The following is a 125,178-nucleotide window of genomic DNA, read 5'->3' as shown; positions in this document are numbered from 1 at the left end:
AATGTACTTTTGGGAACTGGCCTGTGCTTGGTCAATGAAATAACATTGAAAATACAGTATCTTTCTCCACAATAACAAAAAACTCCAAACCTCTGCAGGTCCAAAGCATGCAATAATCCACATTTATGAAACTCTTGAAGAAGGTGATGAGCAGTGATGATGAGACAGAGGTATGGGAATAGAAGAAAGGAGCAGGCTAGAGAATACAGGACAAAAAGAGGTCAAACATATAAAAAATCAGCAGAGAGCAGCTTGTCTGTTTGTGCCACTGAAGCCTTATTCAGGTTCTGTTTATTTGGAAGTGATTAGGTATCCTTAATTTCGAGGTACCCACACTTTGAGTTTTGACTTTGCAGGTAAGGTGTGTGCCTAGCCTGGGGCAGATAAATACTTGGATTTGTCTGTCACTGTTAGATCTGTGGTAAACAATAGACCTCAATTCTGGAGAGAAGCTTCCACCAGCTCTTGGGTACCAATTCCTCAGATTGTGGGGTCATTTGGTGCTGGCACAGCACAAAGAATTTGTTGCTTCTGCCTGAAGCTGACATTATTAAATTAGATGAGAAGATAATGAAACAGACCTATAATTAAGTTTTATGGTATCTGATTGAATTTAAGTACTGAAACCTTGCTGAATTATTTTATCCACTGTTTTTCTTAAATGAAAAGAATAATGATGCAAATAAACACCTTAAATCTCCATAGAGCAATTTTTCTGTCCCTCTAGGGAAAAACTGGGTGAAACCTACATAGACTTGGACATTGGATTGACCATGGGAGCATTAATTTATCCACTCTGCTTTGGTTTGAATAGAGATACAAAATTCCTGCTGACACAAGGAGCCCTTACTTTTGATTTCTGATGCAGAAAAAATTTAAGCCAATGCTATGAAAAAAGTACAATGCAGAGGGTTTTGTGTGTGCATCACACAAGAGCACAGCTTTTTGTAATTGATGTCTTTGTAACATCTTATTAATTTTTATGCTAATTTTTTTCTTTAGACAGAGTGCAGTGTGTTGTAAAGTCTGGCATTCAAGATGTACTGAATGCTGCCAGCTACTTGTGTTTATGAAAGATGAATTTTGAAATAGGTTTGTTGCTCCTCTATTTTTAAATAGGAAAAAACTCCAAGCAATTATTTTTATTAATGTTTCAGTTCATTTGATTTAACCCCAAATCCAAATATTTTTCCTAGTTATTTGATATGAAAGTTTGTCACATGTTCATAGGTCCATGCTTTTTCTAGAGGTGATTTTCACACTGTAATATCTGAGCACCTCTTTTTCCATTGACAACATGGGTGGTGTTAATGATCATCATGTTTGTAACTAGCTCATTTTTTAAAAAAACCTTCAAAAATTTAAGGTGTGGCAGAGTGTTTCTGAGGAGCTAAGACAGAGTTTATATGAATGTGTGATTCACATTGCAAAACTAAAAGTAGTTGGGTACCAAGTAAGTTAAATTTTGTGATCATTGTGTTGAAGCAGTTGCTCAGGGAGTTCTGTATGTTGCATAATTACATTTTATTCCTCAGTGTATTTTATTCAAAGGTTACACTTAGATATCACAGTAACCTCAACTCTTGCTCATTTTGGAAACATGTTTTGAGGTATCATATTTAAAGTATCCAATAGCTCTCACTACCAGAGAGCACAAGAGGGTGGCAAATTTCAAAATGGAAGTTTTTAACAGTATTTTCTTCTTCACATTAGTGAAAAATTATTACTTCAAATATTAACCCAGATTGAATTAAATAGTAAAAACCTTGCATGACAAATGGATATTTACAATCTGTACAAATTATGCTGACATAACATGCCCTGATGTCAGGGTATGCTGCTCATTTTCTGTTCTTAATGACCAAAATGTGTCCAAGGATTTTATTTTTATTACTCCCACTATGCCATTTTTTCTAATATTTTTGTCTCTTCAGCTTTACTCAAAATTGCTAATATTCATGAAAACAATGAAACTATTAGCTCAGAGTGTCCCTGCATGTAAATAAAAGCGATCTCAATTTTGAAAGAGGCTGTGTGGCTATTGAACAGCTTCTGTATTTCATCTATTGATGTAACATAAGCACACAAACAGCTCTATCCCTCTGTCCAAGGCAAAACTCTAAGGTATGTGTATGAATTTGCAAATAAATATCTGGTGCAAGCTTTTGCCCTTTTTCCCCATGGATTTCCTATGTTCAAAAGATAATTCTCAAATGGAGAAAAATTCCAGCCTTGCAGATTTCACCTTGAGAGAGCAAAGTGTGCTACTTTTTCATTATTTAGTATAAAAACATGGAAATTCTCTCTGGATTTTTTTTGAGTGCCTAGATCCAAACTCACACTAAAATGGTGTCTCGTGTCCCTCTTTTATGACAAATTGTTTTGTGTCAGCAAAGAATTCTTTTCTAATAGTCCTGTCCAATATCACTCTGGTGTCTTTCACTAAAAAGGGGTATTTTTGAAACAAACAAGACCCAATGTGATTATTTGGTGGTTTGTATAATTTTTAACCGTTGAGCAAACACTGAAAATTAAATAAGCAATCTTTACCTCAGAATGATTATTTAAAACTAAGCTATTAATAAAATCCTCTGACAGGTGGAGGCACTTAGTAATATCAATTAGTTCTCTCTTTAGATATGAAGTATTCATTTTATAAATTTATTTATTCTCTATATAAAGTTTGTTGCCTCTTGAAAAATGGTTTGCTATTGGGAATACATCTTGCCATTCATTTAGAAGTACATTCTGTAGGTGATATGGACAGGATTTCAACAGTTTGAGGAGAAAGAGAACAAGTGGTTATGTTTTGCAGACGTGAAGATGAGGCTGAGTGTTGGATTAAGAAAGAGATTAAAAGATGGCTTTGTGGAAATCTTCTGTTCAGGTACTGTGTTTGCTGTGTGGAGATGAGAAGTTATCATAGGCATTGCTAGAAATGTGTGTTTTTTCCATAATTCCTTATTTATTAGTTATCTTTTTCTGTTAAAACCTTTGGGGACTCAAAGACAATTTGTTTCAGGATGGTATAGAGCAGTCACAAAAGGGCAGAAGTAGAATTTTGTTGTAACAACTTAATTCATCATTCAGGTTGCTTGGCTGATGATCTGCATGAAAATTGTTTAACAGAATAACTACCAGTAGCTGTGAATCACATCAGCTTGGGGGTGTTAAGGAAAATCAAATACGTTTTGGTTTTGGCATTTTAAAAAGTCACCATGCTCTCAGTGTGCTGAAATAGAGAAGGGAGATCTGATTTCATGTTCCTTTTGCTCTGTGTTTGGGCTGCAAAGAGGGAGGAAAACACCTGTGGGTTCTCTGCAAAGGAGAGCAGGCAGGTAGTTCACCAGATATTTTAAAAAGCTCTAGCAGGAGTAAAGTTGGAAAGCTGGTGTCTATTCAGATGTATGGAAACCTTTCTCCTTTCCTGGGGAAAGTAGGTGTTTAGTCGGTCTGAGAAAATCCAAAGGGAAGTTCTGGAAAAATTCCAGAAATATTTTGTAAAACTAGTGTCAAATAAAAGTAATTGGAATATGAGTGTATTACTCTGATCTGCTTCTAATAAATGCTAAGTGGCAGAGAAAATGGTGGGTTTTTCTCCTTTTCTACAGTTTTGTGATAGGGGATCTGCTGGCTTTTTGGTTACTTTCTTATTTTCCTTGTGTAAATAGTAATGAATGACACAAATTCATTTCTACTTAAATATAAACAGGTTAGACTATACCTGATCGCTGAAAAAATTGTGCTAATACAGACTTTCTTTTAGACATGCCAACACTTTATTTAATAATGTATTTTTTTGTTCAACATGTAGTTTTTGCTGGGCAACAAGAAAAATGTTATGTTCTCCAATGTAAGTGATTTTTGCACCATGTGGTTGAGTCAACTGAGTAGCTGGAGGGAGCTTAGGAAAGGGAATTATAGCCAGTTCCAAATCTGGGGAAAAGCAGTCTGAAAAAAGGAAAAAACTGCAGAGAGAAGTAATAAGGTAACAGAAAAGGGGAAAATTCCATGTCTGTTTGATCATCCAAGGAGCTTTGGGAAGATGCACTCACCTGAATTATGTTTTGCAGGGTAACATTTTTCATGTAGGTCATGACTTGAGGTTTTTCTTGTGGTTTATGATGGGTCATGTTACAGAAAGGTTTGTAAAGGTAGCCATTATACTTCCCTTTTTAAATTTTATTTTCAATTTATTTGTTATTCTTCACCTGGTCTGTTGGAGTCCACACCTGTGAATACATTTCATAGTGCAGTGTTGAGATTATGGCACCTTTATCAGTATAGACCTTGAGACCATAACAAACTCAGATGAGTTTAGGAATCAAATCCCTGCACTTTCTTCCCCTTTCCTTCTGAAATACTCATTCAGACTGATTTGAGGGTGAATGGGGAGGGGAATTCTTTGAATTCTTCCTTAGGGAGTGTTCTGTGGATAAGGAGCTCCTTTAATTCCCATATTAGCACAGCCTTTGTCCAGGTACAGGGTTAGCAAATGTTAGTATTTCCCCGAGTATAACCCTTTTGGAGCATGTAATCTGCACAGACTCCTCTGTGTTGCTGATTTGTTATTCAGCATCACACATGGATAATTGTTATTCTTGTAACAGAAACACAATAGCTTGAGATCGACTTAGGAAGAATGTTATTCGAGTCAAGCCTTTAGTTACAGCAAGGGTTGGCTTATGTTTTCCTTGTAATAACTCCTCATCCACTGCAAAATCCTGGTAAATGGTGTAAAAAGTGTCAGTAATGGTGGTCAGTTGGGCTCTCTTTCCATCCCCTGCCAGGGGAGGCTGCAATGGCAGGTGGTGGAATTTCACTCTGGTGAAATCGTTGCCCTCTTAGAAAGGAGTGAACAGAGAAAAATCATGTTTAAAGTCCCTGGGTTTTGTGTGTTGTGATCTGTATTCTGGGGGTCCCCTGACTTTAAAGCATCTTTTGCAAGAATACCCTAACAGAGATCATTAAAAGCCCAACTCCTGAGATGCTGTGCAGCCCCCAGACAATCATGGTCTGGAAGGTGAAGGAAAAGGGTTTTGCCTGGAAACATCTGTTTCTTGAGGGGCTGCTTCAAGCACTGAGGAATAACAAGCTGGTGCTTGACTGCTGTGGAAGGGAAAAAAATTCTCATCCAAATGGGAGTTCCCAGGAAGTTTTGTGGCTGCTGCACCTGCATGTGAAATGCCAGAGTTCCTGGCTGGCTCTGTCCCATGCTGGATCTCCCTGGCTGCCTGTGGCCCCACAGCCCTGGGGCAGATGGAAATTGGCCCAGTGTGCCTCCCCCTGATGTGGTGACCTTCCTCCTGCTCCACCACCATCACAGGGCAGCTCCAAGGGTGCCACAAAGCAGGAGGTGAGCCATGGCTGAGCCATGCTGAGCAGCAGGCTCCTCACCCACAGCTCCTGCTGCTCTCCCTGCATGGGAAGAAAGAGGGATTTCAAAGGCCTAAATGCTGTGGAGTTAAACTTTGGATTTCATCCCCCTGGAGTGATTCTTTGTAAAGAACAAAAGGGTTCCCCCTCTTCTGCTTTCCCCTCCCACATATGTATTTGAGTTGTGCTTTTTTTGTTTTAATACCTGGGAAATGGTGTGGTGTTCTATTTAAATATCTACTCCTTCAGGCCGGCACACTCACTGGTATGGTGAGAAGCTTTTAGCCATATGTTAAATGTATATGCTGTCAGATTAAAGTGCAGTACTGGGATTTAAAAGGAAATTTCAAAGCCCTGCTTCTCCTGCCTCTTACTGTGGTGCCTATGTGGTTGGGCTCCTTGAAGGGGTTCAGCAGAGCTGTGATGTTGTGAAAGGGCTGTAGACACAGTTCCAAGGAGCAGTATTAAAATATTTGCCTTGGAGAGAAATGAAAATGTCTGAATGTTTTCTAAGAGTAAGTAATTCTTCTATACCCATGCAAACTATAAATAATTATTGCTCCCTCACTATTGCTTGAGTTGAGTTGTGCTTTGCTCTGGGAGGTTGCCATCTCTTACCTAAACAATTTTTTTAAGGGTAGGCGAATACACAAATTATTTCTCACCTTTAGAAAAGCCAGAAAGCCCCCTCTCCATAACCCCCATTGTCCCTTATATTTGAAAGGAGAGAATGATCTCTCAGCTGTCAACTCACATGGAGACAGAATCAGCTCAGATCTTGGACAGTGATATCTGAATTTTGAAGATTGGACTCATGGTCCTTTGCCTGTGGACACACTCCAGAAAGTGCAAGTGGAATTTTTGAGTTCTTATCTCAAACTAGGAGAGATTTCAGACTTCTCTCCGTGGCACAGGAGCTGTACAGTTTTATAAGCAAAGCTCTGACCAAAATGTCATTGATCAGTCTGGCTGCTATCCCCAGGCTGCCCACTGATTTCGTAGTCTCTGGGGCAAGCTACTCAACACGTGCTTTCCTCACCCAAAATATTTAATCAATACCTTTTGGGGACAGCAATGAGATCTTTAGATGACAGCAGACACTGAAGGGCAAAAATTGTGCTCTACCATGGTGATTATTCTTTTCCTGAGAAGGTGCACTTTCCAGTTTTAACACTGCTGGGTGATGATTAATCTAGTTGTGTGGATTAAATTTTCAGTGAGGGTTATGAGATACTTTCCTAAAGAATAATGCATTTTAAATGTTATGCGAGATTTAAGAATTAAAATTTTATCTCATATTTCAAGGAATTTTAAATGACCTTCAGACTGAGCCAGCCAGTGGTTTGAATATGCTAATGAAATCACTTTGCTGGCAAGATGTTTTGTTTGGTAATGAAACACAAAACTGCTGACCGTGTTGAGCTGCTGCTGTTTGTCTGTCTAATGCAGTAATATTCATCCATGCAGTGTGTGCAGGCAAAGTTCAGGTATGAATATAGATGACCAGGCTTTTCTGGGAGCTCATATAATACTGTCCTGTAGATTTTGATCTTTGTAACCAGCTGATGACCTTTATTTTACACTGATAATGAGAGAAAGTGGCATTATTCTATCCCTTAGGTCCATGAATACAGAATTAATTGAGTTCTCATCACTAATCGTCTTAGCAAATTAGAAAGTCTCACTTAGCCCACATCTTGTACTTGCACTAAGTTGTGTTTCTGAAATATTTTGAGAGTGTTTACCGTTTAATTCACTGATCAGTGAGGAGATCAAAGTCTGACTCCCATATTTTGAATTAATTTCAGAGTCTGGTTTAGGGGTTCTTTTGTATTTATTTTTTTTTCTTCATTGTTGCTGTCATTTTCATTAGACTGAACCTAGAGAATTATAAGTAAATTTCCAGCTGAAGTAGGAACATTACAGTTATCTCAGTAAAAAACAGCAACATGTATCTGTGCAAGTTGTGATCTGAAGTATTAAAGTTGTTGATAAAAATTAAAATCCCAACCTCAGAAAATTCAGTTGAATTTAGAAAAATCCACTGATTATTTTTTAATCTTGTGCCTTTAATACTATAAATCTTAAGTAACATTGACATTATATAAATTATCACAAATCTGGATGAATTTCAAAAGAGTGGATGTCTAAAATTGCAGTTTGTCTGAAAAGTTTTCCTCCCACAGTTTATTTTGTTTGTACAGTTTACTTCATATCATGCTCGCAATGCTGGAGATAAAAAACTTGAATATTTTTTCTAAAATAACCTCAGGTAGTTAAAATAATAAAAAAGATTAATTTCTGAAAGCTAATGAAACATGCCTAGAGCATTAGGAGAGAACTTTGATACAGTTATTGAAATTCTGGATTACTTTGTATCAAAGCTGAAACTCTGTTTAATTTATTTGATTTTATACCAAAATTGTTGAAACTGAAGATTTTGCTTTTAGTTTTGGAACAATTTTAGAGCTGAAATGTGTTCATCATTTTGCTGGTCAGATATCCCAATGTAATTGGAACACATCATCCACAGAAAGTTTCCCTTTCCTGTGACAAATAATGAGGGAGGAGTGGGGAGCAGGGACAGGAGCACTGAGCAGAGGGAAGCAGATGAGCACAGCAGAGGGTGATTGCTACTCCAGAGGGAGAAGGAGTGGGGATAAGAAATAGCATCCTCAGAATTCAGTGCATTTCCTGTGAATTTTGCCACATTGTTGTCTCAGGTTTCCAATAAAACTGAACAATGGGCAGAACTATTAATCAGCCTCACAGACACTTATTTTGGTTGTTGCCTATTTTGTGTCTCTCACACTTCCCTGGAGAGATTTTGGCATGAGAGGCGCAAACTCCCCTCTGCCTGTGAGTCATGGGAAACTTGTAGGAAGTGCCTGGACTACCAAACTTTCTTGGTTTGTCCTTTAATTAAGTGAATCATTAAGAGCTGGAGATGGGTTCACAAATGTGGCATGGAGATACTCATGAGAATTGTCTTGCTATAGCAATAAAAAAAATTCTAAAAATATATAAATTTCTAAATCAATTTTTAAAAAAAATATCATTTTCTAAATAGAAATATAGAAAACTTTCTGTGACCCACCAAGGGCTGGACCAACACTCAGATCATGCAATTCCTTTCCTCAGGAAAATACAGAAAGTGCAAGTTACTCAATGGTGGCACAGGCTGTAATGCCAGAGGCATCTTGCTCTGATAAACAGCCATGGAAGGAGGTTTTGAGCCTTTGAATGTACTCTGAACCTTTCAGGATTTTTGACCTAGAGAAGGAAATTTCTGAAATCCTTTCAGAAGCTGGTGAGGCTGATACTCAATGCCGTCTGGGAGTGAAAAAGAAATTTTGCTTTTGGGGATGTGTGAAGTGAAAGGTACTTCCAAGATTATTTGGGGGGGTTGTTTGCTGTAACTTTTTCATTCAGCTGCTGGATTATGTCAACTCAGATTTTGAGAAAAAGTTGTGCTCAGTAGATTTTTGCACTTTGGGCAGGGGACTAGCAGCACTAGCTTGTACTTCTGGTTAGATTCTGGCTTTTCTGACAGAAACTTTTCTTGCCAACCTTAACAGTAAAAGGACAAATTCAGAGCAGATCTGCAGAGATAGATTAAATGTTCTTAGGTTATGTGTAATGTTGATGAATTTCTCTGTTAATATGGTAGATATTCAAATGGCTGATCTGGGTGGTTCCAAGACATTTTCTAGGGCCAGATTTGTGATCTCAGCAATCTGGGATAGCAGCTTTACCCTGACAAGCTGTCTCCTTTAAGTCCTATTCATTTCCTGGACTTTTCGCCCTGCTATGCTTACACTCATTCAATTTTTCTCTTCCTTCCATCTTTGTGTTGTTTCAGAGTATGTCTAAAGGGGCATTTCTGCAGCATTTCAGATATGGAAATGGTCCATTCCCTTTATTTCCTTTTTTTCCCCCCCACTTAGTTTTTAAATAAACATGACATGTTGATTAACTGCACTTAGGGAAAAATCATTTTGCTAATGAAAGTACAAAGTGAGAAGCAGAGGATGCATATTTTGCTCCATTTTGGGTTATGTTAAAGTGCACATGCACAGTACCATTTCCACTGCATTCTGTGGACAGGAATATTTACCAAAGCTAAGTGAGAGCAATGTTAGTCTTGTACCATGAAAGGCAAAACTGGGTAAGATTTAATGGTTTGGCCACTGTAGAAGTAGCCCATGTTTGCATGATTCCCTTTCTGAAATGACATAAAAATGGAACAAAGTTATTTGGAGAAGAATAAAAGCACTTTCTGAAAAGTTAGGTTACTAGAAATAGCATGTGTGGATTTAAATTCATTACCAGGTATATGAAAATCTTTCTCGGTATGGAAAAGTTCTGATTTTCCAAAGGAAGACATGGTGAAAAGAAGACTTTTGCTACTGAAACAGTTGTTATGTGGGCCTGAATGAACTGAAAAATGAGTGAATTGTAACACATAAAAGTTTTAAACATCGCCTTTAATGTAAGTGAAGTCATTGTTAGTAATATTTTGTAAATGCTCTAAAGATATTAAGTGCAAATTGGGATACTCATTGCTGGTTTAGGTCCCCTGGCTGACCTCAGTCATAGCTGTTGACCTTTATGATCCTAGTCTGCTTTTCCCTGGAATTGGGCTGGAATGACCTTGGGCTACTTCCACAAAGTGTCAGGGTCTCCCCCAGTGTATTTGCAATGTTCATAATTTTGAGGAGCACCAGTCTGGCTGGGAGTGTGCAGCAAAGCAGTGGAACTTGTATACTTGTTATTTCAGGTTGCAGCTCTGAGGGATAACTTTACCCATATTTTCTGATGCTCTCTGCACAGGAAGCTGCTGCCCAGGCTCAGGTGGTTCTTTGAGAGCCGTGGGAACCCCACCTTTCCCTGCAGATAACAGATCATGTCTGTGCTGCACGTCCAGGGGGCTCTTTTCTGCAGGGATGATCTAAAGTTAAGGACAGGTGGCTCAGAGAAACAAGTAATCTTACATTCTGTTTGGTCTTTATCAAGTAGTCCCACTCGGTCTAAATCAGGCTTTAAGGCTTTTGTTTGCTCTAATGCAATTACACATGTTTTTTACTCAGACTCCAGTGAGCCAGACTTTGGCAGCAAGACTGGATAAGCTTTCCATAGGTTTTAAAAGCAAATTGCATTGTGCCGCTCCCTGGGAAAGTGTCTTCCTCGAAAATATTTAATCCATCCTCCCTCCCCATCAGTTGTGAATGAAATTATCTGTGCCATACATTGACAGTTCATGAGTCAATTTGTGTTTTACCTAAGAAAGATTTCTTTTTTTTTTCCTGTGCAGAGTATAATGCATTTAGAGATGTCTTTTTCATTTACAGTGAGGGAAGTAAACCATAGATTTATGATATCCCTCTGTCTTTTGGGGATTTCAATAACATGAGCATACTCATTCCAGTTCAAGGATTTCTGGATAGGAAAGAAAAGGGGAAGAATTGTGTAAATGTGCAGAAATGTGCAGATCTTTAGAGCAGTCTTATAGCTTTTACCCAACCCAGTGAAAACTAACGATGAAACTGTGGAGTTAAAAACAAGGAATTTCAGTGTTCTGAGTAAAAATGAAATATGACACACAAATATTTATGCACAAGTACATTGTGCAAAAGTGGGGTGACAGGATGCAAATTGCAGCAGAATTGGGGGGAAAAAAAAAGAGTTGAAGATCCCATTCTCCATGAAGGGAAGGTAAAAGTCAAGCTCACTTGCCAAAAAACCACAAGTTCTCTGAGATGCATTGTTGGGATATATACACAGACACACACACTCCTCTCCAGACTGTAAATATATAAGTGAGTGACTATTTCAGCAGGATCTATTTCAGTGGGATATATTTCCATTGCAGGACTATCATCCTGGTCATTCTTGTAGAGACTTCCATCTCTGCAAGATCTTTATTTGAACAAGCCTTATGGTTTTCCATTTATCCACAAAAGGGCTTGGAGACTTGGGAAAAGAAATGAATGAATGATGCTGCCTAGACTTGCACTGTGACAGATTTTTTTTTTGTAATTATGTGGTTCTTGGCAAAGGTGAGGCTGAAAATCCATGTTGTCTGTCAGTATGGGATCTTCTCTTGGGAACAGAAATGTTGTGCTCCTGTGAAGGAAAATGATGGTGTTTTCCCTGCCTGTCTCATGGCCAGACCTGAAATCCTACGATGAGATGTTATTTCTGAGCTGGGAAAACCACGTGAAGGGATCTTTTTGCCATTAAAACAGACAACTTAATGCTGTATTAAAAATCCCCCAATGGGTTTTTGATGGCTTTCCTCATTATTTTGGGATCCAATCAGAAGAGATTTATGGGGCAAAGAATCAGTCAACTAACATGGAGTAAGGAAAGGCAACTTGAGGAAAGACATTAAGGTAAGCTCAGCATTATCCCATAAAGGACAGTGCAAAAAGGTGCTCAGTCAGTAAAATCTTCATTTTCCCCATCCTCCTTACAGATATAATAGCCACTCAAAAGGCCACTTTGACTGAGGATTCAGCAGGAACAGATGGGCTTTACTGTGACACTTACCAGCATCAGACCACATCCAAATGGAGAATGGGGTCTGGCTTTCAGGGCAGAGAACCCGCACTGGACTTTTGAGGGCACTCGTAAGTGCAGAGAAGGAATGATCTCTTTCAATAAGTGGATTGAAGTTCCTGCCAGAAACCTTCAGCTGAACTGTGTGAGTCTTAAAACTGACCAAGAAACTACAAAATGTGGAGCCATAGAGTAACTTTTGGTCAGGTAATATTCAGCCTTAGCACAGTAGCCATGGAGTATTGTAACAAAGCTTTAAGAGAGGTGCTGCTCTTGTTAGAAATGAGCTCTGATGAAGGTGAAATTTTTCAAATATCTACTATTGGTAACAGTCTAGCTATTCAGGATCCTCAAAAGTTATGCCAAACAACTTTAGGAACGCAACTAAAGAAGCTTGGTCATAATCAAAATGAAAAATAGTGACGTTATTAGCAATAAGTAGGTGATATAGGACAAACACACAATTAGATTTTTTTTTTATTCAGCACTATAAAATGTAATAATGAATAGCCAGGGCATGAGAACTCATTTGAGGTGGTGTCTGGGGTGGTGTCACAGAACACCTTCATACTGCACTCCAAAGGAAAGCTCATTGCCTCATGATTGCTGACTGAATTTCCTTTCCCAGTCCCAATCAGTCCCAGCTTCAGTGGGTGAGGAACAGCCACAAACCCACAGCCAGCTCCTCTAATGAACTGCATGGGTGTGCAAAGCCTGAGCCCCTTGGCAGAGCTGGCAAAGTCTCCTGACCTTGGGAAGAAATGGGAATCTGGAAATTAGCTCCATCTGGTACCTGGGGACAGACTACAACTTCTTTGCATCTAGACATGAGTGTACAGCCACACTGTAAATTCTCTGTTTACTGAATCACTGTTTGCAGTGATACCTGTTGGGATTTCAGAAAAAAGAATTGCCAAAGCCAGGATTGTGAAATGGTTCTTAGTGCTTCTTTTTCTCCCACAGCTTCAAAACCCATATAGGTACATGGAGGGGAGCCCCTGGTAGATGTCTCATGTTCCTTGCTGAGGGAGAAAAGGAGGTGGAAAGAACTAAAATAATTTTTGAGAATGAATGCACAGACATTAGTATACATTGAGCCAAGCCCAAGCTAACACAGGTGGCAGTTCATTTGATGACAGTATCTCCCATAATATTGCAATAATTATTTTGATGGGTTTTGTCTATTTTGCAATCTGAAAGTGCACATATAAATAGTAGGTATGTGTGTAAAGCCTCACCACTCTTAAAGCACATGTGCAATTGGCTATGTGCAGTAATTCTGAAACTTCTTAATCTCAGACAGACTTTCCCAAAGCACTCTAAAAGATAATATAAATGGCTCTACAGAATGGCTCAATGCAATGCTGCTTTTCTGCAATAACACATGAAAAATGGTGCAGCATTAAGTATGATTGCTCCCTCTCATGTATCTGAAGTTAGTGTTGTTAACATACTAGCTCAGGCATTTGACCCAGTTTGGAATACCAAACACACAAAAAGTATTGTCATCTTTATATAAAACATGACCAAACATCTTTGGTAACAGAAACCAAACCAAGCCCACCTTTATTGTATCTACATAGAATATGTGACTATGGTAAATTGCAGAAATTTTCATAATTTTTAGGGTAACCTGTATGTTTATTAACGCTCAAAAATAACTCCAGTCTCATGTTGAAAAAAACACCTTATCTTCTTTGAGTGAAGATCCTGGTTTTACTTAGGATCTTCTGGAGAAGACTTTAGATGCTGCAGTAGTATAAATTAATAGGAGGAGCTGTGAATGAGTTTAAGTGGCACCGTGGACTCTGTCAAAGGTTCATCTCAAATAAACATTTAGCACACCCTGCTTATGGAAAGCTATCTGTTCAAAAACTTCCTCTTAGATACAGCTGCTTCATATTATACATCTCTGGTTTATACTGGTATAGGTTAAGACAAATGATCTCTGTGAAACTGCTGGGAATTAGGTTAATTCAGATTATTTTGCTATAGGTTCTTGACTCTTGCAGGCTTCTGTTTGAGCTCTCAGACAGGTTGCCTTCCAGACAATTGCCTGGATGAGATTTTGGAGGCAGGTGCTAACTGTGGAAACTTATTTAGTATTAAACTTACTTGTCTGTTGCCACAGACTTTGGAGACGATACTTTTTTTTTGGTCATTGCCCTTCACAAAAGACCTAATTGAAAATATCTGTCAAACCATGTCTCTGGTTTCCCTCTTCTTCCCCCACACCCCCCCAGCTAATTGGACACGTATTGTGTTTGTGTGGGAAGGAAGGAGGCTCTGTGGCAGGGTGGCAATATTGCTGGGAAAAGAACATTAAAATGGATAAAGGGATTTCCTAGTGGTATAAATACCTGCACACGCCCTCCTGTGTGTGTATCCAGGTAAAAAGCCTGGAACAGAGTCTGAGGAGCCATCAGTCCTGCAGGATCTGCTCTGGTAGAACACAGGACAGGCAGCTCTCGTGCCTCTGGGAGGGTATGAGCTGCCAAGCATTTGCTGCCTCAGACACCTTTGTGCCCTTGAATTCTGACTCTGCTCCCTCTCTGCCTCTGATCATGCACCACAGCTCAGCAGAGTGCCTACAGGTCTCCAACCATGCCACCAATGTGGTGTCCACAGGTACTTCTTGGAAATACTCTCGCTCTGTAATGCTTTTGGGTGATATGGGCTCACCAAGTTCTGCAATATGTAAAGTGTTTGGTATTACTGCTATGGCTGATGTGGAATACATCAAAGAAGTGATTTCACAAAACTCTGCATATAAGTGAATCAGGAAAATCAGAAATGTTTGTGTTTTAGCTAAATATGTAGTTTTGTCTAAGTTTGATACAAGATTAGACTCAAATATGCTACCAACTTAGAAGAGGTTCAAACACTGTCGTTGTTGGTATGACTATAGCCTTCAATGAAAAGTGTCATGCAAATTGAAAGGTAGTTTATTTTGCAACCACAATTTAAAATATTATAAATTACCTTAAACAGGAAATATATTTAAAAGAGCTCAGGTGTAAATATTTCTTGGGTGGATTTTAAAGAAGTAAAAACTTTGCTTTGCAAGGTATTTTGCAGATGTAATCAAGGCTAAGATTTAAGTGGGATGTTCAAAATTGGTAGTAGAAGCCTTATAAATATTCTTGAAATTTGTATGTTTGTGTATATAATCCAGTTAGATGCATTTAAATATTAGGACTATTTATCACTGAATATCTGAGACAAAGAGAATTTTAATACTGCAGAGGTGGGATCCTGGAACAGAGGAATTGTTGATGGAAAGCCTTCAGGAACAGAAAAAGAAATGGTTGATTTATTTGAAATTGCATTAACATTAGAATTTTATTTGGAGTCTTAACAAGAAACCGGCTTTTTCCCAAAAAGCATTGGCAATAAAACATTTTAATGAAAAGAAGAAATGTGTAAATAATGAAAACTGATCATCAGTAAGAGATAACAGGATCATCTTATACATTATCAAGAGGCTCAAAATATCCTAATACAGCTGTGGGTTAGCAACAGTGACAGGGAATAGGAGAATTTAAATTTTGTATGAGGTCAAATTTATGTATTTGTATCACAGCAGTATTTTCTAGATTCATGTGACTTGTAAAAAGGCAAGGACACGATGACAGCCAGCCCAAAGTCTCTGCTCATCTGCTGCAGGTTTAGGTGTTGGTATTTTGTAAGTGCCACTCAAGGACAAATATCACTGCAGTCAGTGAAAATTTTGATTGCAGGCTCACATCCAGAAGATGATCCTGAGAAAAAATGACCCTGGGAAAGCAGAGACAGAGGCTGGTAACTATAACGAGTCAGGATTTACAAATTTCGTACATAGATTCAGGAATTGTAATAAACAATGCCACTTTGGTGAAAGCATGTGAGGAGAATTTGTACACAATGTGGTAGTGAGGAGAATTTGTACACAATGTGGTAGTGAAAGAATTTTGAATAACAAACTATTTTAAATGTCAAAAGTTTTAAAAATAGTTGTAATAATTCTGTATCACAAGAAAGGTAAAAATCTGTTAAAATATTATGCCATGTCATTCAACTGATGTTCTGCATTATCCTCAACACTTTAATTGCTATTATTTAATTTAAATAACATCATCCTCACTATTTAATTTTAAACCTGTATTAGCAAGTTAAAAATTATACTTTGTGCATAAAAGTTATAGTCTGTGAGTTATGAAATAGTAGAGAAATACAATCAGTAAACACAGATCTGAACAGAAAAGTTGCATTGCTCTACATGCATTAGAGTTATTAACACAATCTTTATTTTCACTGCATCTATATTAGTATAATCATGTTTGTCTTAGTAAATTTTATATCTGTATAAGTGTATCTAAACAAGACATTTTAACGTTATGATTACTGTTGTAAAACCCAAAGATTCTAATCCTAATTAAATAGACTGTTTTGAACAACTGGAATGTGTTCTTTAAAATATGGTTTTACATATCTGAATGTTCATGAACATTAATTTTTAATATTCTGTTTTATTGCAGTTATTAGAGGGGACAGTATATGCATTTTTGTTCCCACTTATATGTGAGAAACAGCCCTATCTCTATATTGCATCCAGCAAAAAATGGTCTCATTCTTCAGGCTCTGGCTATTAGTGAGCACAGATCCAAAATACCCCTGTGAAAACACTACAGATGAATTAACTGTGTGTTGGTTGCTGCTGGAGATGGAAAATGTTTATTTAGGCCTAACTTTTTAGAAGAGCCTAGAATTTACCATCTTTTTTCTCTATCACCTTGCCAAAGCACTCTGAAACTCTTTTTGTGGCTTGGCGCTTAAAAAATTGTGACTTTTGGGTGCCTCAAAGCAAATTTCCCAAAGTGCCACCTTTGGAAACTCAGGTCTTCATTCCCTGCAGGGTTTGCATGACAGTGAAGGCAATTTCCTGAGAGCACAGAATGACTTTTTGTGTAAGACTGAAGGAATCAGTGTGTGGGAGTTGTGTGAGGAGAGGAACAGGTCTGCTCCTTAACCTTGAACCTTGAATTCTAACCACTCCCATCTGTTCTGTCTTTGCTCCCAATGTGAATTGCCTTTGTCACCACAACGCTGGGACACCCTTGGCCAGGACTTCACTACTCTGTGCCCTCCTGTCACTATGGGAATCAACCTTCCACCTACGGGGTGATGGCAGGTAAGAGACCAGCCCTCAGTGGCCAGTTTGCCTCCAGAGGGACCAATCCAAGACAATTGCTTAAAGATGGGATTTGGATTAAGGCACTAGAAAAAGGGTTAGGAAATTAGTGCCTAGAGTTTCCCCAAACCTCTGCATCTCTTGTAAAATCACACTGTGTCGTCTATCTTCCTAAAAGATTGGGAAAATGCTTCTCTTTTTGCTCACCTCTGGCCAATTCCCCTGGTGATTATCACTTTTTGAGGCACCAGGAGTGACATACCCAGTACAGCTGTGTATTACCAGTACCTGGGCTGATGAAGCTATAAAATAAAATGATGGCATAATGAAAGGATGGCTGAATTCAGCAGGTAGATCAGACATGTGATTGTGGATATTTGAGCTCATGAATGCATCCTGTTCATTTTCCCATGTCCCAGGCTCTGTAAGAGTGAGCCATTTTTATTCTGTGCAAATTCAAGTAGCAGTAAATGAGATAATGACATGAACCAAATTAACATAACTCCCAGGAAATAACTGTGGCTTGAAAATTATCCAAAATCAAACTCAGAATTTTATTTCATTTAAGAATTAAGAAAATACTAGAGTAAATCAGCATAGATTAATACATCTGCATAGGGACAAAGTGTAGGCTTCTTTCATCGTGTATAAACTTCCAAATGTTCCTATTTCATTGTGAATTTCTGCGTCTTTTGCAAACATTCCTGGCATTGTCCAGATCCCTGGGGAAAGTTAAGTATTAAACAAAATATATTGCTCATAAATTAATTTTCTTTCATTCCAAAATAAAAACTTTTTTTTCCTTCTCCTTTCTTTTCTTCTTTTTATCCTTACCTTTTTTTTTTTAGGTATCAAGCCTGCAACTCCAGAGATGCTCTCAGCAAGTCTCTCCCAGACTCGCATCTTACAGACATGTGGCATGCCTCACCCCAACGTGGTAAATGGTGTCAGCACCTTGCAAAGCAAGTGCCCCTCTTTTAAAATATTTTTTTCACTATTCTTTGAGTTTGTTCATTTTTTTTCTTTTTTTTCTTTTCATGGTTAACCTGTGTGAGGTGTACAAAATAATAAAATAATCCTTTGGGGTTAGACCTTCAACACTGATGGGAGCAATTGGGGCAGTGGAGAAAAACCTAACCCTAATAAATAGAGGAAGCAGTGGGAGATTAATGGAGTTCTGAGTTCTTCTACAAAGTTTTGTGTAATTTAGAAAATTGGAAAGGATGGCCTGAGAACCTATATTTTACCTCCAGATACACTGAGGAGTGTTAATATTCTTCCAGTACTTCCCCCCACGCCTCCTTCAGGTCAGAGACTCTTTAACTCCACGTACAATATCTAGGGAAAAAACAGCCTTCACTCTTAACTGAATCTCCTAGTTAAATCTGATATTTGTGAACAAAAAGTAGTGCAAGATAGTTCTATTTTGTCCTTGTGCAATTTCTTTTTAGAAGAATTGTTTTGAATATGTTCTGGGTTTTTTGTTTTTCTTTGAGCTCTTTGTATTTTCCTTGAAGAAATTTTATGCTACAGCTAAGCTGAGATGGTATTTTGTCTGAGCATCAAATGGTATCTACATGGATATTTTCTTTGTACCAGAAAATAGAGACTGGCAAATTTTAAGTGAGTCAAACTGACACAGATCCATCTATCTTGTTGTGCCACATAATTCCAGCCTAGATCTTGGGTTTTCATTTGTTTTAGTTTAGATCATTTACCTTTTATTTAAGTGCTTCACAGTTTGCTAAGTAATAGGATGGCTGTGGCTGGTGAAAGGGGCTGTTGATAAGTTTCTATGTGTTGGGCCAAGAAAGAGACCATATATCCTAGGAAATCATTGAATACTCTCATATATATTATGTAATAAATATTACAGGCATGGATTAGGAGGCAGTGAGGGGAGGTTTCTATTGCCTTGAAATAGAGGATAACTTTATTGAATTTCCTCTTTGCTCAGGCGGTCTGACCTCCTGCCTTTACAAGTTCCCGGAGCATGCCCTGAGCGCCAGCTCCTGTGCCCTGGGCCATGGCTTCACCCCCGTGCCCCAGTCCCTCCTCACAGAGGATCCCACTGCCACCGACTTCAAGCAGGAATTCCGCAGGAAAAGCAAGGCTGTGGAGGACCCCGTGGACATGGACTCCCCTGAAATCAGGGAGCTGGAGAAATTCGCCAACGAATTTAAGCTGCGCAGAATTAAGCTGGGTATGTGCTTTATGTCCACTGACAAAAGTCTGAAAGATTCCAGTGAAAGCCCAATTATTTCTGGGTGTTTTATGGTCTGGCCTCTGCAGGTGTCTGGTCATAACTCTAATCCTGCCTTGCCCTGCAAAACTTTCTCTGTTCCTAGAAGACCTGCATGGAATTAATGAACTTCAGCTTTTAGTTTGCGGAAAGAGATTTTAAACTTTCTCGGCCTTAAATTATTTGTCTTAAATGTAGAGAAAATTATTGCTGTTCGATAAATTACATTCAGTACCAGGTGCAGTATTTTGCACCGCTCCAAATTATCTGCAATTTAGGGCAGGACATGCTCTAATCTCTCCTACCCATCCTCTTCCCCACAGAGTGTCTCATCTGATAGTGTACTGTCATTTCAGGGGGTGACATCCAAAGAGCTGCTGATGCAAAGTCAGGGTCTGCATGGAAATTGCATTTTTTTCTCTGATGACTTCAGCTTAGTTGTTGCGACAAATAACAGGACACCAGCAGTGCCTGTAGGGATTGGCTTATTGCAGTTGCACCATCTACAGAAAGGTATGGGGTATCTGGATCCTTCTCAAATCCCTAATCTTGGAGTGTGAAACTCACTAAGCCAGCGTAACATTCCTCTAAAACCCCCGGGAGGCTGAACACTGCTGGCCACAGGGACCTCTGCAGGAAGCCCAGCCTGAAGGCTCTGTAGCACACACAGTCCCCAAGAGCCACCAGTGAAAGGCTGAGCATCTCAAGGAAAGCAACCCTTTCCTAACAAAGCTTCAAAGTTGCTTTTTCCTCTGTTTCTGTCAGGTTATACACAAACCAACGTTGGAGAAGCACTGGCTGCTGTGCACGGCTCTGAATTCAGCCAGACGACCATTTGCCGCTTTGAGAACTTGCAGCTGAGCTTCAAGAATGCCTGCAAGCTGAAATCCATCCTGTCCAAGTGGCTGGAGGAAGCAGAGCAAGTGGGAGGTAGAGAACTAAAATCCTCTAAATATTGATTTGTGCTTCTACTAGAATCCCACATGTATGTTCAAGGATGACCACGTGTCTTCCACAGACTAAAGGTTTTGTTTTACCAGCTTTAAATGCTGAGGTGTGCTTGTATTGAAGTTTAGGGTTTTTTTGATGAGCAAGGAGGAGGAAACTGAAATTTATGGAGTGTACAGAATAACAGAATCACTTGGACTGCTGGAAGAAATTCCTTTGAGTCCCATCTCAGCAAGCCAGTTCCAGCCTAGTAGAGAGTCAGAGCAGGATCTGCAGGACAGCCCATTCAGCAATGCACAGGGATTTTTCCATAGCAAAGGACTTTGCTTCTGGCCATTATTGCCTCTAACCATTTATAGTTCAAGGTAAACCAATGACCAACCATTCTAACAAAGGATAGATCCTATGTGTGGTGCTGCTCTTATTCAGCAGCATTGTGCCTTCTTCTTTCTTCAAAGACAGCGAATATTTTTCTGGAAATGATTGTGCTTGTTTTCCAGTCCCTGTGGAATGTAATTGCCTGGTTTTGTTGGTTTTTTGCTTTTTTAATACAGCTTTGTACAATGAAAAAGTTGGAGTGAATGAACGGAAGAGGAAGCGCAGAACAACCATAAGGTAATAAACATTAAGGTCATTACAGGTTAGAAACCACTTCGGCTAAGATTCTTCTTTTCTTTCTGTTCAAAAGTGAAGTGCTATTTTCCATTAATGAATATCAACATCTCGTGCTTCTAAAAGTTTCAATGTTTGGAAACATTCCAGTGAAAAATAATAGCATAACCCTCCAGATCCCAAATTCACTCCAAAGATACTATTTTTTCCCAATTAAAGTGTTTTTTCAATAACACGTTTTAATAGGAAACAGTATTTTATTGTAGTTTTGTCAAAATTTTTTTATATCTGTATAGTGAGGAAGGTATCAGAGCATTTTTGGAGATCCTACATTGGACAAAATAAATTGCATCGTTTTGGTATTATGAATAAACACATAGATTTTGATACAATAAAAAACCCACACAAATTTGCCAGAGAATTGAGGTCTGGCAAGTTTGAGGGAAAGATTTTACATGTCATATTGAATCCCTGTCACTCAATTCTTTGAAATTCTAAGGAATTTAATGAATATAAGGAAAAAATGAGAGTCGTTCTGGAAACACCCTTCTCTTGTTTCTCATGACTCTGGTGGCCAACCATCTCTACCACCATTTACCACCTCTCCAGCCTCAACTCCATATGGAAAATTAAGTAGCCTGGGAAATCATATTACAAAAACAATGACCAAAAATGCAAAATGAGAGTGTGGGATATTTCCTTCTCCTTCAGATAGCCCAGACTCCTGTAACCTTTGGTAAACTTGCATTGCCTCAGGGGCCTCCAAGGAGCTGTAGTTTTCTTCTCCAGGAAGGGAATTTGACTCATTCCTGATGTGCAGTGCACCTCATGGATGTTTGGGCTGCTCTCCTGTCCCACAGCCACATGTTCATTCCCTGCTCACACTCAACTTGAGACTTGTTTATCGAGTCATAGGATCATGGAATGGTTTGGGCTGGAAAGGAACATTAAAAGCTTTTCTCTGAAATTAAAGATTCCTCTGAAGGGGTGCTTTTCAATAGGGAGTGAATTTGGAATGGAAAGTACTTCATAGCTCATCTCAGCACCTCACAAGGGATAAAATTTTACTCTTGAGAGGTCACTTTGTCCTCCCAGCTTCTCTCCAGGCTAGTCAGAACTGGAGCAGCAGTGCCAAGACCTTGCCCAGCTCATGGAGCAGTGGCTGCACGAGAGCTGTGAGCTGAGAGCATCTCTGTGCCCCTGGCTGGGCAGGAATCCACTGGAGACTGTTCCTCTGACACTGTGGGCTTTGCTTTTTTAACACCTATTGATAAAATCTGTCTGTATATTAAACGTTTTACCATCTAAGCCCGCTGCAGAGAGAGTTTCAAACAGGACAGGTTGTCAAGAGCACAGATAATTGAGGAGAAGTTCAGGATCAAATCCTGTACAGTAAGAAAATATTAAATATTCCTTTGAAGGCATACAGCACCTCAGTTTAAAGACCTGAAACTAATCAGGGAGATGGGCTTTATCTGAACCCTGTAGCCTTACTCTCAGCCATTCTTAATGGATGTTTGAGGACACACTAATGGCAAAAGTCTCATGAACTAAATGAGGTTAGACATACCCAGAGCAAAAACTACCTAATTTTAATTTGTGGAAAGTATTTTATACTGTGCTTGGAGTCTAAGAAGTTGGTAGTCAAAAGTAATGATGTTTCTATACTTCTGTGTGTGCAGAACACCACACTATTAATTAGGTAATTTTGCTAAGAATAGTAAATATTGCAAAATTGACCTGTGTAAGTGAAAGACCAACTGATGAAATAATTAGAACTCGGTACTCTGTGCGTTTCTGTAGCAGAATTACCTGCACCTCACCCCCAGAGTAATGCATGAAGTGCCCTCTTGTGTCCAAAGAAATTACAGTTACTGCTCTAACTTCTGTATGCATCCTGGAGGCACACAGACATGGCATAGTTGTGGTTTTTGAGAATATGTAGCAGAAACGGGAAGCAAATTCTATCTGAAAGTAAGAAAAACCCTAGTTTTAAATTATTCTGTTTAGTGAACCACTCAACTTTGGTCACTGCTGACCCTGAGGAACAGATTAGGGCAGACATTTGGAAAATGTGATGATGGCTGAAACAGCTTGACATAATCTCTGTGATTTCTAGGAATGCTGTAGTGTTGTCTCTATAAGAGATGAGATGCAGAACACACAGTGTTTCCTAAGTCTAAGTGATGGAGCTCTTCCTCTTTGTAAACCCAAATGATTTGATACCACCAGGTAACACCACTGATGTGCGTTTGCTGAGGCACAAGGGTGATCAGGCTTGTTCCAGTTCCTGTGACCCTGCTCATGACTAGTTAGTTAGCTGTATCTCCTAGATAAGATGAAGAGGCTTAAATATTTCATAATTAACACTGCAATTGCACTGAACTTGATGCTATTTTGGCCTTTTAAATCACCCCATGCTGAAATTCTCTATGATGTCACGCTGCTTATGTCAGCAGAGAACTTCAGAGCACTTTTAGTGCTTTGGGTTTCCTTCACGTAGAAAAAGATGAAACAAACCAAGTTACTGCCTTCAGTGCTGTTACTTGATCTTTCTCTTGAACTAGTGGCAAAAGCCTGAATGTGCATAAAAGTTTTTCAAGGTGAAATTTTATCCCCTCATCCAGTATCGCTGCCAAGGAAGCCCTAGAGAGGCACTTCGGAGAACAAAGTAAGCCTTCTTCTCAGGAAATTATGAGGATGGCTGAGGGGCTCAATCTGGAGAAAGAAGTTGTGAGAGTTTGGTTTTGCAACAGAAGACAAAGAGAAAAAAGAGTGAAGACCAGTTTACACCAGAACGCCTTTAGCTCTATTATCAAGGAGCAGCAGGAATGCCGGTAAAGCTTTTCCATGTACAGATGTGGATTTCTGTTTTGCTTTTTGTAAATATTGTAAACACTATGTTAAAAAAAAATAGAAGAATCAGTAAACTACTTGTTCCTCCTACAAGCTACCAGCTTCAGATGTAGTGTTTGTGGAAGACCCAATTTCAATGTAAAAGGTTGGGAACTAAATCCCAGTGTCGGTTTAGAGAGTTGGAAGTCCCTCAAGGAATCTATCGTTAATTGTTCAACTAGAAATGCTTCCTAGCTTTCACAAGTAGCTGAAGCTTCCCTGTGCTGTGCCTTTCTTGCCTCTGTGGTACAAGTTAATTACTAAATGTGCATGTGTTGTACATGCAGAAAGGTTGCAAATCCTGGTGTCAGCAGCTGCAGCATGGAAAGGATTTTGCTGTCACTAATTAGGGTACTGTGAGCTCACCAGGAGAGAGGTGTCTCACTGCTCCTGCTGGGTGCTCTGTCTCAGCCCAGCATTTGACTGTCTTGAATGGGTGTCAATTAGAAGTGCCTTTGTTAATGCTTGTTATTAAGGGTAATTCTTGCTAATTTGTTAGGTGCCTCAAAGTTTGAGTTGGATAGGCTTAGCTATACAAACAGGAATACAGTTTACCTGGCCTTAAGACTTTGTGGTCTAAGGGAAAAAAAATAATTATTGGGGTTTTATTACGTTGGGCTTTCTTTGTACTTTTTTCTGATTATAACCATGTGTGGACATACTTACACCAGAGATGGTGTGTTAAGCTAAAAAGTATCCAAAAGAATTTATTGCACTGCACATTCCCACTCTATTACACCCCACTAATTGAAAATAATCCCTTATTTGTTATCCTCTAGCTTAGGGAGATAATCAAGGGAAAAAAATACCAATGTCAGACCTCCACCTATCAGGCAGACACTGAGAAAACTGAATTAATGACTGTAGTACTCACCAGGGATAGATTATCCAGCCATCTCATCAGCCCTGCTCATTGCTATGGGAATTAGCACATTACCATATAAGTATTTTGACTGTTTTCCCAGGACTGAAATTAAGTGAGTGTACACGAGTAGTACTGGCCAGATATGTTTTATTTTTCCATAAAACAAACCTGATGATTTAGAAAATGTCTATATAATAGGCCCACAGAAAGCCAAAGGAGTTTAATGTGCAAGACCACTTAGAAGCAGCACGTACAAGTTAAGTGCTCACTCTCTAGTGTACATTAAATTATCTCTGATACTTATTACAGTGACCGTAAGCATATTCAGCTATGGAAATCAGGCTCCTGAATTTATAAAAAATTATATTTTTATGGATGAATGCACCACTCTAAGCCCTTAATTGAGAAGAAAACCTCAATTTAATAACTCAAAGGGGAGAAACTGTGGCTGTGCACTCCTTTCAGGCTCCTCTCATCACTAGCATTGCTCACCCACTAGAGCAGAGACCAAGGTGTAGACTTTATCCACCACAGGGGTACCAGCAGATCATGAACTCCCCAAAGGATCAAAGTAAGTACAGCTGAGAGGATTAGCACTCAGCAAAGGTGGTGGCATGCAGTGGTGTACTTTTCATGTGATGTGGTCAAATGTTATGTGTGTTGAAATGACTGATATATATAAACTTTATTTATATTCTAAATTATTTTCTTAATTATAAAAGGCTTCCTAGAAATGCTATCAGCCTGTACTTCCCAACCTCCCCATTCAATAAAGTATTCCTGGCACTCCAGGTAATGGTTTGTAGCTCTGTTTTGGTAACACTTTACTCTTTTTTAGCTGTGTGTCATGCTGAAGTGCATTTTACAAAGCTGTAACAGTTCATTCCACAGCAGCCTCACTGTAACACGCTGGTTTCTTACCCACAAAAGGTCTCACAAGTGAAAGCCGATTGCAGCAACAGAGCAAAATAAAATGAAAGGTGACATGTAACACCATTGTCTTGCAAAGAAGTGACAAAAGGCCAAGTGGGGGAAGCAGCCACTGTTTAAAAACACACCTAGCTCTTGCCACAGAAATATAAATTAGAGAATTGTTTAAGGAAGAAAAGCTGAACAAAATCAGTTTCAACTGCTGCAGCTGGAGCCACTACTTACAGAAAGTGGCAACTGATTCTTTTTTTTTTTCCTAGGACCAACTTAACTACCATCAATTACTCTTAATTGGGGTGAGGGGAGGAAACAAGCTGCACATAGGGCAGGATTTCTGAGGGGTAGCTTTATAAACCTGCAGGTAAGTTAGTAATTTGTATCTAATTTTGTTATAGACTGATTTCTCTTTCAGTGCCCAAGAGCAGTCTTTGGGCTTTCCTTACGAATAAGGAAATGCAAACTCAAGTCTTTACTGAATGTGAAGTCAAAGGCCCACAAGCAACTTCCATCAATATTATGGTGCTTTATAGCTCAAGTCAAAGGAATATTTCACACAGAAAGCCCAGTAAGAGACAGATGTATACGACTAACCCTAGAGAGGACAAAGTCATTGTGGAATAAAAAGCCTTTTATTAGATTTTTACAAAATAACTTGTAAAAAAAAAATCACCCAGTATTGGATATAAGCAATATATTAACTTACATATTTCTACCCACTACCTGACAGATTGAGTTTGTCCATTATTTCTTTGAAAGAGAAAGAACACCTGCAATTCTAGCCCAAAAACCTGAGGAAGGCTCTCCTATGAATTCTCTTTCTCTGCTCACTTCAATCCCAAACAGCAGATGGTGCAACAACAGTAGCTTCAGTGAGGTTTCCTGCTGCACTTTGTCTAGCACAAATATCTCCTTTTGAAGTTTGTCCCCCCCACTTATCCTGGTTTTGTTATTGGGAGGTATTTTGCTATTCTCTTTTTAAAGCAAAGATGATTGTTGTTTCTTTTCAATGAGCAGCAGCACCACTAAATCAGCACTGAGGAATATCACATCATCTAGAAGTTTTAGCTGGGAACTGCATTCTCATTTTGTTATCTATTTCAAGTATCAGCAGTTTTTATTCCTTAGCCCAATGGATATTCCACTTAAAGCTAGAATTGTGTTGATGCAGTTCAGAGACCATAGAAAAACCTCCACAGAACCAGAATGCTTTTATTATAGTGTTTAGACAAGTAGTTATCATTTATGATCCAAAATTGTTCTCAAAACTAAGATTTAGTTTATCAATGTGATCAGTTGCATCTTAGCAAACAATACAATTATGCACAGTTATCTTCCATTACGAAATACTGTAAAATATATACAAATGTTGCTTCAGGCAAATGTCCTTTTTTCAAGTGCACAAGTTGCATTTCTGAATGAGTGCATTTCTCCACTTCAGCACTGAGTCCCATCAAGTGTACAGAGAGGTCTCACCAAAGTGTTTTGTGAAACCATCTTAATTTAAAATTTACTCACCTTTCAAAGACTCATTCTGAAAGAAAATCACAAAGGTACAAGATTTATATACATAAAGGCACAGCAATTCTGTTTGAAACCAGCTATGTTACAGTACAATAGAGTTCAATCAGTGCCTTTCATGCAACAAAGTTCACTAACAAATGTAATTCCTCTTCCAGAAAAATTAACTGCACAAGGAGTGTATCCTTCCCTTCTGGTAAGAAGAACAGCTATTATTTAATCAGCTCAAAAGTTGCTACAGGAATTTGAAAGAAATACATAAAATGCTTTTTCTTTCTGCCTAAATTTGCTAGACTTTCAAAGCTATTTCTCATGGAAAAAATAGTTTCCAACTAAGAGCCAAGGTGAAGTTTCATTTGTTCTAAGAGATGACAGACTAAGAATGTTTCTATAGCAATAGTTTTGTAAAACTGATAAATATTACATAGGTGCTGTCTTTGCTTTTAATCTCTGTGGCATTACCAGCCACAGAATAGCCAGTTCTAGAGACAGACCAGGAACTGAGATGGAAGAAAACTCTGAATCCAAAGTACAGATTTGGATCAGGTAAAAGTGAATTTATCATTAGAACTACACCCCTGGTTGGTCCAGAGTCAAAAAGACTCCATGCAATGCACCGAAAATGTACTTATCTCTAAAACTGATTTAAAATATTCTCCCTTTCTCCTTCCTCCAGTACCAACTTCAACTTGTCATTTCCAAAACTTCAGAGTTTTTTACTAGAAATCAGTTGCATTGAAAGAGAGTATTTGCACTTTGCACATGTGTCTGCAGCCGAACACTCAGAAGGCAGATCCTGAACAGGTAAGTTAATCCACCCCCAAGGCTTTGAGCTGGCGCTCGATCTCCTCATCCGAGATGGTGGCAGCAGTCGATGCTGATGCAGATGGCAATCCTCTGGCAGCTGAGGGAGCTTTGGCCATCTAGAGGAGACAGAAGTTTTCTTCAGTCAGAATTATACAGGCTATGACAAGCTGACTTTTAGAATAGACTATTTTTAAAAATGGAATATAGGGGGAAAAGCACATGAACTGTGCAAAAATACCTTGCCAGAGATTTCAATTCCGATCTCATCGAGCACTTGGTTAACAATATCTTGGCTTTCTTCCTCTTCATCAGAAGCATCAAAAATATCATCCAGAGTATCATTAACTTAGAAGAAAGAAAGAAAAAAACCCAGACTGCATTAAGCAAGAAGGTAACTAAGATGACCTAGTACCATGTTTCTACCCTCCCAGAACACAGCAGTAATAGCATGGTGTAAGACAGCAGCAGAAAGCACCAGGATGTTAGAGAGGCTTGCTTAGCTCTGCTTTGCAAAGCCTGTGAGCACAGCCAGAGCAACAAGAAGGTAAGGCATGGCTGCTTATATAAATATGTTTCGTTTCACCAACAGAGTTCAGCTGCTCTATCTTCTCCCCCTACACTAGATTTTAACATTTCTGCAAAACATCTTCTACAGTTTCACAAAAATCCCCTTCCTCTTCTTCCTCCAAGTACATTGCAAAGTTGTTAACTACTCAGATAACCTGTGTGCAGTTGAGGTGTTTCCATCTTGGTCAACAATACTGGTTTGAGTCGATGCTACTCAGTATGACCAACAAAGGGGCTGCAGTTGGGATGGGAGGAGATTGTGTGAGCAACACCAGGAAGTTTGGTGTTGGCTGACAGTGGACATGTGCACTCAGGAACAAGAAACTTGCTGCCTCCCCAGGAAGTTTTTTGTGGCTTAGTATAAAGAAAAGGAGACAGAACCATATCATACCACTGTGTATGTAAAGCTGAGATTATTAGTAGCTACATTAAGGCAATTTTTCAAGTCCTCCTACTGGAGGCCTTGGACTGGTCTCAAACCTTCTTCCCCACCAGTGTGTTCTTTCCAGAACTATGATGAGTGTTTTGCAGGAAGAGGGGAAGAAATGGATTCTATATTTAATATCTAGAGCTTCTAAAAAGTCCAAGGCTCAGCCTCCCTGCTCAGACATACATTGTTTTGTTTGCTCTAAATTTTTGCTTTTAATCTCATTAACAGTGGAAATAAACTTCAAGCATCAGTTATTTCTAGGCTGCTTCTCCCCTGCCAAGAGCAGCCAGCTATTCCCTGCAGTGCAGAACTTACTCATTTCTTCAGTCATTTCCATCTTCATGTTTTCCTTTTGGAAATTCTGCATAGTTTGTAGTGTCTTTTGTGGATCCATTTTCTTATTAACTGCTTGCATTGTCTATTAATATGGAAAAAAATCTTAAATCATACAAGACATTAGTAAATATCAATACATTCATTAAGAAAAACTCTTTAGTCCAAATTTCACTTTCCTTGTCTCTTTACATCCCATAAGAACTGTAGATAAGTGACAGATCAATAGCAAAGCCTGCACTTAGTAAGAAATATTGTTATCTAATACCCTAATGGACAGACTTTTAAATGTGCACATCTTTCTTGCACCATGACTCAGCCCTGGCCTTCTCTTAGGAAAAATCTGACTGATCTGAATGAAAAGAATGGAGAACATTTCCTAACTTGAAGGCTACACACATTTTAGAAGTAAATGGCTGCAGGTTCTTATTCATAAAGAACCATTTATTTGAACCACCACTAGAGGACAGACCCTAAATTGTTTCTTTATGTTAGAATTTAATGGAAAAATTACTATTCTCAGAAAAGAAAATATTTAATTGTTGAGGAAGTACTTGCTTAGGGTGCACCTGTGTGATGGGTGGAGATCTTGCTGTGGGGTGCTTCCCTCTTTCCTAAAAAGCAAGTTACTGTGGCATGTCAGAATCTAAATGTAGACATAAACAATTCAAATGTAAAATTTAACCATCTTTGAGAAGATAGAAGACTTTTTTAATTAAAAGTGATGGTATCAATCTACCACAGCCACTACTGGCTTCACAGGAAGTCTTCTTCATGTCTGAGTTTGTTCAAAGTGATAATGTATTATGATACTAATGTTACTTGAACCTCAAAGCCTCTGTTCATAGTCACTTATTTGAATTTAAAAAGTTTTTGTGGACTTGGAGGGTGTTTGTTCTCTAAAATTCTTTTACAAGAGTTATAAATGGGCATCAAAAGTATTTGCACTGATAGAGTTTATATATCTTCAGAAAATAAGGGTCAGATGCATGATTAAAATAAACAGGTAATTTAGCTGGACTTCAGTATGTCCAAAATTAGTGCCATAAATGCTAAAAAGTATACTGAAAATACTCTGAGAGCTGTGCATTCATATATTTGCCTTGCTTGTTCAGGCAACTGATTCTATACATTTTTCACTGATTGTTCTGAGATTTATAGTTCTTTGTTTCCCACATTGATTAGGCAAAATATTCACTTTAAAAGTGACCAGAGGAATTTAAGACCTCCCTCTCCAATAATGTTACACAAACTAGTCCACAAAAGTACCTGCTGTGTTTCAAAAAGTGTATTTTTATTGAATGCTGGGTAATTTTTAAAAAATATTTTGGGGTTTTTTTCTTTTCTACAGACCTAATCTTTATAACTACTCTAGTGACACTTTGGTTTCAAGAAAGATAATCCAAGATCTATCATAGATAAGAACAAGTCACCCATGTAATAATTAAAAAGCAAGACCAACTTGTTCCCATGAGCACTGTTGTTGGAACACTGAGTAAAGTGTTGAACCTGATCAGTCAGACAAGTCCCTTTTGTAAATCCACTGCAGAGCCACAGCTCTGTCACTGGCTGGCTGGAATCTGCTCTCATGCTGAGTCTAAAAGGCACCTGACCACAAAGCCTTTGTGGTAATTCCCCTCTGCACCAAGTCCCATTGCTGTGTGTAACTGGATTTAACTTGGACTGGGATCAAAGCCCAACTTGGTCTGCACTGATGCATGCTAATTCTGATTCCTGCACCTTGAGCTGAACAGTCCTCCTTGCAAAAGCCAAATCCCTCTTTATCAGTTCAGGGAAAAATAGGGAGAAGTTGACAACTAACTCAGAAAACAGATTTTTCATTCTTTTATGAGATGAGATTTGGGAGAAAACTTAATGCAATACTGTTTCCATAGAGAGTACAGAAAGAATGACAGAGAACTCCAGATTAGATTTTTTTTTTTAGGAACTTTAGATCTAAAGCAATAACCTACTTTTTTCAAAGGCCATAAAGCTATTGTGACACACTGGCTTGATTTCTAGACAGATCGTGCCCTACTTTTTCCTAATAAAAGCTGTGTGTGATGATATATACAGGCAAGGCACTGCAGCAGCAGAGTTTGGGGTTTTTATGTACTAAAAGAGTTCATTCACTGTTATTAGTTTATTTTTATCATGTAAGCATTTGACAGATGTCTAGCCCAAGAAAGTATGTTGGTGCTATGTGGCTGGATTGACAAAACAAAAATTTAATAATATAAACCCAAATGACATATCCCTTCTGTATCCTCACCACCACTTGGGGCAGTGAGTTTTATCCCTGCCATTACCCAAAATAACCCAATTTTTGCAACCACATGGTGCATTTCAATATAGAAGAATATCTTGTAGTGCCTTACTTTTGCTGTAGCTGACATAGCTCCTGCCATCTTCATCTGGGAGTTCATGACCTTTGTTTGAGTGGACATGGAGGTGACTTTGGAGCTCACAGCATAGGTTCTGTTCTTCTGCTTCCTCAGCTGCACCAGCTGCTTTGCCAGCACTTTGCAGGCCTCCTTGTTACCAGTCTTAGCCATTTTCTTGATTTCCAGTTCCTGTGAAAAAGATGTGAGATTGAGTCTACAGAATCTTCATTCACACAAAGACTATAATTAAGCCTTAACACTAACAATTAAATTCCAAAAGTTAGCTATTCTATTATATCTTTTAGTTATATAAAGTTATATAAATAGCTCCTTGCTATTTTAACAAGGCTGTTTAGGAGAATCAATGTCATGCTGGTATGATTTGACCACAAGGAAAAGACTCAATAAAACTGAATTACAGTGTGGTAGCACACAGTTCCCCCAAAGACTTCAATTTCTGCATGATGTCACATTCACTTCCACATGCTCATTCGATTCCATATCTGGATAGGGAGCCACACTAGAGAAAAGCCCTAAAAAATGAAGGAATTATGATGTCCTGTTAACTATTGGTGCCACGGCTCTAATCCACTTTCATCTCTTACATTCAGGGGCAATCAAATTACACCACTCATGTAAGAAATGGAGAGTTCACAGGTTCTTTTCAGCACTTTTCAGCCTTGAAAGACCCTCACAGCCTTTTGGGGAAGAAGCAGATGAACTTAGATGGGCAGTAATTACAGGCTGTTTACCCTCAGCATTTAGCTGGACTGAAATCATAATAAAAGTGGCATTAATTTAACATGTGCTTATTCTGTAAGAAAGACACTTCTGTCTTAGAAAACCAAACTCAAACCCCAATCTGTCAATTCAAAGAGAAATAACAATCTGTTTAGCCCAGAGGTACCAGGAAAAAGCCTGGCACAAATAAATAATCTTGCCAGCTGGGATTCTTCAAAGTGTGCTTTCTGATTTGTGACTTGCTAATGTAAACTTTGCAACTAATTTTTCCTTTATGTCTTGCCATAGTGGCTCAGTTTTCTGCAGATGTCCATTTGTCCATTTTGATTTTTACCACTGAGAAAAAGCAGCTTTTAAAGACCAGCTTTCTCCTGGATTTTTCAGAAGAATATGCCTGCTACAGGTATGCAATTGCTTCACTTTATGTGCACTGGTAATCTAGAAAACTGCACTTAAAAAGCTATGAAGAGATAAATTCTAGTCACCAGGACATGCAAAACAGTCACATCTAAAGGCAGGTGTAAAGTGACCCACTGCATTACCCTGACTACCAGAAAAATTCAGTTAAGTTTATTACAAAGATGGATCTGGCACAAAATCTTCTCTGCAGATTCATAATTTCTAAAGGGTGTGTCATACATGCTATTTTTAATCCAAGAAGGTACAGAGTGGCAAAGAAGCAGCATGAGACTGTTCAAATGGTAGAGGCCTGAAATAGAAGTAAAGCTGTGCTCTATGAAAGTAGCTCACAGAAGCCACAAAAATTCCTGTAACATCACCAGAGTATTATTTCCTTTTTTTCTTTGTATCTAAAGTATTGTGAAGGTTGGAGGGATTAGTCTGCATCCCATAGTTTTAACAGCAAACATTTGAAAATAGGGATTTTCTCAGTAAAATGAAAGACCTGCATAACATTTATAACCTGATTTTCAAAGCAAAATACAAACCATTGCTAAATCGCTGCAGAAATCAAACCCTATACATAGATGATTTTATTCTTAATTAAACAGAATTTGGGTATATTTGGGGTACATTGTTTGGTTTGGGGCAAGCTTATTGAAGTCAGTTATGCAAATAATCAAAATTCATACAGTCATATCAGGTTACTGAACTGAAACAGAACTGCCTGCATACATTAAGGTATTTTTATCCATGGAATTAATATAACTGTATAACTGGGTTTTCTCAGAGTAGTACCTTAAAATTAAAAGGAGAAAAAAGTCTTTCTAGAGAAAGTACATAATGAAATGTTTTGAGATTGACTGATAAGTCCCTGATCCTTCTTCACCTGATCTGACATTGAAAATTAATATTTATTGTCTATTGGTCCTCTCATTCCAACAGCAAATTTTAACTTTTTTTCAAATACATATTTCACTGCTTGTTACTTCTTCTCCTCAGAATTCCAACATTTCTGAAACAGTTTAATGCAGTAAGTAATTAAAACTTCAGCCTGAGTATTTGGGAAAATTAAGGTTATTTCAAGAGTTGGAATATTTCATACTGGAAAAATGTCTTATTTATGAGCAACTTACTATATCTTACATATTCAAGGCTTCCAGAAACAATTTTTTAGTTTATTATCCCCATCTCTTGGTGTTCATGCAACCTGCTGCCCTGAACTACCACCTCAATAGCTGCTGGAACTTGCTGGATTTGCACAGCTTTTCCCACAGCCTGAGCATTCTTCATGCATCAAACTCCACCATCTGGCACATCCATTTCTGCACTTATAGTGCCACACAGGTGCAGCATTCATCCACTGAGTGCTTCAGAGCTCACACTCTGTAAGTTCTAATCACATCTTAATTGAGGCAAACAGTCCTACTGTTATTAGCTTATTTTAGGGAAGTTCTGTATGAATGAAAGTAACAACCCTATGATGGGGTATTCATGAAATCCTATGGTTTTTCAAGTAGTCTCTCCCACTGGAAAATCATGGTAACATGTGATAGCACTTGTACTTCTCTTAATTTTTTCACTGTAAGACCACTGATTTACAAACCTTTTAGAAAAAACCCTTCTGAAGGATAGAGAATACCAGGAACTGTAGGGAAAACCCAATGTGGCTTTTTAATCTAAACACATTGTTTCAGGATTTCCCTATGTCAGAGGCTGAGAATTGCTTTCAGACAGCAAATTTTTTTCCAACACAACTAGAATAACTTAGTATTTTTTAGTATTACATTTTTTAGTATTTACTTTTTATGCATTGAGTTGTATTTAAAACTTTACAAGTTTTCTTTTATATCAAGTGTGTGTTTGTTTGAAAGAGCAAATGAAGTTCCCTGCCATACTTACCAGTTGTTTCTCCTGTTTTTCAAGTGCTGCTCTATCTCTGCTTATAGCCCTCTGTGTGCCTCTTAACTCTCGATTTTGCTCCTTTATTATATCTGGAAAGAAAACATTGATAGCTGGGCAAAGTTTTCAACACTCCATAAACATCTGCTAAGCACCTTGACATGTAGCATGTTTGACACCTCCCTTTGCTCACAGTGAAGTGTCAGCATTTCAGATACATAAAATATTAGCAAAATACCATTTGGTGTATACAACATCATTGTGTCAGGAGTGTTTAAAAAAAAAAAATCTATTTTACCTAGGATGTTACTTTGCACCATAATCAGAGCAAGAGCCTTAACCCACAGTAGGACATCAGTACACACACTTTCCTGCAAGTGCAGCACTAACTCAGCAATATCATGTTCTCTGCCATCCCACTGCTTTCCAACCAGCCAGGCCTAACTGCAGCAGGTAGAGCAGCTGAAGGAACCTGATTTATGAGATCTCAGAGCAGAGGAGGAGTTCTGAGCTCCACTAGAACAGTGAAAATAATCCCAGGTGTAAATCCTGGATCCTACACTGCTCTGGGGAGTTGCCTCTCCTCCACATCTGTGCAGCCCTTCTTCAAGTCAGACTATAAAGGTGTTGGAACCTTTTAAATTAGTAGATGCTAAAGAATAATAAAATAGCAAAATGGAGGCCTTTAAAACAAATTTCAGTCTCCTGACAACTGACCCAGCCAGCAAAGCTTGAACACTGTCTATCAGGTGAAACCTATCATCCTTCACAGGAGTTCTCTGCACTGCACTACTAAAAATTATTTACTGGTAACATCCTCTTGTTAAAGCAAGTATTATTTACAGTCTAGGCATCAATCATGCTAGTTGTAACTAACTTTTGATAGGATTTACAATCTATCTTGGGTGTGATTCACCTGGGCAAAGGCAGAGCAGGAGGTCTGCATGTGACTCAGCATCCTCTGACCTTTACAGAGGAAAGAAGTTATTATCTAGGAGAGATTAATCTATTCTATGTCTACACCTTGGGTGGGAGTTTGAAAGGAGCAGACTGTCACATAAACTTTGTTTAGAGCTCTTTCTTCTAATCCACAGAAGTGCTGTTGTATTAATAGTGCTACTATTGTACTTACAAAGTTTGAAGCAGTGAAAATCAATATATCCAGGCAGAGATACTCACAGAATTAAAGGACAAAATCTAGAATCACAGGCCAGCCTTTTCCTTTTTTAAGGCTTGGGGCAATTTTTCCACAAACAGATAGAAGCAGACACATTCTTCGTTCCCAAAGTCAGAAATACAGTAAAACATCCATTGCTGAAATTATTTCAACATAAATATGTTTGAGTCAGAAAAAAAACCCCAAACCTTCAGTGGCATTTTAAAGACAGAACATACACTTCCTCTTCCAACCTTGTTGGAGATTTGCCCAGTTCTTGGGCAAAGAAATGCATAGTTTAAAAAAACAGTGTGAAAAAGACACCTGTTTTTACAATACTACTACTGTTCTGAGTACTACACAAAAAGCATCCTTGGGAGATGCAGACTTTTTGGTGGACATTAACTAAGAACTGAAAGATGGCATGGAATATAACTGCATTCTTCACACTGGCAAAGCAGCAGTGAACATCATTCTGAAAATGCTACAGGCAAGTAATTTTGAAGGTAAATAAACGTATATTACTTTATATTACCAAGTGCACAGCTGCACTTGGTGAAATGGAAAGAAAAAGCTTAATAGCTACAAACAAGACTGGCTTTTCTAACTACACTATTTAAAAAATCATTACTATAGAAAGCTTGAGAGGTAGGAACTTCAAGGTGGCAACAAACAAGAACAGTACTTATCTCAGGAGACAATAATGGTGAGAACAATCTTATTTCTGTGGTTTCTGATTCCCCAGAGTAGCTCAAACTACAGATAGCAATAAACTGAAAACAACTATCTGCAGTTAAAGAGCCTTTCATCTGTTTTTGCAAGTGAAGGCCAAGATTAGAACTTGCTTCTTGTTTCTCTCTGATAATCGATGTAAATTCCCAGTTACCTGGGCAGACAGAATAGGCCAGGTGATTTTATTCTGAGATAGCCTTTTGCCAACAGCCACTCCTGTGTGTCACACTGCCGTCACACACACCAGGGCAAGGAGGAAGCACCTCCATTCCTTAAAACAGGTTGGACAAGAGACACGCAGCAGGGCTTGCCCAGATTCCTGCGATCCTTCCTCGCTCATGGAAAAGCTCAGCGCCAACTCCTTTCCTTTGCTCCCTTCCAGGTGCTCCATGTAAAGCGGGCAGAGCCAGGTGGAGCTGTGCATGTTCTCCTCCGGTGGCACACAGCTGGTGGATGAACAGCGCTGTGTTTAGCGAGCCCTTTTCAAACGCCGACCCAGCAGACTTCACACGGGACACCCAACATATCAGAGGCAGACCTTGTGCTCACCAGCCCTGGGGCACCACGGTGAGGAGAGGACAGCAGAGCATCGCCCGCCGGCCTGCTGCCGGATCAGGTATCTTTCTGGGCTTTACTTCGGGGATGGTTATTGCTGCTGAAGTTTAAGCGTTGTGACGCCAGGCTGGCTCCAAAGAGCCAACACAAGTTGTCTCCACACCCGCGGGAGCGCAGGGCCGGGCGGAGGCGGCTCTGCTCCCTCACGGCGGCACCGCTCGCCCCCGCCTCCCTCTGGGCCCCAGCGACTCCCGCCGGGCCTGTTTTGTTTCCCTCGCTGCCAGAGCGATGCTGCTGCTGCTCCTCCTCCCTCAGCACGGCCCGGGATGGCCGGGCCCGGCCCGCATCCCCCCCGGAGCGCCGGCACCCCCTGCCGCAGCTGAATGCCAGGCCGGCCCGGCTCGGCCCGGGTTCTCTCCGCAGCGCCCCGGTGAGTCACGGCGGGCGGCCCGGCGCTCCTCCCGCTGCCCTCCCTGCCACCTCCCGCTCCGCCGGGCCCGAGGCCGCGACCCCCGCCGGCTCCCCCTGCCCTGGAGCCCCGGCCGGGACCAGCCCCGCTCCCGGGGTCGTGCGAGAGCTGGGGGCGGCCGCTGCCGGGCCTCCCCGGGCGCCCACTCACCGTCCACCGTCTTCTTCTTGAAGAGCGAGGCCATGGCGGCAGCCGGACCCGCGGCCGCCGGACCCCCGCAGCCGCTTCGGCGGGCTCCTGTCGCCTCCTGCTCCGCTGACCAGGAAGCGGCCGGGCCGCGATCGCCTGCCCGGCTCCTCCTCCCGGCGCCGAGGGGCGGGCAGGGGCCGGGCCGGAGCTCCGCGCTGCGCCCGCCCACCCTGCGGCCCGGCTGAGGGATGGGGCAGCGGAAGCTGCTCTGGGAGCGGTTGTTCTTCCCCCCTGCGCGGTTTCTGTGTCTGGCAGCCCCCGTTTGGCCAGCCCGAGCCGCGGGACAGGCGCTGCGGGACTGTCCTGGGGATGAGCCCCAGCCGGGACGGGGCGGTGATGTCCCCTGGCTGCTCGCTCCCTGTCCCGCTCAGTGGGCTGGGTTTGCTTCGTGTAAATATTAGAAATTAAAGCATATTAAAAGTTAATTAGGCTCTGCGGGTTCGCCGCTTGGTTTTCTGAAAGCGCTGGTCTCGTTGCAGACAGCAAGTTTTGGCTGTTTTTCGTGTGTCCCTTCGGTTATTTTTCGGTGGTTGCGCTCTGCTGCAATCCGGATCATGTGCACACAGATACTGTGGAAATCCAGCGAGTTTCCATGAGGCAAACTGGTGCATGGGCATCTGGAGGGATGTGGGCACAGGTCACGATCAGACACACCTGGAGTCACTGCCTGTCCCTGGCAGACGAACTGTGGGGTCAGGATTTTTGTTCAGGAGCATCCTGGCTCTGTGCCCTCACCCCGAGCCATTGCTGGGTCTGCAGAACTAAATACACATTAGTTTCCAAGACAAGCCTTTGTCTCAGGGTCACAGCCACCACGGTGCACAAGAGTATGGAAAATGGAAAATAATTTTCTTGGCTTTCAATATGTAATTACAAGCCTTAATTTTTAATAAGGTATTTTATAATGTAGCTGTGGTTTCATTGTTGGCTATTACCTACATATGCATCATGCCCTTAGAAAACAAAAAGAGGACCTTTATTAAAAAATACAGAGCTGTAGGTTTGAATATCATCTAGATATAACTTCACTTATGTTGAAGTGTTGGGGGGGAATTATGTTAATGTGCAAGGAAAAAAAGAAGTGACTGGAATGTAGTAATGCATTTTGATGGCTAGATATAAATCCAACCCGAGAAACAATTGTAAGTTTATGGTTGCAGTACCCTAATAAACCACACTTTTATAACCTTTCATGGAAAAACCAATCTATTAGAATATTCTAATAGCAGTGCAAGGATGTATGTGGACATAGGAAGGTACAGACTATGTGTTTGGTGTCAGATTCCTTGATTTTCTGAAAACACTGATTTTGTTGTAAATAACAAGTTTTCACTGTTTTGCATGTGTCCCTCTAGTTATTTTTCACTGATTTTTCCAGGCTGAAACTCAGATAATGTGTGATGACATAGATACAGTGAAAATTTAGTGATTCTCAATGGGGCAAGTTAAATAAAATACACTTTACAAGTTTATCCCTGTACGTCTGTACTCTTTGTTAGGTCAGATCAGTCAGACATGGGTTAGTAAGCAAGACTGAAATCCTGGTTTTGAAAATGCACAGATGAGGGGGAGGAGAGCACTTGTAATTTAGATTCAGATCCCCACTTTCCTTGAGAGAGAGGCTGGGCAGCTTAACTACAGGGTACTCTTAAATTGTGCTAATTAGCTGTGAGACCAGAAATGCATTTTTCCGTAATATTTCTTCATGAATGTTTAATTGTGATGAGATAAACAAAGATGTCCATAATAGACTTCATGACTGCAGTAGATACAGTATGTCTGAGCTATTGCTTGCCAAGATTTACTTTTCTGTGTTATAAGCCTGAATGCTGGGATGCTATTGTATGTATTGGTAGTAGTGATAAGAGAAGCCCTCAAATTTATCTTTTAAATTATCAGTGTTTAAATATCACTGTTTCTTTTAGATTCTGACTTGGTTCAGGATGTAATCACCAATCAAAATGTAAAAAAAAAAGAAATCTTACTTCTTTATGCAACAAACTCTAAAAAATCAATCAGATGGAAGAAATAACCTTTCCTTAGTGACTGTGTGCAAATATCACTAGCCAACCAAAGCAGGGACTGCGTGTTTTCTGTTTGTTGGATTTAGAGTGAAACTGGGACACAAAAATTGGTTTAGCAGGATGATACAATATCCTGTATTAATTTGAAAATGAAAACTTTCACGTCAAAGTATGAAAAATGAATGGATAACAAAAACAGGTTAACAGGAGGAAAGCTGGTGTTCTGTATTCCAGGCTTGTGCTTAGAAAAAGGAGGAAGGGTTTGTTTTTAAAGGCATAAATAAGCTATTCTAGCATTGGTGCACCAGAGTATTTAAGCCCATGGTTAATTTAAATCAGGTGGCAACAATCAGTCTGCTTAAATCTAAACATGTTCAGGTGGTCAGATAAAATGGTTGCTATGGAGAGACCCTTAAAAAGTACTTTCAGGTGCTGTTCTGTAGAATAGTAGATAAAGTCTCTGATGTGGAAAAAAAAAAATTCCTGGCCATGCTCTTGGGAGAAAAAGGAGAGGTGAGACACGTGAGCCTCGAAGAAACTCTTGAGGTAATGCTTTAAACTTTGCTAGGCTTTCTGGTCTAATGAAGGTTACTAGTCTTTCCTATCTCCTTTCCTAGTGTGAGTAAAACATTGCAAGTGAACTTTCACTGACAGCTAAGGCAGACTGTCTTGGGATGCTTTGTGGATAATGACCCAAATTCAGCACTGTTTGATCTATTCTGGGCCTGTCTAATTCCTGCTCTCCAGATATAAGGAAATTAAATGAGGCCATGTGTAGTGAAGAATGAAGTGGTTAAGTTGAAAATTACAGAGGCCTGAGAAAGATAAATTTTCAAAGACTGGATAAATGTATTACTATATTAAATGCACAGCACTTTGCATATAGAATAAGGTTATGGGGGGAAGAGTCTTTGGGGCCTCAGGAAGTGGCCACTTTCCAAACTCTGCAATGCTTTACTTTATCCCAGAGGAGCTTCACTGTAACCAAACTACCTACTTATGTAATATTTTTGAGACTGTGTGCTAAAGGCTACATGACTTTATAACCTGTCATGTGAAGGTGGGCTGGGCTGGGAGGGAGAAGAAAGGAAAAAGCAGGGAGAGAATTGCAGACCCAAGGGAAGCTCAGGCTGCAGTTCACCCCAACACCTGGATCTGCAGTGGCACTGTCTGGGTGTTATGGCTCTGTTAAATGTGTGGCTGTGGAGGGTGTAAACTTTAGAAGAGTAAGGAGTTAGAAATGGTAGGAAAAAATGAAGACGGACTTAGAGAGGAAGATAAAGAAGATGAAGAGGGACAATCAGGGAATTGTTGTGGCTGTAACATGGTGGAGGTTTCCTCCAGTACTGTAGCTCTTAAATTCATTTGCCTGTTTTGTTAAAGATGAAATAATTTATATATGTGTGCAAGTGTAAAAAAAAAAAAAGTGTCTTATACAGCATGTCTCACCTTCACCTTGCAGATTAGACAACTTTCCAGCAACATTTGTGGAAATCTCACAAGAACTGAAAAATACCTCATTCACAGGAGGAAAACTGGGAGTCACATTTAGCAAATACACAGGTATGAAATAACTTCTATAACACTGAAAGTAAAATTATTGAAATAGATTTCATAAGAGAAAATTAGCTGTCTACAAATAGTGGCTGTAGTGAATTGCTGCCCAGAGAGAATAATACCACAATAAATGAGGTGGCAAAGGGGAACAAGTCAGTAAGCTAAAGATCAGTGGATTATCTATTTGGAAATAGTTTATAATTCTAAACATTTTGATTTTTTAAAAGTATAGTTTTATGGACTTAGAAAACTGTTGAGGAATGTGGTGAATCTGAAATATGAGAATTCTTGCTTTCCATCTGTTCACAATTTAAGTAGAACTGGGCATGTATGTGAAGCAGAGAGTGTATTGTTTGTCCTATTCATAACCTAATTGTTTTTTGCTTTCTCTGTCTACAAAGTATCAATTACCAATAGATTCTTCTAAGCCTTACCACATTCAAGGTGGAAGGGTAGAGGGAAATACACATTTAGGTGTGTAAGCATGGCTTGATTTAATTTGTTCTTTGTGAGTACTTGTTGGAGATGGAGATTGTCTTTTTATGAGAGAAAGTATTTGTGATATGCATGTTTTGCTTTATAATCTGCTGAATTCACTTGACAGACCTATGAATAAACAAAAAAACCAGCAAGAATGGTTTAAAGGAAAACTGTAGTGCCTGAAATGTGAAGCATTACTTGAGTTTGCTGAAAAGCTTTCAGTGAACCAGAACCATGAATGTATAAAGGATGTGGTCTTCATTTCAATTTTTTTGCTCCTAAAAGCATTTGTGAACAATTCTGGGGTGAAAAAAACCCAAACAAACCCCCCCCCAACCCACCCTCAAAATATCCCCAACAACAAACTCCCTCATCCTTAATATGTATACAGAGCAGGGGAGTTTTTTCTGTTGCACAGAATCAGCCTTGCAAAGTAGGATACTTAAGAATGCAAGAGTACATCTTACTTTTAGTCACTTTCAGCATCTTCTTCATAAAGTAAGAGTACTTTAAAGTACGTTTATTATGTGCATGAAGTTCAGTACTTTGTGAAGCCCCTAAATGCCTACCCCCTCCTCACAGAAACCTGGTCTTAATTATCACCTTGATTGGTGATGATAGGACACTTGTGACTTGCAGGCTGCATCTTTTACGACCTTCACATCTGATTACAAGGTTTTTTCCTTCGTGGAAGAGCAAATGCTTCGCCATAAAATAGTGCCATTACTTTATACAAGCAGAGTCAGCTTTGCTTCAGTAATCAACTACAGTAGGACATCATATTTCTGTAGGGCATTCATGAAATCAAAGGTTATACTTTTAAGAGCTTTTGCTTGCAAATATCATTTCTTTAAATGACTTTTCCCAGGGAGAAAAGGAAATCCAAGCTAGCAACAAAATAGGTAAATACCGTTAGCCTTTTATCACAAGCTTCAAGACTTCCTCAAGGCATGAAGTTTGGAAAAAATAGAGTAAGATATTATGGGGAGGATATTTATTATTACAAACTGCAAAGTCAACAGGGACTGCTAAATGTTCTTGCAGTCATAATAGCCTATCTCATGTTAATTCTAGCCCAAAGCTCTGTGACTCTTTATGTGCAGAGATAATGGGGGGTAAAAGTGTATTTTTAGTTTAGCAGCAGATTCCTCCCAACCATGGAAAATAAATTAGGGAGCTTTACAAACTGAAAATGATTTGGGCTTTGAAGGAATTCCCAGCAATAATATACAAGACTTATTACCCTGGGTAGTTAGTGGGTCCCATATGTTTATGGCTGATAGTAGTCATTTTGATTGAACATTGCCTCAGCAACTTGTTTTCAAATAATTTGCCTTTAAACCAAATCTCTTGATCTTAAAGAGAAGACCTTTTTGGTAATGTTAGTCTTGTTTGTACTTCCTATGTGTCTCTTAGATAAAATACAGTGTATTTTGCCCAGGAAAAATGCTGTATTAGTGGTAGAGTTGCTATAGTTAATTTAGCTGGAGTTCACTACACATCAAGGTTTAACACATCAAGGCTTGAATTAAAATAGGTTCAGATTTGAGAATGTGGGTGTATTTTTTTTTTCCAAGTAAAAGACACTACAAGTAGTTGTCTGAAAATAATGCCTTACAAACCTAGAAAATCCATACATTGCTTGTGGTGAACAACCAAAGGATCCACCTGGAAGGAGGCAATGAAAATGAGAAAGTAGTCAAAGAAATGATCTACAGAGATGGGATTTTGGGGTTGCATTTATTGAGTGGAATTGATGGTATTCTTGCATCCATGTGAAGATAAAATGATTTTAATATATTTAGGAAAGTTAATATTTCTTTTAAATATAAAGGGAATAGAAAACTATCTCTTAAGATGGGAAATGTCAGTTCAAGGATCTCTTATCTTGGTCTTGTTGTTAATGATTTATATTTTCCTTGGGATTCAGAATGCTTGTCATTTACAGTGTCCTTTGAGAACAGCTATAGCTGCCTATGGCCCAATCCAACAAAAAATATGTTCAGTTCCTCTCTGAAAGAAGTGTATATAAACCTCAAAGTCACTAGAATCTGTTCTGAAAGCATACACTACTAGAAAGATATATTTTATATTGCATTGGACCCTGAAGTGTTATAAAAAATAGCATATCCCTATTTTTTCCCTTTTTTTTCCCTTTTTTTTTTTTTGTAGCTTTATGACCAGCAAGACAGCATCAAGCAGTTTATTGCAGACCTGGTTTATGCCTTGCAAGAGAGCAGTGTAGTAGACCCTTGTGCATGCTTTGTTTTCAGCACCAACACTGGAAGCAATTTTGAATCTCATTTAATTTTAGTTGCATCTATGCTCTTTGTTGTTTGTGTGAGAGTCAGTATTTAAAAAAATTAATGCTGTTTTCTCTCTTTAAAAAAGCATTTAATTTTTTTATTAGTTTAAACTGTATTTTTACATCATGCTTAAGTTTCCTTCTTAACCCTTTGATGCCATTGTCCCTTTATACAGGTAGGATAAAACATATGTCATTTCCAGGGAGGAGGAGAGGCACTCAGCCACATGTAAATGAGGATTCAATCCTACAAAGCCAGGAAAGACATTTGGGCACATTAATTTCAGCAAGAACTCGATGCATAATCCCTGTAGAAGTTAATTGGGATGTTTCTTTGGTAAACGAGGCAGCCAGGATCCAGGGAAGTGTCTGAATCCTTCTGGGAGGCTCAGCTGTCAGTGACGGAAGTGGTGTGAGCAGCCTCTCCTTTGCTCATACAACATCGAGTCTCCTGAGCTGAGCCTTGCAATCTCATTAGATCCTGATGCAGGGAATTTGTCTGGCTTAACCTTTAAATTGTAGCTGGAAATGCATCTTTTTATGGTGGCTCTTTTATTCTTAACTTATATCGAGTTTTTGAAGTGACTGATGTGGCAACTGTTTGCCTATAAAACAGCATCTCTAAGTTCACTCACTCCTTGATTCTGATATGGCTGCAGCTGCCAAAAAAGTGTGTGACAGTTATGGACCTTGGTCCTATTTTAGAGTGAGAACATGGACCACAGATGGTCCTGATGCCCCAGACCCATAAAGTTATCCTGAACCTGTACTCAAGGGATTGATCTTTCTTCAGCAGAAAAGTCCTTTCATTGGGGCTTGCATTATTTTCTCTGCTGTCCAGGAGATCTGAGTCCCCCCAAATAGGAGAGGATCCTGTGGCTGGGAAGTCAGGGAAGAGAACTCTGTGTGATGTGCTTTGTTTTGCAGTAGTGATTTCTGATTGTAGCTGCTCCTGGGAATTAGATACTTTGGTTAAAAGAGCAGTGCCTGTATAACAGGTATTTTACATGATGGTGATGGCACTCTGACATGGGCTATTTTGGTCAGAGGTCTGCTGACTACATCACTTAATAAATGAGGTATTTCATTATTAAGTGCCTGATCAGAGCTAACAAAGTTCGTAATGTTGGCCAAATCCACCAACTTGCAATTTAGCTGTCACTGCAGTATCAATTACAGACAGTTCTTGTGGTTTTTGTTTCCATTCACATTCGTGGAATGCCTTAATAAAGGGAATAAAAAGAGGATTATCATGCACTTTCCTCTTGTACAGAAATAGATGATACAAGCACATCAATTTTGTCTCACTTATAAATAGCTCCCGGAAATAGTGGTCTATGAGGGAATAGGGCTGATTGACTCATTCGTTGTGAATAATTTAGCCTCAAAGATTAGCATTTTTATACATGTATTATCCATGGAGAACTGAATTCATCTATTTGTTATTATAATCTTCCATTTAATAGTTTATGAATTGCTGTCTGAATTTTTTGGAGATGTGCTTAATTCAGTGCTTTGTTATATGTGATGTGTGATGGTCCTGTGAGCCATCTTGACAATTTGTGTTTCCCCCCTGGAGGACTGGGATATTCAGCTAGAGAACAACGACAGGGTCAGTGGCTCTTTGTGGCCACATGAGGAGACGAAGAGGATTCATATGCCAGCATTTTTTCGGAAATGGACATGTTGAGGGGGGAAACGCTTCAGACTTGTAGTGGTTGTGAGGGCTGTTTCACAATGATATTTTGTAATTCAAGTGTGTGCAAGACCTTGCACAGAGCAAATTCCCCTTTCTCCAGTGAGGATGCAGAGTAGCACAGGGTCAGTGTGGGACTGGGAAGTGTGAAGTCCATAGTTTCAGCTCCCAGACATGAAGCACTGCATGCAGAGATGATGGAGAGCTGCTGAGCAAAGCAGAGCAAGTGCCAGAAACAGGCTGTGTACATTAGCATGTTATTCTACCTATTAAAAAATAATAAATCAGACTTCTAGTTCAGGAATTTCTTGGATACCTCCACTGAGTTGTGTTTTGTGTGTGCACCTGTGTGTGTCCATGGTATAAACAAACACATATGATGTATCTGTGCCTCAGTTTCCCCCTCTTACTCATTGGTACTCTGGGTGAGAGTGGCCTTGCACAGGTCTGTTTTTCAGAAGTAAATACTAATAACAATCCTTTCCCACTTCTTTCTCAAGATGGTTGTATTTTAGTCCATGTCTTTGAGGTGCTCTGAGCATGCTGACCATCGGTATGGAAAGCCCAGTAGTGCTTTGGATTGCTAGGATTCATTAATGAGCACCAGGAGGAATTAAAGTTATAATCACACAAGCAAACGTACAAAGCCACTGAATGTTAGTTTTATGCACGGTTACACTGGATGTCAAAGCTATAAGATGTTGTATAATCAAATAATTTATTAGGCACAGCTGGTTAACTGCTTACAGCAAAACAACCTGTAGCTTAATTGCTCCTTCTATTGCACTGGTTTTCTGCCTGGTCCTTCTGGCCCCAATACCCAAAGCAGAAAAACCCTGCCTTAGGCTTCCTGAGAGTTGTGCAAGCAACAGTGGGTCATAACTCATGCATGTCAAATTAATGTTGTTGTCGTGGGACATCAGTGGCATAATGAAGGGAGAATAAGGGCATTAAGGAGAGTTAGTCCTTCAGTAGGACTTCCTTTCTAATTTCATTGATATACTAAATAGAATTGTATTTTTTTTTCTTTAGAAATAATGTTAAATACTTTGAAGAAGAAATGTGAACCTTGTTGCTTTAAAGTATTAATAATTTGTTTGTTTCCATTCAAAGTGGAATTGTTCTATACACTTAGAAATACAATAAGGAAAGTTCCTTCATGCTCTCAATTCTAAAATTTCTTTTCCTCTAAAGTGGGTTTTGAAGAGTTCAGCTATTTCACTCTGTAAAGTACAAAGCTAAATGTCCTGCCTAACCCATGTTCTACAATAGCTGTTTTTCATTTTGCTTTCAGTATATGTAGCCAGGTAGATAAAGAATACTGCTTCTTAGTGACTTGCATGCTTGAGGATCACTTTGAACAGAACCAAGAAGGGTTCTGTGAGTCCTTGATTGTCAATGAGAGAGTCTGAGAAACAGTTCTTCATTTAATCCTCTGAGCTCTTTACACGTAGTGCTGGATTTTCATAATAATCACCTGACTAGGTGCATGAGTCTATTGCAGGGACAGGTGATGTTCAGTCAAACAAGACTTATGACTTCAAGTTGTTAATTTACTGTATCAACACTGGTAGCAGATCAGTCCTATGGTGTAATGGCAAATAGTTGCTTATTCCTGTTCTGAAGATCAAACTTTCTCCTGCTTTATGTCCATGTGTGAAGGTTATGCCAGTTTAACTTTAGCCTTCGCGGTGAAATATTTCAGATTTTGTGAATAGTGCTGGTGCTAAATACTGTTCAAAATGTATTCATAGGTCTTCACACTTTCTGTCTTCATGTTTAGAAGCAGTGGTTTCTTAAACTAGTAAATATGTAGGGATAGAAATAAATTTTAATTTAGTGTATCAGGTAAAACAGTCTAATTTTCATTGTTGTTTTACTTTTTATTTATGCAATGCTCAGTCCAATGAGTCTGTGCTAATTCAAAGGGATTGTGAGTTCCCTTTTTGCTTTGCAAACACACCACCTAGCATGGGAATTTCTTCTGCTATCAAACACTGGGATTGGGCAAGATCAGTTCCCACCTTTCTTGTCTGTGCTGTATTTCCTATCCCTCCTGTGGGATTTTTGTAGATATTTTAAGTACGAGGAAGTTCACCCTCTGTGCAGACCACTTAGCACCTTCTTCTCATGTTTTGTTCACCTCACATCCATGTCAAGGCAGGCTCTCCAGTGCAATTTTTAAGTCATATCACTTATCACTATCTTCTTGTCTCTGTAGCACTAGAAGTGAGAAGCTGTGAACTCTATCACAGCACTTGGGCAAAAACACCCTGAGATTTGAGCTCATGCCTGCTGCTCTTACAGATGTGTCTGCCTTGACAGAACATGGCTGTGACCTTGAACACTGGGTGGGTTCCTAGTTTACAAACACACATTTGAAGGAAAGAAGAAATAAGTTGAAAATTTAGTTTTCTGCTTGTGTTTTTGGCCATCAAATCTGACTTAACTGTTGAATATTTCTAATGTACTTTGTCATATATTTGTTTCTGCTAATTTCTCCCAAGATAGGTAACTGGGTTCACTTTTATTCCTGAGAGGTTTATTTGTTTATTTTAACAAAGGACAATGGGAAACTGAAAAAAAAAAAAATCTACCTGTTCGTTTGGATGGTGAGCTGTAGGTGGAGGGATTTTGTCAGGAAAAAGGTAGACATTCTTATGAAACTCTTTCCAATTTATTTCCAGTTTGTTCTACAGACTTATCAACAAACTTAAGGCTTGTTTCTAGCACATCCATGGAAAGTCAGTCAGAAAAATAAGCTGTGGTGGGCTTAAATGTATTTTGTAGGTGTTCAGTATTTGTGGTAAAATTCTTATGGTGGCTTCCAAAAGAAATTGGTTGTGAGCAGTTCTAATGAGTTGGTGATGCACTCAAAAGGCTGTAGGTGTATTATTAATCTGTTTTGTGCAGCTAACTGAATGGCTACATCAAACAGCCAAAAATTGCTCTGTATACAATTCTTCTTTAACCTTGAACCTTTCTCAGTTGAAGACTCAGTTTCCCAGTTTTTTCCAAGTACTTTACCAAGTGTACAGATTCCAAGGAAATCGAGCCACGAATTTCTCACAACTCTTGGCCATTTTTCCTGTTCTTAATGTCTAAACAGGAGGATCATTCATGGAGTGCTGAATTCAGGGTACCACAAACACAGCTCAACAAAGCTGTGTTAAAGATCACATGAAAGGGGAGAAACTGGGTTAACAGGCTTTAACCTGTCCTGAAAAACCATCATTGTGCTCAATGCCATTTCAAACTAGATTAGAGCAAACACAGGGAAGTAAACAAGAGCTCAAGGGAACAAGCTGCTGCAGAGGGAGGATGGGGCCACATGATTCCTCCCCTCGCTGGTATCAGTGGATGTAGGAACAGTGTGATATATTCAGCGTGCTAACATTTGCATTACAAATGCTTGTACTGGGTTTAGAAAAGACCTAACAGATTGTCATTGCCCAGAGCACTGGCATTACAGTGATTGCTCCAATAGAACACGGATGGTAAAGTTTTTCTTAACCCTTGTGCTACCTCCACCCAGCGGGAAATAGAGTTGTTTGCCCAGAGTTAGTTTTCCTAGACAAGTGCACGTTTTCATGCCCACAGAGATCTGGATAAAACAGTTACCTCTGTTATTCACTGGCATCTGGGATATTGCATGATTTGGGATGCGTGGATTTTTTCAAGTGCCGGACTAATAGATGGTGCACAGCTCACTCCTCAGAGCACTGCTGAGATTGCACCCTTGGCTGGCGGGAAGATGAAGTATTATGCAGGGCTTTTCACACATTCTGTTTTTCTTGTATTGTCTCCAGTTTTCTGAAGGCTGTAGGCAATAAAATTAACAGCCTTTTTCATTTATGCCGTTGTTACAATGCTGCCATTTGGTTTAATTGCAGTTGTTCTAATTTAGATTGGTGAAAGTTGGAGGAGAATCTTGTGCTCTAAATGAATACATCTGGAAAATGGTGAGGGTTTGTTTTGTGAATATTTTATTTTTAAAAATTCTTCTGTAAATGAAAAAAAAAAAGCTGAATTTCATTTGTCTTGGAGTTCTACAGCTAATTTAAAACCAGCGAATCTCACACATTTTTGAACTTGATTTTGGATCTAGAATCATAGAATGGTTTGGATTGGAAGAGACCTTAAAGACCATCTAGTTCCAACCTCCCTTCCATGGGCAGGAACATCTTCCACTATCACAGGTTGCTCAGAGCTCCATCCAAACTGCCCTTGAACACTTCCAGGGATGGAGCAGCCGCAGCTTCTCTGGACAACCTGTGCCAGGGCCTCACCACCCTCACAGTAAACAATTTCTTCCTAATATCTAACATAAACCTGCTTCTTTCAGCTTAATGCCATTCATCTTCTCCTATCACTACATGCCCTTGGAAAAATCCTTCTCTGGCTTTTTTGTAGGTACCCTTTAGGTACTGGAAGGCTGCTAGTTGGAGCCTGGAGTCTTCTCCAGGCTGAACAATCCCCACTCTCTCAGCCTTTCCTCACACACAGGAGAGGGACTCTAGCCCTGACCATCTTTGTGTCCTCCTCTGGACTTGCTCCAAGAGGTCCATGTCCTGCTGATGTTGGGGGCCCCAGAGCTGGACACAGCACTGCAGGTGGCACCTCACAAGAGCAGAGTAAACCTGAAGAATCACTTCCCTCTACCAGTCCCACTGTCACCAAGGAGGATGTGAAACTGTGCCAGTCCCAATACTGACCCCTAGGATGCCACTTGTCACTGGTCACTGCTCTTGGACATCAGCCTGCTGACCATGACTCTGAGTGCAGCCATCCAGCCCATTCCTTATTGCATAGCAGTGCATCTGTCAACTTCATGTCTCCCCAGTTTAGAGGCAAGGATGTCTCACACTGAGGAATTCTCTGCGTTTTCCATCCCACTAAAGAAAAGTGGATCTGTGTAAACATCCATCAGTACCACGAGTGGTTGTAAAAGTTATTAATCACCTCAGCAAAGCATTGAAAATTTTAAAAAACCCCAAAAATCTACACCAGAAAACCACCCAAAATCCCCAAACAAACCAAACAACCTCAAATCAACTCATTTACTATATTAATAAAATATTTTTTTATTTGGAAAAAAAAGTTTTTAAACTGATGTAGTTCTAAATTTAACCAGTTAATCAGTGTTTCGTACTGTGATGTCATCTGACATTTAAAATTGATTATGTTACCAAAACTCCCCTCCACATCATCATATAAAATATCCTTAATATAAGTTGCATGAAGCCACTGTAATATGATAGTTTGCAATGAAATATAAATGTTCTAAAGAGTTATCTGAAAGAGAGGTATATAACTTCAGCATTTAGTGGGCAACTAAACTGTGTACTTTGAATGAAAGACACAGAAGTAGCTGTTATTGTCTGGAAACTACTGTCCTTATAGACAGGTTCTGCATGACATTTGAAGAATGGGAACTGCAGAAAGTTACTATACAAAACTATTTCAGTGCATCAGAAACAGAGTTTCTCCTTGCCATAAAGCTCCAGTTTTATGACTGGGTAATTATACATCCAAATTAGTTCCTTATTTTATTCAGATGTCCCTCTCTTATGGAGTGTATCATAATGTTGAAGATTCTGAATGGATAAAAATAACCCCATAGGTGTTCTAAGCAATCTCTTTCAGGATAGAAATATTTGATAGGTTGGTGTCTTGTCTAAAGGAGCATCATTAACTTCTTTGACAAGGTAGTATTTTACGGGGGCTGTTTTTTGGCTCTTGTTATTACGGTCTACCATTATTAATTAATTTATGACTTGCAGTAAAAAATCTTCCATAAATATTCTATGTAGAAGACAAAAGGTTCTAACGTGAATATGTTTCAAAATACTGTGTGAAAGAGGATATAACAGCATGGTAAAAACAAATAACATCATAAAGCTCCATTCCAGAATTTGTGCAAATGTCCCAAGCAATAATAAATAGGATTTTGTTGGTGAGGGATGGTCATTGTATCTTTTTAATTATCTCTGAGAGAAATGAGCTGTTTCTGCAATTATCTTGCCTATTCCATCAACTTAAACCAACCTTTCACTCTGAATTTTAAGAATGGTTTTTGGCTGAAAGAAAAGGGCAGATTTGTGATTATCTAAATTGTGAAAAGACATAATATTTTATTAGCAGTCTTGGCAGCAGTACTCATGTATGCAAGCTGTAGCGCAATCTATGGTAGTTGTTACAGTAAAATCTAATTAAAAATTAAACTAAGCTGACGGCATTCAAACTGCCATTGGAGAGAGGGGATTTGATTCTGTGGTCTCTTTGTACATATGTGTGCTTCTGCCTTTTTGTTCTGTGGCAGCCAAACAGCTTCTGTGTGAGCTCAGCAATGTGTTAGCCTGCAGTTGGTTTGTGTGCTGCTGTCAGACAGCAAACACACAGCCTGCCATTTGCCAGGGTTTTGTGTGATCCTGGATAACTTCTGTGATCCTGGATAACATCTCTGCCCAGGCATTTTCAGTGCTCAGACACTGGAGCTCTGTTTTGCTCTGTGGTTTTACTCAGTATTGAAGATTTAGATATGCAAAATGGGGTTTATGTGAGCTTCCCAGGTAACAGCTACATCAAACCAGCTAACCCACACTCTGCTGGGGCTGCTCTACTCTGGGTCACTGAGGATGGCAGTAGTAAATCTCATGTTTCATTTTTGCATATGAAGAATGACAGCTCATTCCAATGTTTTCCTGTACAATGTGTCAGTCTGGCAAATAAATGCACTTCTCTTCTTGATGTGCACCAAAGGCTTGAGACAGGATTACAGAAGCTGAATAAACAGGAGATGTGCCATGGATTGCTTTCACTGACAGATATGGCTTGTGCTAAGTGTCAGCTGGGCTTAAGAAAACTATCTTTTAAGTCAGGACTTTTGTGCCTACCTGGTGAGCCACCTGCTCTTCTGAAAATTAAGTTATTCTATGCAAGTTTGCATGTTGCCACTTCTCTGGATTCAATTACTACAGTTTCAGCTGGACGTGATCAGCATCTTATCCATTTCCTTCCCTGTTTTCTATAATATTTGTTTTGAAAAACATACCACTAACGGTGAAAGGTCTATTTCTTCATTATATTTATTCCTTCTTTTTGATACTTAGCCGGAGAAGAGTAATCCAACTATATCATCTGTTTGAATTCCAAAGTTTGAAGGCAAACTGTGTGGCAAAAGCACTGAATTGGTAAAAGATCAATTGCTCAATCATTTTATGTAGGTACTTAACACACTTGTTTTTCTGAATTTAAATTTTTTCCATGTGTAAAGCTTAAAAAGAAAAGAATAACCTCTTAAAATTTCCATGACTCTTATTAAATTCAAAACACTGTGATAGTATCTGTAACACTGTTTGAATCTCATAACCTTGGTTTCAGTATATGCAGAGATGCAAGAAAAAAGAGTGGTTCTGTAGTTGGTGAAAAGTGTCCTCTAAATACTGGGAAAATGAAGATTGTCCAAAGACTTGAAACAGTCTTACACCAAGGATCTGAGGGAAAAATAGTAAAGAAATAGTGAAATAATACAAATAACACATGGAATCTCTTTTACCACTAATTTTTTTTTTTGACTGCTGTAGTTGTTTGTCTCCACATCAGGGAAGTTTTCACACTACAGAATTCTGAAAGTGTTTTCATTCAGAGTGGGTTTGTTTTTACATTTTAATGTCTTCCTGTGCACTGGAAGATAATAATGATTATAATAATTAGAAGTATGATTGGGAGCAAACGGGATCTACTGGAATTTATGAAATTTTAGTGTAGCCTGAAATTTGTTTTCAATGGAAACAAATACAGTGAAGTTCTTTCCTGGTGTCTCTCAGGAGTATCTCCTGTGATTTTTGCATCTATTAAGGTGATTGGCAGCATTCTCAATACATTTTCCAATTATCTCTCCAAACACTTTGGAAAATTCAATTGCCTAAAGCTTCTTTTCTTCCCTGTCTCTGCCCCCTACCTTCTTCAATTATGCTATTTCTTATTTAAATAAGTTGAAGAAAGGAAAAAATGCTTTGTAACATTTGCTATGGCAAACATAAGGGGTCAGATTCTTATGGAGAACAAACCAAATTTGTTCTATGAAAATACTTTTCCAGTCCTTTACATCCTTTGATGATTTTACCAAAAGGTGCTATGGAGTGTAACATGCTGCTGTACTCTCTTATACTTTGTCACAATAGAGTACACTGACACTTTCTTGTGCAAGAGATTCTTCTATATATTTTGAGTTGAGAATTCAAAACTGTGGTATTTTAGTTACTTACTTCATGTACATACAAAGAGGAAGTTCTGTGGAGTAGTTTCCTTCCCCTCTCCCAGCAAGGACTTTATTTAATATAGACAAGCATGTTAATAATAGTCACTGAAAAATTATTGTCCTTAAAGAAAAATCACTTTTCCTTATTTTTCGTGGATGGACGTGAAATTCATAACCTGTTAATGTCTGTTTTACTCGCCTACTAGTCACCACCCTTCCACCCTCCTCCCTGTCCCTGCAAAAATTGGCTGTGGATAGAAAAAGCGAACAGAGACCAATGCTAAATCTAAATATGTAAATGCATTTCAAAAATGATGTCTTTGACATCAAATCTATAAAAGAGCCTCACTCAGTCCTCATATCATGCTGTTGCCCAGCATCCTACCTAAGCCTATTACTGCTCCTACTTGCTGCCAGTATATTCATTAGCTCTTTAATCCTTTAATTCCTGTGTGAGAGAGAAATAATGTTTGGCTGTAATTATATATGTGCATATGGGTTTTATGCCCATGCAACCCAAATTTTATTTCTGTTCTTCCTTGTGTTGTTGCTGTCCTTTTCTTGCTGCATCTTCACCATGGTGCTGCTCAAAAACATTCTGATGCTGAGTCTTGGCACTGGGCAAACAGATATGTAGTCTGGGGGAACACTTCTGAGGCTTTGGCAGTTCATCTGGGAAGGTCCCTCACCTCAGGAGATGATTCTCTCCATCCTAGTTGTCCTTTTATCTGATGGACACTGACAGTCTGGAAGTCCTTGCCAAGAGATTGCTGCGTCCTCACCTGGCAGGGTGCTGTGGGCTTGGGCAATGAACTCAGTCCTGGGATGTGGGGGAAACATCCCCAGGATTGAGACATGATCTGAGAGCTTTCACACTCTGTATCTTTATTGCTCTTATTTTTATTACAGGTAAAGGATTATTTTTTACTATCTTCTTCATGATCTTGGCAGAAACTTAACATATATTGGTCTGTTCCTTCTAATTTATTCATTGCGTGGAGAAACCTTGTATTAATAACCTTTTTTACATATTACCCCTTGCTCCTATGTTCTCTTCGTCTTATGTGAGTGACTGCAGAACCTCAGGCTAAAGATCCCAGTCAATGCTCTGGCACCAGAGCTGGAGCATCATAAGGTGCAATTTCATGAATCTGTTTCTGGATTTAAAAGACTGGTCCGACAGAATATTGTAAGCCACTGCTCCCAGTGGTCAATAGCCAACCACTTTGTGATGGGCAAGTGGATCTTGGGAGAAGTCTTGGAAGACATCTACAAGTCCAAAGTGTTCAGAAACTGTGTGGGAAGTGCTGACTACACCTTTGCTCCTCTTGGTTTCCTGAATTGTGAACTGAAATTGTCCATGTCTGGACACAGACATGACTTATACTCTCATGGCCAAAAAAAACCAAGCAGGCTTTTTTTGCATTTAATTCTGAAATGCAATCAGGTTGTGGCTGCCTTTCTGTGAGACATGATGTCAATGACAGTGTGCCAACAGCCTGTATGGATGGCTGGATATGAATGTTCCTTTACTGGCAGAGCTCTTCACACCTTTCTCCCATGTAAAGATTTAAAAACATCTATTTGGAAAGTGATTTTGCAGTGGCAGCCTCATGACAGACCATTCCATTTCCCCAAATCCCTGCTACTTCATTACAAAAAACCACCTGCTTGGTAGGGACCAAATGCAAAAGATGGGATTGGGAGAATCTAGTCAGCAAAACAGTTCAAAGGAAAAGAAAACTTTATTTGCTGCAAGAGCCAACATGATTCTCAGTGTGTGTGGTAGTGAATAGAGCCAGGGCACAGGAGGTAATGGGATGTGCGAAGAGGGATGCAGGAAAACTGTGTGTGAAACAAACAGCCAAAACACAAACGTTTCCACATGTGCTACCATGGCCCTTCAGAGTCCAGCTGTAATGCCCTGGGTGCCACCTGACCTTTTCCACAGCATGAGAAGCACTTTGGGATGCTGGATGAGCTCTCAGCAGTTTGAGAGCTGCTTGTTGCACCATGCAATCTGGAAACATGGGGGAGCACCTCATGGCTGGGTGGGCTGCTCCTTAGTTCTGACTGTTTTCACCCTTAGCCTTAGGCTGGAAGTGGGCCACATGTGCTGCTGAAGCACATGGGCAGCGCTGGGATCAGAGTGGGATTGAGTGCCCCTCTGCTCAAGCAAATCCAGTCAGGAAGCCCCACTCTGAAAAGGTGCTTCGAGTGTGTGCTGTGTGTGGTGTAACAACAAAAACCCCCCCACTGTTAAAAACCCCTGAAGGTCAACTGTGTGTGTTGGAGCAGAACTCCAATTCCCCGACTGTGCTGGGCTGTTGTGGATTCACCGTGCTCTGCACACACTCCTGCACTGACAACAGTGAGAGTTAGGACTGCTCAGGTGTGAACTTGCTGGGGTTACCTCCCGTGCAGGAGACCACAAACCTCCATTAGCCATGTCCATTTGAGATTGACCAACAGATGGCACCATCAGTCTCCTTTTCTCCTGTGGCTTACCAAGCTTAAATCCGAATGCCAACTCTTGTCCAGACCTCTCTGCTGCTAAATCCAGTAATTGCTTTCTAATTAATATTTCATTTAAATTCCCACTGTCTTATAATAGCGCTTAAAATCTGTGCATGCCTTCATGTGCAATGAAACAAATGATAAGGATACATATTCATAATTTAGCCTGTAATGTTCCTGCTAGCGTATAAAATGACTCTTGATTTTCGAGGGGTTTCTAAGTCAATGCTGAATTTGAATAATTTAAGTAGAAAAGGCACAGATGCATACAACAGTGAAGATGCAAAATGCAGTTTGAAAATTGGTTTAACAAGGCAAATTGCCTAAAAAGCATACTGCACTGATTTCTGGAAACTCTCTTTTTTCAGATTTACAGTAAGTTTTTGCTGTATTATGTAGCTTTAAGATACATCCTCAGGATCTGTAGAGAACCTCATCAACTGATAAAAATGATGACTTACAGCAGATACCTTCTCCTGTATTATTTGAATTGCTAATTAGATTTTCAGAACGAGACACTACTGGAAATGTGTCAAGAACAAGAACAGCCTGGACACAGAGAAAACAAAAGGTTGGAAAGCTCAAGGTAGGATTTAAAGGAACCATTATATACTTTTGAAGGAATGGATGCTAAGCCATCTCTCTTCATAGCAGAGATGCTCCAGTCCTTTGGTCATCTTTGCTGGACTTGATCCATATGTGGGGAGCACATATTTTTGTTCTGGAAGGCCACCCATGGTGTAAAGGTGTTTATCATTCTGAATACTCTGGACAGCCCAAGGCATAGTCCATATGCAACTTGTGCAAAGTACCTCTAGAATATTACTATGAATTCATTGGCTTCACCAGTTTTTGATTGATTATGCACAAATATATGTGACTAAATCAAATGTCAGTAAAATTTGGAATCAGTATTTTTTTCCTCACAGGAGAATAACAGAACTATTCCAAATTCCTTGTGGTGACTGAGTACATATATAAGCTTAGCTTGCAAAGCACCAGTGTAAACTATGCTGTGAGGGTGCAAAAAGCAGACAGAGGGTCAAGCAGCAAATGTAAAGGGAACTTCCTTTTTACTCAATGCTTTTTTTTTCTTTTTTTTCCTAGAGGTATTTTTATCACCACAGGTTTTTCAGTGATGTTTTAATTAAGCTGTATGATTATAAGTGCTTGTCATTGAGGACATGTAGCTGGGTAATTAGAATGATAGTGTAAGGGATAATTAGAGAATATAAAAAGTAGATAAAAATGAGTCTGTTGTGATGCAGTTGAATTCTGCACAGCTGCTCTGCTTTCCTTGCTCCACCTTACCAAGTGCTTAAGTCACTAGTTTGCTGTCCACTCACACTACATTACTTCAAACTGGATTAGGGAACAGTTTAATGTGAAAGCTTAATAAGATGGAAATCCAACAGGGCTGTGAATGGAGGGACAGCAACCAGAACACCATCCAAAGCCTCTCGTGGATCATAATGAAGTGTGTTCCACGACAGACAGAAATCTTCCTTTCAGCAGAAGCGAAATAAATGTATTGTTCAGTAATAAATCCTGTTTAGAGATCCCCAAGGCCTGTGTCAACATGCTGCTTAAGCATATGCTCAAATCCAGTCTATTTTCATGAAGTACTTAAGCTCTAGTCAGGCTGGGTTATATTCAAGGAAAGGCTGCAAAATCAGAAACTGTTAATAAATACTTTATAAGATTTATAAGATACTTATAAGATTTGCTAGCCCTGTGCAATCAATGCTTTGCTTGGGTAGGATTTGATTAAAAATTATAGATATTTTGTTTGGCTTGGTTTTAAGCTGCTAGAACCCATCAGTAATGTAGGCAGAAATTATTCTTTATTTTAGGTCTGATTTCAAAGACACAAAGTTGATAGAATTTTTCCTCTAAGTCAATAGAGAGCAGCATCAGGCCTTTGCATGCTTAAAAGTTTTCCAGAAAGCTTTAGATTTCCTTCAGTGTGCACATCATTATTATTTAGAGTCCCTAAGGGCACCACTGAAGAAGTCCAAAAGGAATGAATGTAAATCCAAACTTCTATGCAGAATTCTGAAGTCCAGCACTTCTTGATTATGTGATTCATGGAATAAAAAGCTAAAGGTCGGAGTGAAAGCTTCAGAAAAAGAAACACCATTTCTAATATCTAGGAAAAAACCCCAGAAAACCAAACTTTGTAGTTCTCAGCATATCTTGTACATTTGTGAGGTGTCCTTGATTTTTATGGCATAGTTCTTTTCTTTAATCAGACCTTTTGCAAAGCAAAGAAGCCAGAAGTTCCATTGCATGACTCCTTTACTATTTGAGAAGATGTTAGGAGAAAAAAGGTGCAGCTGTTCCTTCTCCTCTAAAACTAAAGGGAAGTTTCTGAGTTAAGGACTTGCTTTGTTACCCTGGGAAGGCAGTGGTAGCTTTCTGTTTAGCTTTGCTGGGTCTTACATGAACTTCATCCTCTATTGATTTATGGTGAGTAGACATAATTCTGTGGATACAACGTATTGTATTTTCATTTGTCTGCTGGAACCTCACTGTAAATTTGTTGTCCTAGATGTTTCCCTTTCATAATTAAATTGCAGTACCTAGTTTTATTGCTGTTCCCAGGGATAAATCTTTGGTCTGAGAGCTTTCACACTCTATATCTTTATTGCTCTCATTTTTATTACAAGTAAGGGATTATTTTTTACTACCTTCTTCATGATCTTGGCAGCAACCTAACATATATTGGTCTGTTCCTTCTAATTTATTCATTGCGTGGAGAAACCTTGTATTAATAAGCTTTTTACGCACTGCCCCTAACTCCTATGTTCTCTTCATCTTATGTGCAGGTGCCATCTGATTTTCTATAGAATTTTTAAGCTTGTTGGTCTCTATTCTTTAGAGATATCTATCCATCTTGCTGTCCTCAGGCAGCATGTAGGACTGCTGTTACAATTAAAGGAATTTGTGTGACATCTTACATAGTATATAACCTATATATATAAAACAAAATCCAAAATTCTGGAAAGCAGAAGATCAAGCTTTTGTTTCAGTTATTGCAGCAAACCCTGAATCCCCCTTTTGGAATTACTGCCTGAAACATACAGGGTTTTCTTGGAAGGCAGAGAGAACAATAAATATATAATTGTTATTTGGTAGAGGGTTTTTCCAGAGAAGAACTCAACTGGCTGAAGCATTTGTGAAATGCCATTGATAGCCTTGTCTTTAAAAATAAAATGAAGCTCCGGGTATGAGAATTGAGACAGAAAATGAGAGCAGTGCACAAGGATTGTAAACAGCGTAAAATGTAATTGCAGCATTTAACATTTATGCTGTAATGTCATAAATGTCAGCCAGTGGTGCCTTCAGCAGAGATTAAATTGCTTCTCTTCACCAGTGGGATGGGCATGAGTAGTAATAATTCCAGTTGTTCCTTGTGCACAGCTGTCCCAGGATCTCTTTTGGCAATGAGTCCTACCTCTGCTACCTTTGAAATTCTTCTTTTGGGATTTGTCAGAATGTTACCCAGGATTTATGTAAATTTGGGAGCCAAGGTGTTGCTATGGCAATCTCATCTGTTTATAGCTTTTTTGGTATATCAGAACCAGTTGTAGCACTGCTTCTAAAAATTTGAAGATTTGTATTAGTGATGGATAAATATGTGATGGAGTTTGCTATCTTCCTGCCTTTACAGGAAAGGGAAAACTAAATGAAATCTGATTTCTCACACAGAATATATAAACAAAGGTCAGAGAGAAGGCTAGATTGCACCTTGAACCCTGCAAATTGTGCATTAAAATGTGGTAATGTCTAAGTGTGTCAGGTTGGATCATGTTTATGGAGCTGGAGACACTCCCTCTGGTGGCTCATCTGTCACTTGGCATCTTCCACATTTTTAAAAGCTGGTTTTGGAGTATTCTGATGGATAAAACACTGGCAAGTGTTGGTTCAAATGATGTTGGAAATGCAGCAATGGATTTCAATTTTCAATTTACACTCAGCCAACAGTGATTAGTATCACTGTTGATTACGGTATTATTATGGGTGGTTTGTCCAGCATGCACAGACTTTGTTATAAATTTACCTGCATGTCTCAAACACAACATTTGACCCCTGAAAAATTAATCTAGCCATCTCTTGACAGAGGTTACTAACATTGCTGAATTTTGAGAAAAGGCTATCTTGCCCATCCTAAAGATGTTATGTTTGTTATACATATTTTTAAATTTTTTAGCAAAAAGAAAGCACTATGTTTATTTTGTTGGGAAAGAAAGGGAGAAGGAGCTTTATATCTTTTTGATTAGAATATATTTTATCACATTTTGTGACTGCCTACAAAAGTGACTGCATGTTTAGGAATATATAGGTCTTGCAAGGACATTTTTCAGTATTTTGAAGTGGCAGTAGCACTTTCCCCATTCCAAACAGCTGGATTCAAGGTAATTAATATATTGTCTCTATGAGGTGTAACTTAAAAAGAAAGTGTGACAGCTTTAGGACGCATAGGAGGGATATTTTCAGGATGTTCAATTTACTTTGAAAGAAACCTTAATTTCATATGCAAATGCAGGTTTTCTGGGAGCCATCTCAGTGATCATTTTTCTCTAATAAGTGATAGAAACACAATGTCCAATGTTACCCATCGTTTGGGATGGATAGCTTTTATTATCATTTCAGTCTACCGCTTGTGATTTGATTGTTATGGTGTTGAAACTTTGATGGTGTCAACTTGTACTTTCTTTGTGGAAGCATTTGTAAAGCCAAATATTTTAAACTCGCCCAAACCTATAAGTGTTCTTTTCAGCTTTGATCACAAGTTTTGTGATTTGTATATTTTCCCTAAAGGCTCAACTACTGTAATCAATAAATTGCACTGAGAACATTGTCTTTCATTAAAATTAAATACTGTAAGAATGTCTGCAGTCTGCCTTTGCAGCGGAAGTCTTTAAATATTGAATTGATTGTAGGCTGTTGATTCACAAGTCAAAAGTGAAAAGTCAAAGCTAAAGAATCACAAGTTTCATGACATTGATACTTGCCTAAGAGTTTGGGAAGCCAGGTTACTATTTTTCCTTGAATTTCAAAATAGTGAGATTCAGAACAACTAAACAACATCTGCTGGAAATAAAAACATGTTATGTTTTCAGTGACCAAGAAATTAACTGCTCCAGAAACTGCTCCAGCTTATTTACAAACACTTACTGACCAAAAATTAATTTCTTTCCTGTTTTCGATGAAATTCCATGCCTTTACTTTCAGTCTTAATGAAACTGTCAGTCAAGCAACTGACAGTATTCCAAATTTATGCTTTTCATGTGCTTTCACTGCTAAATATGGCCATTCAGAAATTAGGTCTTGTTTGTACTCCCTTTCCTGAGGCAAACTGGCCACTTGGTCATACTATTATGATTTCAGAAACCAAGGTCTATTAGTCTTTAAAAGTCAGTTTGGTTTTGGGGCTGTTTTTGCATTTCTTAGTGATGGAAACTTCCTTTTCATGTAGCATGAAATACATAGTTCTTAGCGTTCTGATGCAAACAGTTAATTATCAAGAAGTTCCTAACCTGTCAGATTTATTTTAAAAGTCATGCCAGCTAGCAGTGATGTGCAATTTCAGTCTGTAGTCTGAAGGTTTTCTTATTGTCCTAGGACAGCAGAACAATCTTTCACATTTTTTTTTGCACAAAACATTGTTAGCCTGATGCAACCTCTGCATTCCTGATGGTGAAGAGCCTTGAGGGGAAGCTGTGTCAGGAGCAGCTGAGGTCACTTGGTCTCTTCAGCCTGGAGAGGAGGAGACTGAGGAGAGACCTCATCACAGTTTCCAACTTCCTTGTGAGGGGAAGAGGAGGGGAAGGCACTGATATGATCTCTGTGGTGATGAGGGTCAGGAGCCAAGGGATTGGCCTGAAGTTGTGTCAGGGGAGGTGTAGGTTGGATTTCAGGAAAAGGTTTTTCACCCAGAGGGTGGTTGGGCACTGGAAGAAGCTCCCCACAGAAGTGGTCACAGCACCAAGCCTGACAATGTTCTCAGGACATTTGGACAATGTTCTCAAGCACATGCTATGACTCTTGAGGTGTCCTGTGCAGGACCAGCAGTTGGACTCAATGATCCTTGTGGGTCCCTTCCAACTCAGCATATTTTTTGATTTTGTGTGATTCTCCGATCACGCCTGAGGCTCCTACCTCATGTTTTCAGTCTATCAGTTGATGTTAACAAATTTTGACAAAAGGTCAGATGTTTCAGATATATTTAGTTTCCAGCTTAGCTTAACCTCAAGAAATGCGTGGGTTGTTGCTGGAGGGAAGAGGCCATGCATTGCTGCTTCCTCCCTTACGCTGCTCTCACAATCCTGTGATTTGGGTAAAATCATAGATGAGCACAGAGCTTGCTAATCTGGGTCAAAATGAATAATTTCCAGGCCAGGCCAACTCAGAGGTGGATAAACAAGTTGACCATGTGGCCACAAGGTTCTTGCCAGTGACAGCGAGCAAGTAAAAGCAAATTGTTGGGGAGACTGGCAGCAGGACGACAGGGAGTCAGGGATTACTTGGTCCATTAACAGCTGGTTGTTAGATTGAGCCACAAATCTTTGCAGAGTCAGGCTCCTTGGTTCTGATTTACACACAAATTTACTTGGTTTGCAGAGCTTTGTGCACAATAGTAGGAGCAAAGATGAAGAGAGGGCTGGGGAAGCATCTCCAAGAGCAAATTTCCCCCTTGTGGACTATAACAAGGAGATTAATTTTTATTGTTCTTTTTTCTATTATCTTCACATTCTCACATGGGACCAGCTCAGTGAGGCTTGTGTAGCAGAAGGATCTGAACTGATGGCCTATTTTGCTTCAAGAAGGAAGGACAGTGTGGATGAGGGATACGGAAAAAACTATTAAAAAAACCCTTATGCCTCAGTCTTATGTGAATTTTCCTTTAAGAATGCTGTAGGCAGCATAGAGAGTAACATTTCTCTGTTGCTCAGTGTTTAACTGTGGGCATGAAAGCAGCTTAATTTAATTAAGCAGGTTAATTCAGACTGACATTAGTGATTTCAGCATTTAGCTTGGTATTCCGGAAGAGTCTTAGAGCACTTGTGGAAATGGAACTGTTTCTGTAGTTTCGCAGATTGTAAAGACACTTCAGGTTCAATTTTGATTTAATAAGTCTTCCAGCAAAATGATAACAGTGGAGTAGCAGAAGTATTGCCTTACAAGGTGCCTTTCACTGATAACAAAGCACAAATAGTCCTAACTTGCCTTATATAGGGATGTTTTAAGTTAAATTTCCTCGTCCTGTAAGAGCTCCAGGTCTTCAGCCTCCATAGAAATGAATGTGTACTTCCACTGCCTGAGTACTCCTCTGAAAGGAGACATCAAGGCTTAAAAAAAAAAAATCTGTTATAGAGTTTTTCCTTATGTTTGGGCATTCAGAATCCATCTCACAATAAAGACAAGTCCAAACTGATCCATTGTGGAAACTTCAGGACTGGAAGAACATATCTTTTGAGGTGCAGGTTGCCTTTTTTAAATAGTGTTTTATATCACTTCAATTTTGGTTTGGTTTTTTTTCCAAGGAAAAAAAGTATTCCAAATAATTGTAGTGTTAGCATTCATGTAGGTCACTGAAGAAATCCTTGTGTGTCATTGATACCTGTTCCATTTTGAATTTGATAGTTCTATACCTACTGTGGGAAATTTGTATGTATTTTTGTGAAAGTGTCCAAGGAAATATCTATTAGTCTTGCCCATGATACCTTTGTTGTTTTGCTTTTACAGCTAGATCTGAGCCTACTGAGAGCAGCTGCCTAAATGTTCAGGCAAAGACTAAGATTATTTCTCTTCTATTGGCTTTTGTAGTTGAAGATGTGGTTGATAAATTCAGTTTAGCAAGCAGGCTTCTTTGTGCACTGCTGAGAAGGATCCACACCAAACTACTCCATTGAAGACAAATATTTCTATAAATTTGGACATTGATTGCTGTTAACAAGTGCCACATCCAGCTCCTTCTGTTTCTCGTGATCTCAGAATCACCTGTACTCTCTTGTTCTCACGGCGCTTGATGCTGTTTCAGAACTTTCCTAGGGAATTTATTGTGGTCACGGGTATTTGTGCATAACTTTTAAATCTATTTATGGCTATGTGATGCTCTTAGGGTATTTGGAATTAATATTTTGCCATTTCTTAAGTGGTGACTAACTCCAAAAACATTTTTACTGTTCCGTATCTAAGTGTTGCGAAGCAAATGAGAAAAAGTTTGCATGTGTTGTCCTAAAGACAAATAAAAAGAGAGAATTTCAAGTATTCTTTTCTGCTACTGCTGATGAGTAACACATGTTCTGTGTTTTCAAACCCCAGCACTTCAGAAAAATAAGAGATCCCTGTCTTCTTAAAGTCACATGCTTTGATTTAATGAATAAGCAGAATACACAGCACAAATCAGTGAAAACCAAAGTGCTGAGAGAACATGCAAGGAGGGGAAATAAAGTCTGTATAAAATTTAGTAGCAATTAGATGCACATGAAGTAATTTATCAAGCCTCTTCTTGCATATCTAGTGTCTGAAAACAACAGACTAGTCTGGATCCTTGTGTAAAACATGGAATTGTGTATTTGAAAAGCTACAGAGGGCCTTTTTAGCTGGTCTAGACTTGCACTTATGTGTTTTACTGGATTTGAGATTTGGTTTGTGAAGGTTCAGCAGCAACTGATTTTCTTGTCTTTGATAGGCTCCATGAGGAGGCAGAATAAAGACTGAAAGAATAAGAGCATGTCAAAGGTATCAAGAAGCTAAATAACTATTCTTAATAATCATGGATATATGCCTAAACCACTCTTTCACTGCTTCTAAGGCTTATCCATTACTACTGAAGGGACATTTTTATACAGCATCTGTTACAGTAAATGTTCTTCTCTGGATAACATTTTCCCTTGATTTTATCTGTTATTCAGAAAGAAACCTAATTCTTCTTCTAAAGCTGCGTATCCAAAATTAGCCTTAGAAATTGCCTTTTTGTTTTTTTTAATCAAAATTACTTTTTGCATCATTTTTCTGTACTTTTTCTCAGTACAAAAGAGATGAAGCTACTGGAGAGACTCCAGTAAAAGGCCACTAAAATGATTAAGGATCTGGAGCACCTCTCCTGTGAGGAGAGGCTGAGAAAGCTGGGGCTGAAAGCCTGGAGAAGAGACAATGTGATCTGTCAGTGATCTCATACACAGGAAGCCAGCTGGCCCTGCTTGGGTGTTGAACTCTCAAAGTCTTTTCCAACCTCAACCATTCTGTGATACTGCTCCTGTACTTGTATTTTTATGCCCTAATTATGCTTTGAACTAAAAGCAAATCCTGCACAAATTCACATTTAATCAGTTCCTGTGCAATTCCTTTGACATTGTGATGAGCACATTGGTAGCAAAAGCTTGGTTTTCTTTGTAGCATCTCTTGGACTTATGTGGTATATCCTTGAAAGCACTAACGAGCTGCATAATAACAGTTTTTGGATCAGATCACTGAAATTTGGTCACCTAGCATTAGTTGCTTGATTGCAAAGGCAACAAGTAATAGATCAACTGATTATTCTAAAATGGGCCTCAAAATGGTTGCTGAATAGAGCAAAGCTATGTCTGCAATTACTCATATGTGTAAAATTGTGTGTCAAAAATATCCATGATGAAAGTCAGACCTTTTGAAAAATACTGTGGATTGGAAGGCTATTGCACTAGAAATGAGAGGTCCTTAAGGCAAAGTGTATGGAGAAGAGTAAGTATAACTCACTGTGTCAAGCATTCTAATTTGCAGGTTCCTGTTCTATTATAATTAAGGGATAGGAGTAATAAATAGGATAGCATCCCATGAAGGAAATAAGATAGAAGAATGAATATATCACTTTTACTTCTCCTATAACTTCTCCTTGATTTTTCTGACTTTTTTTTTGAGTGATTGTTAGTGTTGATCACCCTGTAGCTCAGAGTTGATAAAATAACAAAGATAATATTGTTCCCATAGGTGCTATTACTACTTCCATATCACAGACATCACTGAAGAATTCCACCTTTTTTTTCTTTCCATAAATAATGATTAAGACACAGGGATCTTGGAGTGGAGGGAGAAAAGAGATAGGGAGGAGGTTGGCCAATGTTACCTCATTTTTGTTTAAATGTTTTGCATACCTCCAGTTTACTCAAAGTTAATTGAGAGGAAGAGATGTAGGAGAATCAATTGAGACAGAGAAAATTAAGACAGATACCATTTTCAGATGGACTGTGTGTGTTTATAAGTGAGAAGGCAGGGCAGGTATAATCTTAGACCAAGATTTTTGATTAACGAAGAAATTGAGGCATCAAGGCTGATACTGAGTTATATAAACATGCTGTGCCTACCAGGACTTTGTTATACAATATGGGAACAATCTCTTGATAGACATAAAAGGTAAACAATTTTCAGATCCTGTTTTGTATTCAGTATTTTCACTCCAGTGACGTTATTCAGTGCGTCCAACCTCCTGATTTTATCCCAACAGCTCAGCTCCCTGTAGGTCACGTTGCTATTTCCAGTTTCTGGCTGTAGGTCTTATGATAACTCCCTCAAACTATTCAGGTATTGCACATACAGAGAACAATGGGCTTTATTGGTAGTTATTCTCCACCAGATGAACGTACAGCATGTTGGGTAACTACCTACTCCTGCTAAATGAAGATGCTGAAAGAGTTATATTCAAAATATATTTTTTGCCCTCCTCTGCTGACAAACTGTTTAGCTGGTTGCTCGTCATAGCAAGCTGTCAGCCATATGGATGCCATTCAGCCATTTTTCCTGCTCGGAATGCTGTTGAGCAGGGCCCACACAGCCAAATGTCCATGAGTCCTGCAATTCAGAGTGACTCAACAGAGCCCAGAGAAAGGCCACAATTTTCTCAAGTGGCAGCAGGCACCTGTGTCTCTGCTTTACTCATCTTCCTGTCAAGGAAAAAAACCTCCAAAGAACCCTCATGTACATAAATTTAAGTTCTGTCTGCTGGGCTGCAAAGTTGCATAGCTGTCTGCTTTATTGATGTGGCTTTGCAGCTGTAACAGATGAGTAATGTTAGATAAGATGGATGTAAAAATAAAATAAGAAGAGCGTGGCAGTTTGCAATAACCTTGGTTATGATGCAATAGAGAGGGGGGGAAAAAACATGCGGAAGTTGTCAGCTGGTGTGGAGACACTGTTATTAAAATAGAAATAGTATGGAAAAATCATGGCTCAGATGAGCTTCTAAGGGATTTTCAAGCAGCCATAAAAAACTTGCAGTTATATTACACTGATTGTTAGTTTACCATTAGACTTCCTAACAGTAATAGCTGCTAACTAGCAAAATCTTCATCGGAACATTTTTCTAAATGTTTCATCATTGGCTTAGTTATGTAGAAATGCCCAGGGAGCCAACAGGCTGCCCATGATGGCTTTTTATGCCCCAAGTTTAAAGAGGGGACACAGGGACCTGCACTGTGTCCCTTTTGCTTTGATTTTGGGGTCCTGAGTGCTTAGGGCTTTAGATCCTGGAGGATAAAGGGAAAGGAGTAGTGTAAAGTTGAAATATAATTTTGAATTTTCTCATTAGATTGACATTTTCTGACAACTCCAATGCAAAGAGAAATACCAACCCTAGTTTAGTCTCTAATCCTGGATCACCTGGTTGATCTAAACCCTATTTGGGTTTTGGCCATCCATTGGCCTCCCTCATGACAATAAGAATATTTTAAACCTTTCCAAATGATCACGGTTTTGCTTAGCTGCCCACACTTTGCCATGGTTACGCGAAAAAGTAACTCCGTGACACACGGTTGGCATTTCTTGCATTTGTTTGTTTGTTCAAGCTCCAGGAGGGTTATCAGTGATCTACATCCAAGAGAGGAGGCTTGAGTTTACATCCCTACAGCCCCCAGGCTGTTAATTTTAACCAAGCTGCCAGAGTTGGCACGTTGGATGTGTTTGGGGTGTGCCAGGGTGGGGGCGGCACAAGGGGGATGTGCTAGCAAACAGCAGGTGAAGGTGGGAACCAGATCTCCTGTGGGGTGCTGGGGAGAGGGCACAGAGACATCCTGTGAGGTAGCTGTGTTTATTTTTAAAATTGTTTGTGCCATGGAAATGTCACTGATGCTGGCTCTGGCTCGGAGAGGGCTGGCAGTGACCTTGGTTTAAAGCGTGTGGCTTTGCAGTGGCCAGGATGACCCTCACAAAGCTCCTGGACAAAATGTTTTCCTCTGATACATAATTATGTTAAAATTGGTGACCTTGTGGATGTACATTCTTGACAGCAGTTTCATCCATTGGGCATTTCATTGGTGGATTCTTCATGAAATAGTAAAGACATGGTTTTGGTTCTCATGAAAATTAAGATCAGATCAAAGGCTGAGCATCTTTGGTGTCCCCAGACACTGCTTGTGTTGTCCTGTAGCTCCCAAACCAGAACTCCCTTCTGGCCATCTTTAGTATACCCCTTTCAGTTTCTTGAGTATTGGGATTTGGTACTGGTAGTTTATAAATATTCTTCACACTGCAATGTCTAAGTTGTGACTCAAGCAACAATGCTTGCATTGCAATAAAAGCTGCAAAGATTCAGTTGATGGTTTTATTCATGATTCTAATCAATCAGGAAAACTAAAATCAAGTAATAGTTCTAAACTTGTCTTGCATTTGCACTGATTTAGTAATTTCTCTGAGGGGGAATGGATTTCCTCTTTTTGGCAGCCATTGAAGATGTAGATTGGGAGTGAGCACAAAGCTCATATTTCCTAACGGAAATATTCAATGGGAAACATGAACATTTTTAAAAGAAATTATGAAATACAGTAGATGCCTTTTGCCTTTTTTTCATTTGATTTTATTAGACAATTGTGAATAGCCACTGAGAATCACCAATAAGAGAATTTACAACTGAAAGAGTATTAGCTTTACTTAGTTTCCACCCAATTACATCCTCATGCAAAAGAGGATTCTATGAAAATGTAGAAAAAACATTAAAACCATCAAATTTCTACAACTTTGAAAAGTAATTGAATTGCAACTTTTTTTTTTTTTTGCTCTGCTTCTACACCAGAGGAAACACTCCATATGATTAGTAAACAGACATACTGTGGTTACTGTATTTGTCCATTTTTTGAATTTAAAAGCTCTTACTACAGTTTTTAGAGGAAAAAAGAAAAGTGAGCCCTGCTGAACTCATTTACCAATTAGCTCAGAAGGTTGTATGAGATGGGTATTGAAATAATTACATTGAAGGAATGTTCTTTACACCTGCAAGTGAAGCAGCTGCTGCCAAAACCTCAAAAATATCCCTTCAACAAACTTTCCATCTACTTAATGACTTTTCCCATTGATGCTGGGGTTTGGCCTATTACACAAACATGAACTGCTTAAGGCATTAAACCTGAGTTATGTTTTGAGAATTTTAGTAAGTTGTTGTAAAGTGAGAGCTTAATGTACACTGTCCTGCTTTAAATTTAATTTTAAATAGACTTTTTCATAAGAAATATAAAAACACAGCATTTTTTAAAATTAATTTATGCAGCTTTTGGAATTCTGATTTATCTGGTTTTGCACTTCATGTCCACAGATTTCAAATGGCATTTGAGTAGCCCTTGTGTATCCCCTAAAACAGACTTTTCAGTGAACATGTTGTTATTTGTGTCTATGTAAGTACAGATAAAATCCTTGTTAACAGGAGGAAATTATTTTCTGGTTTTCAGTGAGTCAAATAAGACCACACTATTGCTTTCCAAGTTACATGGAAGAATTTTTCAGCCAAGGACACAACTGAAATCTAAAGACCTATGGCAGAATTATCTGATTTTACTTGGCATGTGTTTAACTGCTATGTGTATTGCTGAAGGCCATTTACTCTGACAAGAAATGTCAAATAAACCAGTAATAAATCAAAACACGAGATAGAATACAGTTCTCTTTCCCTTTTTCATACTTTGGCAAGGTAAGGAAGGGTTTATAGACTACTGAAACTCAAAGGATTGGTCACATGAAAAAATGTTTTTTCATTGGGACAATTCTGTAAACTTAAGCCTCTCAATGTGTTATGGAAGTTGTTCCTAATTACATATTTTATCATAGTATGTACAGACTTTTGTGTATGACCAGCAGTGACTGTTTCTTTTAAATGAACATTTCCCTCCTTCTCTGGTTCTAAAATACAGAAAAATATGTGGCATGAGGACGTATGTGTGTGTGTGTGTATGTGTATATATATATATATATACACTATATATATATATATACACTATATATATATATATATATATACACACATGTACATATAAGATGCATGTGCCTTTTATAAGATGATACACTTCCTTGCTATAGAAAGACTTTAAAATTGAAGTTCTGGTCAATAAGTGTACTTGCAGTTATAAACCCTGAAGCTGAGTGGTGGCTACACTGGATAATGGCCACTTTTCATCAATTATGAGGGTTTATTATTATTATTATTATTATTATTATTATTATTATTATTATTATTATTATATAAGGACTTGTTACTTTTTGTTGCCCTGATTTCCTTTAGCAAAATACATCTGTTCGTCCACGGACTAGAATAACTATTTAGAAGTGGACTTTGTTTCAAATCCCTCTTTATCAAGATGGCTGTGGGATTCAATACAGGATAATTTGCAGCTTTCACAGTATCTTTTTCTTAAGGAACATCTTCCATATCAAATTAGAAAAGATGAAGGGAAATGTATGCCATAGTTTTCACAGCTGCTAAGATTTTTTTTTAATATGCTAATGAGAATATTTAAAAATATTTTAAAACCAGGGAAGAAGGATTAATACTCGTGGAACAGTTCAAACAAAGGTAAGAAATTGTGGAATGTGAAAAGTCATCCCAGTCTCTAAACAGAGAAAAACATCAAATTTATTTAAAATGCTAAACTAAAGAGATACTTTAAAATGTATTGACTTAGTAAAACTCCATGGGAGCTTTGACTCCTTTGTGTGTGCAATTTATTGGTGCTCAGGGTTTTTTTGCCAAAAAAGGGAAATGCACAGTAGTGTAATATGGTGTTTGAGTGCTGGAAGAAATAAAAAATTGAAGTCATATTTAGCTGAATACAGAATATAGACCCTACAAATGTCAATTAACAAGATCCTGTCAGTTTTTATATTGTGATTTGTTCCATTTTTCGGACACTTACTCTTCACTGAGCAATCACACATTTTTACCTCAGCTATGTCATCTATTTTCATGTTGATTAATTCATGTAGTCATCTAAATAATTTTCTTAATTAAGTAAATTTTGTTTAAAATTGTTGATAAACAGTGGGGAAAAAAGCCCAGGAAAATATTTTATTTTTAAGCAGCCAGTTCTGTTAATACATAGTTTTCATCATATATTTCCATTTGTTTTTAATTACTAAATACATTTTCCTAAAAATTATGAACTCTTGTGGGTTAAAGGTTCCTCTGCTCCTGCTGCTTATTTCTTTCACACAGACATCCTTCCCTGTTTCTGGCAACCAGACTATCTTTGCAGCAGCACATGGGAACACTGCAAACTCTGAACACTTCAGGGAGAAACAAGAAGCTTTTCAACAACACAAAGCCTGGGTAGAATCTTGAGGTGGTGTAAACTGATTTAGGTCTCACTTGGGCCAGATAGTCAGGTTAATTCTATCTGAGTGTCTTATCTGTGTATAAATATTCACATAAAGGTCTGCAAAACCCATCAAGAGGTGAAAAATTACATAGTGGCAGAATCTCTGTAAATAATAAAATTTCAAGCTTGCCATACAGCATTCCTTTGGCTTTTGTGGTTGACTTTGTACATATATTATAAATATAATGAGCATATGAGATGGGTTTCAATGAGAGCAGTATCTGTATTGCATGAATTAACAGTAGTTTTATCAGGACTTGATGAAGTCTTCATCTAAACAGGAATGCTGCTCAGCTGCATAGTTTCCATCATATGTGAGAGAATAGTATATTTTACTCAACAATGCTAGTAAGACTGGAAGGGAAAATTAAAACATCTTCAGTCATCTATAAGATCTATAAGTAATATTTTCCACTTAACTTTATTCATGGTTTGTCTTCTGCTTCAGACTTTAAGATGGCAATGATGCAGAATAAGCTTTCTCCCAGAACTGAGGGGGGAAAAAAAAGGCAGGAAAATATATTCTTCTCTAAATCTTTCTTTTGAATATATTCCTTCCTTAGGAACTGTGCTAATATAGCATAATTTTCAGGACAAAAAATGCTTGTCTTCCAAAAATGGACCTGCCTGCTTGTGAGACTATCCTGTGAGCTGGGTTGGGGTGCTGTCTGTGTTAAAATGAAGCAGAATAGATTATTTGAAGTTGTCACCTCACCAAATACCACCCTGCCACAAACTGACCATGCTTCAATGGGTATGGGAATCTCACTTAACAAAACAGTACCAGTAAAGGACAATTCAGGAGAGACCAGCCACATAAAGCTGTGTTTTTCTTTATCAGCATCCAGTTAATTTGTATTAAAAGCTGGCTAGATAGCTGGGAGTGTCGGGAAGCCTATATGCTAATTGTCTTTAAAAATAAATGCATCAGAGCCACTGGGGCATTTCTGTTGTGGTTTTAGATTATTCATATAAATTATGAGGTTATCAAATGCGAATGTGAAATTGTTAGGCATATGCTCAGATATCATCTTCCTAAGCTGTGCAATTAGTCAGGGTGTCATCTCAGTCTTCAAGCAACCAGAAACTTCTGTTTCTCCATAAAATATCATCAAGGTATTACAAAGCCTTTGGCGATAGAACACAATTAAAATACCTCAAGCAGTGAAACCCATTAATATAAAACAGGCGCAGTTCAAGAGCAATAGTTCGGGTGTGCTTCCCTGACAGTGGCAGGAGCACAGAGCCCTTGCAGATTAAATCAGCCTGCTGAGAAGCTGGAGTTGGTCTCTGCATTGTAATGTCTCCATTGCAGTGCCTGAGCTGCCACACTGAAAGATAATTTGGACACCTCTGTGCTGCTTCCCAGTGCCGACAGGCAGCAGTGGTGCTTCCTTCGTGAGTTCAGATCACACCAAGGCAGGAATAGTGCAGCACAATGCAGATGCGTGTGTTACTAGCTTTGACTGCAGCTGGATTGGACTGTCCTGTTCTCCTCCTGACTCCCTCTGGTCCCCTGGCTGAATCCTTACAGCCCATCTGTAAGGGCACAACCAGTTTGAGCAACCTGGATGCAAGCTGCCTCTGCTTGGGAGCTCAGTGAAGTTATTATGGGGCCAAACCTGCTCCAGTGTGTTCTGCAGGACCAATAAAACCAAGGAAATCTCCCCCCAGCCCAAAATTAATCATATCCTTTGAGATCAAGAATCCTCTGTCAACACACTGTGTTACAAAAACAAATTATACAGGCAGCTTCTTAGCATTTATGCAATGCTTTTATATTAAACTTATATTGTTTTCATATTTTCAGCATGAAAAGAATGAGATACACTGTGCCATAGTCAATCAGCTTTCCTTGTAGACACTTTGTGAAGTTATCTTCATAGATGGATTTTGAAAATAATAGCTAAACAACTTCAGAATAGTCACGTAGAAAAATTATGTGCTGGAAACTATTACTGCATTTACACTGTGTAAAGTTTACATTATGTACATAAAGAAAACATCTGTATTCTCTAATTATAGAAGCTTTAATAAACACCAGCTTTGAACCCTGACTTTCTCTCTCTCTGTAGAAGCCCAGCATACACAACTGCAAGACATTTCCCTGTGCTACCTTTCTGATGCCCCATGTGGGACTTGACCCCAAACAAGTATCTCTGTGCAGATAAAGGTGGGGTCTGGATAAATTACTTTTAAAAATCTACTGAAGTTTCCAGCTGTGAGGATTTCTGGATGGCAACATCCCATCCTGGAAAGAGAACGATTTATTTTATGTAAACGTGTACAGAGCTTACAGATGAAAATCACTCTCAGTCATTACTTGCATAGGCTGCCCTTGAAAGGATCATCAATCTTCACTGGTTTTATACATCATTACTGAGTTACTCATCTCTCAATTAATGTACTGCAACCTTAAAGAGTGGAACAGGTATTCTGCTGTCATCCCACCTGATGACACTCTACTTTTTAAGAGGGCAACATCTTTTCCCACCACAACAGTCATGAAAGGGTAGAGCTAGCAGTGGTATAGTCCAGATGAACATCCTACAGTTTTTTCCAGGCAATTAGAGCTACGTGTCCTTGTCTAGTGAAGTTTTATCTTCTAACTTAGCATTTTGCCTTTCATTTTTGCTGACAGGGGGCCTGTCTGCTGTGGGTAATCCAGTTATTATTGAAAATGATCAATCTAGCAATAATAACTGTACCCATAAAGCTTCCTAGTGCTAGCCTCTGTCGTTTACTGAAAAATCTGTTTTTACACAGAAAGGTATGATTCTCTGTACTAGGTACTTTAATGAAATCTACATATAATGTGTGCTATACTTCCACTTCAGAAGTTTTTATGATTTGCTCAAGTACTTAGTCATGGTCTCTGGCATGCTTTATTAGCTGGTTAAAATTCTTAAGTGTCACTTCCTTGCAGTGGTTACAGGCTTTCCCATTAACACGTGTACAACATCACTATAGATAATGCACACCAAATGACACTTGCCAAAATCATCTTGCCCTCTGCACCATCACCTGGCATCCTGCAGGCTCCAGACTTGCACCTTAGTGAATGCTCTGGAAGTTTCCCCCTCCATCATGATTCCTTGTGCCCCTGACTGATGGCTTATATCACCAATCATACCCTGTAAACTGCTTTTTAGTTGGCACTGTACAGGTTTTGCCTCTCTTAAATTTGCCTGTTTAATTCCTACCCATCTATTCCTACAGAAGCTTTTTTGTAAAGTATGAAGGCTGACTTGGTAAATAAGCAGTGTAATAAATGAATGCTTGAAACAATATGTTGAATGGCTCAAAACTTCTCTCATGATTTCTAAGTAATCTATGTGGGAAATGGCGTTTATAGCTTCAGTGAAGAAGGTTTCTCTTTGCTCAAAGGCTCTCACTGTTTGTCCTAAAATAAACTGAGAGAACAAAATTCATCTTCCAGCATCTTTCTAGAAATCTGCAATTGTTATGCTCCTGTGTCTTCTTTATCATGTACCACATCTTCATAGAGCTTTTGTCTTGCAGGTTTGCCTTTGAAAGCTGGAGACCAGACTACCTGCAGCAATGGAATTCCCTCTTCCTAACCTGAGCAAGGGCAGAGGTAAGGAGGAGGGGAAAAAATGCTTCTGGATAATCTCTGTAAATTATAAACTTTTTAGTAAACATTCTGGGTTTGGATTGACTGAAATCTGTTGCTTTGGTTGGAATTTGTTTTGACTGTAGAAACAACAATTATTATAATGCTTGGTTTTGTGAAAGTCAATAGGAAACTGCTACACATAATTTAAAGTGTGCCATTTTAATTTTATGCTTGGATGATTTCAATTCAGTAAGAACACTGATCCTTAGCAAGTACAGCAGAGTAGAGGATAATGGACAGGGTATGAATGCTTTACCATTGTGTCCTGAATCCTACAGGAGGGTGATCCCAAGCCCTGAACTGCAGTAAACTGGACAGGAACTGTTTGGAAATGGGTGATGGTCAAACAGATGTCCATGGTAGGGCAGCATTAAACATCTTAGCACTGGAGAGCATTAAACACACAACTATTTACAGGACCTGTGCTCTAGGATGCTTCAGGCTGGAGGAATATTTGGTCAAAGTAGCCACTTCCCAGCTTCTTTTCAGGTGCTGTTCACAAAGGCAGGGAGCAAGCAAGCTGTGCATGTGAACCAAATCATTGCTTCACTCACAAGCCAGGCATGCTCCAGCAGACCAATGGAAGCATTCATGCACTGAGAAAATCCATGGTAAATCAGGACTTGCTTTGTGTGCACAGCAGGCACGGACATAGCTCATGAAAGAAGGCACTTGGGGCCCTAAGTGGCCCTCTGTTTGCAAAAGCTAGTCCATAGAGGGCTGCATGGGAGAGGTATTGGCTACTTTATACTTCTTCCCATATAAAAAGGCAGCTGTGGTGTGGTGTTCCCAAAGGACAGCTGAGTTCTTGTGCATTGGAAAAATCAGCTGTGAAATGACTGAGAAAGGTTTCTTTGCGTTTCCCAAAGGCAAAAATAGAAGTGTGCTTATACAGTGTGCTTATAGATTGACTGAATCCAGAACTTTCTTGCTCCTGCTCTACATCACCGGCAGCAGAGTTGCATTTTGATGAGTGACTTCAACTTCCCATTGTGGGCAACCCTTCACTACCTTAAAGGAATGTTTCCTTATGGTTAGGTTATCATTGACTAGGTTGGGATCTGCTGCATGAAAATACAGCTTGTGGTATGTCAGGCAAGGTAGAAAACTGTGCTCTCTTCCCCACAAACAGACAACTCCTGTCACTGTCATTGGGTGAGGGAGGCAAACACACACCACAGGGAGGCAAGATTCCTGAGCTAATCTTGAATCTGTAGTTGATGTTCTGCTTGACTTTTGAGAAGCTTCCTCACATCTCCTGGATTCTGTAAAACAGAGAGTGATAACATGTGATAGACTTTGATCTTGAGGATTTAAATGCTTTTTGTTCCTCCAAATCCTTTGATATCTTCTTTGTTTTCATGCAGTAAATATACTACCTAACTCCTTTAAAACCACAGCCAGCTGACTGGTTATATTCCTGTCAATGTTAGTCACTTGCCTGACTTATAACATGACTTACTACTCTTCTGACTGATCTCCTCTTATGTGCCACTTTACCTGAATTCCTTTTCTGAAATTGCCATTAGTGCTTAGGTAATAAAAGCACAGCATCCTGTACATACTTCAATACTTCACATCACTCAAGAATCTACCTGTCAGGATTGTAATTCTTCTTAGTTCTACAGATAAAATTAGCAACATGATAGAGGCTTTTATCAACGATTAGCTTATTGTAGAACATGTTTCATATACCAAGAAATGTGCTGTGTGCCATTTTGGAATGGTATTGTGGTTTCATAACATCCCATCAGCATGTAGGCACCACAGTGAGAAGCACACAATTCTGACTTTGCTCTGACTTTGTGCTGGAATAACTCCATTGCTTCAAAGGGACAGAAGTGAAACCAGTCAGGTCCAGTAGAGTTGCAGAGATGAGCAGGAGGGTGAAGCTGAAACTGTGAGAGACTGGACTATTAATGGTTAATGACTCAAAATATTCTAGACTTCAGGGAAGCTATAAACATCCTTAAATCTGCAGGTAAAATTTAATTCATTTTCCTTGTCCATAAATACGTTTATCAGCCCCAAATTTTTTGTCTGGCTGCTTTGTTTGGTTCCAAGTTTCCTCTTACCCAGTACCAGGAAAGTAACGAGTAGCACAATACCAAACATCACTCTGCTGCTTTCATGATGTTGCTGCTGCTCACATAGCTTTTCCCAAATTAGCTTTTGACTAATTGCTGGGTCCCTCTAAGAAAATAGCTGCAACTGCACAGAACCTAGTGCAGCTGCCAGAGAGGTTTGGTACCTCTCCAGCTGAGATCCATGTCACTGGAGCTACACAACTCTTACCGCCTGACCTACTTAAATCAGTTTGGGCAGAATTACTTAAGCTGCAGTCAGCCCTTTCTGTTTAGGTTAGATGAAGTCTCAGGTCCAAGTGTCTGTCATTGCTGTGAAAACCACAATGTTATCCATATGCTCATAAATTTCTGTGCAATTATTTGCATAATTTCCTGTCCATGGTATGACTAGTGTTAAGTCTTACTTAATGAGATGATTATACATTGGCAGCTGTTCACAGGTATTAGCTTTTGTGGAAATATAAAAGTTTTCTTCCCTAGTTTTTAATTGTGTAAAGAATAGTGACATTTTGTGTAAGTTTTTGTGTACTATTCCTCCTTTGTCTAGGCTAATCCATTGTATTATTCACTTTGGGTGCCCACTTTACACTTCATGGAGTCTTGCAGACCTCATCAGAAGGAACATGTAATGCAGCCATGAGAATTCTGAATATAAAGTCTGGCATAGATTTTTACATAAGTCTGCTCACATCTTGAGATTCTTTCCCTTCCTGCTGTCCCAGAGTCAAAAACTTTAGGGTTAGGGGTATCAAGGGAATATTCCTGTCTGTTCCTCTTATTATCCATTTATGGACCTGTTGTCCATGATTGTGTGCAGCTGCTTTCTGAACCTATTGATACTCTGTTATCACAAACTCCCATGGCAAGTCTGGAATGGAAAAAATCAACTTAAATACCATGGTTACACAAAGATAAGCAAGCTTTTCGAATGTTTTATAAAAGGGAATTTCTACACTAAATATATGTCAATATTTTGACTCTTTAGCGTAGCAGATATCTGCATAAACCATGAAAAGGAAGAAAAGCACAGTGATAATTCTATGTTGTAAGACACTGAAACACAAGAAAGGCAGAGGTGGGTCAGATAAAGGGTTTCATCATCACCTCTTTCCAGCACTCACCTTGTACTTCAGATAGATCATAAGCAGAGGGTATACCTCTGATTTTCCCAAAGTTTCAGTGATTTGGAATTCAAAGATCCAAAAGTTTTTGGGCTTTATAGAAACTTGCTGTGTTTTTCCTTTGTGTTTTTTGAATCCCTACAGTATCAGCTTCCAAAACTCTTTGTGCCAGCCTGTTCCCTTCATAGGAATTCTGAAGTTCTGATATTTGCATGGAGTTGCTGTGAGCACCTTTTGTGCATGTGGAGAACTGCACAGATAAATGCTATTCTGAGCAACAAATTCAAAGTGTGTTTATGAGCTGTGAACAGAAAAGAGAGATTGATTTGTTTTGATTTATTCATTTGAATTTTTTGGTAGTGCTAGTGGCATGATTTGCATGGACCCACTGCCTGTTTCCTGAATATAATAATGAAACACAAACAGAAGAATGAATGGTGCATGTAATCAGGCAAGTTATATAAGTTATGGGCTTACATAGTTACACAAAAATAATTTTTATTGCCACAGCAGCTTGTTTGGGTGGATCCAAAGGTATAGCAGTGCATTAAACTTCTGAAAAAACAGTCCTGGTTCTGCTGGACTCCTGAAAATGTGATGTTTTAAACAAGGCCTCCTTCCTGCTGCAGTCCATGGCATGGCCTATCCAACAAAGCCAGGCTGAGCCTTCAACCCCAGCACTGAACTGGAGCCTGTTGAAAAAGCTAGGATGGTGGAGGAGTTTGGGAAGCTTTGTAAACAGCTGAACTGGAGCATTCTGGGTTTAATGTGTTCCATAACCAGTTCAAACAGGGCAGCAACTGAAAACCCCAGATGTCAGAGTTACACAACAGCTCCTTCAGGAAAGCAGCTTCAAGTTTTCAGTGGGCTTTATAATAAAGAGCATGCATGAAATGTTCACCCACAGACAGTGAAGTGTTTGCTTTGCTTGCAGTACTCACCCACCATCAACTCTCAGCTCATCCTTTCATAGGGGGAGAGAGGGATCTTCATCCCTAATGCATGTTTTTACATTACCCTTATGTTATTGTGCGTGGGCTGTGTACAGCAGACTTAATGCAGCAATTTGTAGACCTGCATCAATTTAGTGCCTTTTTTTTCCTTGTTCTTAAAGAAATGCTGTATTGAATGAAAGTTTGAGGCTTTTTTATCCACCTGTGCTAAGTCTGAGTACTTTGAATGAAAGAGGGCTTATTTTGAAACTTAAAGAAATTTGGCATGTTCTATTCATACCTGTATCTTTGTATCTCAGCAGTGTTCTATTATATCTAATCTGTTTTAGCCACCTACCATAGGATGTGAGTAGCTACATCCTACAAGCAATAATTTCTCCATCCTCTGAAGGGAGTCAAGACTGTGAGCTCTTTTACTGAAGCTGTTTAAAGAACCTCACATCAGCTATCCTGGTTTTAAACATTCAACATTTCTAAAATTTTCTTACGAAGCTCTACAAGTTTAGTCTTTCTATAGGTCAGGATTCCTTTATATGGCACTGGTTTTTGGCTGGGTATTCTTTGTTACCAAGTTATGGGGGTATAACAGCACTGTTACTCATTTTACTGTCTTTCAATGACTGCATTTAAAACCTCCAGTCTTTCTAAGCAGGTTTTTTTTCATCCTGAGGAACGACTTAAAAGAGCCAACACCGACCTGTGTATTCTTATTTGGTCAAGAGTAGTGCTTTGGTTTGGTTAAGAACCTAAACCCCAGTGAACTCTTGTTAGTGTGGACTCAGTCTGCCCTCAGTTTAGTTAATTAGCCTTAATGAAGCCTTTACATCTAGGTGAAAAGAAGGCTCCAGCTCTGCCACTCCTTCAAGTGCAAGCTGCCATCCCTCAGTTCAAATAGTGCTGGGACTATTTAAAAGTGGAGTACTTCTGGTTCTTAGTGCTGTAGGACACAGATCTTCACCTGATGTTCATTGCAAGGCTCTGCTGCACAATCAGAAGTTCTCTTTTCATCATGCACAGGAGCCTTCAATTTTGATTGTCCCTTTTCTTTTTCCTGTCAATGCTTGTTCAGTAAGGCTTGATACAATATTCTCGTTAATGAGGGGTCTGATTGTTTCATAGACTTTGTTTTTCATATTGTATTCAGTGTAATACCCTAAAAAATGAGAGGACACAATGTATGCTGATTTTAACTTATTATATATTTATACATTTATTATTTATTATTTATTATTATTTATTATATTATTATACATTTTTTATTTATGACAGTAGTCTTATCACCTTACCTTACATTACCAGAGAACATGAAAAATATAAAGGAAACAAGTTATGTTTCCACAAGTCCGAGGAAACACTTAGTTGAATGACAATTTCTTAGGTGACTTTTTCACCTTTGTGAGTGTGTGTTGGTGTGAGGCCATTCCATGTGGTTCTCCACAAGTTACTGGGTCCTACTCCATGCCCATGCATCAAAAGAAGCCACATTACCAGAGAGACATCTCCCCTGGAGATTTTGTGGCACAAATTCAGAAAGAGCCTCTGTAGCCCTTTAAAACTCCACATTTTAAATATAATGAAAAGGTTTCCATGTATTGCAGGGTGAAAATCTTGTGCTGTGTCATCAGCACAGTCCTTCCTGTTGAACTGAAAATGTCACTCATTTGGGGACTGAATTTGAGTTTGTCAGTTATCCAGGGATGATGCAGAGGCTGGGAACAATTCCAGGTGTTGATTGCCTCAATACGTTGTGTGCTTAGATCAAAATCAGCACTTTGCACTTGCAGAGATGAGAAGCTATTGCTCAGTCTTTAGCACAGACTGAAATGTGAACCTGGGTGAGGAGTACCTAAGCTATCCTGGCTGCTACTAGGAAAAAATACAAATGCTTCACCTTTTTTCAACAAATTTCAATTATTCCATCATCTGTTTCCTTCTTCAAATTAGAGCTAATATACCAGAGGTACTAAAAACTAAAAGCAAGCTCTTTTTTTCTTCCTACTAAGACCAATCATTTTCCTGTGTAGAGTTACCTTCAGTGTCCTTGATGCAGGAATGTGAAGTGTTTCTTTTGGACAGCTGGGTTTAGCTCAGCACCATGGTATCCTGATGGGATAGCCAAGTGGGCAGAACCCTCTTCTCTAGAGGAGACTTATGACAGCAGATGATGCTGGTAAAAGCCTAAAAGGATTGAGAAACATGATGAATTGTCCATTCTGTTTCTTCCCATATTTTTTCCCAGAACTCTTGGTGGGGGAAAGGCTGATTCAGGTGGGATCAATCTTCCTTCTTGTGCAAGAAGAGATAGGTTAATTCACTGCATTTTATTCAACAGACTCTGTTGGCAAGGTCCAAAGGGCCCCTACATGAGAACTACCAAGATATTCTTGCTCAGACTGAACTGGCAGAATTTCTTTGCTGCAATAGAGACACAAGCAGGGTCTAATTCAGTTTTGATTTTGGATAGTGAGTGCCTCTTTGTGCTGGGGCAACATAAATGCTCCTACATGTTTTGAGTGCACAATGCTTATACTGAGTGTGTCCTTTTCCATCTCTCTGTCAGATGGGAGGACTCTGCACCAGGGCAGATAAACTGAGTTTGTTGCTATTACATAGTTTTCTGGTGACTCCATGATTTATCATGAGCTTTCTCTCATAGCTTTTCTTGTATTGAGAGAGCTGTTTAGTTTAACTGCAGGAATGACTGGATCGTGGTAAGGAGCATAGAGCCTGCGCCAAAAGGGATTTTAAAGGAGTTGGCTTTCCCAAAAGCTCCTAAGGGTAGTGAGGACTTACTTGGCTTTGACTTTAAATAATCTAATTCTTGTTTTTTGTCATAATTTTCTGATAAGCTACAGTCTCATTCAGTTAGTGCGGTAAGCAGTCCTACTCTGTGAACTGTGTATTATTTGAAGGTTCAACTTTCATCTAAATTATGCCAAATACATGAAAATAGCATCCTCTTCCTTATCAGCATGTAGGGAGTGGGTTTTTTTCATAATTTGTGTGAAGTAAAAACAGAAGGTAAAAGATGTGACAGAATTAATGTAGTACATAGCTATGGAGGCATCGCTATCTGGCAGAACATATCCTAATGAAATCATCATTCAAAGGAAACCTTGCTTCCAGTTACAGAATGAATATGAAAATGATAGATTAATATGCTTAGAAGAAAAGTAGATAAATAGACAGAAGGCATGATTGAATAAAATTCAGCTAACTTGGGTTATTTGCATTTCATTTTGTACTTATGAATCCACGTTATAGATGCCTAGCAGAGACTTGGCATTTTCTCCAGGCTTTCCATCACTAAGTCATCACTGTGGATTTCTCTGCTGCACCTCTGATTGATATCATCTCTCTGACTGTCCTGTGGCAACTACTCCCCAGCAATTTGGCATATCCTTGTTAGTCACTTTTAATCAGATAAGATATTTTCTTCAGCGCCTGCCCTTACCCTCAGTAGGCTTTCTTAAACTTGCATGAACCTTACTAACAATGATTAAAGCCCAGTGTGGTAATAGAGGTGTCCTCTTAAAAAAAATAAAAAATATTGCAATGTGCAACAAAACTTACTCATAGTTTCAATATTTATGAGGCTTTTTTATGATCACATTTGATGGGTTCCATCAGGAATTCAGATTTATTTCAACTGAAGTGACTTTATCTACCTCTGTCCAAGAAGACACAGACTCCTTTCTGAGTTCTGCCTCCTTCTGCAATTCAGGCTCTCCTATCAAGACTGAAATCAGACAGTTCTCAGGTGTTTCCTGTAGTTGTTCACAGAGGGATACTTTTCTAGTTCCCATTTCTAGGTTTCTTGTAGCTCCTGTAGTCCCAGAAAAATGCAGGTTTGCCTTGGGAGACGGAGGAGTCAGGATCAATTACTCCACAGCTCTACTGAGCTATAGGGCTTTAGGTCACCATCTGAATTTCTCCTCCCATGATGAGCAACTTCCTCTCACCAAGCATGGAAAGGCATATTCAATATGACTCTGGACCACAGTGAGGAGTGGTATTTTTATTTCCCTCGAGGAACAGTTGTCATATAACCCACTTAAAATAGCCCAGGTTTTGATTTTTCATTTTAGAAACAAAATTATTCATGGCTAGCCTGAGTTATTACTCAGAGTTATCTTCTTACTTTGAAGAACAATACGAATCTGCTGATGCAATTATAATGAAAATACTATTCTGAGGTAAGGCTATAGGAAGAAAAAGGATACATAAAAGCAATTTAATTTCATGGGTTTTGGAAGCATTGCCCTTCATCTATTTCAGATCTATTTTTATTCAAATTTTGCAGCCTGGAGGTTAATTAATTTTTTAATGTATGTTTGTCTCTCAGAATATTTTTGATTTAAGCAGCAGGTTGCATGACAGTGGTCTAGAAATATTAATTTGCATTCACAGTATTTATATTTCCTCTGCAAGAAAAAAAAAGGCTCCTTGTTTTATTAGAGCTCCTTGTTTGCTTTTTTTGAAAACTACCCTAAGTGCAGATTGGTTCGCTAATGAATTACCCCATGATCCTCAGGATTATAAAGTTTGTCCCACAAAACCAACAAGTCTCCCTACAGGAATTATGTTCTTTTTCCAGCCTAAGCCAGAGGTGTCTGAGCAGCTGCTTAGCACCTCATGTCTTGCTAGGAACCATAACTTCTGCAGTAAGTGATGCTCTGTAGTGTTCATTAACAGAGTGCTCAAACCAGAACCTCACCCTGAAAGTGGAGGTAGTAGTCTGCAAGAAACTGCTGGTTGATCTCATAAAGTGAATTCCTCTCATCTCTGATCCTGCAGTTTTCTACATTACTGTATTAATTCATTTTTACTTTGAGCCTTACCTGCATTTCCATGCTGCTGTTGCAAAATGCCATTTTCAGAGGTTCAGTGTACCCCGAGATTTCTTGGAGAAATCCACTGGTGAGTTTAATTCTGGTTTTGAAATCAGGTGGCATTCAGATTCAGACAAAGCTAAGCTTATCTTGCATGTTATGCAAAAGGGACTTTTATAGCTCAAGCCTTAGTTTAGAAATAGAATTCCAGCAGAGCTCTGTGTTCCCATGTTCCCAAAGTGTCTGAGTGTATAATGCCATATGCAAACCTCAACCATTAAGAAAAAATAATTTGCTCCTACCACTTTTACATACTGTGTTTGCTGGGTTTACACATCTATTCTTTTAGTCACGTGATTATTTTTTTACATTCCTTTTCATTTAAAATGCAATTAAAATTTTGTTCTTGCAGTTACTGAGAAAATACCAGAATGGTGTTTTCCAAATGATCCAACCCAAATAAAGCTCTAACCAGAATGAACCCAAAGGCTCAGAAACCCTTAGAAATCTGATAAAAGATTCAGGTGGGATCAATCTTAAAATTAATTGTTTAAAGCTGATTTGAAATTAGGATTTTAGTAGCTCACCCACTTTTCCACAGATTCTTACCTACATCTTTCAAGTTCAAAATCTGGACTATGATTTCTTCAATTTCAAAATCTGGACTGGCTCCCTGCTGATAAATTTACCACCAGAAAACAAGTGGAAATTTTGGAGAAGAATGATTATCACTGCCTGAGAGACCTACACCTAGTCAGTGAGTTGAAGGCACAGTTGAACTGTGTCTTCTGGTGTGTTGTTTTAGAAGACATTGCACCAGGAAGACTCCTGAGAGACTGAAATGAATCCTCTCACCTGTGTGCACTAGATCTTGCTGCCTAGGAGATGCACAACTGGCATGTGTAATTGCACAGTGTGCCTGAGCTGTGTTTAAAAATAGGAACCCTGTGAAACGGAGAGGTAAAAGCTTGAATTAGCATGATTAACAGACAGCTCTATATCAATTTTATTTAAATGAATAATTCAAAGCACCCCAGGTTGGCTTGTCAGAGCTTGTCAGGTTGGCTACAATGTTCCATGGAATTCAACATGGGGCAGAGAACAAGTTACAAAACCCTCCTGAAAATGTCACACGGCTTTGAGACCATCTAATCAAAATAATTCAAAGTGTTTTGCTGTACCAAACCAAAGTGTTGGACTGCCAGAAATGGGAATCCTGCTGTATTTCACATCCTCTCCTCATGTCAGCATGGAAAGGCTGCACTGTTGATGCCTATAGGCTGCAGTCATCTCTTCTCCCTGGAGACTCTCCTCACTGGTGCTGTCTGACTGAGCTGATCCATGTTTCTGGACCCCAGCCAGCACAGTGATCACTCACTTGGGTTGTTTAACACAAGGGCAGTCACCACAGAATAACTGGAGGGTGGCTGTGAGTGCTTTGATGGCATCTGAGCACTGAGTGTCCTGCTGTGCATGTTTTCTCCTTCAAGAGCCTGGATCTGGCTAATTACTTGCCCAGTGAGCTCTGCAGAATGAGCAGAGCAGCATTTCCAGCCATTCACTTCTCTTAAAAATTGATGTTTGCCATTGGAAAAGACATTTTCTTCTTGTGATGTGTTTTTGTGTGCTTGCTAGAGCAAGGAACTTCCTCTGAAATGGGAGTCTCTGCCCAGAAGCTTCAGGGTTTCCAACCTGGCAATTCTGAATGAAAAACGCTTACTGCTCTCAACAAATTTTAATTTTAACAACATTCTAAGGCTGCTTGAAACAGAAAACAATCAATAAAACCCTACTCAAGATGTCATTTGGACATTTTAAAAGCCTAAAATGTGAGACAATTGGTGAGTGATATGTTGATGTGTGTTGATGCTTAACTATATGCAACAGATTAACTTTCTGATTTGACTGATTCAAAACTCACTATGCTTTCTTAAGCATATGCTTTCTTACTTCTTTCAAAATGCACTCAGCTTTCTTATTTTTTGAGAGAGGAAGCCATGAATGAATGCAACAGCTTCATTCTCTTTAGCACATTAAAAATATGAATTACTGAAGTTAGTACTAGTATTCATAGAACATTGATTTTATTCCTTGTATACAGAAATATAAACAATGACAATAATATCTGAGCAACTTCCAGCTGTGCACAGTGATGTTTATACCCTCTTTAAAGAGGTGGAGGTGGGAAGGGAAAGAGTTGGTTCAATTATTAAAATAGCTGTACTTGTCTCTGTGAATGTTCTCGAGAAAATAGTGATGGAAACAATATTGACATTTGCAAGGATTCTGGTGCAGCCTGTCTCCTCTTCATCTGCAGAAAACTCTGTGTTCCATAGAGATTTGTGTCCTCTTCATTCTAGAGCTGGGAACTCTACCCTCACTCTGAGGAGGCAGAAACCACACAGGCTTTGCTTCCAACCAGTTTTCAGTATGGAGTATTAGTCAATCTTTCCATTGTCCTGGAGGCATCCGCAGGCACTGACTGTGACAAGTGAGACAGATCAGAACTACTCCTGGAACCTAAGACTGAGATTCATTTGGTTTTGCTATATGGCTGCCATTCAGAACAAGTGGAATATCTCTGCCAAGGTTAAATATTCTGAGAATACAGAAATTACCTTTATAAATACTGCAATAAGCCTAAGGGACCTTTTTTTTTTCCTTACACAGCCTTAATTTTAAAAGCAATCAAATCTCTTAGGAGTGCAATGCCACATGAAGTTATTTGAAGTGTCAGAAGATGAACAGAAAAGTTACCATTACCATTTCACCTTTGCCATTGTTTCTGTTATGCCCAAACAAAACACAAATAATGCATGTAAGAGATCTGGCGGGCTGACGTCTGTCCATCCTGAGGCACAATGGAAGGAATCAAGAATAGAGCAGCTGCCTGAATTCTGAACCATCTTGTTTTTTATAGGCTCTTACATAAGCCTTTTTTTCCTTCTGACTCTGTACTTACCAAGTCAAGGGTCTGTCTCATTGTTCCATTAGTGCACTACCTGAATTCACAGCAAAGCAAGGAAATATGGCAATAAATCTTATTAGATGTTGTTGTATGCGGAACACAGTCCCCAAGGCTCTCCTGAGCGAGCTCTATCCCTCTTGAGCAGATATCAAAGGGAGTAAGATTATATGCAACAAAAGAGAATAACAAACTTTTTCCAAATGGTGACATCTAAACTGCACAGCAGAAATGCCATTCTCGGGGAAAGCGAGATTTTTCAAGTGATCTGTGTATAGAACCACTGATGGGATATGTGAGAAGAGGGCACAAAGTGCTCCTGCCCTCATTCCTGTCTCTCCCTCCGTGTTCTTGGCAGGAGTCTGAGTGGGCCAAGGCTCCAGGGGCTGCCCCACTGTTTTCAGACCCCACAGCTGATGAACTTTAAATGTTAGTCTGACTTCAGTCTAACTCATTGAAAGGATCAATTTTCCCACAGTTTCGTCTGAAGAGAGAAGCTGCAGTGTTTAAAACTGTGTTTCTTGCCTTGCTATGGGTGAGGTACCTGGCTCATTTGTCCTTAACAAATTGCAGCTCTGAGTGTTTCTGAGAACATTCTGAATTGTGTGAACAGTGACAATTCTGGGATTGCCTCTCTACTGCTTTGCTTTCCTTCGTGTACCTGCTGGATCTGTAGCATGTCTTTGAGCAGGCCTGTCTGCTTGTCATGTTGCAACTTATAATTAGGCTGACATTATTTATAACCCATTCAAGAGATGCAGGTAGGCTTTCAGGTGTTTCTGTCCACCTGGTGAATGTTCATTGCAACTGAAACCTCTTGGGCTTCTCGTGGCTCTCAAGAGGTTCAGCACTGAGCCTTCCAGCACGAGCTTCCTCAGCACTGTCAGGAATTAAGTATTTCTTGGCATGTGCAGGAGCTGAATGCTGGGCATCTCAAGAACTTTAAAATTGAAATAGGTACCTACTTAGGTTTAAGAGCCTTCTGAGCTGGGCAGCAGCTGAGCAGAAGTTTTCAGTGTCACTGTTGGTAATTGCAGCTGACTTCTGCCTGGCTTGGATACCTCAATACCGTTTTGGGATCTGGGCCTGAGGATCTTTTTTTTTTTTTTAACTTCTGCATTAAATAATAAAGAGCAGGCAATTAAGAAGTCTTGCTTAACTGGCTTAGCCTCTTGAAGAGAGCTACAAATCAGCCTTGTTTCCTCCTCCTGAGAATCATTAGATCATTTGTTACAAGGGCACAGGGAGCCTCTGCAGTGTTTCATGGCAGAAGTGCACAGGGCTGCTCTGTGGAGCGCTCTGTGCTGCTGTTTACAAACCAAGTGTGCTACACTGAGCATCCCAGCTGGATGTTTAGCTTGAAAACCGATATGTCAGTGGCTATTTAATTAGGACCCTGCTGCCCACCTTCCTCAGATGCTGCAGCTTATTAAAGTGCTCCCTGATTGGGAATATGCAGGTGCCATTCATGGATGAAATAGCTGCCTTTAGTCGGAGTGAAAGGACTTTGCCACCTCTGGCTTGGAGTTACAGCAGCACATGTGGACCCCAGGGCTTAGGTGTAAGGACAGAGGAGACAAACAGGCTCCTATTCTCCTTCCAAGGAAAATGATTCAGGAAGGGGTGTTGCTGTGCTCCCTGTCCTGGGAGAGGAAATTCTTCTCCGTTGCTGCCTGTGTATCCTTCTCACGTGGGTCTTCTTTGCAAGAGTTTCGGGAACAGGTGAGCAGCTTCTCTTTACTGCTCTCTTGTTTGGGCTGGGATTGAGGGCAGTAGGAAGCAGATAAGTTGGTGTTTAGTACCTCTGGGAGAGGCCTGCAAAGAATAAGCTGCTTGCAGTAAAAGAACATGGCAGTGTTCAAGGCCAGGTTGGAGAAAGCCTTGATCAACCTGGTCTGGAGGGAGAGTCTCTCCCATGGCAGGGGGTGGGAATAGAAGATCTTCAAGGTCCTTTCCAACCCAGGCCATGCTATGATTCTCCAGTGGTGCAGCCTTCTCTAATTTGGAAGACAATTAGTACTTCTTTAAATTAAGGGCATCGAGGCTGCAAAGAGGCTCCCCAGTATGCTCTACCAAAATTGTAAAGATATATCTAAAATGAACTGTAGTGTGGCATTCAAATGCCTGGGAAGTGTTGTTAACTACTTCCTGTTTCTCTGTTGCTGCAAGCTTAAAAAAAAACTCAAACCCTCAAACTTTCACCAAAACCTGATGGTGTTTTTGGGAGCCATAGTACTGATACTCTTGGAGAATTACATGTTTTCTTCACGCTGAGCTACAGAGGCTATTCCAAAGCTCTTAGCCCATTTATTATTTTGGCTCAAATGTACTTTTCCAGAAGTGATAATTCTCTGTCTCACTTTGAAATATGAAAAGTGAGTTTAGAAGAAAACATTTTATATATCTATCTTTTTTTTTTTTTTAGAGAAGCTTACATTAATGAAGTAAAACATCGAGTACTCTTGTTTATTCAAACCATCTCGTCAAAATAACTGTTGTATGTTCTTTTAAGAAAGAAGTGCAATATGTCTTCTAGGTGTTAAGAGATCATGCATGTGTGTATATAGGGGTAAAGCCTGTTTAACAGGTGAAAAAATTCCATTATGGAAGAAAACACTAGAACTTAATCCTCAGCTCTCTTATCCCTCACTTTGGGAATATTATATCTATTCAGTAGTGTGCTTTGGCTTTTGTGAAAGCAAAATTCTCCTGCATTTCCCACCTCCTCTGGCTTTCTGGGAACAGACAAATCATCACTCTGAGCAATATCTTCCTTTCTATGTTTGTTTTTCCAGTTTCAGGGTGCTGGTTTTGCTCTCTTAAAGACCTCCTTGGTGTTTTGGTTTTTTGGTTTTTGTTAAGGCAATCACATCCTATAGCATAGAGATACCCACAGAGTGGGAAATAATCATGACAATTAATCTTGCTCTCTACAAGAGGCTAAACAAGTTGCATGACTTACCCCATGCCTGAATGACAAAAGTTCTGGCCTTGATTTGAGCAGGTTAAGCCCACAGCCTCTGTATCTCCAGCTCTAAAAGAAATAGTGGTGATAGCTCAGCATGGTCATCGTGAGAATTAGTGCAATTTTATATAAATATTTTACACACTTTACTATGCCACACAATATATCACTAAGAATTAATTACTTTCTCGCTGTGATGGGAAAGGAACAATGTCACAGAGAAAAGAGGAGAGCTGGCTAAGTGTTATTGATGGCTGCATTTTATTTACCAAGAGACTGGTAATACTCTAGAAGTATTTTTTTTAGCTATTTCCTTCACGAAACACACAAGTTCTTTTGATGAGCAAAGAAAAGCTGATGAAAAGCCTGTGATAACAAGATCACAAGAGCAAATATGAAAAGAAAATGGGAAATGCTAACAGTCTTGATTATTATAATATTCTACTATAGGAGCAAATTATATTATTTCTCTAATATACACTCTTGGCAGAAGGAGTAAAAAAACCACACCAACAAAACCCCAAGCAATTGTTAAATTTTTTAAGGATTTTATAAAACTGCAGAAAAACAATTTTCGCTTCCATTTAACATATTTTTATTTAGGGTTGGGAAATGGTATGTGGTATTAAAAACATGGCAGTGTTTCTCGTAGTAAATGCTTTCTGTGATGTAAGCCAAAGAAACGGTTTGCAAAGCCCCATTTCTGCAAACCAGAGTGTTCATCAAATATTCCTACAGTCACTATTCACACCCAATAAACCATAAGGAGTGTTATTAGCTGAAATATTATTGAAACCACTTATGTCAAGCACAGAGGAAGGAGGAGGAAGTAAAGTGAATGCAGCTCTACTGGACACAGAACTGCAATTCCTTTGTTTCATGAGGAGTTACCTGGGAAAGATGGAATTTCAGTGGTTGGTGACAAAACTGTTGGAGTGTGATATGGGTCTGAGGGTGAAGCAGGAATGCAAAATCAGTCCTGTTCTCCTGAATATTGCAATGTCTGAATGTAAGATGGGGAGAGATGTTAGCTGTGCCAGCAGGGATGGTTGTTGGACATTTAAGCATCGTTTGAGCACAGAGGAGTAAGATTGTAAGCCTGTGGTGTCTCTTTTTCAAACTAAGAATTAATCCAAGATCAAAGTGAACATTATTTCACTGCATTAGCCTTAGTTTGAACTGGTGTCTGTCCTGTTAACTGTATAGACACATGAGCATAAAACTGGCAGGCACTCTGTATCATATTCTGGCAAATTCACCCAAAAAGTGTCCATACAGCTCATTCCACAGTGACAGGGACTGTGCAAAGCCTGGAGCACTGCTGGGATACTCTGTGAGCACTGACAACAGCACTGATGTCAGAGCCAAGGGCCAGTCAGTGCTCATGAGCTGCTCACTGGTCCCCAGGCTACAGAAACCTGTCCTCCCAGGCTTTTCAGTAGCCAGGAGCTGCTGGGCTTCGTCCTCCATCGCTCCACCTTCACCACTTCTGCCACCCCAATGTGCTTTTTTTTTCTCCTTTGAGGAGAAGGATGGAACAGAGCAGCATCATCCAGCATAGGAGGGTTTCAATCAGTTTTTTGCTTCTCCTTTAGGGTTATTTCCCAGCTGCTTTGCACTTCCCTCTCAGATGCAATAGGGCCCCAAATTTCAACTGCTGAGATGGAAACACGCTTAATAATAGATTATGAAAAAGACATGGTGAAAAAATCCAGTTTAGATGGAGGATTTTAGTGCCAGATTGTGCCCTGGGATTCCAATGCATATCTTCCATTAAAGCCATTAAAAATGTTTGCATTTCAAGGAAGAATTTGGACTTTTGACACAATTCCCTCTTTTTCTTTGGGAGCCAAACATTTTCTGTGGTAACAGAACATATTATAACAAGAATAAATATAATGCATTCAGGCATTAAAATGAATAACAGTCCTTGATCTATTTGCTGAAGATTGCAGGCATGAGATGTGAAAGCTGTTAGTGGTTTGAAGAAAGATATTTGCTGTAATTGGCACTGCAGCTTTGGTTTTATTACAAAATATGAAGATGACCAGAGAGGTGTCCAGATCCTCACATTCTATGGAATGATTGCAGTGCATTTCATGATCATAACTTTGGCCAGTGGTTTGCTGCTTTTTGAATCAAGAGATCCTAAAATCCTAGGGTAATGTATTTGCCACACCCAAGCTGCTGTCTCCTATTCCAGAGGGTCAAAACCTCAGCAGTGTATGGCTACATGTATGAGGGAAATGTTTCCTGTACTCACAAGGTGCTGTATGAATTAAAATGGCATTTTATGAATGGAATACTTCCTTTTCCTTCAAACCCTCAATCCTTCAATTTTTTGTATTGTTTCAAATTGGAGTAGCATAAGTATGTACAGAGGGAAGCTTTGTCCTCTAGAATGGAGATAACTCCCATCCTTCTCTCCCTCCTCAAGTGTTTGGGGCAGCCTGTTTCCATTCCTTTCCTTCAGGAATGAAAGCAACTGCCTGCCTGCATCCAACTTGTATTTCTTCCCTGGGAAATGGGGAAACACAGAACTCAACCCAGGATTTTTTGAGCTCTGTGTTGCCTTCTGCTCTTCTGGGACTTGCAGTGTATCAGCTGGAAGTGTAGATCCCAGTGGTGATGGCACTGCAGTTTTACAGGAGCGTGCCTATCATCCCTTGAGTCTTGAGGTCAAGATAAACTTCCTAGCTGGGCTACCCAGTAGAACCTAGTTTGGTGTGAAACCTTTAGAAATTTGTGTGGTGGCAGATTCCACCAGAAACTTGCTTTAGAGGCTGTTTGTCAAAATTGATTGTTCTCCACAAATACAAAATGCTGTTTCATCGAGGTCGACTACTTGAAAAAAATCATTGTCCATCTCTTCAGAGAATTGTTGTGAACAAACATTGTTTTTAACCTTCCCATTCTTTTACACTTAAGGCATAGATAATGCCTGATGTGTATTTCCTTGGGATGCTGTGTGTATCTTCCAATCTGATCTCCTTTAGGAAAAACTAACATGTCACATTTTTGGCTGTTGAATGGGCCATAGCAGCAAAGCCAAGGGGCTTTGCCTGTAATCAACCAGGGTATGGTTTCCAATGATTTAAATTCTTATAAAATGCCAGTAGAGGGGGGAAACAAGGAGGGGGGTTGGGGGGGATACAGCAGTGGAATGGTCATTTTGGTGGCTGTAATCTCTGGGGGACTGCTCGCTGTACAGAGCTGTCTTCTCGAAGAAATTTTTGGAGATAATTGTATAGTGGTGAAAAGGGAGGGGAAAGATCCTTACTTCTTGCTGATATTGTTCAAAAGTTCTGAGATGCTTGCAACTGTTTTCCAGAATTTATTTAGGCCTCTAGATAACTTTTCTGGTCTGTGGAAGTGGTGAGCACCTCTAAATCCAACAGTAAAACTTGTCTCAAAGCCGACAAATAAATGAATGCTTGAGGAGCCTGTGCAGATGGCTTTACCACATTGCTGTGCTCTTCCTCTCTCCTCCAGATCTCCAGTGTACCAGACAAGCCATTTTCCCTTGATGTTACAACCCACATAGCTGCTGTACCAAGTCGTGTTTGGTGGTGGTACTTAGTGCACTCTGAGGATTTTCTGGTCTTTACTTCTTCTGGTTGCTCTTAGCATCAACCGAGGTTTAGTTGGTCAAAGAATCGGTTGTACCGTAATGGATTTAAGAAGCTGGAGTACACAGCAAAGATGAGTGAACTTTATTTAAAATAGAATGGGTCAGTTCTTTTCTTTGTTAAAGAAACAGACTGTGGCAGAACACTGGGATGTTTCTCTTCTGTAAAGAAAATCTTGCACCAGTCATACCTTAGCTGGTTCCCCTCCTCTCCTTTTGTCAGTGTGACGCATCTGCATTAGCAAGCTGTGCTTTTCGTTCCAAAGTGATGAAAGGGGACAACGATAAATTACAATGTCTTTTAAGAAGTCTCCAAATCTTATCAGATCTCACATTTCATCCTGGCTGCTCTTTCATGTCATTCTTTTACTATTACTCTAGCTGCCACTCAAAATTTATTTTGCTGTTGTTGTGCACCTAGCACTTGCAGCTGGTGTTGAGAAGTAGTATGGAGGCCAAAAGCAGAGATCCTCTCTCTTCCCTTTTTATAAATTCCTATTGCTTATGAAATTCCCAAACTCACAGCCTCCCAAGTTTCTGAAAAGAGTGGCCTTCTACGTACTCCGAGGTATTGTTACACTGTTAAAAATGGAAATCTGATGCTGCTTCTTGTGGGGCGGAGGGGAAGGAGTTGAGAAAGGTGTTTTTTTCACCCGGGCTGTCTCATGATGCTTGAATGCCGAGAGTGGAAAACAATGTAACAAATGTCTCAAAATGCAGCCACCTACTACTCTTTTATATAAATTCGAGATTACCAGCCAAACTCACTGTTGACATAAGCAGATGCAAATCTAATGAAGTCACTGCAGTTACTTCTGCTTATGCCAGAGGTGAATTTGTCCCTATTTTTGGAACATGCTACAGCTACAGTTTTGTGCTACAGCATTGGCACACTGTATCATGTCAAAATCCTTCTGAGAAATGGCAGTGTGCCATTGGCTGAGTAACATGATGCATCATATCCAACATCTGCCTGATAATGGTCCTGATCTGCTTTTTGACATGATGCATCATGCCACTGTACCATGCTCGAAGGCATCTGATAGGAATTCTGTCAGATCTGGTAACAAGAAATGTGTGCTAACTGAATTTTGGAGCGTTTTGGCATTTTGTGGAAAACAGTGATCTCTATGTTAGTGCATTTAGAAATCTCTTGCAAATGCCTCCTGTACTTGGGTGAAAAATGATCACTAATGTACTCCCACTTCAGTGTGTCACATTAACATAATAAACGATAAATCATTTGCTATTTTGGTCTGTTCTGCTTTAAGGACTGATATTGGATTTTCTCCTAAAAACGATCAATTGGTATTGAAAGAATTTGGTTCCATTTATGATTTTACAGGCTTGTTTTCTTACCGCTATTAAGCGTAGGAGGGTTTTGTTCTGGGTTTTTCGGGTTTCGTTTTTAAATATACTAACACCAGGCCTTCTTGTCATTGCATGTGAGAGCGTTTTACCTCAGAACGGTGCTGAACAACATCTCCCCTATAACAGGAAACACGTTTCCCAGTCCTCGGCGGCGAGCGGCACAAGCTCCCCGGGAGCATCTGCGCGGGTGGATAGCAGCCAGTCGTCCAGAGGCTCGGCGGCCGAGTGCCAGGAGACAGGGCGGCCAGAGGAATGAATGCCTGCAGGCAGCCTGGCCATGTGCTTGCGGTAAAACCCTGCAGGTCAGGAGCAGGCTTGTGGCCAGGAGCAGCGAACTTCAGAAGGTGTGGTGCTCGTTATTGCCTGCGGCTCTGCGAGAGCCGCTGCCGGGACGGTGTCCCGCCTTAGGCTCGCTGCAGTAGGAAATGAGGGGAAAGGGATTTCTAAAATTTATAGGGCCCAGATCAAGACGAGATCTGTAGACAGCAATCATCACTTGGATTTTCTGTTTTGACAACGAAACCCATGCATTTGGTATGGCAAAGTGTGTGCCGCAAGTGCATTGTACCCTTGCAGAAATTTCGGAGTGGCTGCAAAGGTGAGTGCTTCAGACTGAATCCATTCACGTGGAACAAGTTATCAGAGTGCTAGCTGAAAAGTATATAGCTACCTTGAAATCTGTATGCTCAAAACTTAAAAAAAAAAAAGAAAGAAAAACCAGAAACTAAACGTGTCTGCAGGAAATTGGATCTTTGTTCAAAGTATTGCAGTTGAATGTTTTGGAGAAATGCTTTCGACAAACAGGGACTCCTACTGGGGTCAGACAGAGCTGTTTTAACCTTGTGTATTCATCTAACTGTTCTGGCCAAGGAGACACGTGTGTTTGTGTGTATACATATACAAAGAGAGGGAGAGAGTATAAATTTAGAATTTTTAATCAAAGGCTTCAATTTCTGGCCGCTATTATATGGAGATAAACTTCAAAACAAATTTTGTGGAAAAGAATCTTCAAACAATTTACTTTAGACCTGATAAAAAGAATACGAGACCAAACAAGTGTGAACCCTTCCCAGGCTCATAAGCTGGGATAATGCTAACAAGGCATAGTCTTTCCCATGTGAGGAATGGTATCGAAAGCCTGCAAAGCACGGCACTGCAGTAAGGAAGCTCGCTGGCAGAAATGTGCACGCAGAGGGAGGCTAGGAATATATTTGAGTACAACTGAAGTCATTACATCCAGATCCTAGTTTTCTGTATATTTTTCAAGTAGAGAAGTAAACTTAAATCTTTTTTTTTTCTTTCTTTTTTTTTTTTTAACATTGTGAATTAAGTGCGGGAAGGGAAGAGAGACTCCGGGCTAGTTCAACCTGCATTCAACATGCATCCATCCTCCTATGGAACACGTAGGTTCCTCCCTCCTCCCGAACGAACTTCCAGGATAAATCCCTGGGGAGCTGCGGCGTGGCTGATCCAGGTGACACCTCCTCGGGGGAGCCCTCGCCGCTCGGGCTGCGCTGAGCTCCTCACGGACCGCAAAGCGGCCCCGGAGCGCTTCCCTGTGGCAGCCCGGAGCGGCGGGCGGGGCCGGGCAGGTGCTGCGCGCCCGCGGACCGGGCTGGCGGGCGGGGCGCGGTGCCGTCTCCGCCCCCGCGGCTCTGCCGCCGCCGCCGCGGCCGCCGGGGCGCCCCGCGCAGCGCCGCTCGGCTATAAGTGCGGGCGCGGGGCGCGGCGGCCGCCGAAGATGCGCTGGCAGCCGGGGCTGCGCGGCGCTTGGCCGCGGCCGCCCCGCGCCGGGGAGCGCCAGCAGCGGCAGGAGGAAGAAGAGGAAGGGGGAGACGGCGGTGGCGCGGGGCGGCCGCGGCCATGAGCTGCTCGGACGTGGCCATGCAGCAGCCCGGCGCGGCGGCGTGCGGAGCGCCCCGCTATCTGGCCGCGCCCGCGGCGGGCTGCGCGCAGGTGAGCCGCGGGGAGGGCAGGGCTGCGCGGGGCGCCGCGGCGGGGAGGACTGGGAGCTGCGGGGGCTTTTTGGGGAGGCCCCCCCTCAGCGGGCTGCATGGCGCATCGCTGGCTGCCCTGGGCGGAGACCTCCGCCCCGGCCAGCCTGCGATGCGATGCGCTCCGCAGCCCCCGGCCTGATTTGGAGATGCGGGGAGCTGCCGAGGGTGCCCCAGAGCGACGGAGCCTGGTAAGACCTCTCCTGAAGAGAAAAAGAATTTCCCCCGGAATTCTCGTGTCTGGCGGGTGGATGTTTGCTCGCTCAGCTGGAGTGGGGCAGTAGGAAAAAGTTGTTTCCTTACTTCTCTCCCCCTTCTGTCCGCTGTCGTTCCTTACGGGATGACTGTGCCCGCTCGCCCCGTTTGCGGGCGCAGAGCTCCTTGCTTCTCCCCGCGCTCCGCGGGCGCGCACACGGGCGGAACCTCCGCCCGCCGGCCGGAGCGGACCCGCGCTGCTCCCCGCGGACCGGGCGCGCCGCACCGCGCCGCTCAGCCCGGCGCTCCTGGAAGATCGTCTCCGGCGAGTTTCCAGCTGAATTTGGTGATCAGATGTAATTTTTTTTTTTTTTAAGTGAATCAGGAAATTCTTATCAGGCTGACAGCATTTTTAGACTATGCAGTGCGTGGGTGAAGTGGGACTAATATTGACTTGGCCCTAATGTAGTCATCTGAGAATACATTTTTTGGTTGTTGCTGCATTCCATAAGGTTTTATCATTATTATCCATGAAGATTGTTTTCTCCGTACATGGGAAGTGACCCCTAGTATCAGCTTGCCTGGGAGACACGAGTATGGGCTAAAACATTAAAATTCCTATCGTGTGTTGCTGTTTTTTTCCTTTATTGTTGGGAGACAGAGCCCGTTTGCAAAAATGATACCCCAGTGAACTTGTCCAGGTTGCTCACATTGTTCACTCTAAGCATGAGCTCTGGAAAACGTGTGAGTTCTGCCTTTTGGAGAGTGTCTTTGCTGTTATTTCTTCTCTAATCTAGGTCATAGCTTGCAGAACCTTCCACATGTTCAGTAATTTTATTTATGAAGTTTGTATTAGGGTATCTGGAGCTCCAGTTCATAGCCTGTGTGATTTGGAGGGAAAATTAATTAATAATCACTTACAGCCTGATTCTCTCACTGAGAGACCTAGAAGTAGAAAACGGGAATTGAAACTTTACTAAGCTTTCTGACATTTAACTCTAGAAGTGATCATCTGTATTTCTCTTCCAGATCTGTAGAGCACTTAGTATGGGCAAATCTATGAAATGATCTTGTCACATTCAAGTGCAATTGCTTTTTATTCTTAAGCATAAGTATGAAATTTCTTCCTAATCCAAAAGCAGGACTGCATATGCAATGTCCTAGAGGCACCCTAATGAACACTGACGTTTCTTGAGCTCTCATTTTAAATAAACTGAGTTCTTGCGGGTTTTGCTGTTTAACAAGTAGAGGTAGATAAGCAAGGCAAGAAACACAGAGAGCTCTAATGAGCCAATACAGCTCTTGAGTCTTGGCTGGCACCATCTATTCCATTTCCACCTGAAAGCTTTCTAAATATGGCTATCCTATACACTATTGACAGTTTAATTTAATTAATCCTGGTTTCACTGGTTTTCCTGACACGCTTGGAGCTGAAGGAGCTTCACGAGCTACTTAGATGCCAGACTGAAAAGCCGAGCTGTTGTTGCTGAAGAAAGTGTTGCACCCTCTAACAGCTGCTAACTTCAGAGTGGTTTATGTATTTTCTCTGAATCCAATGTTTTCTAAATTGAAAAAAAAAAAAAAGAAAAAGGAAACATAGAATGAACTCCTCATGCATCTGCAGTCACAGTGGAAAGATTTATAGTTTGGGTAACAAATGACATTTTGCAAGTTTCTTCCTTCAGAATTGTCCTGTCAGACATGTTTAATCAACTGGTAGAGAGCGTAAGAAAGAAAGAAAGATGAAGAATCTGTTGCCAGGTTTTTGGTTCTTACACATGTGTTCAACATGAAAAACTCTCCTGCACTCTTTGTGAGGATGATGGCCATTTTAAAGAATGTTCCTCTTTGCTGGAATTAAAACTGTGGTTTAAAAATAACAGCGAGGGAAGATGAATTAGTGGGATATCTTAAAAATAAGTCTGCACTGGAGATGATAAAATGGAGCTCACCCTTAAAATATCTGAGGACTCCACCAAAGCATTTTTCAGTGGTATTGAAAGACACTGCTCTGGTGTCTTTCAGTTTGTTTTCTGAGAGACAAAGCTCTTCCACACTGTGCTGCTGTTGGCTTTCCTTTTCTTCTCAGGGCAAGGAGATGTAGGTGTGTTACTCTAACTAAAGCCTGTGCATCTCCACAGGTATTTGCAGTAAGTCCATCTCAAAAGTGTAATTCTTATGCCAGCTTTGGACATCAGTTTTGTGTGCATTAAAGAGCCAAGCAGCTCTTTAGCTCAAGTTCTGGGCCCCGGGATCTCTCTGGAGAGCCAAACCCATCATGTTTCTGTGGGTCCCGTGCCTGCAGCAAGAGGAAGGGGGTTCAGATGGTTGTCTCCTTTTTTATTTTTATTTTTTTAAATGAAAAGTCTCAGGCTGCTTTTAAATGATGGACTAGTGTGCGCTTGGGTTGTGCAGAAGTGTTGTAGCTTTTTTAGGGGGTGGTCCGTCATGCCTTCTAAAGTTTCCCTGCTCTAAAGTTATTCCCACATTTCTGTGTCTGTATTTTTTCCTCCCTTAAAATCAGCACGGAATTGATTTTTGCCTTGCACAGAAAGACAGAATTTCTGGAAATGTAGCTTTCACCAGTCCTTAGCCAGGAAAGGACGTGCTGGCAAATTAATTTAGATAGGATTTTTTTTTTTTTTTTTTTTTTTTTTAAAGCTCTTAATGGACTGGAGCCTGAATTCCTCTTGAATGTTAATGGGAGTGGAGGCTTAGCACCTTAGATCTTTGAGATTGCTCAAGTCCAGGGTGTTTGCTGGAGGGAAGTAAACGAAACATGGATATATCCACGCTCATATGGTGCCAGAATGAACTGGTGAAAATGGGGTGTGGCCGTAATTTTACAGATAAATTGGGATTTCCATGCACCCTTGCCAAAAGACAGAGCGAGTGTGTGCCGGTGTTAGGATACGAATGTGTTTCTGTGTCTGGCGGGGAGCTGTGCAGGCGTGAGGGCAAAACCCTGCCGACTGGCAAAATGAAAATGCTCTTTGTTGTCCACTTTCCTGAGGGGCTGTGCAGCTGTGGCAGCGAGCTTTGGCTTTCCTATGGGTTGGGTGAGGAATGGGTGTAACGGGATTCGGAGAGGCTCTGGAAACACGTAATTGGAGCAGAATCCCATTGCATTCCCGGCGCAGGGACGGCTTGTTGTGTCACGTCAGGCTGGGCACAGCAAGCTGCAGGGCTGAGCCTCAGGTAGGGCTCACCCTGGCCTGTGAGCACGCCAGCTAAAGACCTCTGGAATGGGAAGTTACAGTAAATGGTAGTTTTGGAATTTCTCCATGGTATGTAGATGTGAGCCAACATCTAAGCCAACGCCGTCCTTGCTAAAGCAAGTCTTGCATAAGGAGCTGTGATATGCTCAAATCAGGCTTTCTGCTGGCAGTGCTGGAGACAGACTTTGTCCAGATAAGGGTTTGTCTTCATTAGCAATTTAGGTCACTAACTTGGCTCTTCCTTCCAAACTGACAGTGTTGCACACAAGGACAGGTCCCATTTAATGCTGCGTCAGCTAGCGGTGGCTGAACCCCAATTCACATACTGTAGCTTGTTTTTTCAGTAAAGTTCTTTGCATCATGTGCTCACAGCTTTTGAGGATGGGCTTATGATACTGCTTATGCTTATACTGCTTATAACAGCAGAGCATGGCTTGACATTCAGTTTTTGCAGTTCAGGTTCTTTCTCAAGGCTAGTCCTTCACTGTTTGCTCAACTAACTTCTCTGGAAGCTAAATAACCGATATAACTCACCTTGAAAGGCTACTCTCAGATTTACAGAATGTAAAACCTGGTTTGAGTCTTGCCCTATGTGTGGTTTCTTGTTGGTTGGTTTTGTTTGGTTTAATCCCATGAGATATCACTGGTTTAAAAAGTTTGGCTCACTTTATTCTGTCATTCTGACTGGGACCAAATTATATTTGATCTTCATCTGTCTACATAAAAATAGACCTTTAAGGGTACACCTTGGTTTGAATGTAAAAAGATGTATAAATTTATTCCTTTTTCACCACTTTCCTCCATCAGCAGAGCATAGCCAGACCTCCAGGCTCTACTGCTGCACATCCAATGGCTCAGCTGAAAACAAGCACTCTCACCTTGCTCATTTTTGTGGGTAGAAGTTAGTGTTTCATGTTTTTAAGGCAGTGTCATAAATACATCTTTCAGGCCCAGTATTTAACACCCTGATTGCTTGGAATTGTCTTCCTCCTTGAATACTTTCTGTGTTACCAGTAGGAGCCTGCTTGGCAGACAGCTCCACAAGTGGAGGACTGTCAGAGGATTTGCCTCAAGTTTGTTGCTGGAATTCCTTCTCAGAAGCTTATGTCAAGTGACAGCCTTTTTCTCAGGATAGGGTCATATAGTGTTTCCTCAGTGTAGTTATTCTTTATTTTTGGTTCCTGTTCTTTTTCTCATAATGGAAAATCTGTAACAGGTGGCCACAGGCACAGCAGACTTTCATGCTCTGGAGCATAAAGGACCATATGCTGTGTGGTGGCATGTATGGAGATAATAAACTGTAGGAAAAGGCAACCAGTTTATATGAAAAATAAGAGCTGGCCTGGAATTTTTTATTCAAACTTTGCTAAAGTAAAACCTTCTCTGTTCTCAAGTGTGGTTGTTCTATTTTTCGTTTTGTTTAGTTTTGCTGGCTACTAACTGGTTTGTGCTGGGAGTGGATTTTTTTGGATTTGTGAAGAGGAATGTTCTGACATTTTTACCAGACACTCTGGGTGAGACCCGGGACCCTTGAAGTCAGTTGGACTTTTGCCACAGGCTTTAATGTGGCCAACATTTCACTGCCTGAGAACCGTTTTGCTTGGTTCTGGGTAGGGTATGTCAGAAAATAACCAGAATCTTCAAGATGTGAGATTCTGGACTACAAGTTTTCTTGGTCTAAAAATGCTTAGAAAGCCAGGATAATGCTTGTTTATTCTAAACGTTCTTTTTAATATTCCTATATCAGCAGTGATACGCTGTTAACCTTTAGTTTCTTTTTGTTGAAGTTAAAGGTTTAAATTTTCTTTGGAATTTCATGTTTGTGAATATATGAAATAAAAAAAACATAATGTTGGATGAAGCTGAATTCAGCCCAGGCTGTACAGCTCTATTTACCCAGAGACGGTGCCATTTCAGCCATGAACTAGGGTCTATTATCTAAGGGATATAGACACTGATTTTCCCTGTTTTCGATTTAAATTCTTTATTCTGTGTCTTGGCCAAGACAAGATTTTGCGTGTTTGTTTTCTTTTGGTTTTCAAAGGCTGGTTGATATCAGTCTCTAGTTTGTAAGGAAGGGAGAGGTGTATTTTGTGAATATATAAAAGTATTGAACACTGACAAGGTTGGGTCAGAAAATACTCTTTGTAAGGATCTTACATATAGTGTTGGCTGCTTAAATATATGCCAGAACTGTTCCTGTGAAAAACTACAAGTGAAACTGGACTGGCTGGGATTACTTACCATAAACCTAACCCGGTGTTTGTGGGGTTTTTTGGTTTTGTTCCCTCACACCCCCTGATTGTGGGACAAATTCGTTTAGCAGCTGATGATCTTGCATAGTTTTCCAGTCACACAATTGACTGGAATTTTTCAGAAATGCTATGAGAAGATTACTGTTAAAGTCAGAACAAAAATTAGGGAATTTGTGTGCAAACAGGGTATTTTAGGTGAGTTAGGGGGGAAAGAAATCTCACATTATCAAAGGATGTATATACATTGCATACAAGGAAAAATTTTGAGTCACTTTCTCTCACTATAGTCTCTTGCTTAAAAAGTTTTGCAATTACAGGCTGATAATTTCTTCCTGAAATGCAAATTAATTAGATCCGTGTCTGATCACGGGCTTGCTGTTTTGAAAAATCTTTTAATTTAGAATTCTCATCCTTTGCAAATAACTCACTGCAAACCACAGCTTTGCACTCTAATAACTTCAGTCCATACATAAGGCCGCCTGCTTGTCTATCGGTCCTACTATCTGTTTTTTTTACATCAAAAAAAGGGTCAGATTTGGTGTTTTCAAAAAGAGCAAGTGCTCAGAGCATCTTGTAATGACTGCCTGTGGACTGGAGGGGAGGGAAGAGAGTTGAAATGGAAAATGAATCAGATTCTTAAGCTGTGGAAGGGAGAACATTCCTGCGCACAGAAGCGACTCTGGAGATAAGTTTTAATTTCCTGAGCTCCAGTCCCTGTATAGGAACACTGAAAGACTTCCTTCCTGACCACGAGTCAAGCCAGGGGCTGTATTAACGGTGTGTGTCTGTGGATAATTGCATTTCTGTGTGCATTTGCATAACTTCACCATCACTGCAAGCACCTGGAGTGACTCTTTGGAGTCAATTTTTAACGTGTGCTGCCTGCTATTCAAGGCCTGGCATGGAATAGTTCAATGTCTAGTTAGATTTCTGTAAAAGGATTTCTTTCAGACTTTGTCTCTACTTAAAAAACAAAGCCCAGCTGAAAACAAAAATGGGAAGAGCACCCTCCCCAACCACTTGTCTTGCATTTCTAGGAGGATCTGAGTTGTGGTGCAGCTTTAGGAATGATCAAGTCACTGAGGTAGATGCATTACAGATTTCCAATGCACGTGTCTCCTGTGTGTGCAGTATTGCTAGAACTGCTTTTGTCTCACTGAAGTCCATGATTACTTAGGCAAAACTGAAGCTCACTTTGAGTGAGATCCTAGTAAGCATTTGGGTTATAAATATAGGAGACCTTTTTGGAGATGTTTGTTTGTTTACTGAAGGCATAAAACATTTCCAAAAAATGTATAAGTAACTCCAAATTTTACATTTGCAAAAATATTTTTCACCACCTTGGACTGTTTCATTTTAGCAATTCTAGTTTCTAGTAAAACTGTTTCATCTTGCTGTTTCCATATTTCTGTTTGTTTGTTTGTTTTATTTATTTTTAGAAGTGAATCCCAGAGTTTCTTCTGTAACCTTAAATAAGCAATACTGTGCTAAGCTGAGCCGCAGCACAACTTGCTTTGTGAATCACAGATTTACTGGAATTCCAGGCCATTGCCTGGATATCCCCAACTGAAATAAAATTGTGAACGTCCCTCACTGCAGTTGGTGCAACAGCATCTGAATTAATGGTATCCCTGAGCTGTTTTACATTTATCAGTTAACCCCCTGGAATGTCAGATACGTTGTTTGAGTTGCTACGGGCTTTCAGTGTAATAGGTTTTAATTCCACTTGTAATAGCTCTTTCTTACAGTTATTTTTTTAAAATAACCATTCATAATTAAGACTTCGCCCCAGCGCATTTATTTTGTACTACAATGAGAGAATTTGTATCGGATTATATGATTTTAGAAAGCCCTGAGTGTAAATGTATTGATGGTACGCAAGGTCAGAAAACGACTTTCAATTATTTTTTAAATCGTACAAGTGTATTTACTGTAGAAATGAAACTTTATAGACTGTGTAGTTGTTTAACTTTTTCTGCAGAACTACTTCGGTAAAAAGGGTAAAAAAGCCATAAACTTAAAGAGATTCTGATGGCGCTAGAGTGTTGCCAAGCAAACCATTAAAGATAAGTCAAACTGTAATTCTATAGGAATGCTATGAAATACTTCTGCATATGGACTGTAGTTGTTTTTGGGTTCCTGAAAGTGCTTGTGTGTAAAGTCAGCTGTGGAAATGGCTGACTAGCTAAAAGCTATGATTCCTGCAGCTTGACTGTTGTGGGGAGAGGTTTTTTTTTTTCTGTGAAAACAGTTGTAAAGTGGAACATCTGAAAAATATGTTCCATGTAAAATGGATCTTCACACATATTTATTTTGACATTTAGGTTTGATTTGAGAGAGAGAGAAGATTCTGAAGTAGCCATTCACAGATGGCTTGTGAGGGTTTTACTTTTTTATATGCCTCTCTGTGTTTTTGGTTTGGGGTGGATTTTTGTGCATGTGTTTGCGGACTTGTCAATCCCCCTCTTCCCCCAGATCACATGTTTAATCTTTTATTACTTGAATTTTTGTCCTTTTTCCCAAAAGCTGGTGTTAAAAAAATGAAAATACAAAAAGGGGAAAAAACACCTCCTACCCCAACCTCAGAACAGCAATAAACCACCCCAAACCAACCAATAAAATAAGATCCCAAACCTCAATCACCACCCCAAGGTATAACTTCCTGTGACAAAAATTCTGTCATCAGTGAGTGAAAATTCAAGCATTTTGTGGAGTTTGATAACACACTAGAAAATTTTTCAGGAAGCAGAGAATTCTCCCATCTTTGCACAGCAGTAAACGTGGGGAATCCAGAGGGCCACGCATGCTCAGCTGGAGGAGTGTGCCAGAGAAACCTGGTGTTGCTCAGCTGGATGTGTGAAATGCAGATGCTGTGTCTCTGGTCACCCTTCCACAGCGCTGGGCTCAACCTCTGCGGCCTTTATTGATGGGAATATCCTCTCCAGGTGGGAGTCAGGAGGGAATTGTTAGAGCCTGTCTGTTTTCTTTTGAAAGTATTGAGTGAAAGCTGGTGCTGATAAATTGTGGTTGTGAAACATGCCTGAGAAGCAGGTCCATCTGTGTGAGAGGAATAGAGACTCTCAAGTGGGCACTGGGATTCTCTTTTTTGTGAAATGCCAGTGTGAAATAACCTGGTAGTCCAGCTTTAATCACGAAATGGATATGCAGTTATTCAGTGTATTCAGTAATTTTTTGTTAAGGAAACCATATGTTGAGCTCCCACTGAACAGCATCGCTGATACATCTCTTGTTTGCTTTGTTTCTGATCCCAGAAGAAATTAGCTGTGTACAACAAGATGCAGGAGTCTCTGGAAGTGACCCTTCCCAGCAAGCACGAGGAGGATGAGAAAGACCAGCCTGCCGAGATGGAGTACCTGAACTCTCGCTGTGTCCTCTTCACCTACTTCCAGGGAGACATTGGTTCCGTGGTGGATGAACACTTCTCGAGAGCTTTGAGCCAAGCCAGTAGCTTCAATTCAGAGACTGCCCTTTCCAAGAGCAAGGCAGGGCTGAATCCTCTGTGGAGAGGTAAGAGGGGCAGGAAGTCGCTCCCTGCGGCGTGGCTTGCTCAGGCTGCCTTGCGGTAACACATATCGCATTGCAGATGAAATTTTACTTCTCAGTGGAGGTGGAAAATCCCCCTCAAATCTCCAAGAGCTGAGGAGCTTCTTGGGTTGAGTGATCTGAGGTGTTATAGGGGGAGAGAGGCTTCAAAGGCACGGAGGGAGCAGGAGTCTGTCTCTCCTGCCATAGCCCATGTTGCTGCCAGGGGCTGGATGGGATGGGGCAGAGCTCACGTGGCTTCACAAACCTCTGCTGCAAGCTTGGAGGCTTTTTTTTTTAAAGCTCCAAGTGTGAAACTTGGCCCGTGAGGCAAGAGCAAAGCTGTTTGGGGTGCTGGCTTTGGATGTGAAGGAAACCTATGCAGCCTTCTCGAGTGACTTTGCCAGGTGATTAGGATTTGTCCACGGCTTCTTTCCAGGTGGGGAGGAGCCAGCACAGGCTGGAATAGGCTGAGGGGCAAGCCCTGGCTCCTGTGGCTGCAGCCACGTGGTGTTTTCCATTGCAGCCTGCTTGAGGGATGATATTATGGCTTGCTGGGTGTAAAATGGGGATGATATTACTCTGCCTCTAAGCAGGGAGTAGAAATGTGGTAGATTCAGCAAGGTGTTTACTCAGTGTCCTAACACTTGCCTCTTGTTCTGCACACAAATGATCAGAAAAATAAATCAATTTGCATAAAAGAGTAGATCCTGCCAGATGCACTAGGTAGCCCTTACAGATAAGATTTCCAACTTGGTGACAGGAAAAAGCATGCCAGTAAGATGCTGTTTCCATTTTATTGGATGTGGCAGTCTGGACAGTTTTCCAGACCCCCATAGCTGCAGTGTTTCTGATCACATCCTTATGTAGACTGGCAGAGGGGTGCAAACTAAGCCTGGTGAGCCATGGCCTTGCACCAGGTTGATGAGAGAGACTGGAGGGATCTGTGCAGGAGCAGTGGTGTTCCCAATCAGTGAGGTGGAGGTGAGACTGCACTGATGAAAGCCACAGATCCTAAAGAAAGACAGAGCTTTTGGAAACAACTGTGGAGAGAAAAATAGCACAGAAGGGCTTGCTTTCCAGAAGGATGATGACAAATCCAAGGAAGTTTAAGCAAAGGTCAGCACAAGTGGCTGGGGAGCTGGAGGAATTTATGGCTTGAGCCGGGACCATTAATGTTAATGGGAAATTTTCCGTTGACTCGGCTGAGAGCAGGATTGAACCTATGCTTACTAAAAAGGAGACTGGAGTTTATAAATGGCCCAGACAGGCTATAAATGCTTTAGCAATGGGATCAAGGCAGTCCCCAGAGACCCCATGCCCGCAGCAAGCCCTCTTCAGCGGGGTTGGGGACGTTCCTTGGGTGGGGTTGAGTGTCTTCCCTTTGCCCTCAGACATCCCCTGCTGTTTTTCCCTGTCCCCACACTGTGGTTGCACAACCATCCCCAGAGGGCTCTGCAGGGGACCTGGGTGGCCTGGTGTGAGGGTTCTGCCTCCTGACCCCATGTGCCCCATGCCCTCAGTGGGGAATGGAGGTCTCTGTGTCCCAAACATCTTCCGGGAATAAAGTAAGGAGATACGCCCTGTGCCATCCCTGCACCTGCTGAAGGGGCGTGGAGATCCCTGGGGAGGCTGCTGGGTGCTGAGAGAGATGAGGACATTTGCTGCTCCACACAAGAGGGGCTGACAAGGGGTTTTTCAGGCCCAAATGGGTTTCTGAAGTATTCCTCCTTGAAAACAGGGGGGAAGGAGCAACACTGACAGCTTGGTCTTCTGGTTTATGCACAGCAACACAGATGCTCAATTACAGCAAACGAATGTGAATTTTTATCCCATTACCTAAAGGAGTTAAAGTATCATTAGCTTGAAGTTTTTCTATAAATAACCTTTGTGTGTAGTCAGAATTGCTGTCAATTCCTTACCCAAAGATAAATTGGAAAGAAAAAAAGCTTTTGCAAGAGCTGTTTTGGGAGGTCCAGGTTTTGATGGAGTGTGTGAGCATGAACTGGCTCCCCAGCTCACTGCAATTTCTCCTTTATCTGAAAGGAGGATTAGCAATGGTTTTAACTTTTTTCCCCAGCTTTTTCTTTTTGTGCTTCTTTCTTTTTTTTCCTTAAGGTGGTCTAATTTAAATGCAAGTTCTGATTTTATCATTAAGATGATATTGCAGGGGGTTTTTTTGTTTGTTTTGAGGAGGGATTTTGCTTACATATAAAAAATAGAACCCTTTGTTCTGAAAAGAGCAGATTTTCATCATTTGTGTGTTGAACTAAACTACTGATCAGTTTAGGGTAAAATGAATTTGGAAAAACTGATTTTTTAAATAAAATATGGCTCCCTACAACAGGCTCCAGTAGCATGAATATTCAATTTTAGGTGTAACTGCCTGAAATCTTTTGCAGGTGCTAATGATACCTTGAAACTAGTGTTATCTTAATGGTATTTTTATCAATATATTTTTCTTAGATGAAAGTCTTGGGTTATTTCTCTCTCTTACTTTTCTCTCCTCTCGCCTTTAGAGAGAGAAAACCCCATACATTGTCTCCTTTACAGTGTGTGCACTTTTGGCATGTTTTCAGCATCTGTTGTGAACATTTGCATTGGCCACAACTCGGTGGTTCCTGGGACGTTGCCATCTCCCTGCCTCCCTGTACTTAGGGTAGGAAATTGTGGTCACTGTAGTATCTTTCTTGGCAGACAGGTTTTGGTAAATGCCTCCTGAAAGCCTGTGGAAGTACGGAGTTTTTTTGGTTTTTTTTTCCCCTTTCTGTGTGGAAATGGCTTTTTCCCATATTCCATAGGGGCCTGGTATCCATGAGCAGTTGGGGTGGGTGGAATTTCCTTGCATGTTTATGTAGCATGGATGGAGCCTGACCTTCCCCAGTGGGGTTGGCCACACTCTGATGTCAGTGGGGCTGCTCTGTGACAGTGTCTGACAGCAGCTTTGTGAAACCTGCACAGGTTTGAAAATCTGAGATGACCAAACATGTTTTCTGTAGCCTAGACCTCCTGCATGACTGGGAAAGCCAAGCTGTTACACAATCTGGGATGAATTCATGTTGGCAAATTCGGTGGTTTAAAGTGCTCTCTCCTGTTATGAAAGCTGTCCTGCAGATACTTTGTGGTTTTCTGTGCTTTTTTGAAGTGCAATGCTTTGGATTTAGGGCTTTTCCATGCAGATAACAGCCAGATAGTTTTTAAAAACTCGATTACAGAGGTTAATTTTACAGAATACTGGCAGAGCATTGTCAAGCTGTGCTCCTCTGTTAAGTAGTGTGGAAAACAACAGACTGGACATGAAGTTCGCTTTTTTTTTTTGTGTGTCAGCCCTGCTGCCAACAACACAAGCCATACGCACTCTCCATCTCAGTGTATTCCCTTTTTACAAGGAATGGTTTACAAACAAGGAACAATACCAATTTTGGAGGAGTGATGAGGCTTCTGTAATATGCTTGAAGCTCTCTCCAGTCTTCAAGCATGAATTGCAATAAATATACTTTGCTAAAAACAGCCCAACCTTTTGAAGAAACCCATGTTGGAATGCAGTTTGCCAGATAAGCTTGCAGCCTCTGAAGCATTTTGGCACAAGGCATCCTCTACATTTGTCCATGGTACATTTGCAAAGTTTGTTTCCAATACTGAAAGTTAATCAGCCTCAATATACTTCCTAAATCAAAGCCGACTGATGTGTGGAAAAATTTCTATTATTTTAATGGATTTTAAAATGGAGACATGAGTGTCCTAGTGATGCAGTCAGAAAACACTTCCAGGTTTTCTGTTTCCAAAATATTTTTGCATAAGCAAAGTTTGGAGGCAGGAATGTTTGAAGAATCTGTTCATTCTCAATGGTGTCTTCACCCAGGTCTCATTCCAGCTGCTTATTAAACCAAGCAAAACAAAAGGTGTTTTTAAAAAAAAATTACTTTTACGAAAGTTATGAGGAACAGAGGATTCCTCGCCTCATCAAATATTAAACTTCCCTGGCTTTATTTCTCCATAGGCTATTTTTATGACTGTTCTTTCATCAGAGGTGAAGTTCTGTATTTTTATGTTTCCATCTTTGACCAAAAAAATCCTACTGAAACTGAGACATATTGCATGAAGCAGTACTTTCTAGCATGAGCTGGCAAGAGGATTGTGAGAATGGAGATGCCAAGACTTTCCTACACATCAAAAACACTGACTGCTCCTTCAAAAGAGGAATTTTTAGAATGTGATTTCATAATGTAGAGGTATTGGAATCCATTTAAATATAAGCTGAGCCCTAGCTGTAAGAAGCAGCAAGTCTTTTATTTCTGACAAAAACCTCTTTGAGCTACAGAGATGTTTCTGCCTGTATGAGCCTATTGAGTAGAGGGCATCATGATGCATTCTATAGGGGACTAACATAGGCTGTGTTAGATATGACCTTTATCCCATCAAAGCATGCAATTAGTTTGAGAAGACCAGGTATTCTTTTAGCCAAATGTTTCCTGTTCTGCAGTGTGAGCTGCTTCTCTCTGCTCAGAAGCATTTGCAGCCAAAACAGCTGCTTTTCTGAATGATGTGCTCTGGTCTGGGCAGGAGTTGGCCTCTCCTCACAATTCCTGAACCAAGATCCTGAGAGGGCTCTGACTCTACAGCCTGAAGAAAAATCTTCTCTGGGAGGATCTTAAATGTGTAAAAACCTGAAGGGAGGGAAAGAGGGTGGGGGAGCCAGGCTTTCCTCAGCAATGTTTGCTGACAGGACAACAGGCAATAGGCACAGATTGAAAAACAGGAAATTCCATCTGAATACAAGAAAACTTTTTGTTTTGTTGGTGTTTTTAGGTTGGTTGTTGTTTTTTTGGGGGTTTTTTTGAGAGGCAGTGGAGTTCAGAGCTCACTCAAAATCTGACTGGACACAGTCCTGGCCTACCTGCTCCAGGTGACCTTATTGAGCAGGGAACTGGACTAAACAGTCTAGAGGTGTCCCTTCCTGCCTCAAATGTCCTGTAATTCTGTATTTGCTGAGGAAGCATAAGTTCAGCTTTGCAAACTTCAGGGAGTAGCAAATCACTGCGGGTTTTTCGCCACGAAATGTGTTGTTCAGCTTCAGTCACACTTCCCTTCTTTCCTCTCCCCCAGAAAGCTCCACAATTTCAAGCCAAAGGAGTGGCTTCCCAACCTCGTTCTGGACCAGCTCTTACCAGCCTCCTCCTCCCCCCTGCTTGAGCGGAGTGCACCCCGATTTCCCTGTGACTGCACCAGGCACCTTCCCCAGCGCAGACCCCAGCGGCTGGCCGGGACACGGCCTGCACCAGACTGCCCCAGCCGCTCCCCCTGCCAACTCCGAGTCCTGGCACTACCCCTTAGCATCTCAGGTGAGCCCCTCGTACGCACACATGCACGATGTGTACATGCACCGCCATCACCCCCACGCCCACATGCACCACCACCCTAGCTCGCACCGTGACCCGCGCTACGGCTCCCTGCTGATGCCCTCGGTCCGCGCCGCCAGGATTCCTGCTGCCCAGGGGGACGTGGCAAAGACAGACCCCGCTGCTGTCACCAGCGCTACCTCAGCTTGGGCTGGAGCCTTTCACGGGACAGTGGACATCGTGCCGAGTTTTGGGTTTGAGACAGGTAAGATGGTTTGAGGGTTTTTTTGGGGTTTTTTTTGGCTGTGACTTGATTTAGCAGGAGGAATTGGAGCAGAAATGTGAACTTCCCAGGACTGGCTCTTAGAGCCATATCCAAATGTGTTTCCAGGTGGGAATCCCCCCTGTGATTGCTGTCAGGGCAGGTGAGCTGTGGAACATTCACCTTGGTCCCATTCAAGCCAAATGAGTTGTGACATGATCTGGAACTTTGTTTGTTTGTTTTTGTTTAAACCTTGTGGGGAAAATATTAATTATGCTTCCATGGGGAAGTTCCCAGCTTGTTCAGTTACTTCATCTGTGCATTCACCAGCATATATCTCCAATGAGCTAGTAGCTTGCAGTACATGGGGACTGCATCTTAAGCTGGAACAATTCAGCATTTCCTTCTGTGAAGTATGCAGGTGTCACTTGGAGAGCAGAGGTGCTGATGGAGCTGTTCTCACCATCAAACTCAACAGCTTTCTGTAGGGTCTAGGCAGAGGTCTGTGAATTAAACTCATTTTACTGCATTGTAGTAATTTCTGAACTGCAGACCATGAACTCCATGTGTGTGAGCTTTGAGTGGAGACTCTTGTCTCAGTGTCAGGAGCAGTCTGGGAGCTCACAGCGTTTGAAGTTTCTTGCAGTCAGGTGAGGGGTGACTGGCAGTTCCCAGAACATCCATCCTGGAGCTCACAGGCCACATTGAGTGCTTCTTTTTCAGTTTGATATTTATCTCACCAGCAGCAATCCTTGTTGATTAGTACTTCTTAAAGACATTATGTTATCTGATTAAGGATTGGATATTTGTTACCTTTTCCTTAAAGTATTTATTTCTCTGCTTTTTTGATAGATTTCTCTGATTCAATGTGTCTGAAACACTTCCTTGCCTTGAGTAATGTGCAGGAGAACAAAGAATGGGTGGGGGGGAAAAAAAGGCTGTTTCTTGAAGATGAAGTACCATGAGCCTAATACAAATCTCTTTCTCTTCTCTTTAAAGCAACTGGGAGCCAATAATCCCTTCTAAATACTGTGCCACTTGCTGTCTCAAGAAAACTAAGAAAAAGCTCATTAGGATTCTTAACACTGGATAGTTTATATATAAATGACATTTCCAGCTAAACCAGTGATACAAGAAGAATTATATTTTATGCTTTTGGGTACAGAATGGTAGTGTCTGCAAAGTCCTGGTATTTGACTTAACCTTTTGGGGATGGAACTGGGAGCTGTGTAAGGAATTGTTAGTGAGGAGAAACCACTAAGTGGCTTAGGTACAAGTCCAGCCTAGACTGAGTTGTTTTTCTCTGTCCTCAAAAAGGACTCTGGGTCCTGTTGCTGCCTTAGAGAACAAATACAGCTTTGGTTTGGTGCTGTCTGCTCCTTGTGAAAATCCCTGTGGAAGGGTACAGTTGGGTGCTAATTTTGTCAGGATCCTGATTTGGCAGTGCCTTGTATGTCTTGTGGTTGCTCAGCGTGGGAGGCTGGAGTGGAAAAGATCTGAACTGTGAACTTCTGCCCCATGCCTGATGTGTGGGTTTTAGCCCTGTGGGGGAAAAGAAAGGGGGGAAATGTGTGGCTGGTTTGAAGACACAGAGAATCTCAGCAGACAAATGTCTCACTCCCTTGTGACTGTTCAAAATGGTCACACACTGAAACACAGCAGCAAGACCCTGTTAGGCAGCCCCAGCTCTGGGAATAAGGGTGCCAGCAATGAAACACAGCAGGAAGGGGAGTCCTGTGACATTGCAATTATTTGCTGTCTTCCCCTGCACACTCATCTCTCCTGTGTTTAAGAGTGAACTGATTTTTAGCAACATAGAAGTGGTTTGTCCTGAGTAGGGTGAGGCCATAGTGGCAAAAACGTAATTTCTGAGAGTGTTTGTTCATATATCCCTGGAGAAAATGTATCCCTGTGGAGCTGTCAATATATTGGATTCCATGAGCTTCAGGTGATTTATGTTTAAAAAGTTCATTTGGTCTATACCTTGACATTTTTTTCGGAGTCCTTCACATGCAAACTGATTTCCCCACCCCTGACCACAGTCACATTTCTCCTGCTACTGTCACATGCGATTATAGAAACATTTGCAGAATTCCTCACGCTGGATTATGCTGAATGATAGTGTTGGGATCAGGGCAGGCTGGCTGTAATCTTACCCTCTTCCAGCTACATTGTTGCATCCCTGCCATGCCAAGCCAAATAACAGATCTCAGGAATGGATGATGCTTAATCGCTCCAGAGGTTAAGAGGAGGTTCCCACTGCATGCACGGTGTAGTTTGGGAATTTATGTTTTAGAACACATTGTGTGGGACATCAGCACAGCACCCTTCACAGAGCTAACAAACCATTGATCTGTCTTGCACATCTGTTGGAACTTACATGGTCCTGTTTTAGGGGATGAAGAGGGATTTAGCTACCTGATTGCCATTAAATGTGGCTTAATCCTCACGTTGTATGCTGCAAATTAACCCTTTCAGAAGCTTCTGTATTGGTGCAAGTGGGATTAAAGAAAATGCTGGTCTGCCTCAAGATCTATTGCAATCTGTTAAGTTTGTGTCTGCTGGTGTATGATGTCTTTTGGAAGTCCACAAGCTACAGTGCTTGATATAAAAGTACGTTTTATTGTACTTTATGATATTTTATTTATGCATATGTATTTTATGATACATTGAATTTGGCCCCTCAAATTCCATTCTGATCCCTTCTGTGCATTTGCCTCTGTTTACACACATCCCACAAGTTTGTCACAACTCATTAAATCTGTTTAGATGGTTTCACAGAACATGTATGATGTTCATGTGGCAATTAGCTCTGATGTTGGTGTCCCAGGGAAGGGGACCTGTGCTGGGCAAGTGACAATGTCCTTGTTAAAAGGAAAGCACTGCTGCAGTTCCACTGCAAGTGGAAGCTCTTGGTTAGTTGCAGGGTTGGCCTTGGATTCTGTATCAGGATTGCAGATTGCCTTGCCTTGAAGGAGATAGGAATAGAATGAGGAAAAGGCATGGAAAGTGTTCCACATTCAGTTCTGTAAACAGGGCAGCTTTGGTTTTTTGGATTGTTTTCTCTGGCTGTTTAGAGTCCATAGCTGTATTTTAAGCCTCCTTGGCACAGTTATTTGCTTCTTGCAAAGACACCTGTTTGGGAAGGTGCCTGTTCAGCTGGTTATTCCCCTTCCACCACTTGCTGCTGTCAGGTGCAAGACCTCTTAAACAGGTGTGTGTTTCATTTTTTAAAGCTGCTAGGAGTCACATAACCTGTTTCTCTTCTTACAGGCTTTCATTGCCTCTGGTGTCCTTTAGTGCTCCTCTGGTGAACTTAAATGACTTCTTTATGCTTGGAAAGGTTTCTGTGTTCTTGATTCCTTTCCTTTTTTTTTTTTTCCTTTTTTTTGTTTTTTGGTCATCTTTGTTTAAAAAACCTGTAAGCAGCAGAGTAAAACAACCCCAAATTGTCATCACTAACTTTGAGGGAGCTTTGAAATCAACTAACAGCAGTTCATTATGACTCTGTGCATGATGCTGCCAGGAAAACAAATAGCTCTTAAGCAACAAGGAGTCATCTTCATTGAATAAAGAGCCTCTGAACATTTTTTATAGGCATGCTCTAGCTGAGGGATATCCCATTTTTTCCAATCTGAAGAAATAGGTACAAGTGTGTGTGAAATGGAGCAGAAAGCACCAAACAAGGTTTGGAGCACCACACCCATGGGCTTTGCTTTCCTGATGTCTCTTCACTGCTGGACACACAAGTGCTTGTCCCTGCTTGGGAATCCTCACATGGATAGAGCCATATGCTCTCATCTTTTATGAGTGCTAATTGCTTTGAGGCTCAGCTCTGAAATCATTAAATATTTAGCTGTTTGTACTCTTAAAACAAGGAAGTAGCTATCAGATCTGAACCCTCCATGCCTATTAGGCTTCCTGAAAACTTTTGTGTTTTCTTTTGTGTTTCCCGGTGTGATTGGATATGGGAATGAGATCCATGCCTAGCACATGGGTCTGTTGATTTTCACAGGTGAAATATCAAATGAACATGGAGCTTTGCTGGCTACAACATCACTGAGGTCTGGAGTTGCACCTATTTACATTAGTAAATAGTAAAAATTAACCCTAAATTCTTGGCAAATCAGGCACCTTGGTACACTCTGCAGCAGGGCAAGGGATAGGAGGACACAGTGGAGCTTTGCTGTCTGCACAGGAATGATGATTTATAGCAGGAAATGTACCTTCATTTCATGAAATGTGATTTACTCGCCTCAAAGCATTAAAGGACAGGTTTTAAATCACTGAGACTTGAGTGCCTAGCTACCTCTGAAATATGTGCCTGCATCTCTCTCCTTTGCTTTCCCTATAAATGAGCAAGAATGTATCTTCTTTGGGAAATTTAATCTGCACCTCCCTTTCCATTGTCTGGATTTTAGGTTTACGCCCTGTTAGGTGTGAATCTAGAGGAGATTGATTCTCTCTGGAGCAGAGAAATCCCAGATTATAACACAGGTTCCAAGTCTATAATGCTAAAGCCACAACATAGCACCACATTTATTAGATAGTCCTCACATTTTACAAAGGAAAATGTTAGAGGAACTCATAACAAATGCAAGCTGAAAACCATTAATTTTTCCCATGTGGAAGCACTAGCCATTCTTGGCTGAAAATCTTACACTCTGTAGGTGAAATTATTTGGGGTTTTTTGCATGCAGCAGGAGCATTTTCCCTCTCTGCTCTGTGAGGTGAAATGCCACAGAAACTGTGAGATCCTAAAGATACTTTTCTAAAGGAGGTGGTGTCTGTGGTTGGCCCCTGCCAGGAAATACTGCTCTGTTGCATTCTGGATAATCGATGCAGACCTTGGTGGAGGATTTTTTCATTAGCTCAAATCAAGGAAGCTCATACAGGAATTTTATCAGCGTTTCTGAGCTGCTTGAGCCAGAATTGAACTTAAATTTGCTTTAATCTTACCCCTCATAAATGAAAAAGTTTGGAGCAGTAACGCTGTTGCTAACAAGTCCTTTAAGCTGGTAAATTGTGAGGGGTTTTATCTTTTCATTTTTCTCTTCTTCTTTTTTTTTTTTTAATCAAAACTTGTTCAACTTGTTCAAAATTTGTTCAAAACTGACTTCAGTTGCTTGGGGAGGGGGAAGAAAAATAACTATCAATTTATTAATTTTATTAATAGTTTATTTTTAATATTAATTCTTTTCCTTTTCTTTTCTGAAATGCAGGTCTACAGCATCAGGACAAGAGCAAGGAAGCTGCTTGGTTCTGAAGTGCAGAGGAATTCAGAGCAGCCTGAGCTGGAGTCAGCAGGGCTGGGCTGGTGATGCAGCAGTGGTTGACTCCTCCTGCGTGGGGCAAAGGACACACATGAAGATGAAGAGCCAACTATTCTGGTTTTGCTATTGAGCCTTTTATTTGTAAGGCCGTTTATGGGTCCCACAGAGTTGGGAAAAAAAAGCCAGAAACCTAACTTTTCTTTCTTTCCTCATCTGAGCCTGCTGCAGCTGGGCAACCTAACTCCTTTCTGCTCCTTTAACAGTGTTTCGTTTTGTTCAGCTTGATATTTTTATGAACAGTCTCAATAGTCAGGAAAAAGACTCTCCCTTGACTACAGTGCGCCTTCTTTCAGGAATACAGTATTTTGTAGCTCTTTGTGCATCTATTTTTGTAGAAATACAGAAAGTTTGGGTAAGGATTGATGGGCTATTTTAGGATGACATATTTTTTTAAAAAAAATTGTAAAATTGTTAAGTTCTGTTTAAAGAACTTGCTCTCAGAGAAGCACTGGCAAAAATGTATAAAATGCTATTTTTAGATGTCTGTGATGTGTTTGTGCATTTTGGATTTTTTTTTTTGTTTGTTACCTCAAATGTCTATCTTTCCTTTCTTTTTGAAGAGCTAAACTCCTTTGTTTCCACATTACTAGACTTTGATGTTTTTGTCCTTTTGTTCTAGCTTAAGCAAGTATAATTCGCACCTAAAGTTTCAGCCAAATACCTTTCGTGATGTTAGATTGTAGTAAAAGTGGTTTTACTTTTCTTGCTTCTAAAGGTGGCTTTGTGCTGTGCTGGTTGTCAGAAACTCGCAAACCCCTTTAGCATAGAGCAAAGCTTGAGGTTACAGGAACTGCATTTCCAACCCACTCATTCTTTCAAAACGGACCAAATACTCTCAGATCAGACATGAAAATGGGCCTCAGCTATGATCCATTGAAGCTGTTGAACCCAGCTCCCTGTGGGTAATGCTGCAGGGCCTCGTCATGCTCATAAATATCAGTGCAATCTTATAGGCAGGACTTGCAGCTAAGCCATTTCAAGGCAGTAACTTACATCAATATTCAGGGAAAAAGGAAAAAAAAAAATTCAGGTTTATAACAACGTGTAGCTTGTGGAAGCAAAAGGTTTTCAACTGGCCTGATCTGTGTGCTGAGCTCAAGGGAAGCAGGACAATTTTCAGCTCCGGTTGATTGCAGGATGTTTGTCTGTGCTGTGGGGCTTGCAGAAGCCCAGCTGCAGTGCTGCAGTTTCGTAACCAGCTGCACGTGCTGAGGCTTGGCTGCGGCCAGCGAGACAACCTGGCCTTGGAAAAGCAGCATGGCCACATGGAAGCACAGCCCTGGGCTTGGGAAACCCCCCTGGCCTGGGCTTGGGTCTGACTTGCAGAATTAAGGCTTTAGCTGGAGCCAAGGTGAGCATGATCCAGTCCTGGGTGAGGGCTGCGGGTCACCCTGGGCTGGAGCTGGGTCAGTGTCCCTGCCCAGCCCTTGGGTCAGTCTCAGTGCCAGCCCAGCACTGGATGCTTGGATGGCACTGAGGTGAGCCCAGCATCAGGAGCTGGATTGCAGGATCCTGGCTTTTACCTGGAGATGTTGCCTTTCTGCTCTGTGCCCCCAGGGTCTCTCTGTAATATCCCCTAAGGCTCTTACAAAGCATTGCATTTCTGTCACCACTGCTGTCAGACATCCCTGTTTGAAAGACACACCAGCTGAGTGGGAAAACCAAGATATAAACACATGGCTGAGATAAGACAGAGTTTAATTTTAAGGCACTGAGCGTTGTAAATGTAGTTTTGTCAGGTGGAGACCACATGGATGTGTGTGGAAGGGGAGGGGGGCGTTGGAAGTGCATGCCACTCCGAGGTTCAGGGCTCCCTCCCTGCACTGCTGCTTCCCTCCAGGCTTTTTGAACTTGATCCTGTGAGGTGTTGAGTGTTCTCCTTCATCACGGCAGAGGGCTTGGCATGCTGGCACTGGAGGCATTAGGATTATATCACAGTTTGGCAAGACCCTGAAGTCTCTACCTTGCTGATTTGAAGTTTGAGACGGTGTATAAGTGCTGAATGGACTTTGCTTAAATACTGCTTTCAAATAACAGGGTTGTAGTCTCTGTGCTGGGATGATAAATTAAATGTGGCGGGTTTTTTTCCTCATTTTTATAGCCCATCAGTATTTCTTTCTCTCAATAAATTTTGCTCTCATGACAATACTATATAATACTGCTGCTCTGGTGGAGCTAGCTCCTCAATTTGTCAATAAATTCATAATGCAATGGGAAAACTGTATGGGAGGGAATGGAGTACCAGCTGTGCCACAGTTCACTTTCTTCTCAGGACAGTACAGTTCAGGAAATATCTCAAGAAAAAGAGTTCTGACTTAGGAGTGTTGACAGTATTAGGAATACTGGGAAGAAAAAAAATTAGTTGGTTTTTTTTTTTCCCTGGACTTGGCAAAGGTGGAAATCAAAGAGACAATGTGTCCTCTTTGAACTTCAGGGATGGGGAGTTTGGGTGGCAGGGGAAGCAAAAGAAAAGGCAGCATTTCTTTTTGAGGTATAGTGTGTTTGACTTTCCTGAAACAAAGTCTGCTCACTGCCTTCCCCTTCACAAGCTCATTCTGTGAGGGACCTCCTCTGGTTCCCTATAGATGACAAACCAAAATGGGAAGGGAAAGAAACAGACCCACAGTTTGCACTGGAATCTCTTTCTGGGTTGTGTCACTGAGTTGTTGGTTAGTGGGGATGAAGAAGTGGTGAATCTGTTGCCTCTTCCACCTCCAGGGCTTCTGTTCTGCACGCAGCTTCCACTTCTGATCCTGGGAGTGAGCTGGAGGAACTTCTGCAAGCTCTGGGAGGCAAGTGCCAATGAAAACCTGCTCTTGTCTGTAGCCATTCATGCACCAGTCTGTTGACCTTGAAAGTGAAATAAATTCTGTTTTTCCCCTCAGTCACTCATTGTCCCTTGTGCTAACCGGTGAGTTGAAAGGAAAAGCCTAAGTGCGTAGCAGTAGCCCTACTCCTATGTTCCACAATTTGAGGGATGGAAAAAGAGAAAAAAAAAAACTTTGTTTTGACAAACTTTTAAGTTAAATTCAGCAGATTTACTTCTCTCCCTCTCTCCCATACACGCACACTCACACACGCACAGAAGTGCTTATGAGAAGCAGATGCTGCGATGGTTTTGCTCTTGAAAGAGGAGAGAATTGCTTCCCTGCAGTGCTGCAGTGGTGAGGAATTGATGGCAGAGAGAAAGAAACAAAGGTTGAGACTGCTCATGTTTCTGCAGATAGAAGAAAAAAAAAAAAAGGCCCTTGAAATCAGGTCACAGATAAGTTATGTGTCTTAACGCATTACTAAAGGAGTTGTTTCATTCTTTTTATGTGTGGTGTGTTCTGATGCTGTCCCAAGAAATTGGATGATTCATTTTGAGAGGACTTATAAAACATGTTGTACTCGGTCACTGTTTCTGGGAGAACACAGGGAAATTGTTGCTTTATTTCGAGAAACTCAAAATAGTGACCTCCTTAAAGTTGTCCAGGATTTTATTTTATTCCTGTTAATGTTGAGAAATCTGACATGAATTGTTATGTCTTCATTTGAAGACTGGGAGGGTTCAGGCTGTCCACCAGTTTTTGAGAGGCAGATGCCAGTTTTTTTCAACAGCCCATTTCTATCCCAGCAAGGAGATGGAATATTGCAGCCGCTGACTGCCCAGGAGGTTGGATTTCTGGAATTTCTGGAGAGCTGAATAAGCTGCACTTGGCAATAGTAAAACAGACTCTGTTCTGATTCCTTTGCTCACCAGACACACAAGTTCAGGTGGCCCTCAGTGAATGGCAGTTTTCTCCCAATTGCCCACACCTGCAGCAAAATGCTTTGGAGAACAGAGCTCTCATCACAGCTTTCAGAGGGCAGTGTCACATTTCCCCCCAGCTGCCCTTAGGGTTGCCTTGCTGCTCTCAGCCTTTCTGCTTCCAGGCTGTTAGATGTGTCTGGCTGTCCCCCTCACACCATTTTGCATGTGTATGTTTATATTTCTCTACAAATATATCTATACACATCCACATGGAGCTATACCTGGTTCCCTTCATTCTGCCCTCATGCTTCAAATGCACATCCTTTGGACATGAAGTGAATGACTTCACCAAATCTCATCTGAGATGGAAAATGTAGGCATTTTATTGCATTCTCTGTTAACTCAGGAGTGAATATGATTTTTCAATACTTGTTATAAAAAAGCCCCAAACAACACAACAAAAACACATCAAAAAAACCCTTTCAAATCACCTGATTTCTGTCTGTAAAGATGAAAATGGAATCAGCAGTTGTGTAGAGAGGTGCAATATATTGCCTTTTAGCAGACAAGCCTATCTTTAATTATGATTCTTTTAATTAATTTCAGATACAGGCTTTTTCTCCCTATCAATGAACCAGCAACATATATTTCTTATAAACAATTTAGAAATATATATATATTTTTAAGTGGAATTCTTGGTTTTAGTATGTCAGCCTTTGAGCTTCTAAAGGGTATTTGGATGATTAATATTGCTTGTGTGTGGGTTTTAAAAAATAAGTTGACGCATGTTGTTTGGAACTAAAATCTCATGTAAAGCGGGAATGTATTTAAAAATAAATACTGCTTTTACATATTAGCCCTATGGGCACAATCTCAGAGTTGTGGTGCAGGAAGATGTCCCTTTAAAAAGTAAGGGACTCTTTCCTGAGCAGGTTCAAAATCCAGTCCTTGTGACAGGAGAGGCAGGGGTGGTTTTGGAAAGGTTGATCTGAGAGCAGAGATGATCCTCTCCAGTGTTGTGTGTACCTGGCTGGGCAGGCACTGCTCAATATACTAAATTTAGGCTGTGTTAGCAGGTTTATACTTATGGGGTGAGCTGGTTGCCAAGGGGAATTGTAGATGTTCCTGGAAAACCATATTTTAGCTGCCCATGACCCAAATTCTTAAATTGCTCCCTGTTCTTGCTCTGCAGTCTCTGTGACACCACAGTGGGACCTGGGAAAGCTGGGCTGGTGTTCCCTGGGAAATACACCATTTAGCCATTTATTATTTTTAAGCTCCCAATAAAGAAAGTTTAGGAATGGGGGTCATTAAAACATCCCAATTATTTCATGCACCTGCTCAAAGGCTCAAGCCTCCCAAGATAAATCAGCTGTGCCACCAGGGCCATTTGCCTACAGAAGCCTGAATGCTGCTCCCTCCCCTCAGTGTCCTTGGAACTCTTCAGTGGCATTGGGATGGTTGGAGCAGCCTGGAATGCCTGAATTGCAGTCCTGTGGTGGCCTGGGGATGCTCCAGCCTTGATTCTGGTGAGCTTGGGCTCAGGTTTTTTGGGTTTACAGGAGTTGGGGTTTACAGTAATCGACTGAAGAATCTGCAGAGCTGTGCTGCACTTTCCCTGCTTGCTTTTTGCAGCTGTTGTTTAAAGCCATCAGTCAAATCAGGGTCCCTCTCTTCCCTCCACCTGTTTTCCCACCTTGCTTCCCTCAAAACTCCATTGAAATTTTTGCTTCCCCCATCAGAACTGATTGGAAGTGGGGGAGGCTTTGTATAAAGAAAACTGTCACTGTTTATTACAGAATAAATAATTTAATGTGAATTTTATTGTTATATTTTTTATGTAGCATTTTCAGTTTGGTCTGTATTTCTCAACGATTAGCTAATTCTTTCTTTTTATTCTTATGCCACTGAAGAACTCATAAATCTCTTTGTAAATTTCTGCATCCTGAGTTTCTATTCTTTGCACAAGATTAATTTTGAGAGCCAAGGATTTGTCTTCTGTTGAAAAGTTGTAAAACAAGTGTTCTAAATTGGTTCTGTGCTAAAATTAAACAGAGTGAAAACCTTGCATCGAAGGGATTTTCAGACAGAGATCTCATGAAGGCAGAGGCTTGGCTTTTCAGGTACTGTCAAGTGCTTATGCTACAATGTTCTCTTTTATTCTTAATATCTTTTCGTAAATTACATTTACACTGGAGGCTATTTTACAGTCAGACCTAGCGGAATCACAGCCTGAGACTTCTTGGTGTAAGACACCTTTTTAATTGTATCATTTCCTGGCAGTTTTGACAGCCATCAGGCAGACTTTCCATGCAAGTTATTTACCTCAAATTGATTATTTTGGCAGAGTTCAGTAAATCCCGCTAAGGAGGTAACTGCCCTTGCTAAAATTATTTTACAACTGTTTAATTAAGAAATGTTTGCATGTCTGTGTTCTGGCTCGAGGGCTGAAGGTTTGGTGTTTTGGTCGCAGATACATCATTTACTGCTCCAACAGTGGGGGAAAAAACCTCCAAGCTTTGGCCAGGCACTCAGCGTTTGAAAAATTGCCACTTGCACGCAATCAGCAGGGAGCTGTTAAGAATTTAGTTGCAAAATCCTCTGAAGATCCTGACCATATGGGATGTGCTCTGTTTCAGAGCATCGGGAGATGAGCAGGATTTTTCCCATCTGTCCTGCTCCAGGCCCTGTTTCCAGGACCAGACAGCAAGCAGAGCACTTTGTGCACAGTCAGTGTGTCCTTCTCTCTCAGGCTGTGAGAAAGAGACGGAGAGAGCTGGTGGCCAAAAAATCCAGGAGGGGGAGGCCAGGAAAGGAGGGGAGAGGGTTCAAAGAGCTTTCTCCAGAGAGAATGGGATTGGGAGCTCTTGGGACAGAAACAATCTCCATAGGCAGTGGAGATGAAGATGGGATGTGAACTGCTGGAAAATGAGCAAATAATGCCTCACGGTGAATGATCTAGAGTGGGATGTGACAGCTATCAAAAAATACCACAATAATGTGAGGACTTAGAAATTTGGAAGGAAAACACAGGACAAACACTGCAGAAAAATTCTTTCTTTGAAGTAAGGTGTGCACACTGTGTTTTAGTGAGAAGAGACATGGAACACCTCTGCTTTAAGACAACCACAATTACCATCAGTGAGAAATGTACTTTAGGAAGGAAGAGTGTGTAAAGCTGGGGAATGAGATACCTGGAGTGCTTTTTCCTCTCCCCGTCACTTCTGCTCTTTCCAGAGTTTGGTCTCCAGCTGCATTGCCCCACACCTGGGTTTCCAGGTGCTCACAGCAGTTATTTCCATGCTCTCATTGCATCAAGAAATGAAAACGGGGTGACACATTATTTTGTGACTGATTTTATTAATGGCGATCCACGTCCTCCACTAATGTGAGTCACTGTCACTCGGTTGGCTTTAGTGAACTTAACACCTGTGGGGAATCCTATTAGTTACATCTGGATAGATCTCATTTTGGGTGTTAACAGCTGGAAACTGAGTCCTAGAA

General features: G+C 40.4%; 3 protein-coding genes and 1 long non-coding RNA gene across 8 annotated transcripts; 3 read left to right on the top strand and 1 right to left on the bottom strand.

The window, feature by feature from the left end:
• Window positions 1–13,750: 13,750 nt before the first annotated feature.
• Window positions 13,751–25,465, top strand: POU1F1 (POU class 1 homeobox 1). Its single transcript, XM_085075635.1, has 8 exons — window positions 13,751–14,565; window positions 17,042–17,107; window positions 17,956–18,073; window positions 18,788–18,804; window positions 19,065–19,310; window positions 20,115–20,279; window positions 20,852–20,912; window positions 23,537–25,465. The coding sequence occupies exons 1-8, from the start codon at window positions 14,424–14,426 to the stop codon at window positions 23,748–23,750; spliced, it is 1,029 nt and encodes a 342-aa protein (XP_084931761.1). The 5' UTR covers window positions 13,751–14,423; the 3' UTR covers window positions 23,751–25,465.
• A 744-nt stretch (window positions 25,466–26,209) lies between these two features.
• On the bottom strand, window positions 26,210–37,917 carry CHMP2B (charged multivesicular body protein 2B). The gene is made up of 6 exons (XM_085075624.1): window positions 37,743–37,917; window positions 34,681–34,772; window positions 31,633–31,827; window positions 29,237–29,339; window positions 28,163–28,269; window positions 26,210–28,040 (listed from the first exon to the last, which is right to left on the bottom strand). Exons 1-6 carry the CDS (start codon window positions 37,774–37,776, stop codon window positions 27,927–27,929), a joined length of 645 nt encoding a protein of 214 aa, XP_084931750.1. The 5' UTR covers window positions 37,777–37,917; the 3' UTR covers window positions 26,210–27,926.
• Window positions 37,918–40,259: 2,342 nt separating this feature from the next.
• LOC146445531 (uncharacterized) lies at window positions 40,260–75,841 on the top strand. Its single transcript, XR_014852571.1, has 3 exons — window positions 40,260–40,351; window positions 41,268–41,368; window positions 75,766–75,841. It is a non-coding gene; the product is annotated as an uncharacterized LOC146445531 (long non-coding RNA).
• A 20,077-nt stretch (window positions 75,842–95,918) lies between these two features.
• Window positions 95,919–123,617, top strand: VGLL3 (vestigial like family member 3). Of its 5 annotated transcripts, none has more exons than XM_085075612.1 (5): window positions 95,919–96,146; window positions 97,143–97,205; window positions 106,737–106,992; window positions 112,114–112,611; window positions 117,831–123,617. In XM_085075612.1, the coding sequence occupies exons 2-5, from the start codon at window positions 97,197–97,199 to the stop codon at window positions 117,872–117,874; spliced, it is 807 nt and encodes a 268-aa protein (XP_084931738.1). In that variant the 5' UTR covers window positions 95,919–96,146; window positions 97,143–97,196; the 3' UTR covers window positions 117,875–123,617. The 5 variants fall into 5 exon arrangements, with proteins under 5 accessions (XP_084931738.1, XP_084931728.1, XP_084931720.1 ...); XM_085075602.1 differs by having other exon boundaries at window positions 97,134–97,205; XM_085075594.1 differs by lacking the exons at window positions 95,919–96,146; window positions 97,143–97,205 and adding an exon at window positions 97,472–97,758 and having other exon boundaries at window positions 106,740–106,992.
• Window positions 123,618–125,178: the final 1,561 nt, after the last annotated feature.

The sequence above is a fragment of the Lichenostomus cassidix genome, chromosome 1 (assembly GCF_008360975.1).
Source record: "Lichenostomus cassidix isolate B80296 chromosome 1, HeHo_3.0, whole genome shotgun sequence".
NCBI classification, from domain to species: Eukaryota; Metazoa; Chordata; class Aves; order Passeriformes; family Meliphagidae; genus Lichenostomus; species Lichenostomus cassidix.
This window is presented reverse-complemented; position numbering and strand designations above follow the sequence as displayed.

Excerpts from the sequence above, each read along its gene's own strand:
- POU1F1 (XM_085075635.1), top strand. The coding sequence starts at position 14,424 with ATGAGCTGCCAAGCATTTGCTGCCTCAGACACCTTTGTGCCCTTGAAT. Across the intron at positions 14,566-17,041 it reads CACCAATGTGGTGTCCACAG|GACTTCACTACTCTGTGCCC; the intron begins GTACTTCTTGGA and ends ACCCTTGGCCAG. Across the intron at positions 20,280-20,851 it reads GGAAGCAGAGCAAGTGGGAG|CTTTGTACAATGAAAAAGTT; the intron begins GTAGAGAACTAA and ends TTTTTAATACAG.
- CHMP2B (XM_085075624.1), bottom strand. The coding sequence starts at position 37,776 with ATGGCCTCGCTCTTCAAGAAGAAGACGGTGGACG. Across the intron at positions 31,828-34,680 it reads AAAAACAGGAGAAACAACTG|GAACTGGAAATCAAGAAAAT; the intron begins GTAAGTATGGCA and ends TCTTTTTCACAG. Across the intron at positions 28,270-29,236 it reads GGAAATGACTGAAGAAATGA|TTAATGATACTCTGGATGAT; the intron begins GTAAGTTCTGCA and ends CTTTCTTCTAAG.
- VGLL3 (XM_085075577.1), top strand. The coding sequence starts at position 97,856 with ATGGCGCATCGCTGGCTGCCCTGGGCGGAGACCTCCGCCCCGGCCAGC. Across the intron at positions 97,988-106,739 it reads CCCCAGAGCGACGGAGCCTG|AAATTAGCTGTGTACAACAA; the intron begins GTAAGACCTCTC and ends TGATCCCAGAAG. Across the intron at positions 106,993-112,113 it reads GCTGAATCCTCTGTGGAGAG|AAAGCTCCACAATTTCAAGC; the intron begins GTAAGAGGGGCA and ends CCTCTCCCCCAG.